Source organism: Canis aureus, chromosome 32, assembly GCF_053574225.1.
Source record: "Canis aureus isolate CA01 chromosome 32, VMU_Caureus_v.1.0, whole genome shotgun sequence".
Lineage (NCBI taxonomy): Eukaryota > Metazoa > Chordata > Mammalia > Carnivora > Canidae > Canis > Canis aureus.
The window spans coordinates 27,532,971-27,677,149 of record NC_135642.1 but is presented as its reverse complement, the minus strand read 5'-3'; the positions used below and the strand labels follow the sequence as shown (position 1 = coordinate 27,677,149).

Sequence of the window (144,179 nt, the reverse complement as noted above, 5' to 3'; positions counted from 1 at the left end):
ATGAGACACACACACACACACACACACACACACACAGAGGCAGAGACACAGGCAGAAGGAGAAGCAGGCTCCATGCAGGGAGCCCGACGTGGGACTCAATCCCGGGATCCCGGGATCATGCCCCGAGCCAAAGGCAGACCCTCAACCGCTGAGCCACCTGGGCTGCCCCCCCCCTTTTCTCTTTTGAGGCACCCCTAACTTTTGGGTGGGAAAGCTCTGGGATTTTTCTTACCTAAGGTCATTAAGTATATCTTCATTTATTAGACTGGGTGATACATTTCTATTGTATTCGATGCATTTCTATTTAATTTTCTTCTTCAGGGAACTTGAGAGCATCTGTGCATCAACAACATAGTAATGAAGTTTAGTTCAAAGTAGAACGGTATGGAGTTAAAAAATGGAAACTCAAACCATAACATTGTCTTGGGGTGAGGCAGGTGCTGTGGGAAGAGAATGGAAAATGGGGAACTCTAGAGGTGGGCATGCTGCAGAAGTCCACATATCTCTGTGTCCCTAAAATTCTTCTATTTTATTTATTTATTCATGAGAGACACAGACAGAGAGACAGAGACATAGGCAGAGGGAGAAGCAGGCTCCCTGAGGGGAACCCGATGTGGGACTCCCGGGACTCTGAGATCACACCCTGAGCCAAAGGCAGATGCTTAACCACTGAGCCACCCAGGCGCCCCTGCACCCCTAAAGTTCTTAACATCTGGTTTTAGTGTCTTTCCGTCAGCATGGGGAATCTACATTAGAAAATTTTACTGACTTAATTAATTTAAAGGAAACTACATGAAATATGGGTAAATGGAAATGAATATTTCCAGTCAGGGAAGATGAGTCTCTGTTCCATCTCTAGGTGATTTGTAACCCTGGGGACTTGTTCTGTGACCTGTGACCTCAGCTCTGTGACCTTAGAGCCCCAGACCATGCTGGACCCCAGATCTGCGATGCTGGTGGCTGCCAGATTAGCTTCACCACACTTCTTCATTCCAGTTCTTCCATGGAAATAGCACATTTCTACATTTTCATAAACCTTCTACATTTTACTCTCATCAGCATACTTTTTTTAAAAATTCAGTTAATAAAAATTCAGTTAATATACAATGTATTATTAGTTTCGGACGTAGAATTTAGCGATTCATCAGTTGTGTATAATACTCAGTGCTCCATCAAGCATGCTTTTTTCCTTAAAGACTCTGACAGTGACAGTGGGCATCACTCTGCATGTGACCGGGTCATTTTTGCCCATCTGCAAACAAGCCTGGCCCCTCTGGAGAGCCGCTTGTCATCCACATTCACTCTTATATCCATTGAGATCCAGAAAGGGTTGAAGGCCCCCTTCAGAATATAATTCACCCCTGATTCGAACAGAGCCCTTCAATTCCTTTGGATCCATGAACACTGAGTGGAAAAGCTAAATCCTAACCTCTGACCTTTCAACCTGCCAACCTTTGTAACATAACAGCACCCAATACACTGGTCGGGGAGATTGGAAACGAACAGTGATCCCACCCAGGGGTCCTCTGGGTTAAAAGCACGCCCAGCGTTTCTACAAAACAAAGTCAGATGCCCTTGCAAGGATGTCAAAATATGCTTCGTGATCCCCAAAATACTCTCCCAAAGATGCACCCAAGGATAGTTCCCAACTGGCCTAGTGTTCCATGGAGACCAGGGCAATTCAGATTAATATCAACATTTCATAGCGTCTAATAACAAAATACTCCACACACAAAAAATGTTGTCTATCAAAAGTACATGAAACAAAGACTTTCAAATATTAAGACCAGATGTCGGAAATACTGGGGAAAGCATTTACTCTTGGCGTACCCAGGGAGATATAGAAAAATGTACATGATATCAAATGGATATAGCTTTCGTCGGAATTTTTTTTCTCAAATATTGACCAGTAACAAAGCAATTTGTGCTTAAAGATTTTATCCCAAAAAGGAGGTTTCTTTCAGTTCTTGTCAGGAACCCCTTTTAGCATTAAGCCCTAATAGCTCAATAAATAAACAAAGTCACCTTTCATTGTCCAATGTTCAAAATGTCAAGTGCTAGCAGAGGGCAAATAGTTCACCTTCTCTCAAGTACCCATCGATTTAAGTTATAATTACTCCCCCGGTGACAACCAAAGGGGTTATGGAGAATGTAAGCAGGGCAGTCCCCGGAGAGACGTGTCTGTCTCCTTCAGAGGAAGATTCCATTAAGAGAGAGCAACCCAGGATTGAGCGATTGGGATTTTCTTTGGACAGTCAAGCGACTTCCCTACCAACCCTCTAGGAAGGCAAAGGGAAGAAGAGGCATTAGGGTGGAGGGATCCTTACAAATGCCAAATCAATACTAGGCAAAGCAGCTTGGCCCACAGAGAAGCTCTGGGCCCACTGCCAGCATGGTCAAGGCCATCCCACCACACCCTGAAGGCAGCCCAGCCCCAAGAGATGGCAGGCCGAAGGCCATCCAGTAGAGGAGCCCACAGCCCTCCGTTTCAAATTTCCTGGCCATTGTCAATTTGTCTGGTGAACTCCGTATTATCTACACTTCAGAGACTTTTAATTTCCTTCCTTAATAAAAAAATCTGCCCGAAGTGGTTATAAAATGTATATTTATTTACCTCTGGGACAAGGGCTGAGGGCAGCATGAGTGGGCCATGGGTTAGAGAGGAAAAGAAGGACAAGAAGAGCCTCTGGTTTCCTTTGGCCTCAACGTCACCAGCTCCCCTGGGCCTGTCCTCCCTTGCTCTGGCTGATCTCAGGAACAAAGCTGTCAGGCTAGGGGAACTAGCTCACCTTAACGCCACAGGCCACTCAAACATTTGCTGAGGCTGACTGGAGTCCAAGCAACAGGAAATAATCTGTCCCTGAGAGGAACATTCGGGGAGGCTCGCTGAGCCGAGGGAGTCTGTCCAGTGAACTGGCTCTCAGCTAGAGCTGGGGTCGGCAAAATACAGCCCGTGGGCCAAATCAGGCCCACCACCTGTTTGCATATGCAAAAATTGTATGGGAACACAGCCACATCTCGGCTCTGGCTGCTTTCTTACAAAGACAGCAGAGCTGAGCAGTTGAGAATTGAGCTGTAGGTATATGGTCTGTGATGCCTAAAGTATCTACGACTTGAGCCTGTGTGGAAAAATTTGCCAGCCCCTGGTCAGAGAGGGTGCAAATGGCAGGTAGGAGGCGTTCCTGTAATCTGGGCGGGAGGTAATAGTGTTTTCTTGTTAAACTCTGCGTTTTTGAAACTTCCAGACAGTGTCTTTAACTGCTTGAAGAAAGAACAGTGCATATACAGGAAGTCTCCAAAGAACTTTCTTTAAGGGGCTCTATGATACCTGTGACCCACGCCCAGATGACAGGGAGGTTAGTGGAGCTAGGGAAGCTGGGCAGATGCCATGCAAGTTCAGGGAACCGATCTAGGTCTGACAGACAAGTAGAAGCAACATAACCAGAAAAGCCTGGTGTCTCAGGAAAGGTTGTCATCATGGGAAACACAGAGACAGCCATCCCCAAGCCCTGTGACGGGGCCTGGGGGGAGCAGCAAGCCCCTACTGCTTGGCAGTAGTAGCGAAGAACACTATGGCTACCTTACTCCGTGCTTGTGCCTATATTAACTCACTCTGCACTTACAACACCACAGAGTAGGCTTACTTCTCGTCCCCATTTTACAGATGAGGGCCTGAAGGACGAGGAGGTCAGGTGTGTTGCCAAAGGTCACACAGCAACTAAGCAGCAGAGCTGAAATTCTAGCACAGCGAGCCTGATACCAGAGCCCGTGCTCCAACCACTGTGCTGAAATAAGGCTGCAGAGCAAGGAGGAGGCACCGGGGTAGATTTTTTTCCTTGAGAATTGGAGTTAACTAGTGAGAGTGATATTTTGGAAAAACTCACTAGTAGCAAAAAGGATTCATAATTAAGGGGACAGAGAAGAGATAGTTGGCAATAATCTAGGTATGAGGGATGTGGGATTGGCCCAAGATGGCAGCAGCGGGAATGGGGAGGAAAGTCAAGACCAGTAGAACTAAGGCCTCCTCACCAAGAAACATGCATCGAATGCTGCCCTGCGGAGCGCCCTGCATTCCCCTCTCCCTAGAGATTGGCTATGCAGCTCTCCCCTTCTCTAGACTGAGAGCCTTAGGGCCTGTCACTGATTTGTATTTACTTCTCTACCCTGAGCCCACGCATGCTGCCTGACGCATGATGGACGCCCAGCAGACTCCTGAGAGCTGTCTCGGTTCTTAGCCAGGAGCCCTGGAAAGCCCATCAGAGCCCTGCCCGAGATGGACAAGTAGACGAGGCACCTGCACAGCATGAAGGGAGAGAGCAGATGGGCATACTGAGGTGGAGGGGCAGCAGGATACGTGAGGAGAGACGTCCTGTCAGCGGTTGGAAATGCCGTCTGGGGCACAGGAAAGGGTCATGGCGGGAAAGGTCGACTTGCAGGGCATCTGCAAGAGGTGCTAATGAAACCATGAGAAGAGACGAGCTCATAGCCAGGGGAATGGCAGAGGGAAGGGGCAGGGGCTGAAAGAAGCCCATTGTTGGAGAGAGAAGGGAAGGAGAGGCGTCCATGGAGGGCCAGCCCCAGAGGTAAGAGGAGAAGAGCCAGGTCAGGTTATGGGGCACCCCTTTCTTCGGGAGCTGACAGACATACTTATCAGCTGGCACAGGAACTCCCACAGCCAGCAGGGCCCCGGCCTCCCCACCCTGACATCTTTCTGCAAAAAATTAGCCCTTAGAACATAATGAAAATGTCCACACAAGGATGAACTCAGGAGGCCCACATGTAATTTCAGGGGGCTAAGCAAACTTCCGTTGCCGGAGGATGCCTGCAATCCTTCCATCGAAGCTTCTTTCCTTTACCATAAGGCTTCAGTTCCCATTAAAATGGGTTGCACCTCCCAGGACACGTGCTAGCCATCGGTTACTCCTGGGGGTGAATGGGGGCTCTGCAAGTAGGTTTGGGTACAGTGTCCAAGGATAGGTGGTGGGTTGTAGAGTTCATGAAGGCACGACTCAAAGAGGTTAGAACAAAGCAACAAAGCAGACAAACATTGCCTGTTTCATCATTTTGCCAAAAGGGCGTCATGTCATGGTTTTCCAGCCATTTCTTGTTGTTTATTTATTAACGGGTCAAAACAGCAACAATAAACTCAAGCTAACTAGTGATAATAATTCGTAATGGCCACATCAACAGCATGCATGAGGTTAAGTTTTGTTTTTTCATTTTGTTTTGTTGTGTTTGTGTTTGTTTTTTGTGTTGTTTGTTTGTTTGCTTGTTTTACCATACTTACCGCTAGGGAATGGACTCAGGGCTGGAGACAAGATTGTACACACACGCCCAACGCCCTCAATGTGCAACACTCTGTGCTAGGAGTTATACGGGGATCAGGAACTAGACCAGCGCTTGCAGAGCCGCCCCTTCAGATGGACAGGTGACACTCCTGAGAATCAGGGTGGCAAAGTCTCAGAGATCATGGTGGAGGCAGTGTCATGTGAGCCAGGTGTTGGGGACTGCGGGGGTCTCCAGGAGAGGTTGGATGGAGGGCCTCCAGCTAGTAGCGCAGAGGTGGGGATCAGTCTGGGATGACTGAGAAGGAGAAGAATGGTGACTGCAGAGGGCTGGCTGGTTCCCGGATGCGGACCTTGAACATCAGACACAAGGCTTTGGATGAAATGGAAGCTGAACACCAGCAATGGCAAGAAGTGCCTGCACCCCCAGCAGGAGCCGCGTGCAACAGGAAACAAAGAATGTGAAAAAGAATTCGGACCCCAAGTCTGCAGCTGACAAACTCTGGGGTGCTGCTTAGCCTGGGTGCACCCTGATTTCGTCCTCTGTAAAATTGGGATAACTGTAGTACCAATTTCAAGGATTGATAAAAGGACTAAGGGAGATAGTGCATACTCAGTGCTTAGCACAGTGCTTTTCACCTCCGGAAAGTTCCATGAATGTTATTCAAATTGCTGAAAGGACTACTTATTAGTGGAGTATTCGGAAAGTGGAAACTCCCTCCTAGGAATTGACTCCGATGGGCCCGACCTAAAGACCTTAGACTGAAATACCGAATCTGCTGGACAAAACTCATTCTCTCTCTGCTCTCTGTATGCCGGCAACTGGGCTCATCCAGCCACAGGTATGGGAACCAGGCTTAAATAGGCAGGTGCAATCAAGGGTCATAGCCCAAGTAGAGTGGGGAATCTATAATAAAGAAGGGTCTTGAAAGACTAGGGAGAAATGGCTCAAGCTTTGGGTGGGTCACAGTGGGAGGGAAACAGATGAGGAGTGAGCGTTATGGGGCGAGGCAGTGCATGTAGACTGTAGAATAGAAAGAAAAATATGCTAGAGACTTGCAGGGCAATGATTTGTTGGCTGCCCCCTCCCTTGCCCAACAGGGAGCTCCCTGAGGGCAGGAACTATCTGTCTTGTCCCTGCAGTATCCCCAGGAGTTAGCACCCAGCCAGTGCTGCATGAACCTGCACGAGAGCACTATGGTCAACTTCATCACCACCTCATGCCCTTTCAAGTTCTGGCTGCCAAGGACAGCATGGCCTCCTTCACTTTCACCCACTCTAGCTTCAAGCAGCTTCCTCCGGTGGCATTAAGTCAAGTGCAAGGGTTTCCATACTCTGGTTTATGGCACTTGGATGTGGAAATGCAGGGAAAAGTGCTGAGGCATCATCACACGCTCCACTTCCACTCCAATGTTGTTAATTACTAATGATAAGAATGGGTATTTCCTGCACTCCTCATAGTGTCAGGCACTGTACTGGGTGCTTTGTATGCATCATTATATTTGATCTTCACAAAACCCATTTTACAGGTAAGGAGACTAAGATATAGAACCATTGTGAAGTTGCCCAAGGTCACTAAGCCAGCCAATGCCAAATTGGGGCCATCTGACCTGGGAGCCTATGCTCTCCGGAGGTGGGACTCTGGGCCCTCAGAAAGCAGCAGGTCAGTGAGGAGACACAGCTGGGACAGACAGGCAGGCCCTGGCTGGGTGGCCTTTGGTGCAGCTGTGCTTTACCCAAGAAGGCAGGACAAGTGGTGCCCCCAGCACCCCCGCATACACTGCTGTCTTACAATCCTGCTCCAGACCCACTCTGAAAGTTGGCATCACTGAGAATGTTTGGAGGCTATGGGGCTCAAATGCAAGGTCTTGAGGTGACACCAGGAGTGTTTCAGCATTGGAGAAAATCTGGGCTACCATTTAAATGTTAGAACGCCCAGGGACAAGTTGCAAAACTTTAAAAAAGTATCTCTGGCCCCCAGTGGCTAAGTTTCAAAGACAGAAGTTCAAATACATTCTGTCCACAGCAGAGCTGGGAGTCACACAGGCCAGAGATGACAAAAATCAGCCGTGTGCAAAAATCCTCTCCTCCATTATTCTAACCTGCGTTTCCCCATCTTTGACTGTTAGCAACTTACAGAGAGATCCGGGAGACAAATCTGAGATCTCTGGACTCCTGTTATCTATTTCATCCCTACTCCCCATGAATATGGGAACATCACAATGGAAGGATTAAACCCAGAGGAAAAAGAGCCACCACCGCGGCAGTTAGCATGCAAGTCTGCAGTGAAGACCATTTCCGAAATTTCCTGATTTAGGATAAAGAAGAAAATTGTTCAAGTATGACTGATGTCCATCAACAGGATTTTTTCCCCTTAAGATGAGAATATATTTCAGGTTTCAACTTTAACATCAAAACTACTAAGGAGTCCTCTCCTGGAACACATTTGGCCTTTGCTTCTGCTTGTCAGATCCCCCCACGTGCTCCCCACCGCCCGGTACTTCACATATAATTCCTGGTGTTATAGGAAATGACATCAATATGGAGGTAAACATACATATGCTTTCAATATGTCATCCATCCATGTTACATTTGGGGAGCATTTAGAAGCAACAATAACAAAATTGGAACCTTGAATTCGGGAGAAGTTTAAGCTACGGGAATGTTGCAGGCCGGGGCTCTCTAAGCCACATACACAAACCATCCATAAAATGACCTTCGGAGTAGAGCTCCAGGTTTTGCAGGTCAGAAAAGGGGGCCAAGGACACCGATCAGAGCACTTCTCAACCTCACACAAAGGAAATATTACAAGAAATACGGACATGTGAATCTCTGCTGCAAAGAGCCCAGGGCTTCCCTGCCTCCCCCTCTGCACTACTGGAATTCTCGAAGAATCAAGCTCTTTTTTCCCTGACTGGACTTGATAGTAGGAAAAGAAGGATCTAACTGAGCGAATGTGTCTCAGTTTCTATTTACTTAGTGATCCCTTCAAAGGCAATAAAAGGGAGAGACCTCGATTTTATTTCTGCATTGCAAAACCCCTAAAAAAATTGACTTACCTTTCTTTTTCTTTATTTTTGGTGGAATTTTATCAATTCTGTGAGTGAATGTGGATTATAACAGACTAACCAGGTCAATGTATCTTTAGATTCATAACTAAACTAGTTCTTACCCAGTAAATAAAGTTTGGTTCTGAAGAAACTCTTTCTAATTGTGGGCTCTATAAGAGGAAAATGAGTAATGGGGCCATTACTGACAAAGAGATTGGGGCGGCCTCAGTGAGCCAGCATCAATATGAGCAGGTTCTAGCCTCTCATGTGGACCAAATAGGGACTCTTCATTCTGTTCACATTAACTTTTGTTGTAATGATTTTTCAAGTACATTTTACGTTCCTGAAGCCTTGCTCAAAGGTTGTGCATAACGTGACTTGTTGTTTTGCAATCTGGAGGCTACAGAGAACCAGAGAAGTAGATTTAGAAGTAAAAGATATTTAATTGAATTGCCTTTTGTTTTGACAGATGTTTTATACAGTACTTTGTCTGTTAAGAACAAGATGTTCCAATAAATACTGGATAAGTGGGAGAGAAAATTTACTACAAGGCCATAAATCAATTGGCAAGAGGTCGTAAACTGCAAGATCGGTGCTCAAAGCATTTATTAGATTATCAGAATCTAAGATTGATCTGTAGCTTTATCTATCTTCCCCTATCCATCATTTTTATGGGACATGAAAAAGAGTTATAAAGGACAAATTGCATTTAAAAAATTAAAATACAGGTTTTAGACAAAACAGTATGCCAGGATGGGGAACAAGATTAAAAAAAGTGATAAATCCAGAAAAATGTCCCAAATAGAAATATTTCTGTCACTTGGCAGGAGATACCAGTTTAGTGGGGAATGAAATCCTAAGATAAAAGAAATCGTGAAAGTTTTAAAATGCAGTGAGGTCTAGAGATTGCCTCATTGAGCCCCCATCATCTTACAAACAAAGAAACCCGAGGTCCGAGAGGTTAAATGACTTCTATAATAACATGGCCAGTTAATGGCATCAAAGACCTTATTCATGCTAAAGCCAATACAGAAGGTTTTGTGATTTTAGAAGAATGTATTTTTGTTAACAGAGAGGTACATAATTTTAACCTGAGACACTCACACAGCATAAACCCCTTGTGGACAGGGACAGATTTTCCTTTCTACTACATGGTCCCTAAATATTTGTCTGTAGACTTGAGAAAGTTTGGGAGACTCTCCTGTGTACCTATGGTCTATGTTTCACACATCTGCTCTTGCACACTGGCCATACCCTGGTGGCCCCACAGAGGCAGGCACAGGCCTCAGCATCCATATGCTGCTGATGAGGCCAGGGTGACACAACCCAAACACGGGAGGTTTGGGAAACACACCCTACCACTTGGGCGATCCAAAGCCAGTTTCCCTTGGGACCAAGTGGCGAGTGTTCTCTCCCCTAGAGTCAGAGCCAGACTAGGGTGGGGCCAGTAAGACTCCTTAAAACATAAGGAGGCACTCACGGTCCGTGTCATGCAAGTTCAGAGTCATAATTGCACAACACTGAGAGTGAGTGTCTCCTTAAGTCACACACCCTCGTGCCTGGCAAGCCAGGAAGAGGAGATTTGCCCAAGTAAGGGACAGTAGGGAGCCTCAGGGAAGGGGGTGCAAGGAGAGTACAACGTCCTGACAGCTGGTTCCTGAGTGCCTCCAGTCCCCATGACCACACCCAAAGACACAGTGCTGACGGGACTAGACCAGGAACTGGACAAGGTCTCAGTCCCCAGGATGCTTGTGGTCAACTCAGAGAAACATGTGAGTGACATCTCACAACATGGGGAATGAGCTTCGTAACTCCAACTTGTTCATTAGTCCCAAAAGAAATACTGCCAGAGAGGAAAATGTATGGGAAGGTGGGGTGTTTAAGCAGGCATGGAGAAGCAGGAACGAGCCATTCATAGAGAGAGGGAAGGCAAGGTGGGGGCATCTGTTCTGCCCATCGACTGGATTCTACTACAGGACGGGTGGCAATGCCAAGGGGAGCCTGGGGGACACGGAGGCTTAAAGGCAGGCTGCTTCCAGATGGAAGGTTCTACAGATCTCAAATGTTCTTCAATTGTGATGCTCTGAATATAGAACTGCCAGGTGAAGAGCAGGACACCATGAAATTTGAGTTTCAAAGCATCAACATAATTTTTTAGTATGTCACAGATATTATATGGGACATTAGGCTAAAAACAGTATCTGTTGTTTGTATGAGTTGTAAACTGAACTGGGAGTCCTGTATTTTTATTTGCTACCTCTGACAACCCAATCTGAAAAGAATGGGTGAAAAGGTGAACACAGTGGACGGAAGGGATGGAGGGTGATTGAGGAAGGGTCCTGAGGAGCTTCACAGAGAGATCCCGATTGTCCCACTGCAGGGGTAATCTTCTGTTCCAAAAGGAACGTGGTAGAAAGAATCCTGGAACTGGAGGAGAATTCAGAGCCGTGCTTCCTTAATCCGGCACACTAGGATCCCCCGGGGGAAGCTATTACCAACCCTCAGTGCCTGAGTCTGCCCTCAGGGGCTCTGATTGGATTGGTTTCATTATGGCCCAGGTACTAGCATTTGTTAAAGCTCCCTGGGAGGTTATCTTGTCAAACAAGAGTGAGAACCACAGCTTGGAAAACCACTGGGCAGAGGGTCAGACCGAGCCAGGGTTTTAAGATCCAACTCTATCACTTCCTGGCTGCCTGACCAAAACTCTATTCCTGTTTCACCATCTGTAAAACAGGGATAAAAAGTATTCCTGCATCACAGGGTTGTTGAACAGATTACTTAAGACTTCTAGTACATACTGCACATTGAGTACATGCATTTAAATCCATCCTATACTGAAGCCCTACTGAAATGACAGAATAAAAATTATTCTAACCCGTGCACTCAGTCACCTGCTAGAATCCAGAAAGCTGATACGTGACTGTTCATCAGCAAGGAGAAACCAATAAAAAGCAAGCCAATTCACACCACTGAAACCCAGAAATGTTCCAGAAATGGAGGCAGTGGGGATTCTCTGCAAATCGGTCTGAGAGACAGGCTAAAACCCAGAGGATTCACTGTGGTGTGATAGGGAAACCCTCCACCAACCCCTGTATCTGGTAGTGGACCAGAGAGAGAGAGCACAGAAGAGTAGACTCAAGGGCATTCAAGGACACCCAGTGGTGGGGGTTGGGGGGATGGGAGGCAATTTATTAAAGATGGGGAGAATGAAGTGAAGGACTATAGGTTGAAAGGTGAATACCAGACACTTCCCGAATGTGGGCATAAGGCACACCCTGAAGGCAGGAGACTTTCTGAAAAACCTGGCCAGTGTGAGAGAAAGGTGGAGAGATGCTGACATTTGGAAATCTCCCAAAGAAAGGTTGGGTGCCCCCATCACTCTAGGCCCACAGATAGACTCCCCCCCCCCAACCTTCCAATAACTCACTAGACAGTGAGGATAAGAGATCAGAAGAAAGCCTCTAACATGGGAGAGAGACCAAAATCAAACAGGAAAAAAAAATGTTTCTTTCACGTGAAAAGAAACAGATCGCTCAAGGAGCAGAATAAAACAAAAGAGAAAACTATAATGAATATGAATGAGAATATAATCATCATCATAGAAAAGATCCAATACCTGACTATAAGAAGTTCCAGCGGGAGAAAATGGAAAGTGGAGATGGGTAAATTATCAAATAAATACCACAAGAAAAATTCCCAGAAATCAACAATCAATTCTACATTGAACAAGTCCAATCAGTAGCAACCCACCCTACACACCTCTACAAGAAAGGGGGGGAGAATGTGGGGAGACTGACACCAAAGCATATCATCATGGAACTTCAATATCCTAAGGATGAAAAAAAGACTCAAAACGTTGATAGGAGAGAGAGAGAGAGAGAGAGGGAGAGAGAGAGAGAGAGGTCATATACAAAGGACTTTAGATAGGAATACTCTCAAATATCTCAGCAGCTAAAAGCTAAGACAACCAAGCCACCAAAGCCTCCAAATCCTAGGAAAAAATTACTTCCTCCTTAAAATTCTATAACTATAGGACGCGTGGGTGGCTCAGCGGTTTAGCGCTGCCTTCACCCCAGGGCTGATCCTGGAGTCCCAGGATTGAGTCCCACATCGGGCTCCCTGCATGGAGCCTGCTTCTCCCTCTGCCTGTGTCTCTGCCAATCTCTCTCTCTCTCTCTCTCTCTCTCTGTGTGTGTGTGTGTCTCTCTCTCATGAATCAATAAATAAAATCTTTTCAAAAAAATTCTATATCTAGCCAAACTATAAATCAAGAGTAAGGGTCAGATAAAACCATCAGACATGCAAGGTATCCAAAATGTATGTCCTATGCTGCTGTTGCTGCTTCCATATTTGATGGAAGATGTGTGCCATTGAAACTTGACAGAAAACCAAGAAAGACAAAGATATGAGATCCAGAGAACAGATGATTTTCCAAGGGGGAGGTAAAGGGAATTCCAAGATGAGAGCCAAGAGGGGTCTCAGAATCACAGCATGGGGCAGACCAAGAGACCAGACAGCCCAGAGCGAGCAGGACATGGCTAGAGCAGGGAAGACTCTAAGGAAAAAAGAACAGAAGTTTGATTTGTTTGACAATACGGAGAGGGGTTTTAGGCTTCTGTTGGAGAATGTGAGACTTCCTTTTCTATGCACATAGAAAATCAGGTAAACCAATAAATACGGTGATTATGAATTCCAAAGCAAACTCTAGTCATATAAGGAAGAGCATGTAATCTTGCAATACTGTGAAAATATTGTTTATAGTCATTATAACATAAACCCTGAATATTTCATCAAAACCTGGGAGGAGGAGAAATGTGAGAGGGTGGGTGGGGCATGGGAGCTAAACCACGCTGCACTCTTCAATCAGTAGATAATGTCTATTTCAAAATTTAAACAGTAGCACCATAAGCATGTTATTTAGAAATCTAGAGATAAAAAACTGAGAAACAACTAAAGTCGTTGCTTCAGGGAGAGGATGGGGTCAGGAAGAGGATTGTTATTTCTTACTATAAAGCTTCTAGTTCTATTTGACTTTTCATATTATATACGTGTATTTCTATAAGAGCTTGATGTACTCTATGTCTAGCCAAACTATGAATCAAGAGTAAGCTTCTTTAAGAGCTTGATGTATTCCTAAGAGCTTGATGAATGTTGGCTACTAGTATCACCTCCTAGATTTAAAACTGGACAAATGGAGACACTGTGGGTTACTGAAAGCTTTTCCCTCCCCCAAATTACCAGCAGCAGAGTTAGGACCTCTTTACTCAAAACATTTTAAAAGGGCATCCTCTGTGCCAGACTCAACGATGAGCTAGTCCCAGCCCCATAATGTGCATTCCGGTCGGGATCAGTCATGGCACAGAGCAAGTGTGAACATAAATATCGCACCAGGTACACCCTGGTAAGCACCGCATAACCATATTATTAAACCAGCCTCCCACCAGGATGGCCCTCTCCATGCCACACTCTGAATACCAGAGTAGGTCATAAGCACTGAAGGCTAGCCACTGGAGATGCTAACTCTTAAAGCATGAGAGTTTAGGGTCTCTGGAGGTAATAGGTGTGCAATTCATCACATTTCTCTTTTTTATTTTTCAATTCTTAGGGGAAAGCTGTATTCATATTATCAAATATGCAACAGCAATCAACAGGACCATCCGAGGAGCTTTGGTCACTGACTACAGAGTTCTTTGTACTTTAGTCAAATTTTTCCTAAGGTTTGGCTCCTTTGAAGCTTTACCAGCATGCTGTCTTTCTGGTGCTTTCCTGACTTACTGTTGGCCAAGCAAGTCGAAGCAATCATTGAAACCGGTAAGAAGAGCTAGGGTGTCTGTCTACCCCCTTTTAGTACCACTGGTGTCCTTCACGGGGGCTCGCCATGCTGAACAAGTTCATGGAACAGCAGGGCTGAGGGCTGTAAAAGAGTCTTTCCTGAAAATAAAATAATAAAAAAATCAAGCTCAGCTGGATTCTGATTTAATAGCATCTGGCAAGCTAACTATATTATTTTTGAACACACAGACATAAATTTGATATGAATAATAAAACTGAAGTATAACATGGACAAAGGAAATATAAAATTCACCTAATCTTCAAAAGAAATTCTATACTTGAATAATTAACTATGCTCTATTTATAAAACTAGAATAATTGAAAACAGAATTTTCAGTTGATTCATATAGCCTCTGAAATATTTATTATTGCAAGTCGAAAAGATCTGTCTGGGGTTTGTCACTGAAAATGTCTAAACTCAGTGTCCAGATGTTTATTTAAGTTGCTCCCACAGAGTTCTAATGTCAATAACAGGGGTTATCAGAGAGCATCGCTGTGTATCTTCCTTGACTAATATTCTCATTTCTTTTGCATCTTTGATGTTTTCTTTCATTAAAATTCCTGGCCCATATCCACAAAAATCTGCTGGGCTTGCATTAAAAATTAGTCTGCAGACTCGACATTTGATGATGCCCTACGTCTCGACAAAGATAATATTTAGCAGCAGCTATCACTTAGGCATTACGATCAGCAGCAGAGAGTCCATTTCAGAGAATGAAAAAGAATACAGAATCCAGATTTTAGAACACCTAGCTTGCAGATCCTACCTTCCTGCCTGTTCTCTCTTCCCAGTGTTAGATAAGGCAAGGTTGGAAGAAGCAATGGGATTTCTCACCATGAGCCCATATGAGTTCCCCTTCCCCTCCCTCTCTCCCTCTCACGTGCCCTGTCTTCGTTTGAAAATCTAAAGTAAGATGACTTTCAAATAAAGGAAACCAGGCTCTCTGTCAAGACTCACTTCCTAAAGTTTCTGCAGACTAAGACACCTGGGAGAACATTTTAAAGACATGCAATGTCCTTTCCCTTTGTGTGAAAGTAGCAAAAGAATATTTTTGAGCTGACCAGATGAGGGTTTTGTTTTTAATCAGCTGTTCAAAAGGAGCAGGTACTAGAAGTTCCTCCTTCCCCAAACTAACTGAATTTTACAAAAACTGTTAAAGCACCTAGAACCCAAAGAAAAGTGGCATGCATAAATGAAGTTAGTGCATCTGAAGGCTGGTCCAGTCGTCTGGGGCTAGAATCTGATGGGCAGTTATAACCAGCATGAGGTTGGTGCCACTTACCCTCTGCTGTTTCCTGTATTAATTTAAAAGAATCAAACCTGATTTGCACTCCAAAACAATTTGAAGAAAAACTTGGCACTGATGTGGAAAACCACTAATGATACGAAAACAGTGCCCTCTGGAAGGGAGGAAGTCACTCCTGGGAACTGTGGACGGATTAATTAGAAGGTATTGTCCATGGAAAAATCTCCATCTACACTGTTTATTTGATTAAATTGTAATATTCATAAACTCATGTAATACAGCCCGAGAGGCAACTTCCTAGCACAAAGTAGGCGCTCAATAAATGTTTATTGGCTTTTCAGTGAACATCTAGTCTAACATTTCTATATTAATAGGTATTACATAAAACTGGATCTCCAGGCAAATACATTTGGGAAATGCTGAGTTAAACAAAGTTAAACAGGCTTTTCACTCCAGGACCTATCAAAACCTTTAATATGCTAAGGTGATTTTGAATTCCCATGGGGTAGTGAGTGAAGGAGGGCAGGGATTATGCTGCATTTCCCAAAACCCATTGTTCTCAGGATTTCGGCTTTAAGAGACACATTTTGGGAGATGTTGACCAGGTCCAATGCCTTCATTTGAGAAACTGGATGATTTCAATCCCCTGAAGTGAAGTGACTTGGCCAAGCACTCAATCTGATGATAGCAGAGCAGGGACTCTCCACTCTCCCTCTCTCATCTCTCCACCTCCCTCATCCCTGTCACCCAATGTATCTTGATATAGGAGTCTGGGACTCTTCCTCAGAGCACTTTTATTGGGCTCTTGCTAGTATGTTCATTTCTGCTTCAAGCAGAGCCCAAAGGGAATACTCTTTTAAACCCAACTGTTAGGGGATCCCTGGGTGGCGCAGCGGTTTGGCGCCTGCCTTTGGCCCAAGGCGCGATCCTGGAGACCTGGGATCGAATCCCACATCAGGTTCCCGGTGCTTGGAGCCTGCTTCTCCCTCTGCCTATGTCTCTGCCTCTCTCTCTCTCTGTGACTATCATAAAAAAAAAAAAAAATTATTAAAAAAAAAATAAAATAAAATAAACCCAACTGTTAGATTATGCAGCCTTACCTGGTGATACACTATAATAATTTTAGCAAGATAGGGTCTCTCGAGTTCAGACTTTTTTTTAAGGAGGGTAATAGAATTCATGCTTCCATAGCACCCTTCCATCACACGTCCCACATTTATAATTTTAGTATTCCTCCCACTAAACTGTTAATTCCAAGGGGTCAAGGAATCTCAGTGCCTGGTATGTAAGCGGTGTCAGTGAACATCAGTTGAATAAATGCATGAATGAATGACCTATTGAACAAACCAACCAGATGTCTGTTGTCTTAGAGAACTTCTCAGCTCTTTCAAGGAAAAAAATGACTAAATACCCCCTCTTTCCACCAGCACCAGAAGACACAAAGAGAAAACTGTTTCCAAAGAAGATCCAGGCTAGGACAGAGGGCCCGACAGAGGATGCCAGCCAGGATGATCGCCGAGCAGCCTCAACGGACAGCATTTACTTTGGTGGTTTCACAAAAAAAGTTGCCAAAGCTGTGTGGTCAGTCACCAGTTAGATCAAAGTCAGCCAACTGGTTTTGATTCTTATCTTGCCTATATTTTTAAAATATCGATTTATTTGGCTAACCAAAAATCGATTTTATTTAGCTAACCTAGCTAAAGTCAACAGTAACAGTAACCTGTGGTGAGTTACCTTGTTGGAAAGCGAACTTTGCCTGAAAATAGGGAAATGGGTAACAACTCTACCTGGAACATTCTTAAATGTGTAATTTACATCAAGCCCTCTAGTGGTGAAACCCCACAGTCTTGTTCTGAAAGTCCCCTCTGGGTGGAGAGGGGTATATAAGGAAATTTCTGGATGACCACTGTCCCTTCCTAGTCCCAGATTGTGTCAATATGAATTTTTCTCAGATTTTTGAATGGAGGAGAAAACTCCTTTTAACATTTTTTGCACAATGCCTATGTATGCAAATTCTTCTGGAAAGAAATGCATGGGCCAGATCTGAAGGGCCCTTCTGTTTGGGTGCCGGAATTCTTCAGATGCGGGTAAGAGTATCTAAGAGATGTGTGCATCATCTCTGCTATTCTCAATTAAGGGATCATGGTTAAGGGTATGAATTTTTTCTTTCTTTTTAAGCATCAGTCTAATGTGAAGGGAGACATAACACACAGAGACCACAGCCCTGAACTCAGCCCAGGTATGTGTTCCTGGGATCCAGAGAAAGGGTAGTTCCAAGGGAGGGAATGTGGCAAGGCCTCCTGATGAGAAAACCCATCTGGGACTGGAGAAATCTGGATTCAATTCTTGGCTCCGTCTCTAGCTCACCACATAATTAAGAGGGCAAATCGGCTAATCTCTCTGTCCTTCACTTTGTCCTCTGTAAAGCGATAGTGTCTGGCCTCTCCCCACATCTCAGGAATGCCATGTCAGCAGATGCTGGGCCGCGGGGCCCGCCGAGCCAATTAGCTGTAGGCAGCAGGGACCTGTGCCCGGCCCTGGCTGCCCCTCCTGCCCCAGCCTGTCTCGCAAATTAATGTCTTTGGTCACACAGAGTCTGCGTCTGAGAGAGTGTGAATGAATTTCAGACAACTCGAGGCTCTCCTCTTCAGATGACAAGGCAAATAACATTTCCTTTGAGAAGCACAAATGTGGTTTCACTGCATAAAAATACTAGGAACACCACGAAAAGAAGACCCGGTCAGGCACAGGCAGAGAGGGGACCTATTATGGACAAGGGGGTATTGGCCTGAGAGCCAGAAAATCTGGGCTCTGATCCTGACTCCGGCAGCTGTGTGACCTTGGACGCACCCCCTATGATAACAGCTCCTGTTTCCTGGGTGCTTATGGCATTTGGGGCCACATACAAGAACTCAAGTACAGGTGTGCCTGCGTGTATACAGTAAGTGCCCCATAAATGTCAGCTACTAGTGTTATCATTGAATTGTGTCTCCTAGGAATCTTTTAAGATAGGTCTTGCTGTTGTTCCCGACTGAGGGACAGAGAAGTGGCTCCCAGGATGTCCTGTCCGGGTCTTCTGCAGGAAAGCAGAACATCTTCCCCAGGCTGGACTCACAGCCTTCTCTGGGGTCTGTCCCTACTGTAGAAAAGTGGCTTACTCGAGATCATGCTTCCTCTAGTGGTGGACGCTCAGGGTAGAAAGGCCTGGTCTCCCGTGTTAGTTTCCTGTGGCCACCAAAGCCAGTCACCCCACACTGGGTGGCCTAACCCCCCGGGAGTCATTCTCTCCCAGTCCTGGAGGTGGGAGCCTGAAATCACCGTGCCTTCAGGAAGGCTCCTGTGGGAGGCCTTGAGGGAGGCTGTCCCACGCCTCTCTCCCAGGTGCTGGTGGCTGTGGGCCATGCTTGACAGCTCCCTGGCTCACGGACGCATGGCTCCAGTCTGTGCCTTTACGCGAATCTGGGCTCCAAATCTTCCTCTCCTTTCTCTGACAGGGCTCTGTCGATGGACTTGGGCTCACCCTGATGGCAGGATGATCTCATCTCAAGATCCTTAACTTTATTATATTTGCAAACAAGGTCACAGGGACCGAGGGGGAGGACTCAGACACATCTTTTTTGTGGGTCACTATTGGGCTCCCTAGACCTCCCATGGGGACACTGCTCTGCAGGGCCATCCAGACTCCCCAGCTCCCTGTGCAGTCGGTCACCTGAGGACTTTGTGAACCTCAGCCCCTCCCAACTTCTCCCTTGGTCCTGCCTTCTTTGTCCTCCGTTCGCAAGTATTTCTCTCTGAGGCTCCCCTAACGGACGTCCTGCAAACTAACCTCCATCTCAGTATCTATGACAATTGCATACATTTTAAAGTCTTTTTAAATTTCACACTAGGACTCATACATATTTTTTAAACACTTTTGAATTCGAATCCAATTCTGCAACATACTGGCCAGATATTCACTGACTTCTCACAATTTCCCAGACGTTCTGAATTTCCCCCCTTCCTGGCTGTTGCTAGTGCTGTGTCCAGCTATCTCCCCAGCCCACCAGTCCACGTGCACCCACAGTTCAAAGCCTCATTCAATCACCCTCCTTCATGGAGCCTTCCCAGCCCCCTGCCTGGAAATGAGGCCCTTGGTCTGTTACTCACTTAGCCCAGTATGCTCTGGATAAGAATGTTATGCAAATGACAGTTCTATGAGGCCTGCGAGGGCAGGATTTTAGTCTATTTTGGAATCTGCTACATGTCAGGCCAGCTCTGTGCACCCTCTATTGTGCTTCCCAAGGTCACTGGTCCTTCCTCTTCCTGATCTGGGCTCTCCTGGAGCATCTGCATTACAGGCTTCAGCCACCTCTCCGTATGGTCTCCAGTCCCAAGAGTTAGGCTGACCCTTCCCACAGCCCACTAGGCATCTGTGAGGACCTCCAAAACTGACTGTCAGTTGCCATCCCCTACACCTGTAACCCAACCCCTCCCCACTGGTCTCCCAAGTTAGGAAGTGCAAGGGAACAGAATCACCCCCTGTACTGAAGGAATGTCTAGTTCCTGCTCTTCCAACGCTGCTGCCTCTGTGACTTGGTACATGAGGATCACTCCTGAGGACGGAAGGGCAAAGCCATGCCCCCTGGAAGGGCCCTAGGGGGGCATCCTGATGCCTCTGTTCTCTTCTACGAAGCAGTGGTGCAGAGGATGGGGGCCAGCAGGCGTTGAGTGGAAACCAGGCTAGAAGTGGGAACAATAGCTAATAGTTGTTGTACACTTAGACCTAGCTCATCTTCACCACAAGCCTGTGATGGTGATGCTGTTCTTAGGATTCCACCTTTCCAATGAGGAGCCTTCGAGCAAGTAAGGAACATTGGTTACCCTGGGAGTGAGTAGCAGTTGTGAGCTGCTGGCTGGGGCAGGTGCAGGAGTGCTGGGAGGTCCTCTGGGAGAGGCAGTGGCCCTGGCAGGTAGAACCAAAGAGCTGGGAGGGAAAGTGCTTAGAGAAGGCTCACACCTGAGCTGTTTTCATGCCCTTTGTCTTCTTTTTCCCCCTTTTGTCTCTCATCATTAAGGAAAGTATCTGTGAAAGGCACTATCCATCACAGCACTGCTCGTCAGGACCGAAGAGGGAGGATCCCCTTGGGCCTAGTGGAAGGCCTCAAGGACATGGTGTAGGGTGCTCCCCATGCATCCTCACCAGCACTGCAGGAAAAGCCAGGTGCTCACCCATCTGGAATGGAAGCAAACAGAACAAGTAGGAACAGCACCCTGGGAAACTGAAAAGGCACTCGACTTGGAGAAAAATAGATGCATGTCCTAATAGCGTGTGGCTTTGAGAAAGCCACTATCTCGCTGGCCCTCGGTTTCCCTTTCTGGAAAACATTGGAATAATACCCACCTCATAGGGCATGAATGAGGAGTAGAGGGGGACCACAGATGTGAGATCATGTCCTAAACAATACGCAGCTGTATTGGGCATCATGGTTTCCCATGGAAGAGAGCGGCTCTGGGGCAGGTGCAGAGGGTGGCTTCCCGAGCCCTCCTTCCTCTTCTCCATCTGCTCAGCCTCTCACTCACTCATTCATTCTGTTACTGAGTGCCCATTATGTCTAGCATTTTCTAGGCCACTGAGGATATAGCCATAAACAGAACAAATAAAAACCTTTGCCTTCATATTCTTTTGGGGGAAGTCAGATAATAAGCAGACAGGAAAATGTACGACTCTATGGAGAAAAATAAAGCAGCTGGTGGGGAGGGGGTATATTCATTGGCATTCCTGACAAAGTGACATTTGGAGAAATACTTGTAGGAAATGAGGAACCAGCCCGCTCAGGTGTGGGGAAGGAATATTCAAGGCAGGGAGAACAGCCATGCACAGGCCCTTAGGTGGGCACACTCATGCCTGTTACAGCAAGAGCAAGGAGGACCATGTGGCCCCGGTGCTACAGTCAGATAAGCAACAGCGGGATCAGGTGGGGTTTTGTGGGCAATCATAAACGTTTAGCTCATTCTGAGATGGGAGCCCCTGGTGGGCTTGAGGCAGAAAAATGACCTGATCTGATAATGTCTTTACAAAGTGATGCTGGCTGCTGTGTTGAGACAGCACTGTAAGTGTGGGCAAGGGCAGAAGCTGGGAGACCAGTCAGGAGGCTCCCCACCCAGCAATCCAGGCAATGGAGCATGGTAGCTCATCTGACCACCAAATCTCATTTTCCAGAAGACTTCTGTTTTAAGACATACATTTTGAGCAATGCTAATCAGGTCCAACACCCTTGTTTTAGAAACCAGAAAACTCAAATCCCAAGAAGTTAAGTGACTTGGCCAAGAATATTCAATTTGTGAATAGCAAAACAAGAAGTCTGCTGCCACCACCGCTGCCAATATATCCTGATTCTGAGCCCAAGAGCCAGGATTCTCCTCAGAGCACTATTGTTGCAGCTGAATATGAATCTGGAGCTCAGAACTGTATCAACAGTATTTAAAACCACGAAGCTGGAGGAGGTCCCCAAAGGAGTGAGCACAGAGGGAGAAGAGGTTCAGGGAAAGAACATTAGGCCTCTCAGTGCTCAGTGATTAGGAAGACCAGAAGTAATCTGCAAAGAAGACTGACAGGAAATGGTCATTAAGTGCCTTCAACAGAGAGTAGTAGTTCTGGTTGCCTCCAGAAACGAAGAAAAAAAGTGTTTGAAAAAGAGGGAATGATCAACTGTGCCAAATGTTCTGAAGGGTTAAGAAAAAGGAAGACTGAGATTGAACTACTGAATTCAGCAACAGCAAGGCTATTGGTGACCATGACCTTTTTTGAGGGAATATTAGGAGCAAAGATGTTGAGATGGGAGTGGATTCAGGAGAGCTGGTGGAGAAGAGTTGAGGTGGTGAGATAGACAATTCTTCCAAGTAACGCTTCCTTGCTGCTCCTTGGCTGTTGAGGGTCCATCAGGCCCACCTCCTATCCTTGTCCTTCTCCTACTCCACTTTCCATTTCTTGTCTTCCTTCTCCCACTCTCCCAAAGTTTGCCTGTTCCATCTTCCCCTCCCTTAAGCCCTACTTTCCTTCAGGAAAAAAGTCACCTAATGAACTAATATGCACTGAGAGATTAATAAGATTTCATTGATGTTTTGCTGTCTCCAAGATCATGTGGATTTTAACAAAGGATTCCAATAAATAAAATGTTTTCTCCCAGAGGTAATTATGGCAGCCACAGATTGGAGGAAGGAAAAGACAATGAATCTAAAACACCATATTGTCCCTTATCCATCATTATCCAATGCCTACTGTTGACCTGCACAATTTGCAAATATATAATTTTCTCTTTAAGATGTAATTTATTTGTGAGGGAGAGCAAGAGAGTACAAGCAGGGAGAGTGACAGGAGAGGGAGACGGACACCTAGGTGGCTCAGCGGTTGAGCGCCTGCCTTTGACTCAGGGCATGATCCTGGGGTCTGGAGATTGAGTCCCACATCGGGCCTCCTGCATGGAGCCTGCTTCTCTCGCTGCCTGTGTCTCTGCCTCTCTCTCTCTCTATCTCTCATGAATAAATAAACCTTTAAAAAAAAGAGAGAGAGAGAGAAGCAGGCTCCCCACTGAGCAGGGAGCCCGATGTGGGGCTCAATCCCATGACCCTAAGATCATGACCTAAGCTGAAGGCAGACACTTAACCGAGTCACCCAGGTGCCCCAATAAATATGTAATTTTCTATTTTGAAATAAACTTTCATACTGAAGAAATGATGCAGAACATTGAGCTCATTGCCTAGAGCAGTGCTACTCAAGAGATGTAGTCAAGACCCACTGTGAGTCTCTGCAAGTTGCAAGACATGTTAAGTAGTGTGTTACTATAATAAAGTTCCAAAGTACAAATGGTTTTCTTTTGTTCGTAAATTATCTGAGGGAACCCTGTACGCATGAGATTCTCCGTGTGTTCTCTCAGAGACGGTAAGGGCCAAGCAGAGTCACAGCTTGTGGGCTGAGATCTGCCCATAACCCACAGCTACCCAGATCTAATTTCTGGATAAGACTGAGAGGTGGAAGCTTTGAGGAGCAATGCTGGTCCTCCCCTGGGCAGTAAAGTAAGTCATGATTTTTTTTAATGATTAAAAAACCAACACGAGAAATTCTAAATGATCATTGGTAACAAGACTATCAAAACCAGAGACTTCGCCAGAGTAGGGCGAGGAAGACACACCCCTCCACTCCATACAGGACTGCTTCCTTGAAGGTATTGATGGCAGAGACTGCCCAGCAGCATTCGAAGGAAGCAGACTAGCCTGCCAAAGACGCCAGGCCAGAAGATCCAGAAAGCTCTGACAAAGATGGAGCTTTCATCCAAGTCCTCCTTGGCTCCCAGAGAGAAAGATCACGAACAAAAAAAGGGCAAAAGTTAGCTCGCCCCTTACGGTGGTCACAGACACTTTATTAACATCTTAGTTCAAGTTGAATTTAAGGGGGTGGCAGAAATCAGTGAAGGGGCCAGAGGTACAAAGTTCCAGCCATAAAATAATTAAGCCTTGGGGATGCAATGTACAGCGCGGTGACTATAGTTAAAATACTATATTCCATATTTGAGAGTTGCTAAGAGAGTAGATCTTAAGAGTTCTCATAAAACACACACACACACACACACACTTGTAACTATGTGTGGTAACGGATGTTAACTATACGTATTGTGGTGATCTTTCTCCAACGTATATAAAATGTCGACTCATTATGTTGTATACCTGAGATTAATATAACGTTATATGTCAGTTATACCGAACCCCTCCCCCCAAAAAAATCATCATTCTCAAAGAAAGTTTACTCCTCTCAAATCCATTTGCTTCACAGAAGCCATTAGGCTTCCTAGAATTTTTATTACTTATCCTAATTAGCCCACAATAATAAATACTAAGACCCCAAGTCCCCTGTTACCTTTAGAGGGTGGTGGCAGACAGAAGTCACAGGACTGGTGAGAGGTTTCGGTAAGTAGGTAGGAGTCACACTGCTGAAGACTGGAGGAAGAGGGTGGGAAGATGATGGGGAGTCTGTAAAACAAACCAAGTCGGGGCTCCCGGGTGGCACAGTCTTGGTTAAGCATCTGACCCTTGATTTCAGCTCGGGTCACGATCTCAGGGTCGTGGGAATGAGCCCTGCGTGGGACTCTGTAATCAGCACTGAGTCTGCTTGGGATTCTCTCTCCCTCTCCTTCCATTCCTCCCCCACCCCACAAATAAATAAATGTTTAAAAACAAACCAGGTCAGGCTGCGAAGATGAAGAGAGTCACATTTATAAGGAGCGGTACATTATCCCCTTGATGTTTCTTTATAAAATATACATTATCAGTTTTTATTTCAAGAAAATTAAAAAAAAAAAGAAAATTATAGTAACTGAACCCAATTGCATTAGGTAAGCCTACCTAAGGCTACCCAACATTTCTATAGGTTCAGAATCAGAAAATGGATTTCTGGCACTGTTGCTTTTTCTGTCACTTTGCAAAAAGGTATTAAGGAATTAATTACAAGTAGACTCCCCATTAAGCACAGAACACCAGGCTAGAGCAGAAAGACTTGGCTCTGTTAGAATGAGCTGCACACTGTAGGCAAGTCTCTGTGCCTCCCTGTGCCTTGGTTTCCCTATTTATAGGATGTGCAAATATATTTAAAGTTTCTTCCTTCCCTAAGAACTAAAGATGTTAATTTGAGATAAGATTGGCCTTCTGTTGTCAGTTAGTTTCCTCATGTGCTGCATTTTGACCCTATTAAGTGTAGCTGAAGGGGGAAAAAAGTCCTTCTTATTAAAAATCTAATCAATAGAAGATATGCTTTCATTCTTACCACACAATCCCTAGAAGAGCTATTTAATACAAATATATGTGGTACTGGTTAAGAGCAGTGATGTATTTCCTAGCATTATTTTCAGACAGAATTTATAAGCACCAATCTGGGTCTCCGTCTTCTAAGGAGCGTTTCTGTGTGCTTGGAGTAAGGGCTTGATTTACAACTCTCATTCTTTTGCCTTAATAATGAGAAAATTTTCCATATGAAGCTGGGTCTTTCCTTAGCTCAGTGTCCTAATTTCCCCTGTCAAAATAGCTTTTTTAGGGAGTCTCTATTGTTCTCAGTTAATTTTAACACTAAATTAAAAGTTTCATATGGTGGTGATTTTAAAACATTTTACTCTGAATGCCAAAAGGTACCTCCCAAACTACTTGAATCATAATTGTTACCATCGTTACAATAAGGTTTTCATATAGAATCTCTGTTAGGCCCCAAAGTGTTCTCTAAAGACCACACTTTGAAATTTCTGTTCTCTCAAAACATACCCCATACGTTAGATAAGGGGTCGCTGACCTCATCTTACAGACTTAATAGTCAGGAGAGCACATAACTTCCCATTGGATTCAAAGGAAATAGTGGCATTTAAATCCTAAATCTAATAACCTAATGCTATTCCAGTGGCTTACCCTCTTTTTCGCCTTTTTTTTTTTTATTCCAAGTTTTCTAAAATCATCTGGGAAGTAATAGATCATATTTAATTGTTCAGGCTTTTATGCTGCGCTCTCAGAATCGCTTCTGATTTGTGGTCTGGCTCCAGTTCAGTATTACCCAGCACTAGGTTTGTTTCATCCACCCAGTATCAAAGCTCCCTCACTTTAGCCAGAAATTAAAATAATAGCTTTCAGTTTCTCCTCCCCGTCAAGGAGCTAGTCAATAATGCAATTTGCCATATTTTGTAGATGACTCTATATGCTCTCCATTAAAGCTGGATATATAATCCTTTTATTTATTTAGCAGGGGCTAAAGACAGAACCTTTTCTTCCTGACAACTTTACTTTCTTTTAGCATTATGAACTGTCCTGAAGCCCGCAAAGGGCGAACTACCAGATATTACCTGCTCCCCTAAATAAAGCCTGGGATACCTGCAGTCACTTTTCCTTACATCTCTTCCCCTAGAAAGTTTTACGCAGCCAAGTGTTGAGTGAGGAGGGAAGAGTGAAGATACCATCAGTGACCAAAGTAGTCATATAGTTCTAAAATGATTAAAAACAAAACATTCCAAATACAAAAATTATCAGAACAAAAAGCTCTTTTGTGGTGTAAGTCGTAGACACATGACAAACACCCCCAGAGTAATCTGAGCTCTCGCCTACCATTAGCACTTTTTAAAGCCCACATGCAACTTTGATTTGTGGGTTTGTGCACAAGGCCATGCAGTTCAGTGCCCAGAAATCTTGAGGGCTGGCTTCTTTTCTCGGCTGCCTCTGACTGACCTTGTGCAAATCACCTCAACATCCCAGTTACAGGAAAGAGAGGTAATCCCACAAGCTATCTGCCTTCCACCTTGACTCATATCTCCTGGATCCCCAGAGAATGTGATGTAGACTAGACACAGGTCCTGTGAAATTATTATCTTAGAGGTGACTCTTACATAATGAGGTTAACCCTCCAATATCTCCCACAGTTCAGGTTAAGCTCCAAACTTCAGCACTTCCATCCCTTAAAGTAATCACTTGAAAATTGAAGGTAAGGGTTAATGACTGCAGATTCACTCTATTTTCCTACTTTAAACCTAATTTAACATTAAAAAAGTTTTCCTTAAAAACTTACTTTTAGGGCAACCTGGGTGGCTCAGCGGTTTAGCACCACTTTTGGCCCAGGGTGTGATCCTGGAGACCCAGGATCGAGTCCCACATTGGGCTCCCTGCATGGAGCCTGCTTCTCCCTCTGTGTCTCTGCCTCTCTCTCTCTCTCTAAGTAAATAAATTAAAAATCTTAAAAAAAAAAAACAAAAAACTTATTTTTAAAAGTTAACTTTTGTTCACCTGCAATTCAGATGAAAACATGTTTTCTATGTCTATACCCTTTTGATTTTACTTGGAGGGGCAACATGGATTATGAGCTAAGAGCATATATAGCTTGGGTTTAAACCTTATCCCCAACACTTCCTAGTCATTGGCCTTGGACAAGTTATTTCAAGTCCTTGTGTCTCAGCTTCCTCTTCTGTAAGTGGGAAAAATAGTACTTTTGAAAAATAAAAATCTAATCATGTCACATTACAAAAACAAAACCCCTTACTTGCTAACTCTTCTTAGTCAAAACTAAACTTACAATAAAAGTGTTCTGAATTTTCTATTTAACTTGTACAGCGCAAAAATAGTCATCCTTGTTGAAATAGTAACTATACTCGATAAATGGCAAGGTTCCAAATCTCCTATCTCCTAAGTTTCAAAGTACATTTTGTTAGGAATAAAAAGTTAATTGATTAACAATGGAGTATCAAATACTTTTAAGTGAATGGAGATGTGCATTATCAAGGGTTTTTGGTTTGTTCCTTGCAAAACAAAGCAAGCTGATTCTAAAATGTATGTAAAAATGCAAAGGGCCAAAAACATCCAAAGCACTCTTAAAGAAGGATGGCAGGCTTTACTCCAGCCTATCATAAAGCTACCATAAATAACATGGAGTAACATTAACACAAATAGATAAACAGAACCAAGAGAGGACCCAGTAAATTCACACAAACATACACAGATGCTTGATGTATACCAGAAGTATACTATATAGCTCAGGACAACAAGCTGGCTACACAGAAGGATCCTTCCTCATACATTCACAAATAATTTCCAGGTAGAATCAACAACACAGCGGAAAGGCAAAATTATAGAGCACTTTTTAACTAAAACAATTTTAAAAGATAGTATCTTCATGACTTCAGAATAGGGAGAGATTCCTTTTAAAAAGACATTAAACAGGGCAGCCCCAGCGGCCCAGTGGCTTAGCACCGCCTTAAGCCCGGGGTTTGACCCTGGAGACCCGAGATCAAGTTCTAGTCAGGCTCCCTGCATGGAACCTGCTTCTTCCTCTGCCTTTGTCTCTGCCTCTGTGTGTGTGATGAATAAATAAATAAAATCTTAAAAAAAAAAAAAAAGACATTAAACATAAAAGATTGGTAAGTCTGCCACTAAGGTCTGTTCATCAAAAACACCATGGAAAAAGTAATCCAAAGAGGAAGAAGATGTTTACAACAAATATAACTAAGTAATGATTAGTATTAAGAATACACCCTAAAGGGGCTAACTGGGTGGCTCAGGCGGTTAAGCATCTGCCTTTGGCTCAGGTCATGATCCTGGGGTCCTGGGATCAAGCCCCATGTCAGACTCCCTGCTCAGTGGGGAGCCTGCTTCTCCCTCTCCCTCTGCCTGCCACTCCCCCAGCTTGTGCTCTCTCTCAAATAAATAAATAAAATCTTTAAAAAAAAAAAAAAAAGAATACACCCTAAAGATAAATGAGGAAAAGGACAGCTGACACAAACACAATAGAAAGATGAATAAAAGTTTTGAATGGACACTTTTCAAAAGAAGAAATCCAATGACCTGTAAACATGAAGACGCTCAATGCCATTCCTAATCAAGGAAATGCAAAAATAAAACCACAATTAAGACCTACTACCAAAACATCACACTGGCTAAAATTACTGTCTGGTAGTAGCAAGTGTTAGTGAACTGGAACTTTCATACATGCTGGACAAGGGACGGTGAGAATATTAAATGTTAAAGATATGCATACCTTATACCCCACGAAATGAACTCCTAGGTAAATACCCAAGAGAAATGTTTATGTGCACAAAGATGCTCATCGCAGCATTGCTTATAAAAGCCCAAAATTGAAAGTATTATAGAAATGCCCACCCCACTAGATTAAAGTGGGATTGATAGGAATGGCACATTATACAGCCACCAAATGAATCAACCACACTTACACATGAATTTCATAAGCAATGTTGAGTCAAAGACACCAAACATACATACAGTATGATTTCATTTTTATAAGGCAAAAGTAGGCAGCAAAACAAATTAACCATATTATTGCATACATAACTGGTAAAACCATTTTTTTTTTTAAAGGGGGAAGTACTACTTCAGGATAGTAGTTACCTCTGAGGGATAAATAGGGTATCCACAGGGTACCTGGGGAGATTCGAATGCTGGCAGTAGCTTTTCTGCATCTGGCTTGTGATTACATAGCTGTTTGTTTTACCCATTAAACTGCACACCTGTTTTGTGTACTTTTCTGGAGGTTATAGTTGACAGAATTTGGAGAAATTGTATACCAAATATTAATGCTGATTAAATCTGTAATTATTAAAATAGTGCAGGAAAAACTGCAAGGCACAGAAATAGGCCCATACCACAAGACACATGGGAATTTAATATTCTACAATGATAGCATTACAAATCAGTGAGGAAATGGCTTAAAATACTGAACCCCCCCAAAAAAAATATTGAACCAATTGGTCAACTATCTGCAAAAATTAAATCTCACAACATCTTCAAATAAATTTGAGATGGATTAAAAATTTCCTTTTGAATTAAATGGAAGTATAAAATGGAATTTTTTAAAAAGTAGTAGAAGAAAATAAGGATGAATATATATCCATCTTGGGAGTAGGGAAGGCATGCTCAGGCATAACAAAAGTAGTCTTCTAAAGAAAACTTCTACACCGAAACACCACAAACTGTATTAAAAAGAAAGTAACACACTAAAATAAGAACATATGACAAAAGCCGGACATCTTAATTCATCAAGAATTTATAGACCAATAAAAACAGCACTTTCCAAGAAAATAGTTAAAATATGAATAAGCAACGCTCAAAAGAATGACCATTAAGTGGTCAATAAACATGAAAAACCATCCTTCATTAAGCAATCAAAGAAATATAAATTTAAAAAATAATCCTTTCTTGTAACTGATTTGCAAACACTTTGAATATCAATTTTCAGTTCTGGGAGTTCAGTATTGCTAGGAGGAATTTAAAGGGACTCCATCTTTGTGGTGGGTGAGGTCTATCGAGAATCTCAAAAACTTATATACTTCCAACTAGCGATTTCACTTCTAGAAGGCTATCTTCCAGAAATAATTTTTTGGACAAACGTGACTTTAAGATGTTAATCACATTGTTTACAGTTTACACTGTAACTAACATTATTAAACAATAAGTTGATTTTAAAAGTTCTGGCAGACCCATTAAATTGAATATTCTGTAGCTATCTAAAATGCAAATTATCTATTATGGGAAAATGTTTAGGACACATAGAGCAGGCTATGAAACAATATATAGTATGATTGCATTACTGAAAATAGAAACAAAAAATACGTGAAGTACATATACCCAAACCTTAATAGAAGTGTTCTCTGGGTGATCCGACTACAAGGGACCATGTGTACATGCATTTGAGCCCTTCCATATTACTTGGCTTTTCAGAATGTATCCTTTTATCCTCTAAGGAATAATTTTATGTTGTGAAATACATTTACTATTAGTTTTTAAAAGTACAAATAATTAATTTGTTAGCTCAGTATATCTTTACATTGGGGGGGGGGGGGGGGAGCTGGGGTGGCAGGGGCATAGAAAGCTGTAGCTGCTCCTGGAAGTTCATGCTAGAGAACTGAGCTCTTCTTCTCACTCCTAAATGTGTTTGCAGGAAAATTTCATATATGAAAGTCTCTTTTAAAGCAAGATAAATTTAATTAAGCACCAGTAAAATACCACCATTAACATTGTAAGTTGCTCTAATATTTTATTCTTCCTTTCAACACTGTTTGAAGTCTCCAACATATTAAACAAAGAAGTCTTATAACAACTACATAATCCTTTAAAATTACATAAACACAAATACATAAGAGATTGAGATTTCTGTAGCCTAAATATGCCTCTTTGGATGGGGGAGGGGGGCAATATATTGACAATCCAATTGTAGCTTTAAAAAAAGAAAATGGTTTCCTTACCAAAATGAACCTGTCAGCTCTGAGAGTAATCACCTCAAGTCAGGTCAAGCCTAAGAATAGCTACTCCCTTCACCTACAACAGTCACCCTAGACTTTCCCTCCAACTCGTGTTACTCCAGGCAAATCTGATCATCTAAAGATCATCCAAGCTCCAGCATCACTAAAAGTACTCCTTATTCCTAATCAGAAGAAAGATAGCATCCTTCCTAAGGGAAGACGGAAGGAGACAAATATTTAAGAATTTCCTAGGAGTGTCTTCCTAGGTACTTCACATGTGTCCAATACCTCAATAACCCCATGCAAACATGCACAAAATTCTCTAGACTGCTCCCTTCATTACTCAAAAGAGAAGGGAACTTTATCTTCCTAATTCATTTTAGCTGATGCCTGGGGCAACCAAATATTTCACTGAAAGACATGTAATAAATGCTATTCCACTGAGATAAGAATAAGGAAGAGCAGTTACCTGCCTCATTTGGCTTAGAGGAAAAAAATACTGTGCTTACTATGTACTAAAATATCAGACCAACACACAACATACTGCAAAACTTTAATACAATATGATTAAACATAATATTCAAATTTTAAACTTTCTAAGCACATGAAAGTCATCTTCTGAAAGACACAATGGGCTATTTTTATAGCTACCTTTGTGTAACTTTGTAAAACTCCTCCCCTCAACAATGTGACTCTGATCTTTATACTTGGTAAAAAGTCTGATGTAAGATCATGATATCTCAACAGGCAGACATTAAGGTGATGATTCCACTGCTCATCTTCAGAATTCATCATCAGAGGACTGATCATCTTCATCCCTTACTTCTCGATACTTCCTCGAAGTCTCCCCTTCTGGATTATAGCTCTGCATCTTAATATTCAGTCTTTCAGCTAATTTTTGTGCCGCGAGTTTGGCTTGCATCTCCTTTAAAACAAAAATCAAAGCAAAAAGTCACACATTCACATCTTTTTCCCTACCATTTTTCCAACAGGGAGTCACTTAACACTGGAAATAAAGGGGCATACCACTCCCCTCAGCGCTCTCTAGCAGTGTGCAAGTTTGAGGTTGTGCCTACTGCAGATACAGGGGGGCAATGCTGGTGAGAGCTACTAGCCCACCACCGCTATGGTCAGATTTCCACTCAGACAGACAGTGGTGCACTGATTACCCCACTTCTCCACGGCAAACTGAGTAACAGGCTAAACGCTGCAACAGTTGCAAATATGAAAAGATTTTTAAGTATGTGGATACATGCATGTGTACATACACACTCACACAGCAGTTTGAACTATCAAATGCCAAAAATCACTAATGCTGTCCTGATTCTCCAACAAAGAATCTTCTTTCCTAGATGAAATCATGGCTTTTAGGCTTGAGATTTACATTTCAGTTGCACAATGAAAAAAAAAAATCAAGAAACCAATACTTCTAAAAAGCTAACTATCCCCTCTCCAAATTAAGTTCCCATGAAAGTTACTATGCAACACAAAGCCACATAAATTTCAGATGCAGGCAACGTGCTCATAAGACACCCAAGGGCACAACCTCTGACTGATGGCAGGGGCAGCGCAATTTTTAATCTGGCTCTTCACTTTTCTCCTGCTTCTGCCCCTACAACTTGACCCTCTCCCCGTCCTTCCTCTCAGGCCATGAATATTCTGGGTAGGCAGAACTGAAATGGGAGCTATTACCACTCTGCCAAGGAAACCAGTTTCAAAGGAACCAAATTCAAGCTAAATTGGACAGGCACTTAAGATCATATAAACAATTTAGAAAACAATTCCCCAAGGGTGTAGTTGTAAGTAGGCAATAATACTCTAATACGTGAGGAAGAAAAATGGCTAAAAAGGAATGCCTTGAAAATGCCAATCCATGCCAAATGAATTTTTGTAAAAAGTCAAGGCTGAAAAACAGCCTCATTTTGTCTTGAATAGTGCCTAGTGCCTGATTAAGATCTAGCAAAGCAATGCCAGGAAGTTAGGCTGCTATTTTCCTGGAGGTTCAAACTCTTACTATCTAAGGATATTGGATGCTTTCTATTCTCCCTCCAGTCTGCACAACTATTTCCTCCCATCTCATTACTCTGTGCACAAACTGTCCATATACGTGCTTAGAGTCCTGGGCAGAAGTCCCAGATCTTTGAAGAAAGTGCTGTAAGAAATTAAGTCACCATAGGTAGGCGATTCTTCTGTCTTCACAGGGGCTTACAGATCATGCTTTTAAGTTTACTGTCTGAACATGTTGATAAAACCACAGTATTCTCCCAACATTACGCTCTTCCCTGTCTGGCAAGAGACAGAAACCGGGAAAGTTCTCCCTGATTCTTGGTTAGCTTCTACCACCGAGAACCTCTTGCATGGCGTTTCCAAGGTAGAAGACAGAGAAGCAAGGCTTCTGCTAGCCTGACAGCATGGGCTTTAAGAGACTGGGGAATTTTGCAGTAGTCTCCTCCCCGTATTTTCTGGCAAAAACCACTCAGCTGCTGCACCTAGCTGTGAGCATCTCCAGCTGCATCCTGTGGTTCTAGCAGCTTCAAGACTCTCAGAGAACTAGAGGCTCACATCTGAAAGCTACTGGCATTAGCTGACCATTTCTCAAGCACCTACTCCCTTCTATCGAGTCCTATCCTTTCTGAACTTTCCAGAGTAAATTCTGACTTAGCAGCATCCAACACACAGACAAGAAACATTTAGAGCTCTAAATACCTCATAACTCTGTTTCTGCTGTTTCTGAAGTGCCAAAGATTCTTCTATGGAGAGCAGCTGGGTGGGCATATGGTGAAGTGGTAGAAGGCGAGCTGCTGTGATGTCATCGAGATGCTGCTTATCCCTGAGCCGCCTCTCTTCTGAGGAAAGGGGAGACCCTCTTCTCTGCCAATGGCTAGATGCAGATTCATCATTATGTTGCGAAGGTAATCTGAAGGAGGGGAAATTTGTATCAGCGGACTACTTTCTTTTTACAGACACACATTTACAACATTCCCACACAGAAGTGGCCTTCAACCTTAGCAGTGAATTCTCCTAAAAAGATAATAGTAAGGAGTTTACCAGTATTTATATATATAGGTAAAAATCCTGTTTCTAAACATACTTCAAAACCAGTATGTAAATTAGCACCTTTTTGGAGAATAACGTGACAATCCACTGTTTCAACAAATAGGTAGACTAGTAAGTTCTTTGCATTTTCCTTCACTCCTCCAACCTTACACTTGAACTGAAGCCGTCTTTCCATCTTTTCATTCAAAAAACATTTGCGAAGGGGTTTGCTGTCCAGTAAAGGGAAAAAAACTTACGGACAGTTTCTGTGCAACACAATACCACCTGGATAATACCATACATAGAGGTGGTATATATACTATACATGTTGGCACAGTGCAACATAAAGTAAACGACCAGTTTTATTGGGAGACGGGGGAGGGGGCTGTCAGAAAAGCTTTAAGAAAGTGAATTTTGAGGAGTCTTGGAATAATAAATGCTCACTGTGTCAATGAGGGGAAAAGGCATCCCAACAGGGAGTGAGGGCCAACATGGTGCTGCACAAAGGGTGTTCAGGGGGTGGGGTGGCCAGGAAAGGCAGCGAGGTAAGGCTGGTAAGTACACCAGGCCCAGTCCTCAGCGAAGAGTTCTGTTCTATATAATAGGTTCAGATTTGCATTGTACAAATTTCACTCTGACAGCAGTGGAGAGGATGGACTGCTGGAGTTAAGACTAGAATCCAAAACATGCCAGTTATAGTCCATGAGAGGGATAAGAGCCTTCGTTTTGACAGGAGGACAAAAATAAGAATGATCAGAGATAAAGGTCAACGAAATATATTATGTAGGTCTTTACGGCTGGCAGATACAGAGATGAGGCAAAAGCAAGACACCTTAGGGAAAAAAACAAAGTGCTGACACTATGAATTTAGGGAATATGGGAGAAAGCATGGGAAGAAGTAAAAGTTCTATGCTATATATAAATCTAAAGTGCCACAAAACACCCACAGGGCCAGGTTTCATTGGTAACTGGCCACGCAAATCTGAAGTTCTACAAAGACCGAAGCTAGAGGGAGATGAGGGGCAGCCACCAGCATCCAGGTGGTACATGGAGCCAGCATGGCATGGAGGAGGCCAAAGGAAGAGCAGAAAAAAAGCCAAAAACTGCTCATACTTGGAATCCCTCGACAAACACCTAACAGACTCATCCAGGCCCAGCCTTTCCCGATCTGCTCTGACAAGAAGCATCTGGCTCTCCCCACTCTGACTTCCAGCTAAATGACCACACTACCACAATCAGTGTATCCACTGACTACATGATGCTTTAGGTTTTCCAGCTTCCTGGAGGTAAGGAAATGTACCTCCCTGAACACAAGATGAGAGATTACTTAGAAAGAGTACAAAGATTACTTTTTGTTCCTCACTAAAAATTAATGTTCTATAATTCTGGTTTTTATACAGAAGTAAATAAAATGTTTTCAAGTTAAAAAAAATGGCAGGGTTGAACCTGAAAGTTTTTTTGTAATAGTTCTATAGTTCTTTGAAAGTTTTAGGTATTTCTAACTAGAGGTTTTCAGTTTTTCAAAGGCAGGCAGTAGTGATTCCACTTTGTATATGATGTTACACCCTGCTAAAGTCAGACAGGTAGGATACCAGTGGCTACTCCCTGAGGTGAAGGTTACATCTGCACACAAGGAAGTAACATCCTTTTTTCTTCAAAGAGCTTCTCTTTTTCTGCAGATCTCAGTAACAAAACTATGGCGAGGAACTCAGAAGCAAGGTTTGCTCCTCCTGCCTCAAATGTTTTTGTGTCTTTAACCCCTTCTCAGCTACCTTCCCCCTCAAGTTGTTATGGTCTAGTTCAAAGTTCTTCCAAGTGTGGAAGCCTTGGGTTTTCATCTAGACCCTGAACTCCTGAGGAGCAGGACCTTTACTTCTGTGTTACCTCAGCACCAGCTGCTTACATATAGTGAGCATACTAATATGTTTTGATGACAAGTCCATCAGCTTTTTTCCCCTTACAGTCTAATCAAAGGGGGAACTGCATAACAAACAATTGTTGTGGAAAATAGTCACAATAAATTCTCAACTCTGGGTTTAATATCAAATGTTGGCTAAGCATCCTGAAATTTAATACTTCACCTGCTATGTGAAACCTATCCAATTTGGCTAAAAACCTAAAGTATTTTTCAGCATGAATCCTCCACTCTGGCCAGGCTGTTTCCACAATATGCTCTTTCCTAACTATAAGGAGGTCCCACACAAAGTCCACTGAACTGAAAGCATTTTTTTTTTTTTTTTTTGGTTTAACAAATAGTACATTTCTGTGACCGGCCTGTTTCTGATAGTACTTACACATTAGTTTTAAATTTATGTGCTGGGGGCACTGGGTTTTTGGCTCGAATTTCTAGCACTTCCATGTAATGAGGCTTCTTCTGTGCCCCACTACGGAGCCTTCCCAAGTTTTCAGCACTCCTGCTCTCTTCTGAGTGCCCTTCACCCGGGTCCACAATTGTGATCCTTTGTAACTTATCAATAAACAGGTTGTAAGAGCTGCTAGAATTATCTTCTGCTTGACGTGAAACCCGATGTTGAGGGAGACGAACATTAGCTTCGGAAGAGGAAGGTGCACGGGCTCTGCTGCTGGAGGCTGGGCACCTATTCACTGTGTACTCCACTTCTGGAGCTTCTTCATAGCTTTCACCAAAAGGATGTACAAGTCCCTGTTGCTGTGAGGTTGTTTGAGATGACTTGATGTTACTTACAGAGGAAGAGCCACAAACTAGTGATGAAGTATCAAGTACCTGGTCAGAATTCTGGGCCTTATCTGTGTCCACATCAACAACTGCAATTGCTTTTTGCTTTAGCTCACAGTCTAAACTAACAGGATGAAACAGTTCACTTTTTCTTCTAACTTCTTCACATTCTGCAATGGCAGCTTTCAGTTTGGCAACAGAGTCTAAGATCTTTTTACCTTTGTCGGGCAATTTGCAAATGAATTTTCTGTTAAATGGGGAAAAAAACACACATGTATTTGTTAGAATCATGTTTTTAAACTTGAGATACAAAGACAAAAGCATTATCCTCAAAGGGAAAAAAAAAAATCTATCTTTAAGCCAAAAATCTGACTTCCTACTGCATCAAAACAGGAATAAAGTAAAACGCATTATCTAAATACTCTAAAAATACAGGATGCAGAAATAAGTATTCCTCATCTGTCTAATTAGAATTTCAGCAAAAGTATTTTAAGCACATAATATCCTATAATACACCCCAAAACTCGCAGTTTTTAAAGTGTGATGTCCAAGGCCTTCCTAAGGAGGGGACGTGGATGGGTCTGCATGGTCAAAATTATTTTCATAATAATACTAAACCATTATTTGCCATTTCCATGCTCCTTTTCTCATATGGGTATAATGGGAGTTTTCCAGAGGCCACGTGATACTGCTCTGATGGCTAATCACTGTGTATTCTTGTGTTTTAAAGATCTCTCACCTGTAATTACTTTTTTTTCTAATTTATTTATTTTTGGGAAGAGAGTGAACGCAAGACCACAAATGGGAAAAGGCAGAGGGAGAGAAAATCCCAAGCAGACTCCTGGAGCCGACGCCAGGCTTGATCTCCCCACCGAGATCCCGACCTGAGCCAAAACCAAGAATCCAACGCTTAACCGATGATGCCACCCAAGTGCCCTTCTCACCTGTAATTCCTAACACACCAATAAACACCAGTAGATGTTTTGTAAGTAGATGTTTTGTAAAACACCAGTAGATGTGTCTTGTAAAACAAGAGCTCCTTGGGACGCTCCCTAAGTCTTAACAGTATAAAGGGGGTCCTGAGACCAAAAGGTTAACTCGCTGCTATAGATTTAAAAAACCATTCTCACAAAGTACTTGAACCTACTCGAAAGCTCCCAAATGGTCATTTGTCCCTTTTGCTGACTGACAGAAATTCCTTTTCAGTTTCTCTCTCTTTTTTTTTTTTTTTTTTTTTTTAATCTCTATTAGAAATGGAGGGAAGATAGATTACACCTCTGGCTCTCCATTCTCTCACATTACATTCCTTCCCACAATTACAACACCGAATCCCTCTCCAGCTGAGATTCCTACATGTCCTCAGCCTTCTCTCTCCGGATCCTCATGACCACTACTCTAGCTTTCCCCCACCTCCCCAGGATTTTATTTATTCACGAGAGACACAGAGAGAGGAGAGAGAGAGAGAGAGAGAGAGAGAGAGAGGCAGAGACACAGGCAGAGGGAGAAGCAGGCTCCACGCAGGGAGCCCGACGTGGGGCTCGATCCCGATCCCGGGTCTCCGGGGTCACGCCCTGGGCCGAAGGCAGGCGCTGAGCCGCGGCGCCACCCAGGGGTCCCCCTACTCTATCTTCTAAGTACATCTAACTAACTCCCTGTCCAACTCAGCACCCCCCGAGTAAACTCAACCTCGGAGCTCTTCCCCAATTTTCCTGTTCTTACCAGTGGTCCTCCCTACAGGCTGGGAACTTCAGCCATCCCTTTCAACTACCTACCCCGATTATTCCACGCCTGGTCGGAGTTTTCCCAGTCCGACAACTACTCTTCTACAGTCCCCCTTGCTGGGAACTTCTCTGAAAATAACCTCCAGCTGTCGCCTGCCTCGGATTCCTCCAAAACCATCCTGCACCGATCTGCTAAATGAAGCGTCCTTAAAAAAAATAAAATAAAAAAATCACTCTCATTATGTTGTTCACCTGCTAAAGGGAAGTCGGCCAGCTGGAGGGGACAAACTTTTCCTGCCTAATACAGCACTCCAGACTCTCCCTCTCCTTCCTACAGCTCCCGTAGGAACGGGACCGAGACGGAACTGACCCGGTGTCCTGGGCCCGGTCCGGGCGGCAAGGGAGGCGGAGGTGCCACGGGATTTAGGCCACGGCCCCTCCCTTCAGGGAGCCGTCGGGGTAGCAAGGTCATTGGCACCGCGGAGGACTCAGGGAACAGCTGAGACTCCAGCAGCCGGCCGTTGGGCCCTCGCGCGGCCGCCTGTGCGGCGGGAGGCCGTCCGCGGGCCGGCGGCACCCCCGGGTCTGACGGAGGGAAGGTCACCTTCCAGGGCAGGGAACCCGACGCGGGGGAGGGCAACGAACGCGTCCCAGGGAGCCCCGACCGGAGAAGCCTGGCGGTGACTCGGCGGGACCCCAGCTTACTCGTTGCGCAAAAGTCTCTCCTGGCGCTTCAACATCTCCCGCAGCTCCGCCAAACTCCGCCGCCCCAAGTCCTCGGGAACTTGGGGCTCGAAGCCGCGGGCCAGCGAGGACATTCTGCGGGGGCTGCGGCTGGCGCGGCGGCTGGCACTCGGCTCCCTCGGCAGCCCCCGCTGCTGGCGCCGGATCCGCCGCCGGCGTGGACTCCGAGGTACGAGCGGGAGCCGCCATTTTCCCGGAAGAGCGGGGCTTCTTCGAGCCGAATCGAGCTTTATTGAAACACCGGAAACAAACACAGGCGAGGGGAAGGGGGCGCTGGGAGGAGCGGGGAGGGGCGGAAGTTACGTAAGCCGAGGGGGCGGGGCGCGCTGGCGCCGGGGGTCTCTTCGCGGCTCGTCGGCTCGGCTCTTCAGGTTTATTCGGGAAGTGTTGCCTGTAGCGCCGCTGTGACCCCCCAACACGTGTCCCCGACTCCTGCCGTTGTGGAGCTTACCGAGGGGTGGAGGGAGGCAGACACTAATCAGGTAATGGTGAGACAGCAGTACGAGGGGCAGCCCGGGTGGCCCAGCGGGTGAGCGCCGCCTTCGGCCCGGGGCGTGACCCTGGGGACCCCGTTTCGAGTCCCGCGTCGGGCTCCCTGCAGGGAGCCTGCTTCTCCCTCTGCCTGTGTCTCTGCCCCTCTCTGTTTCTCACGAATAAATATCTTTTAAAAAAGAAAAAAGAAGCCCCCCCCCCCCCCCCCCCCCCGGCAGGTGCCTTCTGAGAAGTGGGATGGAAGTGGAAACTCGCCCTTGGTGAAGCCGGGGGAGTGTGCCGGACGGGGCCCAGGCGGCCAGGGCTTAGTGAGGTCCTCAAACTAAGTTGGAGGGATTTTTCGTGACTATCAGCGTTTCTTAGTGGGACTCAGTGGCATTCGGAGCAGGACATTTATGTGTCTGGCTTGCGCCCTCTGGTTCAGTGCAGCTCCCAGCTCGGAACAATCCCCGACGCCTCTACCAGTCCGCCCCCCCCCCCCCAGCCCCCGACCCCACCCTCGGCCCGCCCCGCAGGTACACAGGCCCCTCCAGAATCCGCCGGAGGTGATGGTGGCAGGTGCCGGACAAGTCAGCCTGAAACCGATCCTTCCTAACTGCCCAACTCGCCCGTGGGAAAGCAGAGGCGCAAAATCAATGAGGTATTCCCAGGGCACAGAACTAGTTAAGTGGCCGCACCAGATGTCACTCCAATGCCCAGCTACTCTTTCTACCACACCCGTTTGGAAAAAATCTTCTTTTTTTCCGCCTATTTCCAAATGTTTAAAACTGTTGAAAGTTTTTTTTTTTTGTTTTTTTTTTTTCTTTTCAGGTTGTTAAGAATCTTAAGAGTAGAGCAGTGTAAGAAGCATCCCAGGTGGCTCTGACTTTGTCTTTACAGCTCAGCTACCAGAGCTGTGTCCCAAAGCAAAACTAGGAAAAGCGTGCAAGAGTCACAACACGTAACGGTTGGGGGGTTTGGGCACCCCTATAACCTCCAGCACCACCTCCCCCCATTCTCTGATATGGAAAATCTTTAATTTTCTCAATCCTGTGTATAGTGCTATAATAAATAGAGCTGTTCCCTCCCAATCAGATAGAGGCTCTTAGATAAAATCTGAAACTACTCCAGGGATACAGTTGAAGCCATTTCTGTATTGTCCCAAGCTAGTCCATTCTGATCAGAGTAAAGTATCCAAATTCTCAACATAAGCCCTGCTTGCAAAGACCTCAAGAACCTGCTCCAGGGCAGCCCCGGTGGCGCAGCGGTTTAGCACTGCCTGCAGCCTGGGGTGTGATCCTGGAGACCCTGGATGGAGTCCCACGTCGGGCTCCCAGCATGGAGCTTGCTACTCCCTCTGCCTGTGTCTCTGCCTCTTGGTGTCTCTCATGAATAAATAAATAATTTTAAAAATTAAAAAAAAAAGAAGAACCTGCTCCACCAGCTATATAGCAGATACTTGAGTAAGACCTTGGAGTCAGGGAGTTGTCTGCTGGCAAGCTCCCCCAAAGCCTCCCTCAACCTAACCCTGAGCCACAGCTGGAGGCCTTTATTAACCCCACGGTAGTGAACCCTCCTGGTCCTGGGCCACTGGTGTCCTCCAGGCAAGGATGCCTTTCTCTCAAGACTCAGAATTTTGCCCCCTACCATCCTCCTCTAGCCCCTTATAAATCTAAATTCAAGCCTCATCTTCCCCCTAAGCCTTTCTACATTATTCCAGCCCCAAATTGCTCTTGCTCTTGAACATAACTATACCTCTTAGAGCTCAAACCTCAGTCTCTGAAGCATATTCTGCTTCTCCAATTGTCTTATGCATGGTGATTTCTTTTTCCTAACAAAACTGTGAAGTCCGGGAATTCTCTCAGGGAGTTAATGTTTGTACTTTTCTGTCTCTTCTAATGTATATCGCAGGTATTAGTTGATGGAATCTGTCTCTCAATTTTTCTCATAGCCTTCCTCTCATGCTCCTCTTAATGAAATGTCTCTTTCGTATATACAAATCTTAAGCTTTTTATGTAAGTATCAACCATAGTGATTGTGAATTCTCAGTGGTATGTGATAGAATCTTTTATACAACATAGCTTAGAACTTCAAGATGTCCTAATACAAATCTGAATTTCTAACAGCACCGATGCACAATCTAGTTCTCATCAGTAACCAAGAGGTTTGGCAAGTGAGAAAACATCACCCTAAAACAAAAGCGGGCTATTTGCACTTCAGAACGAAAAGAGGCAAAGTATTCTTTTATAACCATCAAACAAACAAATGAAAGGTAAGTTTAGAACACAGATTTTAACAGCAGTGTCTGGGGAGAAATGATATAAAATGGAGAAATTTAACAAAGAAGGAAACTGTGAATGACATTGGTTTTAACAGTCTCCAGCCAGAGCCAAATACTTGAAAAGAAATGGAGCCCACAAACCAACAATCCCTAATCTCTGCTAAAGAATTCCAATTGTTGGGCAGCCCCAGTGGCTCAGCGGTTTAGTGCTGCCTTTGGCCCAGGGTGTGATCCTAGGGTCCCGGGATCGAGTCCCACGTCGGGCTCCCTACATGGAGTCTGCTTCTCCCTCTGCCTGTGTCTGTGTCTCTCATGAATAAATAGATGACATCTTTAAATAAATCACTTTTCCAGTGGTACTTGGACTAATCTTCAGAGTATTAATCATCCTCAGTAAACTAATGAATTTGGCTATTAGCAAGAAAAAACGTCAAAATGAAGAATTAAAGGAGAGGACAGTTTCATCATTATGTGAAGTGTTGCCAGGATGACTTAGCCATTCCATTGCCACCACACTGCAAAGAGTGTTGTTTGAATGCAATTTAAAAGGACAAAAACGGGCACCTGGTGGCTCAGTCCATTAAGCATTGGATTCTTGATTTTGGCTCAGGTCATGATCTCAGGGTCCTAAGATCAAGCCCCACATGGAGCTCTGTGCTGGGTGCTGGAGCCTACTTAAAATTCTCTCCTCTCCCTCTCTTCCCCCGTGCCCCATTCATGTGCTCTCTCAAAAAAGGACAAAACAAAAACACCTGGGAAAGATTTCCATTAGTCCTTAGGTAGTTGAAGATAAAAATTACAAATCAATTGTAAAATTAGTAGCACAGATCCTCAGAATCTTCTCCAGGCTGCTCCTCTGTTTTCTCCCACTGGTTTTAGGCCACAAAACTGGCCATGGTATGCGTCAGGTCCACTAGAATGGCAGCAAAATTATTTCCCATCCCACATGTTCTGCTTACTATGTGAATTTAACTCTCCTCCTCTCAAGAAATGGGGTTGGGGATGCCTGGGTGGCTCAGCGGTTGAGCATCTGCCTTCGGCTCAGGGCGTGATCCCACGGTCCCAGGATCGAGTCCCACATCAGGTTCCCTGCATGGAGCCTGCTTCTCTCTCTGCCTAAGTCTCTGCCTGCCTCTCTCTCTGTGTGTCTCTCATGAATAAATAAATAAAATCTTAAAAAAAAAAAAAATGGGGTTGGTCTTCCCTGTTCTTGAATCTGGGCATGCTTATAACTAGAGCAAAAGTGATTTTTTTCAGTCTTCATAGTAAAAGGTGATGCAGCTTCTGCCTAATTTTCTTGGGGTTCTTACTCTTGGAAGTAAGTCAGCCATGCAGAAACCTGAGTTTGTGTGGGGTTTGGTGTTTTGTCAGCCTAAACTGGGGTTTCAGCCAGAAGGCAGTATTAACCACCAGATATGTGAGTGAATAAACCTTTGAATGATTCTAGCTCCTGACTGGAACAGCCTTCCAGGCTCCCAGACTGAGGCCCCAGACATTGTAGAGTAGAGATATACCCACTAGGCTCTTTCTGTATTCCTGACTTATGAAATTCAAGGGCATAATTAAATCATTTTTTTTAAACTTTAAGGTTAAAGGGTGGTTTGTTGAACAGCAGTAATAACAGGAGCATTAATCAAGGTTAATCCCTCCAGCTATGATCTGGATCCCATCTATTTTGCCTCCTTGGAGATCTCATTCATTTGTTCATTCAATAAATAATTACTTCTCGTGCATGAGATGCTGATCTAGGCTTTGGAGATATAATGGTGAATAAGACAAGTCTGCCATGCTGAAACTTACATTCTATTAGATAGTGTACCAAGTGCCACATAGAGAATTAATACAGGTGGAGTGATTAGGAGGCTACCTTGATTGAGGTGATTGAGGTTGGTTTTTCTGAAGAGGTAATTTATAAGCTGAGACCTGAATGATGAGCATTAACCATGGGAAAGTCTGACAGGAAAGCATCCCAAGTAGAGGGAAACATAAATGCTAAGGCTCTAAAAGGAGCAGGAGCTCAGCATGTCTAAATAACAAAAGGTCGGGGCTAGATCTTGCAAAGCTTTGTAGACCAGGATATGGAGTTTGAATTTTACTCCAAGAGAAATGGGAAGCCATCTGTCGTAGGCAGCCTCTAGGCTGGACTCCCAATGGTCCTGCCCTATGGTAATCCCTTCCTGTTAAATGTGGATGGACTTCCTGACTTCTAACAAAGACAACGTGGTAAAAAAAAAAAAAAAAGAAAAAAAAAAAACAAATGGTGAAAGTGACTGGGTTTCACTTCTAAGGTTAGGTTGTAAAAGATTGGAACACGCATTTCACCAGAGGTACAAAGGAAAAAATAAGTACATGAAAGGTGAGCAGTGTTAGTAGCCATTAAGAAAATGCAAATTAAAAATTCAATGAGATAACTACAACACAATTATCAGAATGTCTGAAATTAGAAAGACTGTACCAAGTGTTGGAAAGGATGTGGGACTACTGGGACTTACACTGCTAATGGGAATGTAAAATAACACAACCACTGGGGAAAACAATTTGGCAGTTTCTAAAAACCTACTGCATAACCCTTTGCTAGGTACTTACCCAAGAGAAAGGAAAGCCTGTGTCTTTCTGAAGACCTGTACATAAATGTTGATAGCTTTATTTGTAATAGAAAACTGGAGACCACCTGATGTCCATCGCTAGGTGAATGGATAAACACGTTGTAGTATGTCTGTACAATTGAGTACTATCATACATGCAAAAACCTCAGTGAACCTCAGTTATACTGAGTGAAGCCAGGAAGAGTACATACTGTGCGATTCCATTTATGTAAAATTCTAAAAGATGCAAACTAAGCTTTAGTAACTGAAAGATCAGTGAGTGCCTAATGATGTGGGGTAGCAGGGAGAGGCTGCAGGGAAGGATTATGAAGGGGCAGGAGGAAACTTCCAGGGTGATGGATATGTTCATTACCTTGATTGTAGTGATGGTTATGTGAGTGTATTCATTTGACAAGTCACAACTTCTCCCATGGTACCCTGAAAATAAGTCTGGTGCATGGCATGTCTGCTATACCCCCAGCGAAACTGTTAAAAGTACCCCTCTATCTTCCACTCCCTTCTCTGTGTTCAAGGATAAGCTGTTGGAAAGACTTGTCTGTACTCTGACTCCATCTCTTCCACTTTCACCAGTGCCATGATCGCTCTCGTGGTGTCAGACCCAAGGAGCAGGTCTCAGTCTCTCTCCTCCTTGCTGCCTCTGACTTATTGACCACTGTCTCCTAACGGAAATTCCATGTTACCAATCTCTCCAGGATTTTCAGCTCTGGCAGTTTTTGCTCTAGGGCCTGAATTAGAGCCCTAAGGACCTTACCACCCGGATGTCCCAAAGGTTCCTCAGGTTCAGCGTCTCCGAAGCTGAACTTCTGTTCCCTTCCCCTACCCACTCTTCCTTTTTAAAATTCCCTGTTTGATGGCATCATCATCCACTTAGTTTGCCCAAGCCAGAAACTAAGTATTCATTTTTCCTCAACCTAACAGCCTAAATACCTTCTTCTCTGGACACTTCTCCCTCTTTCTACCCCTTTCAGCACCTTGCCACATACCCAGCATTGCCTTAATTGCCTCTGTTCCAAGTCCTTGAGCGAACTGCTGTAACAGCTCCTCAGAGGTCTTCCTATCCTGGCCTATCTTTTCCTTATAACTGCTGTCATAGAACTTTCTTCCTTAGAAAAAAATAATCTACTTTTGCTTCCTTCACTTGGAATACTGATGTAGGAAACACTGATATCAATGTAGCAAAAACCAGAAATGTCCAATTCCCTTGCTTGTTGAGCCTCTCAGCTCACAGAGATTGTCCTACCACCATGTTGGGATCACTGGAGGGTCCACACGGGGGGTGCTGCAGGGGAACACCCAGAAGCATGCCTGTCTCTCTGCCTAGAATTGACGGTGGTGTGTGGTCACTGTGGCAGTGGGTTGTGATGAAAGCATAAATGAAAAATGTAGCCTAACTCCTGTCAGACAGCAGGAACTTGGGCAGCAGAGTGATGGTTAGTGGGAGGTCAGTCCCAAAAGAAAATATAAAGGAGAGGATTGGCAGATATTTGAACCAAGGTCATTGGGAACAGTAGTCACCAAAAAAGAAACCTGTGATGATTAATTTTGTGTGTCAGTTGCCTAGGTCTTGGTGCCCAGATAACTGGACAGATGTTACTCGATGTTTCTATAAAGATGTTTTTTGGCTGAGATTAACATTCAAATCAGTGGACTTTGATTAAAGCAAATTGCCCCCCCATGATGTGTGTGGGCCTCATCCAATCATCGAAGCCTGTAATAAAAAGACTGACACCCCCCCCCCCCACCCACCCCCGAGCAAGAAGGAATTCTGCTGGCAGACAGCCTTCAGACCTGGACTGAAGCAGTGGTTTTTCTCCTGTTCTCCAGCCTGCTGCCTACCTGCAGGGTTAGTCACCTGAGCCAGGTGTCTCTCTCTCAGATTCATTTTAAGGAATTGCCTCCCATGATTATCTACACACACACACACACACACACACACACACACACACATTCTACTGCATCTGTGTCTCTGAGGAGCCCTGACCGATACAGAGCCCGATAGTGTCAACCTGTTAGGAAAATCAGGGGTCCACCATGACCAGGGAGAGAGGGCTGACGGAGGAGAGGGAGGGCTGGCTTTTGCTCTGCCCCTGCTGTGTGCTGGGCATGTGGAGAAGACATAGGAACCAAGAGTCATAAACAAGTTTGAAGCAAATTCTATTTTCTTCCGTGTTGTTTTTTTTTAAGCGTTCATTTGGGAATGGAACCTGCTGAACTTGCAAACAAACCATAGCAGCCGTAGCTAATGAAAAATTAATAAAGAATGCTAAACCTTAGACTCCATTGAACAATAATGGCTGGCATCTGTGTACCATTTACCAAACCTGCCCTTCCAAGCCCCCAAACCGCTTTCGTGGATGAGCAGAGTGGCAGAGACTAGCCCTGCTTTATAGAGGGAGACACGAGGGCTAGGACCTCCTGCCACTTGTCCCTCAGCACAGACCTTCCCAAATAACTGGCAGGATCCTGGCCAGTTGGGAGAGAGAAATAAGGAAACAGGGAAGTGGAACTGAGCCTGAGAAAAGAAGAGTGAAGAAAGGAAAGGAAAGGAACTGGTAAAGAGGGACACAGAACAGAGGAAGGAGCTGTAGGGATAAAGTTTCTCTGCACAGAAACAGAAAGCTTCATCGGAAGCCTTATGCTGAGAAATGCACAGATAAATTTTTCATTTCCCTTCCAGCTCTAAAATTCTGTACTACAAAATGTCACATTTCCCCTCTTTGTATTTTACTGTGCTCCCACTGCAACAAAAGGTTTTCCTCAGCTACCCAGGGGTTTAGGCTGTAAAGTGCATGTACTCCACACTAAAAGTAAATTCTTGCATTAGTTATCCAAACTGTTTGAAATGAGGAACCAAATTTTCAACTCCTATCTCCCTCTTTATCAGCAAATAGTAATTTAAAGCCATTTACCGGGGCTGTGGTTCCCGGGTAACAGACTGTGGCCTATTAAAATTAATCCTGACAGAAGATCCTTGCTGCTTTCTCCAAGCACATTCAGGCCATTGGTTTATGAACAGGATGAACAGACGGCCCATCCCAGAGGGCTTGAGGGAGGAAGCACGTTAAAATGGACGCCTGCATCTTTGTTTGCTCAGCTGCTTAGAAAAACTAAGACTGAGGGAAATGGGATTAATCAAGGGGGCAGTTGCCCATGGAAAAAAAATAGGAAGACTCTGGTGAGAAAATCCTAGCCAAATAAGGTTCAAGTTGAAGGGAAAGAATTCTTTTCTCTTCAGACTTTCACATGGTTGAGTGTTATTTGGTGACACATCTCCCATTTCTGGCCACCACAGTGTTTTATGATCTTTGTGATGGTGTGGGAAGAGGTATATTAGGGGAAAAATAATTAAATGTCCGATTCCCAAAAATTTCATGTAATTTTACTTTTAATTAACAAATTTAGTGAAGATTATTGGCTAGATATGTGGTTAATTGCAATTAACATCTTTCTGTGATTATTCATATGAACAAACTCATGAATGAGAAGAAAGTGTTCTTGTAAGATCACATGTACCCATCTTGGTACAGACTATATAGCCATTGTAGCTGAAGCCCCTCCTCTCAGTTTAGGAGAAAGAAAATTGTCAGAAGCAAGACAGTCTCTTGATTTAAAATATCTTCCCCTCCCCTTAACTTAATTCACTTCCCTTTGACACACTGACTGGAATTCCAGCAATAAGATCACTAGGTTAACAAGGATCTTCCTTTGAGACCATGGATATTTCTAAAAGGGTTGTGGCCTATCAGCCATTTATAAATGAATATGAACTGGTTCCAAATGGCTGTCTGACAAAAGGACTAGCTGAGGCGATAACCTACACTAACAGAGTAGAATTTGATAGGAGGATAAAAGAGGAAATTGAGAGAATTTTTAGCAATCAGGAGAGTAGATCACAAAGTATTAAAACAGACTTTACATAGCAGGAAGACCCAGAGGACCTCCTATCCAGGATTTGGAGAATATGGAGAGCAGGCAAAAGGGGACAATGTCAAAACCAAACTTTGCTTGGAATTGGCTCAGATTCAGTGCTGGAGAGCAGACATCCTATATATACACGTGAACCTTGTCAAAGATCTTTCATAAAACGTGCAGTTGACTGTGTATCAAAAGATGGCTATAAGATTATTTCATTAAAAAATACACTCAGATAAGTATGTTTACGCTTCTCTTGTGCTCAAGGAAAGATGGTTTCTACGTATGTTTATCAGAAAATAGAAACAGTAAGGGAGGTAATTTGCAAAGTCAGGAAAGGGTGAGAGGGTACAATTTCCTTTCAAGTATTAATAGGGGAGGGAGTTCAGAGTCGTACCCATCGTGGAGGGAAAGAAGAACCAGGCCACTGCTACAACGTCAGCACACCATGGGTCTCACTCTTTGGAGTCTGATGCCTATCAGATGCTATGAAATAAAGAAACTGGTGACCGGCAGGAGGATGGAGTTAGAGAAAGCCCACTACCCCTCTCCTGCCACTGGACCTGGCCAGAATCGAGTGTCTGATCACCTTTAATGTTCTGTCTTGCACGAACAAGAACACAGCTCTGAAAAGTTTCAGCTAGGGGAAGTGGGGGCACAAGGGACGCCCATGGAATGTAGAGTCGAGAGAATTATTAAAAAAAAAAAAAAGTGCTTGATTTTTCTTCCTAAAAATTTGGAGAACAGTCAAGCATAGTATACAGGACAATAAAGGTGATCCCGATCAGAGAATTGAAGGGGTGGTTGTCAATCCTCAACTGTTTTTGGGGGGAGAGGGTTTATGTACCACTTACTTTGTGCTTTGTGGCCAATTAATTTCTCTGGGTCTCTGTTTTCTCCTATTTAAAATGAGGTTATTAAACCAGACAAACTCCAAGATGCCTTTCAACGCTTAAATTATATGATTCTGGGATGATTAATGTCATAATACATTCTTTGGCAACATCTGCATCTATTTAAGCTCATAAATGTTGAGAAGAAATATTTGGTATGCAGTAAACCAGGAAGCAGGTAGCTCCCTTTAAATAAATACTCATCCAACATTGATGACGTTTCAGGTTTTATCAACCCTTGCTGTACTCCCATACTTGCCCGTATCTTATGGAACTGGGTAATGTCTTCCGTCACCTAGAATTCTTGGGCTTAATTTAATTTTTATATCTAGTGGATGACAGCTCTGAGTAATTTAAGATTGTTTATAAGGTTTAAAAAAACCCTGAAGTTGTCAAAATAGTAGAAGAAAAGCAAACTATAATAAATGATGTGGGAGGAACATCATTTCAGGCAGAAGAGAGAAAAAGGTGCTTTGAAGGAATAAGTATTTTCTTTTTTATCGTGCACAGAAAATAACATTAGATAATATAAACAAAGGGTTGCAAATTGTGGGTCTGTGGGCACATCCAATCTACAAATGGATTTTTTTGGTCAGGACAGAGTTTCTCAAAATCACGAATTTGAGTGACTTGGGCATGTACTTATTTATCATCTGGGTGAACTTTCCTCCAATGAGCCACTCACCCTCGTTATCCTACACCAGACCCTTTCCACCTCTGTGCAGACCCTGGGCACCAGAGCGTTTGAGTTTGGGTGTGTCACAAAAGAATAGATGAAAAATTTTGCCCAACATTTTTCTTGTCTGAGATATTACAATTAATCCCACAGAAACATCTAGGTCACTAATCCAATATATATAACTTGTAAGAAAATGTTCTTTACCTCCAAATCTCAGTTTTCCTAAGGTCTTCTGATTTTAAGAGGCCCCACAAATGGGGCGCCTGGATGATCAGTCAGTTAAGCATCCAACTCTATTTTTGGCTCAGGTCATGATCTCAGGGCCCTGGGATCAAGCCCCACATGGGGCTCTGCGCTTAGTGGAGAATCTGCTGGAGAGTCTCTCCTTTTGTCCCTCCCTCATACTGTCTCTCCAATAAAATCTTTACAAACAATCTGCACAAATGATTCTCAGATAATTTATAGACTTGATGTCCTGCTAGATTATAAATTTCATTGAGATTACAAGGTTGTTGGGTTTTTTCCCCCCTCTAGAATTAAGTGTAAAAGGTTAATTTTAACTCAAAAAGACTCAGCCTTTTCTGGGAGGAAACCACTTGCCTTGTTTTATAGTCAGACTAATGAGTACTATAGTCAAAGGTTGTAATTCTGTTATTTTGAACATTTCCTAAAGAATTATTTGTAAGTATCTCAAACAATACATAGTCATTTTTTTTTACAAAGCTTGATATATAACATTTTTTATCTATTAAAAGTCATTTTAAAAAATCAATTATGAATCTTTATGATCACCATGGAAAAACACCATCTTTACGACTATATTTTCTATTTTCAATTCCATATTGGGAATTTGGAGACAAAAAAAGGTTAACTTGAGACAGCCCTAATTTCCTTCCCCAGCCCCCCAAAAATGTTTAAATAAATTCGTGGGTACTATAAAGATATTTTATTTTAGGGTTGGGCCACAAAGTGACCAGTTAAGTTTTTTCAGGCTGAATGTGTTTTGTTTAGGAGGTGGCAAGTTAAGAGGAAAGGAGAGAATTAAAATATTTGCAAGATGTCATTAATCTCCAGCAAGAACCTAAAGTTGTTTTTTTTTCCCTCTTCATTTCAGAACTAATCCAGCTTTCTGTTATTTGGCTCAGAAAAGTCTTAAATCTGTAACAAGAGAGTAACTTCCTGTTCTCAAGAGTATGGCTGCCAAAGAAAACATTTACAAGAAAAGTCCCAGGGCCAAAAAATTGCCTACTAATTATTTCTTAACCCCCTCCCACCCCTAATTCAGGAAGGTGAATGCTGTAAATGCTATATGTTAAAACTCAAAAGTATGTGTTGAAAAATTAAGAGAAAACCCCTAAGAACTGTTTGCTATTTATTTATATTTTATTGCATTCAAATTACATGAGTTTTATGGCCCTTGGGCACAAATTAATGTTTCTTACAATATTCTGTTCAGAATTCCACAAAGATTATACTATACCTTTATCAAACTACATTATGGAAATTTTTACCTGGTACCTTCCCAACTGAAGAAGGGAGAAGTAGTCCCAACATTCAGGACCTGACCTAGTACTACCAGCTAGACTGTGATGTTGCTCCAAGTTGGCCTGACACTCAGCAGTGAGGTCTTTTTTTTAAAAGATTTATTTATTTATTGGAGAGACTGCAAGTGGGAGGAGGGGCAGGAGGAGAGAAGGAGAGAGAATCTTAAGCAGGTTCCCTGCTGAGCACAGAGCCTGATGACACAAGGCTCCATCCCAGGACCCATGAGATCAAGACCTGAGCTGAAACCAAGAGTTGGATGCTCAATCAGCCTGAGCTACCCATGCACCCCACTCAGTATTGAGGTCTTGGTGTTCTTCTTGGTGATCTCTCTCTTCAGTGCAATGCCAATCAACGTCCCAGCAGCCTTTGGTAGAAATGGACAGACTATAAAACTCATATGGAAGTGCAAAGGACTTAGAATAGGCAAAACAACTTTGAAAAGAAGCACAGGGATCCCTGGGTGGCGCAGCGGTTTGGCGCCTGCCTTTGGCCCAGGGTGGGATCCTGGAGACCCGGGATCGAATCCCACATCGGGCTCCCGGTGCATGGAGCCTGCTTCTCCCTCTGCCTGTGTCTCTGCCTCTCTCTCTCTCTGTGTGACTATCATAAATTTAAAAAAAAAAAAAAAGAAAAGCACAAAGTCAGAGAGCCTATGCCACATGACTTCAAGCCTTATTAGAATAAGATGGGCAAATAGATCAATATAACAAAGTAGTGAATACAAAAATAGACTGATGCAAATATGACCAATTGATTTTCAACAGTGGTACCAAAGCAGTTTAGTGGAAAATGGGTAGTCTTTTCAATAAATGGTGCTAAAACAATTTATACTCTACACCATGTATTAGTAATCTAATCCTGTTTTAACAGATTACCTCAAAATTTAGCCTCCAGTCTCCCTCTGGTCTTTTTGCCTCTGGACTCTAGAAACACATCTCCAGTCTCCCTTTTGGTCTTTCCCTTCTCTGACAAATTCAAATGAGTTATTCTCAAATTTTCATATGGGGAAAAGGAGACTACAGTTTATTCAATCTCCTGTTAATCCAGCCACAGTCCCACTCACTAGTACTCATTGAGTCTAATAGTCCGTCCAGTAAGAGGATCCTTAGATTTGCAAATATTCATGATGCAACACCTCCTTCCCAGTATTATAGTAATAATGGCAGGTATCAACTGTTTGTCTCTGGTGTGGTGCTGGAAAATTTTTCCATGGTCTCACGTGATCTGCACAGCAAGCCTGTGAAGGGGATGTAATTCCATTTCTAGGCAAAACTGCCAGTGGGAGCGCTAAGCCTGAAGTGGCCTGACCAAACGGGTATTGTGACTTAGTGGCAGACTAGAGACTGACTCCAGGCTTCCCACCTGTGTTCTGGAATCAGGCCCGCGTGGTTTCAGACAGTTTGCATCTCTCTTTGAGTTTCATTTTCCTTGTCCACAAAATAGCACCAGTAATGTCTTCCACACAGAGTGGTTGCAAAGATTTAGTGGATGTATGCTGGACCTAGCTCTATAACTCTTGCTCTGCTAGATTTCCCCAGCCAGGGCTCTTTCTGGAATACTTCCTATTTGTAGATTATTGAGGTTTGGAATGAATCCCCTTGTTTATGGGAAATTACCCCCAAGGAGCTCACTTCATGAGAGAGACAGGAAATGGACGTGATGCTCCGTCATTAGATGTAAGAGGTAAGAGGGTGAGAGGGGGCTTGGGAAAAGTAGCCCTGGGATTCAGAGACAGCAGAGTTCAAGAGGAACCAGACTCACTAGGGATAATTTTTGGGAGGTGAGGGTCTCGAGGGGCACAGACCTGTCTCCCCAGCACATGACCTGTGGCAACTGGCATGTGCTGGTTGAACGGAACCGGGTCTGAGTGTGGCTATCAGGAAGAGTACTGTGGTCTGATGCAGACGGGAAGGAATCCTTGCCATCATACACCCCACCCCACCCCTTGCCCTTAGGGGACCACCCTGGGGCTCCTGGAGCAGGAAGCTAGCATTTGCCGGGGAGGAAGAGGGTTCCCAGGGTGGAGCAGGTCAGGGGTCAGTCTTGGTTGGTACACCCGCTAGTGGGGGGAGGGCAGGTCATGCCATACAACTCCAAACACTTCCCAAACGTCCCTCTTTCCTGGCTGGCCCCTGAAATCTGCCCTCTGGGGGCAGGTCCTACCCAGACTCAAACCCATTTCAGTCATGTGGCCTGAATTTTTTCTGTCTTCATGGCTGGCTCTTGCTTCTGACTGAGCAGCAGACCTTCTGTGATTCCAGGATCCTGGGGAAAGCCCACTCACTCACTCTAAGCCCAGGCCTGTTTCCTGTTTGCTGCCCATGTTCTCTCTGGGCCCTGGGGACGCCTACAGGCCTGCAGCTCACACCTGCACCGACCCTGAGCTCAGGTATCCAAAGGCAATATCCTGAAGAACTTTTTTCACTGCCTGTTTGTGGGACAGGTCTGCCTAAAGCAAGCAACTTTATACACTCCTTCATTTCTCATTCCCAGTGTTGGCAAAGGGGTCAGAAACCTCATTCTCATCCTGTTATAAGAATTTAAATGGGTGCAAATTTCCAAGGCCCAGTTGGACCATATATACCAAAAGACTTAAGTCTGTATAATTTTTGATCCGGCCCAGCAATGCTTCTTCTAGGAATTTATCCTGAGAAACTAATTAGGCAAGTATATAAAGACAGCATGTACACAAGATGATTCATCAGAGGATTGCTTAAGAAAAGTAAAGACAACTTCTAAAATTCCAACACGAGTGGAAGGCTGAGTAAATCATAGTAGGTCAATAAAATGGAATCCAGTTAAGTATAAGAAACAATGGCATAGATCTATATATCCATATCTGTATAGAATGACCACAATATAGCAAGTGAGAAGTGGTTACAAAGTATGTAGTAATGAGAATAACACTTAAGTGCCTACTGTGTGCCAGGCACTATTTTAGAACTTCACAGATATTAACTCATTTAATCTTTCCACCAACTGCAGCTAGAAGAGAACTGTCAAGGATCCCATTTAATAGGGGCTGAAAGAGGTTCCATAATTTTCCCAGAGCACACACTAGTGACTGAGCTCAGTCTCCAGAGCCCAGATTCCTAAGTATCACAATTCTGCTTTTTCAACATAGTACCATATGTGTTTTCAAAACAAAACAAAATAAATAGTATGTGTGTGTGTTTTAAGACAGCCAAGAAGGATTGAAATGAAAACATTGATGGCATTATTCTAGGATTTTTTTTTTTTCATAATCTAGGACAAAACCTTGCATACAAAGCTGTTTTTCATTTCGGTAAGATAAAATTACTATGTACTATTGAGTTAATTAGATACATTTCAGGGTTTAGACATACACACACGCTGGTGCTATCTCCCCCCGCCTCACATACACACACCCTGTCTTATGGTTTATAAATGTTTCGATGAACTGTACTGATGGAAAGATCTCTGTGCCCTGACTTTGACATTCCCAAGCTCCATCCTGTTCTCTACCTCTCCTACCTGACCATGGATGAAATACAGAGACAACGTAGGTAGAACAAAATATATGGCATTTATTAAACATATGTGACATAGGTTATAATATCAAAGTAGAGCATGCATGAACAAATTATTTAACAAAAACACCAATTGATACTGAAAACATGAAATGATTATATTTCCACAACATACAAAATTCTTTCAGTTAAAGTGAGAAAGGGAAAAAAAAATCACAGGTGAAATAAATACATAGATTTCAGTAAGCCCCATGAAGGCATAAGGCACAAATTAAACCAAAGGATTAGCACATCAGAATGAGGCACTTGTGCCGGCAGGAGGCCAATCTCCAGCCATGGCTCCCGCAACCCCACACAGATCCTGGGTGCCAAGAGGAGACAGCACCCTTCCTTGGCAGGGTTCGGTCTCCCCAGGTGCTCCTGCACCATGGACAGGCTTCTCGGCACCAGAGAAACACTGCCTCTAATACTTTTATGGGTGAATAAAGCCTTCATGCTGTAACAAATGATCCTGGCGTGAATAACATGAAATTTCAAATTAATGCCCTTTTTCCTCCCAACCGAAGGCTAGTAAACCAGAAAATAAATTGTGAGGGAATTCTCCTGACACAATTTCAGTGTCTACTCAGAAAGCTAATGACGGCCCAGTAGGGCATGGTTGGGTGTTTGAAATATGACCTCGAAACCACTCTCCCCAGCCCTCCCCTTCCACCTCACTTTTCCTTCATGTTTTAGAAGTAGATCAGAACCTCAGCAGGCTCCTTTCTGGCTTAAACACGTATACAGGGAAGCAGCAGCCATCCTTCCCAGACTTTGAGCTGTGCGGTTCTAGGGCCTTTGCCCATCTGTACAAGGTGTGTGTCTCCCAGGGCCTAAGTCAGGGTTTTCTTCATGGTTAACTCCAGAACTCTTGTGTATGGGGTATAGTTCCTGGAAGGCATCGCAATTTCACGAGTCCTGCCTGTTGGGCTGAGAAGTGAGAAAAGGCAGGTCAGGCAGATGGAACAAACTTCTCCATATTTTTCATGTAAGACAACTCTAGGAAATGGTTTTGCCACTGCTGTGGCCTAAAAATAGAATGCAGTTGAATCTTTCATTTAAATATTATGAGGGTCCTTTATTTTTAGCAACTTTTTCCCCCAAAGGTTTGACAGAGCTGAGCAGAGAGAGAGGCAGAGGGGGAGAGAAAATCTTAAGCACACTCTCCACCAAGAGCATAGCCAGATGCAGGGCTCGATCCCAGGACCCTGAGATCATGACCTGAGCTGAAATCAAGAATCAGATACTTAAACCGACTTGAGCCACCCAGGTGCCCCATTAGCAGCTTTCAAAGGTTGTGCCAAGCATCAATAATTCGGAAACATTTTTAAAAATGTATTTAATTAAGGAACTCATCATTTGGTGGGACAGCTATTTTCGTAACTGTAATACAGTGTGTTAGGTACTATGAGATACATAATGATCTGTGCTGGATATTCTCCATTTGCCGGTTCAGATGACTCTTCCCGGTCTTCACCTCACTCTGCCCTTGGGAAGCTGACCTGAAGGTCAGCATCAATGGGCTCCCTTACCCTTTAGCTTCCAGTTGGTTCTGACCAGTTGGGAACTGGCGGCAGAGGATGAGAGACTAGAAGGACAGAGAGGTCAGGACCTTTGTCCCCTCCCGGCCAGGCTGTGGCTTGGTAGTTGGCCACATTCCTCTTGCAAGGACCACAGCTTACAGCTCTCCCCTTTGTCTGCTCTACCCGCTTCCTCCGCCTGCCTCTTCAGGCCCCGCGGGTAGTAGCTTCACGAGTACTACTGGAAGTAGTACTGCAGAGTACACCACTGTTCTTTGTTTACTTCTCTCAAAGCTGCCCATACCTTCACAAATGGCCCCTTCATCTAAGTCTCTTCAGTCTTCCTGTCCTGTCAGGACCCTGAGCAATATAAGGATTGACCTGTTATGGGCCAACTGAGGCCAGAACGAGGTAGCAGCACTGAGGAGGGCATCTGGAAATCTGCACCGAGAGGGGGAACCTTGAAGGTGCCTAGGCATTCCTCAAGCGGCCAAGGAGGAGACAGGAATTCAAGCAGAAGGGACAGTGTGTGCAAAGGCAGAAAAGGGTGAGCATAAGGGCTCTGGGTATGGAAAGGAGACATGTTCGGGGGGACTGGGGCAAAGGGTTCATGATGGAAAGTGGCAGAGGACGAGGCCTGGTGGAGGGCCCTGTGTGCCCTGCTAAGGAGGTTAGAAGGGGACACAGCCACTAAAGATTTGTAAGGAGGGGCAGGATATGCTCATCTTTTTATTCTAGTAAGATTCCTTGGCACCGCTAAGGGTTGATTAAAGAGGGGTTAGGAGGTAGGTTAGTTAGGAGGCAGGAGGCTAGTTAGGAGATCCTTTAGTGTGTGTGCTGTTCAGGAGGTGAGAGAGAGATCAGGAGAACTTGAATTCTGACAGTAACACTGGAGGTGAAGTAGCAAGGAACGGGTAAGGAGATACAGGGGAGGTGGAATCAACCAGAATTTGGTGACTGAGATGGAGGAAATCTCCCATCTCTTTTTCCTCCTGGACACCGTAACTACTTTTTCCCAGTGTGGCCATGTGACTAAAGGACAGCAATGATGTTTATTACTTCCAGGTCTAGCCAGGAAAATCCTCCTACATAACCCTCCATGCCCAACCTCTTCCTTTTTATGTAGAGGATAGAGTGGAGGGCCCAGGAGGACTCCAAAGCCCAAGCAAGGTGACCAGCTGGAAGAATCTGGACTCCTGAATGACCATGTGCAGTGAGGCCCATGCCAGCTGGCCTCAGGCTGTCACATGAGAAATCAGTCTTGATTTTGCTAAGCCGAGGTCTGTGGGCTTGTGTTACAGCAATTATGTTCCTTCTCCCCCCGATGCAGTGACCAGGTGCAAGTAGGAGATCCTGGTCTTCTCTATTCCCTCAGCCACTGCCCCCGTTCAGGCTCTCCGAATCCATCTTTGAATCCTGGAGCACTGTTCTAAATGGTCTTCCTCCCTTCGGTGTTGGCAAAGTCCTCCTCCTCCTCAGATCCTCTACCCGGTTTGCTGTCAAAGAGATCTTCTGATAATTGAGGCATATTACCGTACTTCATACTTTTCAGAGTCTCCCCAGTGCTTCCAGGATGAAGTCTAAGCTCCTGTGCTTGGTCTTACAGACCCACTGCCATCTCCTGTTTTATCTCCCTCCCGTCTGGCCTTGCTAAGAAACACGGTTTTCACCCCTGCCACTGCCATTCTCCTGTTGTCCGCTCTGTCTTGAAAGCTTCCCTAATCAAGTGGATTTCATGAATCCCTGCCTGTATTTCAAGACTCAAACCAAACATCACCTCCATATGACAATATCCCAGATTCCCCACCCCAGTGATGGAAAAGAAGTGATCATTCCTTTCTTTTGGTCCGTTTCCTTGGGCAGTAGTGCACCATTTTCTGCTTCCACTTTTGCTAAACTTTTCCAGCAGTTAACATTTCCCCTTACCCTGCCGTGATTTTCAACTGTAGCTGGCTTACAGATTCTTAATGGGATATATTAGAAGCTTGGGGGAAATTTTAAACATCACCCATCTCTCCCCAAGAGATTCCATATGTCTTTTCCATGCTCTCTAAACTATCCTCCCCACGTAACCTTGAAAAAGACTGTCATACAGGCTCCTGACCCAGCACTGGGAGCACCCCATAGGCTCCTCTGGTCTCCACATTCTCTGCTAGTTACAAATGCCTGAAGGCTGAAAACCACACTCCTCTTCATGACGCCAGCAGCTCACGCAGGCCAGGCACAGACCTATCACTAAATGTATGGATAATGAAGGAAACCAGAGGACAAGGGTTGCCAGGAGTGAGTGGTCAGTGTCTTGTCCCCTGCCACAGAGGAATCCACAAAATCTGGCAGTTGGGTCCCCAGTGACCTGACCAGGCAGTTTTGTGGAGTGCTGGGGGCAGAAGCCAGATGGTGGTTTGTGCCAACCACCATGAAAATTCCATGTAACGGAAGTGGTCTCTGGTGATAATATCGTAAAAGCCTGTAAAATGCAAAAATATTTATAAAGGTGAGCTTTCCAGGTTTCAAAAACACAAACTCTGATATCCCAACCTTTCAAGAGGAAGTGAGGTATTTTGTTGATCACTAGGAAACAACGGGATTTCAAGAACACAAATAATTTCAACCACCGAATGAAATTCAACCATTTTCTTTAACACCTTAGGCCATTGTTAACCTTTTATTATTCCATAAAGGGGCAAGTCCCCTGAGGGAGACAACACCAGAGTGAGCAAATAAAGCTTTGACAAAAAGCTACTTTGTGTTCTGGTCTCTACACACCAGCAGTATGAAATGTTGGCATTTTAAAGCACTTACTATGTGCGGGGCACTTATGACCATGGGGAGTATTTTTCATTACATCACATCTATTAAGACATAATTTATGAGCTTGCTTGGACACCAGGTGTCACTAAGGGGCAAAGAGAAAAAGTTTCTTTTTCGTTTTTCATTTTTCTCTTTGGATGAAGGCTAGTGGATTGGAAATTGCTCTCCATGGCTTTCATTAATAGATCTCAAACTTTTAAATCAAACTCTTGATTCTTTTCTAAAGAATAGGTGGCTTTTTTAAAAGACCCTGGAATCACAGTGAATGCCTTCTCAACCCTTCCCTCCCTCCTTGCCCAGTTGTAAAATCCGTGCTCTCCAGAAATCTATGTAATGCAAGGGTTGGATGAAGAGGAGAAGGATTTGAAGAGGAGAAACTGGAGAGAGAAGGTGGTACTCTGCTGACGAGACATAAAGAACCCAAGTCTCTAGCAGGCTGGTGGCAGTGGGACTGTAAAGGCATGCAGCAGGTCCTGAAGGGAGGAGTAGGCCTGTACGGGCACTGAGGTGGTCCTGGAGCAGAGTGTCCGCAGAGAACTGCCCTTAGGGACCTGGGAAGGTGGTGGCCACATCAATGGAATAGGAAGATGCACCCACTCCACTGGGCACTTCCTGTCTTTAGCCTAGTTCACCAGCTCAGCAAGTTCCTGAGGGAATTACCATCAGAATCTTCCAGTTCTGGGTGAGAAATCGAGACTCAAAGAAGATTAGGGATTTACCCAAAGCTGTAGATAGAGCGAGAGGCAGATCAGCCAACAAATGTTTATGGAGCATCAAGAAAGTGCTAGGCTAGGGAATGAGCAACCTCAGCGTTGCTGTCCCCTGGAGTACACAGTGTTGGCAAAAATGTTGGTGAAAATGGGGACGTGGTGACGGTGTGGGGAGTTTACAAAAGGGACTTAATGGTTCTATAAGTAAAGAAAAGTAAGTAAAGTAAAGACTGGTTTTGAATCTTCCCAGCATAAAAATCAAGCAGCTCTAACTGTAAGTCAAATGCTGGTAACAGTAGCACAGCAGGAAAGCCCGGCAGGTATAGGGAGAAATGAGTCCTGGGTGGCCCGCTACTCTCCCGTGAGGCTTTGTGCCCAGTGCCTGGAACAGGCTGGGACCACGCGGCCATCTCAGCCATCACAGAGACCTCATCAATCACTGGGCCTTCCAGAGTTTTATGCACTGTCTAGAGGGTTCCAAACCATGGAGAGTTTAACTGAAGAGCTTAATGCATACTGAAGCACTACAGACTTGTAGCACTATCAATCCATTTAACAAAATCACTGATAACCCCCAGTAAAAATTAAGTTAATGAAATTGTCTTAGCACACCCAAATTCATTTATATTTGATACAGCGTCTTATGTGAAAAATTAGACTTTTGGTGTAATTAATAATAATAATAGCTCTTTTTTTTAAGATTTTTTTTTTATTTCACAGAGAGACCACAAATTGGGGGATGAGAGGGAGAGGGAGAAGCAGACTCCCCATGGAGGAGGGAGCCAGATGCAGAGCTCCATCCAAGGATCCCAGGATCATGACCTGAGCCAAAGGCAGATGCTCAACTGACTGAGCCACCCAAGTGCCCCAATAATAGCTATTATTTATTAAGTGCTAAATGCTATATATTTTTGCATTTAACCCTCATAGAAACCCTATGAGATTTGATACTCTCCTCTTCATTCCCATTTTAAGGATGAAATACTGGAGGCTTAAGAGTGATGAAGTAGCTTGCCCAAGATTGTGCTCAGCTGGCAGCTGGCTGGGCAGTGAAGCCCCATGGCCTGAGGCTCCCCAACTGGACTACACTGTCAAGTTCTTTGTGAGAGAACAGGTAGTGAGAACAAAACTCATCTGCAGAATTAAGGCTTTAATGCAATACTTTTATTGATCCAATACATTTTGGAGTAGGCTATTTTCGAAATGTTCCGGAAAACACTATGGGATCTTATATTAGGTGCAAGTTCAAAGTCTAAGTAAGAACCAGGAATTTTGTTAGAACATACACACAGAATTTAGTGACTTTATTTATTATCTTAAAACTACACATGTACCACAGCAGGACTCTAACAGTCTGGTTCTAATCCTGACTATGTGGCTTCCAGTGAATCACTTACCTCTCTCTGAGCCTCGATTTCGGTATCTATCAAACATAGGTACTAAACTAGACCAAGGGATTCCAGTTTCTTTATTCAAACAAAATCTTACTTGGGATCCAACATATAAAACACACTAACAGCCGAGTTTTTCAGTTTTGTTTTGTTTTGTTTTCCAGGAGGGGAAGGGTCCCCACAGGCCAGCTCCTTGCTCACCTCCAGCCCCCCGAGGCCGCTCCCTGAGCCCCAGCACCACGTGCAGGGAAGCAGCACAGGTGGGAAACTACTGCTCTGAATTCTCTCTAAAGACCTTGTGCTCCTCGCCACTCAGACCCGCATGGCACCTTTCACGTAGTAGGCACTTAATAAATATCGGAGAGGAAACGAATGGAATCTTACCCTGCCTTTTCGGAAATGCGGATATGTAGCTTTCATTTCCTCTGCTGATTGACCTATGCAGTGAAAGCGCTAAGATGGATCCTGGGGGAAACCAAATGTTACATTTATGGAAAAGCTGCTTTTAGATGCTGAAGTGGCTTCCAAGTTCACCATGGCCATAAGTTAAGGGTCTGTCAGCACTTCCATTATGAAAACCGCTTTGTGGTTTCATAACTTAGCCATAAAAGTTTGCTTCAGGCTATCCTTCGGCATACAAATTGAAAACTTTGTTTTAAGCCAAAATGTGGGAATTAGAAAACAAACAATTTATTGGTTTCAGACATAGTTTTGTACCCGTCTTAAGCCAAACAAGATTTATTATGTGGGCAATTAAAGTGGACTAAACCACTTGGTTCCTGAAAAATAAAAAAGGAGAGAAATGGCCAAACTATTTATATTTCAGAAGGAGTCCCCGGCCATGACCATTCCTTTTGGCTATATTTTTATCATGTCCTTTGTCCCCCACATTCATGAGACCTTCAGTATGTTTTAAGTATCTGTTTCCCTGCTTGAGCTGGTTAAACCTGAGAAATCACCTACTCAAAACTACTGTACTTTACAGATTGGGAAACTGAGGCCCCAGCAAAGACAGTCTGGCTTGAACACATCCTGCTGCTAGCTAGGGGAACTAGACCCAGGTACTCTACATTCCGGCTTGGTGATGCACTCACCACCGTTTCCTACCAGATACAACCATTCGAGGTTCCAGGATTCTACATTTCTCCAGCCTGCTAGTATCTAACAGAGCACACACCAGTGCCCCTAATTACACAGGACTACATCCTCCTACACATGGTATACAAGGTACTTTGTGACTTTGGGTACCTAAATTACAAGCCACATGCCATGGGCATGCTCATTATCGTTTTATGTCTCTTTGGGCCAAGCACGGTTTCGAGCACCTAGCGATGATGCGTTAGCTACTGGGTCACAGACGCTGATCTTACCAGAGGGAGACCCGGGCATGGGTGTGTGGAGCAGCTTAAGGACAAATAGGTCAGTCCTCGAGCTTAGAAATGCAACTGAACAGACAAGGTTGTGGTTATTGTTCATTTGTCATGACTGAAACAGATCGATCTATTTTTGATACTGAGCCAGTGCTTGACGATACTGTGTCACCGCTCGGGAAACAGAGGACTCTCCCTCCCTCTGTGTTACCAGAGCACCTCGAGGGCCCCCCACCCCACCACAAATACACTGTTGTAAATGTCTGCCTCTGTGTATGTCTCCCCTTCCAGACTGCATGTGGGGCAGGCACCAAATCTCATTCCTCTCCATAAGCCTATGGCACAGGGAAGGTATTCAACAGATGTTTGCAGGGTGAATGAACCAGCGGACAGAGGAACAAATGTCTGCACTTCCTGACAGGGCCAGTCTGTCTCTCACGTGGCTTCCCCACGCTTCTCTGCGTGACCCTCTCTGCCCTGCACAGTACTCCTGCTCCCACAGAAACGAGCCAGACCCCTCGGCAGTTACCATTTATCTTTGCAGAAATATTTTTGATAGAAAGAATGTGATTCTGGTACTAACAGCCCCATAACGTATTTTCTTAAGTCAAAGAGGAATTTGAGTCAGAAAAATAGGAAATTCCCAAATACCTGGTTAGAAGATCACAGCCCACTCCAATCTCTCTGGTCTCCACCTCAGGCTTGGCCTGGGTTTCTATTAAATAGTCCAACCTGCTTTGTAGTTCATTATTCTAGAGAGGAGGAAAAAAGTACTTTTAGTAAAGCAAATACGTTCCCCCACAAACGTGTGATACAGATAGACATATAGATACAGTCCAAATGTATTACATGATTTACCCTGTGACATGGACATCATAATGTATTATTGAGCACCTCTTATACAGTAGGAATTGAAGAAATAGTTTGCATCCTTACAGATACTTTTCTGTGCATGTACATACATATGTATCCAATTTTACATCAATGGAAACAAACAAAATACCCTGTTGTATGCTAAATTTGGGGTTTTTCACTCAACAATTTGTTGTGAATATCTTGGCATGTTTATTAGTTTTCTTTTTATGTCAACAAGCTATTTTAATGGGTTCATAGCATTCCATTGTGTGGATGTATATTATTTATTTAACTAGTCTCTTACTGATGGCATTTAGATATTTACCACTTTTTTTGCAATTATAAATAAGGTACAGCTCATGTTTTAATACTCCCTTATTAAACTATAAAATGAGTAAGTCTATTAATTTAATTTAGTGGGAAATACCTCTATAACTTAATAATTAGTATTTCATAGGTTTGGAAAATTCAGAATCTCAAACATATAAAGTAGAACAAGCTCCTTGGGATTAAAATTAGCATTCTAAACAGTTTTTTTCAGGCCAGAGCCAAACATTACATAGGCTGATGATTAGATGCTCAGGAATTGGAAATTTGCCCCATGGGGGAAATGAAGGACAAAGGAGCAAAGGGGCTGAGAATATTGGAATGAAAACAGAAGAAAGGATAGTGCCTGGCACCTAAAGGGCAAATATACACACACAAAATCCAGAAAGAGGTTAATGGTGGTTATCTCTGGGTATTGAGGTTTTTTTTTTTTTTAATCCTTCTATATTTTTCTGTAATGCTAAATTTTCTCTTTTTGTATATTATTAGTTTATTTTTTCATCATGGTAATGATCTTTAATCCCCATCACCTATTTCACTCATCTCCCAACCCACCTCCCCTCTGGTAATCATCAGTTCTTTAGAGTTAAGAGTCTATTTCTTGGTTTCGCTCTCTCTCTCTGTTCATTTATGTTGTTTCTTAAATTCCACATATGAGTGAAATCATATGATATTTGTCTCTCTGACTTATTTCACTTAGCATAATACTCTCTAGCTCCATCCATGTTGTTGCAAATGGCAAGAGTTCACTCTTTTTTATGGCTGAATAATATTCCAAACCACCTCTTCTTTATCCATTGATCAATGGACACTTGGGCTGCTTCTATAATTTGGCTATTGTAAATACTGCAATAAAGAGAAGGGTGCATATGTCACTTAAGTTAAAAGTTAGTTAAAATTAATATTTTTGTATTCTTTGGGTAAATACCCAGTAGTGCAATTACTAGATTGTAGGATAGTTCTATTTTTAATTTTTTTTTAAAAGATTTTATTTATTGAGAGACAGAGAGAGAGAGAGAGAGAGGCAGAGACATAGGCAGGGGGAAAAGCAGGCTCCATGCAGGGAGCCTGACGTGGGACTCGATCCTGGGTCCCCAGGATCACGCCCTGGGCTGAAGGTGGCACTAAACCACTGAGCCACCCAGGCTGCTCTATTTTTAATTTTTTGAGTACCCTCTATACTGTTTTCCACTATGGCTGTACCAGTCTGCCTTCCTACCAACAGTATGAGAGGGTTCCTTTTTCTTCACATCTTCACCAACACTTTAATTTTTCATGAGACAATAACGTTATCTATCTTCTTAGCTATATTCTCCGAGCATGCCATGTCAGAGATGCAAGGTAAATACTGAATAAATAAATGTATAAGTAGTCTCATAAGGAGAATGTTATTTGCACAATTAGAAAAATTAAAGCATTTGTCTTTTAAGAAGCTAAAGCACTATTCTAACACATTAGATTAATGCGTGAAAGTTGAACGGTTCTTTGAAAAAGAAACTCGGGCTCCCTGGGTGGCACAGCGGTTTGGCGCCTGCCTTTGGCCCAGGGCGCGATCCTGGAGACCTGGGATCGAATCCCACGTCGGGCTCCCGATGCATGGAGCCTGCTTCTCCCTCTGCCTGTGTCTCTGCCTCTCTCTCTCTCTCTCTCTGTGTGACTATCATAAAATAAATAAAAATTAAAAAAAAAAAAAAAGAAAAAGAAACTCATTTGTTTCAAAAGCAAGAATGTGGCTATCACTCAGTAGATCATACTCTGAAATGGGTGATACCAAAGAGCAAAGCAGCAGCTCTGGTACAAACTCATGTTCTGTAAAGGTCTATGGATCCCTTCAGAAAAAAAGGGAAATGGTGTATAGGGAGAGAATCCATAGCAGCTGATGAGCCATGACAGATGGATGGACTCCAAATCTATTACCTAATGCTCAGGATGGAGAATGTTGCTGGCTTACTGCCTAAGGTACAACATTTACACACACAAGTGCACACACAGCTTCTCTAGCAATATGTGGATTCTCTCATTCATAAGGAAAGACAAAGGCAGAAGGGGCTTGCCCATTAACAAGCTCCAGAAACCCCACCGCCTTGTCTCTTCTCAGTGTAGAGTTTAATAATGAGGATTTCACATAATTCTGAACTGACTACCTACAGTTAGGGGGCACAAAAGACAGGTTAAGTAAATATGCCCTACTGATAGACTGAATGCAATGTGGCAAAGTAGCCACAAATCCTTTATTCTATTTCAGAAGAACTCTATGTGTGCATATGAGATACATGCTGAAGGCTGAAATAAAAAACCTGCACTCTTAAATTTTAATGTGAACAAAAGGAGTACCAACTATGTATCAGGTAGTGTGTAAAGTTGGGTGAGGGGAGCTAGTTAGCAGTTAAAGAAATAGGGCATGATTGCAACCCCTGAATTCAGTCTTGTGGGGGTACAGACAACCAAGCAGAAAATAACAAAAGCATAAGTCCCATGCCAGAGGGACCCACAGAATATTAAGGGGGAACTCAAGACAGGGAAAATGACTGAACTCCATGAAGGCTTCCTGGAGTTATGCAAGGGAAAGACTAAGAGAAACAAAGGGATGAGTATTCCAGAATTGCAGAATATACCAGGTTGAGAACAAGCACCTTGCTGCAGTATATAGGTAGCAAGAGTTAGTTCCGAAGGGCTACATATGCCTTTACAAGGATTTTATACCCAATTTGATAAGCCAGAGCACTAGATTTTATTTCAACCACTGGGCTTCCAGGTGAAAATTGTCTTGGAAGGAAATAAAACTCCTTGGTTAGTCAAGGAGGCCACTACAATTTCCTAGTTCAAGGAGTGAGAGCTGTATTTATAGCACTGAGGAGTAGGCATTTAGCCAATGGATCCTCCTGCAAAGAATAGCTATGAAGTGGACAGAAGACCAAATAAAACCAAAAAACCCATCTATTAAGGTCTTTGGAGACTGAACACGGAGAGGCAAGCTGTAGAGGGGAGTGACAAGCTAAGAACGTGTTCTCTGTGACTCATTTGTTTTTGTTTGCAGCTTTGCCCAAGAGCAGTTCAGTCACTGTGGCAGCAGCACAGACCCTTTAGAAATTCAACAGAAAGATCACCTTTCTTGTAGAGGGAAAAAAAAGGAGTCCAGCATAACCAGGACTGCCAAGAATAAAGGGAAGCCAAAAAGGAGAGAAAGAAAGCAGAAATGTAAAATTCCATGTAAAGACTCAACTCAAGTCTCTGGCAGACCCCCGAACCATGCATGTGTTGGGTCAACTGAAAGAAGTTTGCAGCCAAGGCTTAAAGAGCTGAACTGAGATCTGAGCCATCACCCACTACAGCATGGCAGGGTGGAGTTGGGTCTAACCATATTCATTACCTAAAATAAAAACCTCAGCACTGTTCAGAACAATAGAACAATCCAAATCCTCCACAACAGAACCTTTACAATGTCTAGATTATAATCCAAAATTACTGAACTTGTAAAGAGTCAGGAAAATGTGACCCATTTCCAAAGAGAATGAGAACCAACAGATGCCAATCTTGAGATGACCTGGATGTTGGAATTTTCAGACAAGGACTTTCAAGCCCCTTTTATAACTATGCTCGATGAGGTAAAAGAAAATATGCTACTGGGGATCCCTGGGTGGCGCAGCGGTTTGGCGCCTGCCTTTGGCCCGGGGCGCGATCCTGGAGACCCGGGATCGAATCCCACATCGGGTTCCCTGCATGGAGCCCGCTTCTCCCTCTGCTTGTGTCTCTGCCTCTCTCTCTCTCTCTCTGTGACTATCATGAATAAATAAATAAAATCTTTAAAAAAAAATATACTACTAATTGATATAATTTAAAAAATCAAACAGAAAATATTTAAAAAAAGAACCAAGTAGAAACTTTAGAACAGAAAAATATACTCCCTGAAATTTTTTTTTAAAAAATCACTAGACCAAAGAAAGAATGGAGATGACAAAGGAAAAAGTCAGTGAACTTGAAAACATATTAACAAAAATTCAATCAGGGGCACTTGGATAGCACAGTCAGTTAAGCATCTGACTCCTGGTTTCAGCTCATAATTTTAGGGTCATGAGATTGAGCCCATCAGGCTCTGTGCCCAACACAGTCTGCTTAAAACTCTTTGTCCCTCAGGCCCTCCCCTGCCATACTCTCCCTCTAAAGTAAATAGATCTTTAAAAAGAAAAACCAATCAGAGTAAGATGAAGAAAGAAAACACTGAAAATAATAAATGGAGCTTCCTGGAACTATGGGACAATTTCTAATGCCTCACATAGGGACACTAGAATCATAAAAGGAGAGGATAAAGAAACTAGAGCAGGAGAAACAATCAAAGAAATAATGGCTAATCATTTCCCAAATTTGGTGAAAGACATAAATTTGCAAATCCAAGAGTCTCAACAAATCCCAAACAGAATAAATCCAAAGAGAAATATACCTTGGGATATCTTATTCAAACTACTGAAACCCACAAGATTGAAAGCAATCTTGTTACATACAAGGGAACAATAATTTGAACTACCACAGATTTCTCATCAGAAACTGGAAGTCAGAAGACAGCACTAAAAGAAAGAAATTTATCCCTAAACGCTCAATGATTCAATAATGATGGTAAAATAAAGAGCTCACTTTCAGATAAAGAAAAACTAAGTGAATTTGTCCTCATGTGTGCTATACTAAACAAAATGCTACATAAAGGTCTTCAGGCTGAAGAGAGATGATCTACGAGAAACAGATTTTCAGGAATGAATGAAGAACATCAGAAATAGATACTATATGAGTAGATATGAAAGACAATATGAAAGACAATATTAAAAGCGATTGTAACAATGTATTGTGGGTTTATAATGCATGCAAGTGTGATACCTATAACAGCAGAGGAAGGGGTAAATGGACCTATATCATGGCAAGATTTTTTTTTAAAGATTTTTATTTATTTATTCATGAGAGACACAGAGAGAGAGAGAAAGAGAGATAGAGGCAGAGACACAAGGCAGAGGGCAAAGCAGGCTCCATGCAGGGAGCCCAACATGGGACTCGATCCCAGGTCTCTAGGATCAGGCCCTGGGCCAAAGGCGGCGCTAAACCGCTGAGCCACCTGGGCTGCCCTCATTGCAAGATTTCTACATTTTACACAAAGTAGTTTAATATTAGATCTTTAAGTAGACTATGAACAAATAATGATGTACATTGTGATACGCAAGGATAATGGCTAATATATTAGAGAAAAGAGACATAGCAAAATGCCAATAGATATATTAAAATGGAATTTTTAAAAATAATAATAATCCAAAAGAATACAAAAGAAGGGAGAACAAAAATAAGCAAAACAAACCAGAGGGTGTAAACAGAAAATAAATAATAAAATGACAGACCTAAATCCAATCCTAGTAATTATTAAATGTCAACGGACTATACACTCCAATGAAAGAGACATCAGAATATATTTTAAAAAGCAAGACTTAACTATGTCTTGTCAATAAGAGATGCACGTTAAGTATAGAGACATGGATCAGCTGAAAATAAGTGGGTGGAAAAAGGTATATAATACAAACAGTAAACTTAAGAGAGCAGGAATAGCTATATTAATGCCAGAGAAGACAGATTTCAAGACAGAGAATATGAACAAGACAGTGACCAACATTTCATAATAAGGAAAAAGTCAATTCATCACCAAGACATGACAATAAAAATTATACATATCTAATAACAGAGCTTCAAAATATATGAAATTAAAAAATTAAATAGATGGTCTAAAACCATACCAATGGTTTTAGCTGACACCCCTCTGTCAGCAATTGATAGAAGAATTACACAAAAATCAGGAAGAACATAAATAAAATAAATGATACTATCAGCCATCTTAATCTAATTGATATTTATAGAACACAAAAATAACTGAATACCTGTTTTTTTACACTAACCAAGAGAAACCATGTGCTGAGCCATAAAACAAATCTCAATAAATTTAAAAGAATTAAAACCATACAAAATATGTTCTCTGACAATAACAATTAGAAATCAAAAACAATATATAAGAAAACCTCGAATATTTGGAGGTTAAACAACACACTTCTGAATAATCCATAAATCAAAGAAGAATCTCAAAGGAAATTAGAAAATATTTCAAACTGGATGATAATGAAAATACAACATATCATAGCTTGAGGGGTGCCACTGAAGCAGAGCGTACAGAGAGACGTTTATAGCTGCTGATAGTAACAAAGAAGAGAGCTCTAAAATCAATGGCCTAATGTCCACCCCAAGGACCTAGAAAAAGAGGAGCAAAGTAATACCAAAATAATTAGAAGGAAGGGAATAATGAATATCAGAACAAAACTCAATAGGATAGAAAACAGACAACAGAAAGTATCAACAAAGCAAAAGCTATTCCAATTTTTTAAAACATCAACAAAACTGATAACCCCCTAGCTAGACTGATCAAAGACTGGGGGGGGGTGTATAAATAATAAGGATCAAAGAGGTGCTAAAAGGAAACAACTGGATATCTATGTGGAAAAAGATACATTCCTTACTTCACACCAAACCCAAAAATTAGCTCCAAGTGGATTACAGATCTCAAATAAAACATTTAGGGAAAACCCTAGGAGAAAATCTCTGTGACCTTGTACTAGGCAAAGACTTCTTAGCATACAAAAAGGATAAACCATAAAAGAAAAAATTGATAAACTGAACTTTACCAAAAATAAAAACCTTATCTTCAAGAAAAGGAAAAAGTGAGGCATCTGGCTGGACAGTCAGTAAAGCATGCAACTTTGAGGTCATGAGTTCGAGCCCCACATTGGGGGAAGAGTTTAATTAAGAAAAGAAAATGAAAAGGCAAATCATGAAATGGGAGAAAATATTCACAATACATGTATCTGACAACTGGCATCCAAAATATAAGAACTCTTACAATTCAATAATAAGAAAACCAAAAACTTGATAAAATGATGGGCAAAAGATTTGAATGGGCACTTCAAAATACTAAATGGCCAATAAGCATTTAAAAAGATGCTCAGTATCACTAGTGACCATGGAAATGCAAATAACACCACAATGAGATACTACCTAAACACCCTCTAGGATGGCTAAATCAAATAGATTGATGGGACTAAGGGTGAAGATGTAGAAACTGTAACATTCGAACTCCTAGTGGGACTGTAAAATACTACACAGTCCCTTTAATAAACCATTCGACAGTTTCTTAGAAAGTTAAACCTATATCTACTGTTCAACACAGCCATCCCACTACTAGGAATTCACCCAAGAGGAGTAAAAGCTTAAGTCCACATAATGACTTGTATAGTAATGCTCACAACAGCATCATTCACAAGAGCCCCAACCTGGAAACAACTCAAATGTAGATCAACAAATGAGTGGATAAATAAATACAGTGGAACACCTACAACACAGATACAGCTAAAATCATTATGCTGAGCAAAAGATGCTAGATACAAAAGAGTCCGTACTGTATGATTTCATTTACAGAGGATGCAAACCAGTCCTCAGTGACAAGGTGAGCCTCCCACCAAAAAACAAAAACACAAATCACTGGCTGCCTGGGGATAAACTGAGAAAGGGAAATGGAGTCTTCGGGAAGTGGTGGAAATGTTCTGTATCTAGACTGTGGTGCTGGTTTCACTGGTACATACAACTGTCAACATTCAATGAACTAGGCACTTTAGTTTTTTTTTTTGGTATAACTGACATATCACATTATAGTGTTTCCAGGTGCCCTGTTCATATATCCTGTGAAATGACCACCGTGGGAAGTCTAGTTCCCACCTGTCACTATACACTTTACATAGATAAGGCTTATTGATGTAAATGAATATACAACAAGGTTGCCAAAGGTGTGAGCTTGAATATTGGCAGTAGGAGACAAGTTAGAGAAGGAGGAACAGATTTAGAAATAGAAAAGTGTCAGGACTAGGTCTAGGAAAACAAAGACTCTGCTCTCAATCCCACAGACTACCTACAGTGAACCGACAAAAGGCAGCCTCACTACTGCCAGGCTTGTGTTCCGCGGAGGGTGGCTTCTGGGGCTGAGCCTCCGGTTCCAGGATTGTCCTGCTTTCAAATACCGCCCCCTTGTGTTTAGATGTGACATGCAGCCCAGGAGGCTGTGCGCCTTCCAGGAAGGAAGGACCTGGTACCGCACCTTTTGGCATTTTTTGGAAGTTATGTCACAAATATAGGGCAGCCACCTCCTCCCCCAACTCCCCCAGGCCCAGGGGAGGGAGAGGCCGGAGCTGGAGCACAGGCACTAAACAAAAATGTGTGTCCAATAAAATGCATACGTGCAGCCTTGGTGCCTGGTGCTGCTGCCCCACTATTACCCTGGAAAATTAATAATAGTCCCAGGAATGCACAACGGACACGTTGAGAGGTTTATGTACCATACAACATGCATTAAATGCAGGATGAACAAAACCAAGACATGCGACTCCTTTCCTCTGACCTTGGAATTCTGCTGTAAGTTCAGGATTTTCAGCAGTGAAAAATGGAATGGAATCACATCAGAGTTTCAGACAGCTGACCAACTTTATATACTTATAAAGCATAATTTCAATTTAGTAACAGTTTCTATATAGGAAATAGGGAATGGGATATTCCTTCTTCAAAAGGTGGGCAAATAAAGTATTGTTGGGAGGAAAAGAAGAAAGAATGGACATATTTTTATGTCAGGAAGATTTTGAATTGGTTGATAAAAATGTGGTGTGATGGGGCCAGGCTAGAGCAAACTTCTAGGGATCTGGTTGGGGTGGAGGGTTCCAAATCTAATGAGTAAACATCAGTAAGTTCAAATGTTGGATTTAGAGACCAAAATGATCCACATTTTTTGTTTTAAGAAGGAAGGTGGGAGAGGAAAAGGAGGAGGAAGAAATATGTATCAGTGACAAGGAAAGGAGACCCTGGGGCCTAGACAATTGGAAAAACAGTAAACACATATGGCATTTACAGTGAGCCATGTAGTTTCCTAATCACTTAGTATTAACTAATTTAATCCTCCTAACAACTCTATAGAGAAGACACCAGGACAGCCCCAGTGGCGCAGCGGTTTAGCGCCGCCTGCAGCCCAGGGTGTGATCCTGGAGACCCCGGGATCGAGTCCCACATCGGGCTCCCTGCATGGAGCCTGCTTCTCCCTCTGCCTGTGTTTCTGTCTCTCTCTCTAGCTGTGTCTCTATGAATAAATAAATAAAATCTTAAAAAAAAAAAAAAAAGAGAGAAGACACCATTTTAGTGAAGACTCCCTTTTACAGATGAGCAAACTGAGCCCCAGAGCAGTTAAACAGCCTACTCAAGATCACACGACTAGCAAGTGGCAGAGCTGGGAATTTGAACTCGGGCAGCCTAACTCCAGGGTCTGCAATTAGGCACTTAGTAAAAGGTAGCTACTTTATTAATAAGGTGGGATATAAAAGGCTACCAGATATGTCTATCAAAACTTCTCAAAGATATCTGGAATACCACCTTTGGCATCATTATGGTTTAAAGCAGGTGGTGGGAAGATGTGGTATAAAAATTAGTGGCGTGAGAACCGGCCAAAAGCACAGAAATTCTTAGTGGCCAACAGAATCCTGTATTGTAAAGCGATATAATTAGATAAGTTTGGAAAATGTGTGACTAGTAATCTTTTTTTTTTTCTTAAGGTTCTATTTATCCATTCACGAGAGACACAGAGAGGCAGAGACATAGGCAGAGGGAGAAGCAGGCTCCCCATGGGGAGCCCAGTGCAGGACTTGGTCCCAGAACCCTGGGATCACAACCTGACCCAAAGGCAGAGGCTCAGCTGCTGAGCCACCTTGGTGCCCCCTTCGTAATCTTAAAAGGACATGTACTTCCCCCAATTCTGTCAGGACTAAAATTAGCCTAACAATAGGCACACTGCTTTAGCCATGACCAATTCTCACGCCCAGGTAGTTCTCAATATAGTTTGCCACTAAAATGAACCAGGGCTCCTTGGCGACAAGCCAGTACTGTATCTTGAAACAAGACAAAAACGAGGCGGCAAGAATGAACCCAGAAGCACCAGGAACCCTGTTGCACGGGCAAAGAAATTGATGTAGGAGAACTCTCCCCATCTGAGGTGTGACAATTTGGGCATCAAAAAGAAGGAGGAGGGGCAGCCCCAGTGGCTCAGCGGTTTAGGGCCGCCTTCAGCCCAGGGTGTGATCCTGGAGACCCTGGAGACCGGGGATCGAGTCGCACGTCAGGCTCCCTGTGTGGAGCCTGCTTCTCCCTCTGCCTGTGTCTCTGCTTCTCTCTCTCTCTGTCTCCTCTCTGTGTATTCTCAATAAAATCTTTAAAAATCTTTAAAATCTTTAAAAAAGAAAAAAAAGGAGAAGGAAATTATTATTATAGAAACAAGGTGAATCTAAAAAATGCCTTGTGTTCAACAGTGTCTCTCAAAGGGAAAGTTAATAGAAAGTATACACAAAGATAGTTTTAATAGAAAAGACAGGTGACCATAATAAGCTATGTTACAATTTATATTGATTTTTAAAACTAGGAACAATATCTAAGGTGATGTCATCTCTTTTATAGAGTATTAATTATATGTTCGTTTATGAAATTTCTGTGTCAAGTAAGAAAGAGTAACGAAATGAATCATAAGTCAGGTCATCCCAGGACCTTAGGCCCCATGGCAAGACTGCTTGGCATTGGTAACCCTACAACCACCAGGTGGAAAGAGCAGCAGAGATCCACTGCCATTACTGGTCACATACAGTTAACAAGGAACCAACAGTCAGCAGTGTGTTTGTAACATAAACTAGTCAAACAGCCTGAAGAAGAAAACCAAGTATTCAAAAGCCATCTCTTATCTTCTAGGAGGTGAAACATCTACCTGACGCAACAAACTGTGGTAAAGTATTAATGAGGAATACATGAGTTCTGTTCTGAAAGCGAGGTCAATGCATCATGGTGATAAAGGGTCCTGACTGAATCACCTTGAAGCCACCTCATCCTAGTGTACCCTTATACCCCCCCCCCCCCAAGAATCAGGACCCTCTAACCTTAGCGCACCTGTCTGGAAAGTGGTACAATGATATTAACTCTAAGAACACACTGAAATAAGTAAAACAATAGCCTTGGTAAGATATTAAAAAAAAAAAAAAAAACAAGAACAGAAACAATGAAGAAATAAACACAAGATATTTAATATTTTAGAATACGTTAAAGTATAAATATATTATTAAATCTCATCATTATATAACTTATGTGTTTTATCTGCTGTTTAAGTGGCTACAGGAAGTGATCAAAAGGAATTAGCCATACTACATTCATAGTGGGATTTAAATAGCTTATGAGAATTTAATCAAAGTTTAACCAGTGTTTAAATGCTCAAGGGAAACTGGTTCTCCAAGGTTTGCTTATTGGATATACATAGCAGATGCTGCTGGCCCCACCCACACCCTTTGGACACTCACCATTTCCTGACATGCCACTTGTGACTCTTTACCTGGGGGCTCCCTCAAACCACCAGAGTCTGGCTGGCCCTGAGGGCAGGCCACAGTGGATGCATCCCCCAGGAGCAGGCCTCAACCAATGGCTGACGGGAGTTAGTGGATCAATGCCCAGCTCTCTGACCTTTGGGTAAGGACAACTCAGAGGCTAGTGCGGAGCATGTCCTAGGGACTCCCCATGGAGTGAGCCGCAGCTGTCCACGTTGGCAGCCTCCTCAGCAAGACACTATCCTCTCCCTGACTCGTTTCCGCCCCTCCCCCCGTCCTCTACTGGGGCTTCCTGGGATCACCCACCAAATCAATTAAGTGGACTAATAATATCCACATCTCAGGGTCTGGGCATGAGATGAGTTTAAGAAATGGAGCATGAAACAAGCACCCACAGGTGTAATGCTGTTCTCTATGCACAACATCCCCTTGGGCTTTCATAATCTACCAGGAGGAGAGCTGGCTTGAGTGGCACAGCCGCAGGGAGGGAGAGAGCTGGTGGACACTGCTACTTTTTTCCACCGCTAATAAGAGGCACATCTAGGGTTCAAACTTGGGCACATCTGATTCTGCGCTTAGCCCCCATGTTATACAAAGGATGTGGAGCACAATTAACAGCGCCCAGCAATACCAGGTGCTTAACAAATGACATTTCTGTCCCATCCTCTGACTTCATCACTGCCTCCTGGGCTGTCTCCCTTGGGGGAAGAGCTATGTTGAGGGGCATAGACAAGGAGAGATTCATGAGGCTCAAAAGGAAGAGGCTCAATGCCAAGCTCTTAATAAAGAGCCTTCAGAACAAATAGATGTTGGCTTCTCCTTCTGTTAATACCTAAGCTCTTAAGGTGCTTCCAACTCCATAATTTCCTTTTCTGGACTCTATACCAAATATTCAAAATGACTTTCAAAAAAGCCAGAAAGTCAGGAAGGCTAAATATCTTTAAGAGTTCAGGTGACATTAAGTCACCTCTAACCTGTTGACTCAGTGTCACAGAAGAGCAGCGGATTCAGACCCCATCTCTCAGCCTGGCTCTGGTGTTAACTAAGCTGGGTGACCATGAGCAAAGCCACCTACCTTCTCTGTGCCTCCTTCTGAAACATTGTTAATATAAAGATAACGATTCTCCTTTCGCCTTTCTTAAAGTCACTGAGGTAACCGTGTGAGGAATATTCATGAAAATACTTCACAAGCTATAAAGCATTACATAAACGTGGAAAATTATCAAGTGTTATTCCACAGCTTAAGACTTGCTAAGAAAATTCTTGAATGAGAAAAATGAGAGCCAAAAAGCAGAGGTGCACAGCAGGCTGGAATGAGGAGAGTCAGGTGGTCAAGAAAAACTAGCTGTCAGAATCTCATTTTCAGTGTTGGCAGTTAACCTTCAATCAATTTTATAAGGCCAGGAAATAGCCATATTTTTAATTAAGTGTCGGTGGTAGGCTCAGCAACATAAAATTTAATGGTAGAGAAGACACCAACTTAAAGAAACATAGCGTCTTACCTCTCCTTCTAAGAAAGAGATCTTTTCTAAAAGCTGCAATATCAAGAGCTGTTTCTGCTGCACCTTTTTCTTTAATGATTCAATCTAGAAAGAAATTAGAAATTGTGAATAAACACAAAATTGTACAAGCAGAAGTTAATCAACCGGAAGAGATGCTTTTGGTTTTCGTTTAAATAGAACCCACACTTTGGTTCTTTGTGTCCCATGGAACAGTGTTAACATGAGATGCTTCCTGGAATAGAGGGTTCTGTGGCCACATGATTTTGGAGTCACATCTCATTAGGTTTGTTTTGTTTTTTGTTTTTTGTTTTTTTTATTTATGATAGTCATCACAGAGAGAGAGAGGCAGAGACACAGGCAGAGGGAGAAGCAGGCTCCATGCACCGGGAGCCCGACGTGGGATTCGATCTCGGGTCTCCAGGATCGCGCCCTGGGCCAAAGGCAGGCACTAAACCACTGCGCCACCCAGGGATCCCTCATTAGGTTTGTTTAACCTAACATCTCCACACTGATTTTGCTGTGTAACCCTCCTTAACATCCTATATATGTTCCAGAGAGTAAGCTTTGGGAGATGCAGATGCAATTCTATGTAAAATAATTGTTCAGCTTAAATTTTCGAGGCAGCCCACATCCACAGTGTGATCATGGAGACCTGGCATCAAGTCCCACGTTGGGCTCCCTGCATGGAGCCTGCTTCTTCTCCCACTGCCTGTGTCTCTGCCTCTCTCTCTCTCTGTCTCTCATGAATGAATAAATAAAATGGTAAAAAAAAAAACAGATGAGGATATATGAATGCATATATATTTGCAAAAAGAAATTCTGCAAAGATAAAAGAATTATTAAGAAATAGTTGCCAATAGCAGAAGGAGGAAATTAGAGGAGGCAGAAGAAAGGACGTTTTTTTTAAATTTTATTCATGAGAGACACACAGAGAGAGGCAGAGACACCGGGGGAGGGAGAAGCAGGCTCCCAGCAGGAAGCCCAATGCAGGACTCCATCCCAGGGCCCCCGGATCATGACCTGAGCCAAAGGCAGACGCTCAACCACTGAGCCACTCAGGCGTCCCCAAAAGACTTTTTTGATCATACCTTGTTACCAACATTTAGTTCTGAAAGCATATTTTTACAGATTCAAAAAATAAAACCAAAAAAGAAAAATGAATCCAAATACCTGAAAACAAATTGAAATAAAGGAACTTAACTGTATATCAAATTGGTGAAAAGAACTCAAACGTTAGAACAAGCTAATGTATTCTAAAGAGAAACAGAACTGCAAAGAAATTTCTTATTCACTAGAAAAACTGTTGGTAATAATGCTGGTATTGTTCTGAGACTATTTGAGATATTAAAGTATAATAATGTTTGAAACCAAGGTTTTTAATGGAAGAGAAGGAAATACAAGTGTGAAATCAAAGAAATGTTTTTTTTAAGTTTTGTTAAATTTGAAATGAAAATACCAGTATTGAACGCATTTTACTTTCACTTGTTAAATATGCATTTCCTAACTCTGCTTGGCTGAGAAACTTAGAAATAAAAACAATAAGCACATAATATATCCAGATGGTGGCACCTAAATACTAACCCTCACCAATGAAACACAGGTCATCTTGGAGGAACAGCTCATTTCAGGGGGCAAAAATATACGAGGGGAACCCAAGATACCTTGTTGTGCCTGAAAACAAATACATGCAGGGTCTCCTTTAGGCCAAGGATTGGGACAATTTTAGCATCAAAAAGAATAATAAATGTAACTGAGCAAAGCGCATGGAATAAATATGTTTTTAACACCCTGAGTATTTCATGATTCGTCAAAAACAAAAACCAACAGCACCAGCATTGGAAATGACTAGGGAACCAACTCCTTGCTTTAGAAAGTTGGCAACTTAGAGACAGAATAAAGTACAAAGCCTGCCCTTCTGGTGCAAACTGCATTTTGAGATTACTAAAAAAAAAAATCCCGGTTAATGAGGGAAAACATTTTCCTTTTCAGATGAATTCCAGTTAATAAATGGGGAAAGAATGAGAGATTTAGAAAATCACCCTTGTGCAATCCCTAGGAAATAACTGGCCCGTTATAGTAGATGAATTAACAGATGAAACAATCAGGGGCCGGGCTCATGAGGAACTTTACAACTGTGTTTTGGGCTGTCACCATCTGAATCCGTGATCAGCCTCAGCATCACCCACCGTGGGACAAGCAGACATGCCACGTCACCAAGGAGAGAGAGAGTAAATCGCACAGCACCACCACGAAGTATTCCTGCTTCCTCCCTGCAGGAGAGATCAAACTGAATCTCCCCAAGCTGCTAGAGCTAATAAACAGAAAGTCAAATCCAGAATGTGGGCATGTTTATAGGACAACTGACTCATTCCTGCAATGTCACTGGATGCAGGAAACCCGGCAGGGGAGCAGGGCAAACAAGGAGAAGCATGTTCTAGGTTAAAAGATTCTAGAAACATAACCACCAAACAAATGGGCTTCTCTGTATGCTGAATGAAACAAAGCTTCAGTTAAAAAAAAAAAAAAGAAAAAGAAAAGGCCATTTTAAAGACATTTCAGAAAATTTTAGGACATATTGATATTAATGGATACCAAAGAATTATCATTAATTTTGTTAGGTGTGACAGTGGCATTATGAGCATATAAGAAGTCCATATGTTTTAGAGATGGATATTGAAGTGTACAGGAAACATAAACAGAATGTCTGGGATTTGCTTCAGAATTACTACACGCAGGGTAAAAAGAGGAAAGGGAAATAGAGCCAAGTTTTGCTATTTGTTGAATCTGGTCATGAGTCTGAGGGGCTTCAATGATTAATCTCTCTGTCCTGAGTGCATGTGACATTTTCATGATAAAATACTTTCAATTCCACCCAGTGTCAAAAAATATAATCCTCCCACATAAAAATTAAGCCCATGAAACAGAGTATAAGAAACACATTTAAGAAAAACTGTCCAATATTGATAATAATTAGTATTATTATAATTAAAAACAGTAACAAGTTACCCTTTAATAACGATTAAATTTGCCCAAAACTACCGGCTGAAGAAATCAGTGTTGAAAGAGCTGGGAGGAGCAGCATCTCTCGTGTGTTGCAGGTGGCATTGTAAATTAGAATGACCCTTTGGGCAATTTAGCAATAAATATTAAGAGCCATAAAGCTGTTCATAGCCTTTGACCCACTAATCCCACTCCTGGGAATTTATCCTAAGGATATAATTCAGACACAGAGGAAAAAAGCTATATATACAAAGATGTTCTTGCTCCTATTATTTATAATAGAAATTGGAAATAACCTTAACGTCTAGCACTAAAGCATCGGCTAGTACGTTATGGAATATCAATTTGATGGAATATACGACACAGACACTACAAACAAATGTACTGCAGAATGTAAAAGTGTTTACGAAAAGCCTCGAGGGGAAAAAACAAAACCAAAACCAAAAACCAAAGCTTGCAACGACTGGAAGTAAAAGCTGGAAGTTAGATCAACGAAATCATACTGAGGCTGGGGCAGGATTCTGGGCAAAAGGAAAGTTTCTTTAAATTCTCTTTCGATATGTGTAGGACTAGTTTTCAAAAATCATCCTTACCAGCGTTCCTCTTTCATTCCTTCTTATAGTATTAAGATTTTTTTTTTGAAAATTGACTTTCATTCTTTAAAGGAGAGGCAAGATGGGTAGTGAAATTAGCTACAACGTTCCAAGGAGGTTGGGGTAAATTTCCTCAAATAACACAAAAATGGGCTCCGGATACACCTGCTTCACCATCTCTGCAGTAATGGGAGTGGCTGGTGAGTCCAGAGAAGCAAGAGATGTGGTCAAAGGCGCCCCAATGAACCATTCATATGAAGACACCGAGGATTTTCTTTTTAAAAAGTAGATACAAAAAAATAATAATAATAAAAAAAATTTTTTTAAGTAGATAAAAGGCAGAGATGCCACCTAGAGGATGCTGAGGGAGGGGAATTGTGGTAGTTCTCAGAAGACAGCAGGCTGGTTCTGGAGCAGTCACCTCCTTGCGCGGGGACACAACAGCTGGGGGAAGGATCTGGGGGTGCTTCGCCTTTCTCAGCAACCAAAGCTTCAAGAAGTGATCGTGCTCTTTGTAAGTGAATGCTGCACCCTCGCACTTGCTCCCTTCCTCGAGCGTTCCTTACAGAAGCATCTTGCACGGTACATCCTTGTGACCAGGGCGTTCAGATTAGAGAAAAAGGGACACCGAGGATGGCAGGCAGTGCCTGGCTTGGCCCTCATGCCCTAAAAGGGGTGCCAGCTTTGAATCCCAAATCTGTCCCCTTGGGGTCTGTCCCTGGAGCGCATCCCACGTGTCTTCCTATGAGACACCCATCATGAGGCACAATCTCTAAATCACACCTTTGCGTGAAAAGTGGTGGGATCCCTGACTGCCAGCTTCAAAGCACCTTCAAATATTGTCTCCTGTAGAGCCCAGCACACGGTAAACACTCAAAGCTAGCTACTACTGTGTCATTACTGGCGTTTGTCCCCCCACTAGACTGTGAGCTTCTTGAGAGTTAAGGACCTCTGTCAGCTTTACATTTTCAGATAACGAACAAATGAATCAGTGACTCCATCCATCCATCTCTCAACAATCTATCTCTTAGACTTCAGAGACAAAATTGTCTGGATGGATAGTCTCTTGGAGGCCCTGATGAACCAAGGTGGACGTGGCCCCAAAAGCACCCTCAAAATCAGGGGCCACTCCAAATTCCAGGGTACCATGCAGCTGGCAGGCAACCTTTGCTCTTTTCCATACATTAAAAGCTTGTAAATTTGACCTTGAGGTTCGTGTCTTCTTCATGAAGCTGCATTTAGGCCTAGCTGTCACCAGGTGGTAGTAAATGACCCAAGCCACCAGGCTCAAATCAGAGCATCAGGAAATGAGAAATTAGAAGCACTTATTTTCCAGACCTCATCCATTTTATTTAATAGGAACATAATCTTGTCACAACAGTTAAATTTCAGTATCAAATAGTGGACCCCCTTATAGAACAACAGAAGAAACTTGTCTTGGTAAAATCTGGAACCTCTTACCTAATGTGAATAGAATTTGTTCTTATTTTTGTCTCAGCAGGCAGGTTTTTTGTAACCCAAACTCAATATATGTCTTGCGGCCTAATGATCATTCAGGACACTAGACCTCTTAAGCCTACAGCCAGTTTGATATTTAAAGTGACACGTGGGGGGGGGGGGGGCATGGCAGAGGGGTATCCTTAGGTAATGGCTTTTCTTCACACTAGCCACCATGGAGTTACCTCCCTAGGTGATCTGAACTAAGCAATCCCCCTGAGGCCATGGCCACACAATGGAATCACCTAGCGGGAGCTTTCACAAAATACTGACTTCTAGACCTACCTCCAGAGATGCTGAATGTATCACTCTCCTCCTTAAAGACCCTCCCAAGCTTCTAACATTCAAACTCTCTAGCATGGGTATGGGGCTCTCCTGCTACAGTCCCACTATCATTTCAGCCTGTCCTGTCCCAGATGAACCCTACATTTAAACCTCCTCATCCTCAGCATTCCACAGACATACAGTAGTCCTGCCTCTAGGCCTTTGCACAGGCTGCTGCTTCCACCCTACTCTCCACCAGGAAATCTGCTGTTATACTGAGTGGTCACCTCCCACACGAGCAGTTCCCAAGGCTTCCAGGCTAACTTCATGTCTCCCTCTTCTCTTCTGCCTCAGTCCTTTGAATAAAGCCTGTTAGGACACCTAACTGCTCCTACCATCCTTTGTTGACATCTCTCTCTTGCACTCAACAGCACACTCACAGGTGTTTACTGTATCAATGATCTTATATAAAAGAACTGTTCTCTTAGAAGAAGTAATCGCTTGTGTCAATCCACACAATTTTATAAACCTGCTTTTGGAAAAAAATCATCACTATAGTGAAAGGACTCTTTCCGATTGCTTTCGAAAAGGGCTTGTATGTCAACCAGAACAAAGTGAAACTGTACAAAATTTTAGTAAGGTCTTGTTATGGATTGGGAGCAATCCCTAGAAGTTGAGAGGCTTCTCAGCTTCCTGCAATTTTTTTTCCCATTAGTGAGAGACATATAGGTCACAGGTCGTTTCAGGTTAGTGTCAGAAGATGATACAGCCCTATAATTAGAATTATGTGAACAGTACCCGACTGGGTGAAACGTGTGAAGCATAACTCACCAGTGAGGTTGGGAATGTGAAGAGAAATTAATGAATAAGAAATGCAGCAGCAAAGAAGTCTTAAATACTAGACAGCACTTGATACGTTATTTTTAAAAAACTGTGCTTTAAAAAAAAAAACAAACTGTGCTTTAGGGTATTGTGTGTTACCAGCAGGCAGATGATAATATACATGCATCTGAAAAATGCCTTAAATACAACAATAAACACACCAAAATGGAGCATAATTCTAGAAGGTATGTTAAAACCAATGATCATATCAAATCACATTAAAACCTAGCAAGGAAAAGGGAATTAATTTTTTTCATTGCAAACTAAGTTTATACAGACTTATTTTCTTTGAAATTTGTTTAATTTTGCTTTCATTCAAATTTTAGGAATACCCAATTAAGGCCCACAGGCACATTTACTTCAAATCAGGGTAGGAGGGCTGTGTGCATGTGTGTGTGCATGCGTATTGTGAAGGCTGACCACATGTTAATAAAACTCCCTACCTCTATCACCAACACCTCTGATTTGTTACTCTTTCCCACAGACCCTCATTTCAAAAGGATTTCTGCTTTAAACCACATTTATGAAGAAATAATTCATCTTCCCACTGAAAAATGTATCAAAGATGAGTAACTGCCAATTAAAACTAATAATCAAAACGAGATAACCATAGCTATGAATTATAGTAAAGCAATAGGATACTTTATTATGAGTCCTTGTTGACTTCTCAGGGGAAATATATGCTGTTAGAATATTTGAAAAATTCACAAGAAGAACAGTTTGAAGATTCTTATTATTGTTTTCAACCCCCCTAGAGGCCCAGTGAATTGGCCAGAGCAGGCATTGAACAGGACAGCTAAGAACCTTCTAGAGCTCACTCAGGCATGTAGTCACCTTCTCCTTTTGCCTCCTCGTGTCCTGACAGGGCCTTGTTTGCCACCCAAACTCTTGTTCCCCCTCTGTGATCTCAAAAATTGTTGTCCTCATTCCCCTTAGCAAAACAGGAAATCCTGCTCGATCTTCACATACTCCATGAGGAGAAATGAGAATGCATACTCTCCACTCTTTCTCGGAAAAGGTTCTTCATGTTTGCTACAGCTGCTCTTAATTATATCTCAGAGGTCTTGTAACACGGTAATTTCATAGTTATTGTATTTTTAAAGTGCATTCTCCTTGATAAAAACCACCGCAGTAAGAATTTAAAAAATAATAAAGTTACCCGCTTTTCCTAAAAAATAATAAAGCATAGGCAGATAGGACAAGATCAGAATCTGCCCTGCACTAATGCAACATAAAAGAACAGTTTAAAAAGGACAAGGTACATTATCTCATTCTGGGGGGAGTGAAGGCAATGAATTAAGACCACAACAAAACGAAACTGAAAAATTGCTAAATGAAGCTCTGAGTGGGGAAAATGAAAAATCAATGAAGGAACGGAGGGAAAAAGGTACATTTGTCATCTTCATGATGCTTGATTGGGTTTGTAGAAATTCATTTCCAATTAATGTGTCTTGTGGCATTCAGCCAGGCTAGATATGAACAGGGCACCTATTTTAATCAATTTTTTCTATTAAGTTTGAAGTAATATATAATAATAGAACGATACCATCCAAAAGGATCAGTTGAAACTGGCTTCTGAGGTAGAATAATCCAATTTGGTTTGATTTCTATCTTGTATTAAAGATAACCCAACTTCTCTTTAAGGAGAGGAATAGCACCCCGCTTCTTCCAGGTGCCTAAACATGACAGGGTCGTGTAAACATTCCGGAAGGATGAATAAACTGGCTTTCCAACCAGAGGGTGGAATAATGTGCCACTGGGAAGGAAGACAGAGGGGTGCCCTGGGTCCCAGGCCGGTTGCTGGCTTTGCTCACTAACCTCCGGAACAACCCTAGCAGTGGTTCTCCCCGCCAGAGGAGGAGACTGAGCCTCCTAGAGTTTCGTCACCTGGCATTCCCGCAGCGGTCACCTGGGATCACCTGTGCATCAGGCCCAGTGTTGGACGCTGGGAGCACAGCAGGCAGCCAGGAAGACCTGCTCTCCACCTGCACGGATCTCACATCCCGGGGAGGAGGACAGGCAGCAGAAAAAGGCCCAAGTCAGTTCAATAAAGGGACAGGCACATCCCCCGAGGCAGGATGCACCTGCTGATTGCCAAGGGCGTGAGGGAGGGGTGACCGGCTCATCCCAACTTGCCTGGGGCTGCCCAGGCTTTAGCACTGGAGTCCCCGGGCCAGGAGCTTCTCATCCACAGGCACACCAGGACAGCTTGTCACCCGAGTTGGAGGCTGGCGGGGCTGCGATCTCAACCTCCATCTCCCTGACATCGGGCCCCTGGCCCTTCCTCTCAGCACCCTGACGTTCAGAGGCTTGCTTCTGCCCTCCCGGGGATGATGACCTATCACGGCAACATGGCCCGGGAAGCAGGCAAGGCTGGAGGAACAGGTTGGCCAGTATCTTCCTTTTCTTTCTTTCTTTTTTTTTTTTTTTAAAGGATTTATTTACTTACTTGAACAAGAGAGAGAGACAGAGACAGAGAGAGACAGAAACAATATGAGAATGAGGAGGGCAGAGGGAGAAGCAGGCTCCCAGCTGAGCAGGAAGCCCCATGTGGGGCTTGATCCCAGAATCCTGGGACCATGACCTGAGCTGAAGGTAGACACTTAACCGACTGAGATGCCCAGGCACCTCGTATCTTCCTTTTCAAAGCCTTTGTAGGGGCCGGAAGTCTCCCGACTGTTCTTTTTCCCTCTGACTGTAGAGGAGGAAGGTGGGAGGGAGAAGATACTCTAAGGTCTCTATCCCCACGCTTTCCACCACAGCTGCACTACCATGTACCAAAGACCCTACATGGAACAGGAATACCCAGGGAGGGAGCCATTTCAGGCTAACGTAAGATGGGACACATGGCAATGTCCAGCTCCACATGTAGGACATGGCTGGCACTTCAACAATGGTGGTTTTTAAGATGTTCCTAAGGTTCAAGGGTTCTGGAGGGTGGACACTCACCTGCACCGGCCCAGGTTCCCCTGGGAGCCTCCAAGCTGCCCTTGCGGCTTCTCTCCCCTCCCATTTGCCCGGCTCCCTCCTGCCAGGGGGCATCACTCTGGGGTCAAGTCCAACCAGTCAGAACTCACCACTACGGAATGTGGAGCAGGGTAACACAGGACATTTTCTCAGTGTGATGCTGAGTGGGTGCGAACCCACAACTGCTCTCAACCTCATTTCCAGCCTCCTCTACAAGCCAGTCAAACTAGACTGATAGCTCCCTGAACCCACCCTAAACTTTCTGGTCTCCGTGTTTTTGTTTTCTCTTGGTTTGTTGTTGTTATTCTATATTTTGTCTGGCATGTCTTTTTCCACCCATTAAGTCCCTGCCTAGAAAAATCCAATCCATCCTGCAAGACCTGGTCAATCATCACTTCCTCTCTAAGGCTGTGCACCCACACCAGCATTAGTGAACGCTTATGGGTTCTGTGCTAAGCCCCAGCGCGCATTTCATCAGCCAAGCCTTACAACAGCCTCTGAAGCAGGGACTATGATGATCGTCCTCATTTTGTTGATACAGGAACTGAATGTTGGAGAATTGCTCAAGATCTAAAGCCTTGTTAAGAGAGGAGCAGGATGCAAAGCCAGATGCAATTTACTCAAAGCCTATGAACCTAATCACTACCCTCTCCAGCCTCTCTGCCCAAGCACACAGCTCATACCCCTGCTGAATACTTGTCATAGTTGACCAGAGTTCTAACAAGTTTTAGTGTCAACCAGAAGGTCTTTTGAGGGCAAGAACTCCTATCTATTTTTGCATTTGGTCCATAAAAGGCACTTTTAAAATGTTTTTTGGCTGACCCATCAGGGCGGGAGAAGAGGAACATTTAAAGATAGTGGCACAAGGGAAAGAATGCTAGCTTGATAAGGGTGCCATGAAAAGAATTAGTGGGGCAAGGATGGAATATTCAGGAAATGCTGTTAGGGAAACAGACTTTCCGTGAATTAAAAAAAAAAAAAAAAGAAAGAAAAATGCAACCCTGTTCACCCTGTATAGACAAAAATAAATTCCACATGGATTATTCTTTATTTGTTCAACAAATATTTATTGAGCGCCTATGATATGCCAGTGACTGTTCCAGATGTTAGGAGTAGAGCCAAGAGCAAAACAGGAAAAAAGTCACTGCCCTCACGGAGCTTACATTCTAGTGGAGGCAAACAGAAAATAAGTTAAGTAAGCAAAACAGGTAAACGTAGTATATATTATAGGATGCTAAGATGCTAAGTGCTACAGAGAAAAAGAGTAAGAAAGAGGATAAAGGGTATGAGTGTGGCGGGAGTTATAATCCAAGACATAAAGATGAAAAAACTCTAAAACCATCGCAAAAATATCCTATGGCAACAAACAAGACACACAACACAATACCAACGGATTGATAAGTTTATACCAAAATTTAAAATGTGTGCATTATACAAGAGACCATAAACAAACAAAAAACATTAGCTGGGAGAAGATAACAGCATCCACACACTTTTTGACAAATGATCAATATTGGTAGTATCCAGAGTTCCGACAAACCAGCAGGAGAAAAGATAACCAGGAAAGCGAAGATAAGATAGGAACAGCTGATTCAGGATAGGGCGGAAGCGGGTGGAAGCCTGAATGGCCAACAAGCTAATGAAAAGATGCTCAGCGGCACCCACAGTGATGAGCAGTAATCAAGCTGAAGCAAGTGAAAATTAAAACAAAAGAGATACTATCTCACAACTCGCTAAAATTATGGTGCAACAGTGCCAAGAAGTGATGAGGATGTGGGGAAATCCACCCTCCCAGTGGGTGGAACTGTACGCACACTCCGGAGACCCACTGGGCAGTGTCTAGTGAAGGGGAGACTGCCAACCCAAGGCCCTGGCATGGCCCTACTTCCTCCAGCCATGCTCCATAACTACAGAAGCAAAGAGAGTGTTTGGCATGGTTTGTCAAGGAATAAAAATCTGGGAATAAGCTAAATACCTATCAACAGGACACATTACAGTACATTAATACAAGAAAGTATTAGAGAGCCATTAAAATAAATAATGTAGACCTATATGTAACAACATCAAAAACAAAACTGGGGAAAAGAGTAAGTTGAATAATACATACAATAATATCTACTTATATATTATAAATAAGGATGTACATACATTTTGAAACACATAAATTGAACTAAATACTGATAATAAATACATAGGTATGTAGTAAAAGCATCAAAATACAGCCCAGATGGAGACACCAAATTGCTTCTGAAGAGGGAGGGAGGAAGGAGGAAAAAGATCAGAGAAGTAAAAGGAACCTCTTCTTTGTAATGTTTTCTTTTACTCGGACAAAATCTGAAATATGCCAAAATGTTAACATTTGGTCACTTCTAGAGGAGAGTAGCTGGGTCTTTGTTCTCACCATTCTCTATAATTTTCTATGTTTAAATTTTTTTCCAGTTACAAATGCATGCAAAAATAAGAATGAACACTGACTTTGGAGTCAAAGATCTTGTGGCCCTAGCACCATCATCATGTGCTGAGAGACTGCCAGTGGCTTATTTTTTAAGACTGTGTTTCAGTTTCCTGTGCCAAAAAATTGTGCTAATAATACTCCCCATAGAGGATGAATGTGGGATGTTAGGTCTAGATGCATGGCCCTGAAGCATGAGAAACATTCAGTGGCTGGTAGTTACTTGGAACAGGAGTGCAGCAGCCTCACAAGCTCTCTGGGCAGAATATGGGCACCCAGGTCTCTGAGAAATATTTTACAGCCAATTACAAACAATCTCAAGAAAGAGAAAGTGCATTCAATGACATTACAAAGAAAAGACCTCCCTTGAAAGGACGGTTTGTATCACGAGTATATTAGTCAGCATGTGTCATAAAATAAACCTGCAATATTTACGTAATGTATAGGAGGGGGGTAAAAAGGTCCACACACACAGTGAACCCTTTGATACCTTCTAAAAACTTCCCAGTTTAGAAAAGGTATCTAAGATTTTAAAATTAAGAAATGAATAATATGTTGAACATGAGAACTTGAAACTAACATTTTTATTTACTCCAAATAAATCCTGCCTCAAACTTCTGAGTAGCGCCAGATGTGAGTGGTCAAGGGATAAAACAACAGCCTTGAGCATCCAAGGGTTCCTTCCCCATCCACCACCTTGCCGATGTAGGGTACAAGGATCTGAATGAAAGACCAAAGACAAATACTGACAGGAAACCATTTACCTGCCCACTTTGCCATGGAGAAGTGGGAGTAGAGAGCCACCCATCACCTAAGTGACACCCAGCCCCTAAATGAAGTCCCTCCGTCAGCCCAGTGTACTGGCTGATTAAGGCGATCCCACCCACCGACTATTACTACCACTGCTGCTCCTGCTACTCGTCTGTCTTCAGGGGCGCTGTTAAGTGCTGATGACCTACCAGCACCTGTGGCTTGTCTCAAGATCTCTATAAAAATAAAGCAGGCGTGAAGTATTTCACTTCACTATATTTGGATCAAATATATTTCACTTTTCCTTGGATAGACTTCTCCTTTCCATGAAGTTAGTTAACTGCCTATGCAAGCAGAGTGCCCATGGGCATGAAAAGCAAACCAAACCCTGCTTACACAAAGAGAATGCTACATTGACCTGGGCTTTCGGTCTCCATTCAGAGAGGACATCCTCAGGGCCACCTCCCATATGCAAATATAACCAAAGGACATGGACACGAGGCTGCTTCCGTATTACGTGGGGCGTGATCTGGTGGGGTGCGCTTCCTTCCTGGAGCACTGGAGTTCTTCGAGCCCGCCTCCCAACGTTAGCAGGTGTCCAAGGCAGCTTTTCCACAAGTGAGGCTTCCATTTCCCAAGATCTTAGAACCAGCCTCCACCTGGCACCTCCTGAATTATTTTTTAGTATTTTCATTGCAGTTCTTTGATGTCTAGGAACCCAAGTTTCTACAAATATTCTTTGAGTTCTCTGGACTCTGCAGTGTGAGGCTGGACAAGTCGAGGTGACAGTGTGTGGTATTTTCACAAACGAGAGCCCTATGTGGTCAAATCTGCCTTTCCACAACATGTCCTTCCTGTTCTGTTCGTCGGCTCATCACAGACACATGCCACCTCTTCCCAGCAGAGTTCAAGTATTCTTCTAATCACGAACAATAAAAGGAACTGCTTCCAACCCAGGCTACCATCTTATCATCTTCCAAAGAACCGGAGACTAAATCTGGAGAAGAGCTCGTGTGACATGATCTGGAAACAGTTCAATTGAGTGGATTAGGGGGTGTGGGCTCAGTGCTATGGCTCCGTTCCCCAACCCCCATTTGGCTAAATTATGAGTGACAGAAGTTACTCTGCATCACCTAAACCCAGGGCATTTGGCAAAAATGTACTTTTGTGCAGTATGTTTCAGCACAACACACGAGAGATAGTTTCAAAATGAACCGAGTGCTAACAAGCGGCTGCTCCATTTAAAATGGAAGATTCTTGGGATGGAGAGAACATAAACATTTTTTAATTGCTTTATGTGCAAATATTCTACTCAAGAGACTGGTAGCTGGGATGGAACACGGCACAGAGCAGAGCAGAGGGAAGCATACCCAAAGATTCCATTTGGGCCCTAAGACTCCCAAAGTGCAGAAGGGCAGCTCTGTGTATCCATCAAGAAATCAACTCAGCTACTTTTGCTTTTTATTCATTTAACCTGACTTTGGGGATATACAGGAATCCATCCACCAGTAATAATAACAGCAGCTTGTGTTTCTTGCGTATTTCCTATGCTCCAATTAAAATAAGTATTTTATATCATCTCATTTATATTTTTATATCATCTCATTTAACTCTAACCCAAAAAATCCTCTTGGGTAGATACTGTTATTTAACCCCATTTAACAAATAAGAAAACTAACTGTATGAAGGTTCCACAGCAAGTAAATGCAGGTCTGATTCTCAAGTCCTTGCTCATATCCATTGTCTATGCCACCTTCCATTGTGTAACCGTCAAGGTCTCTAACTGCACTTCTCCCAAGTCTCTAACTGCAGGGGTGCCTGCAAATTCAGAGCCTAGGAGGTAAGGTCTCAGGACTTGAAGAGAAGCCCTGCTTTGCTGACTGGCTCAAGATGAGCCAGAAACCAGAAACTCAAATCTCAATTCTCAGAAGAGTTAGTTACTCTTCACCTATTCTCTCCAATCTAGGTTGTTTTCAAAAAAACAAAAACAAAACAAAACAACCCATGGCATTATGAAAACTTCTCTCTCAAAAAAAGAGAAGAAGAAGAAGAAGAAGAAGAAGAAGAAGAAGAAGAAGAAGAAGGAGGAGGAGGAGGAGGAGGAGGAGGAGGAGGAGGAGGAGGAGGAGGAGGAGGAGGGATGGTAACTAAATACGTTCAAACTCATTTCTGAGGAATTGCAGAAATGTTTTGCCTCATTTTGGACTTGAGAAGCGACCACTGTGAATACTGTTGTTTCAGCAAGGTGGTGTGCTCTCTAAGGGGTGCAGGGGGACCGCAAATAAGGTCTTCTGTGCAGACAGAGGGAATATAAACCAAGGTGAGCCAGACGCCTGCACCCACAAGCACAGAGGGAAGGGGATCCAGGAGAACCCCTTCGGGTCCCTTTGTTAGGGGCAGGTTCTCAGCTTCCAAGGACAGCGGGCAGAAAGGATTCCATCACTTGTCTGTCTAGTAGCTATTTAACAAGTGTGCGTCATCTACCACTTGGGAACATCTCTCTAGATGCATCTGGGGAGCCTCCAGGAAGTTTATCTGCATCCCACCACGCCAGTCTGGCATTAGGAGTAAGCTGTCGCAGCATCCTCTCTTGATGGGGCTGCTAGATCCCCAACAAGACCAGATGGTCACACACTCGGACCGGCTGTCCCATGTTCATGCTCACGGCCTTGCTCAGCAGTCTCCATGGCACTCTTCCCGTGAGCCACTTCCACTCCAAGTTCACTACCAGCTTTCCACCTCAGGCACCGCAGCTTGTGAAGGAGGCTGGCTGGATATACTAACACATGGAAACCCCGCATGGAGACCCAAGCCACTGCTCTAGAAATTCGGAGCACAGCTTCTCCATCCTGGCTGCATACTGGAATCTCGTGCAGCTTTAAAAAAAACAACCCCAAACCCCTGCACTCCCCAGAGCCTTCCTCCCACCGCCATCTGCCAGGTTTGGCGTGTTTTAAGGCTCCCCAAGTGATTCTAATGTGCAGCCTGAGCAGAGCAGCACTAATGAGAAAATCAATTCCTTCCACCTTTGCACTCATTAAACATCTAAATCACAGAGCGGGACAAGCGGGAGTGGAAGGGCGTTACGCAAAAGAGAAGTGTAGAGCCAGAACACCTCCGCTACACCCCCGTGAGATACTTCCTGTTGGAAGAACCACTTCACCCATCCCGACCACAGGACTACAGAGGAAGTGAGGAGGAGGAGGAGGATGGGGAGGGGGAGGAGGAGGAGGAGATGATGAAACGAAAGCACTCCTAGGGTTGAAGAGGGAGGAGGTCAAGGAGCTCTCTCTGAAATTACTATGTAGTCAGCTGAATAATACCACTGCCTACTGGCAAAAATATAAGTACCCCCCCCCTCCCATTTCTGAGGGCAAATAAGAATTTGGTTTTTTTTTTCCTCCAGGTAATTTCCTCCTCGGTAGGAAAGCTGCTTTGGTTGGCAGGGCCTGGCCATGGTGAGAGCAGGTAAGGAGGTATGAACAAGCCTGCTGAGAAGAGAGGACACGTAAAGATGTGCCCAGACACCACTGCTCTAGCGTCAGGCTCTGCTCAGCCTTTTGCTCCTCTCCATCTCTGGGTTCCTCGAAAGGCAAGCTAAAGATGCAATTGGACTCAAGACAAAGGACCTCCAATCCCAATGAAACTTTTCAACAGAAGAAAGAAGCCCATGCGCAAGAATGACTCTGGAAAGGCAGGTCACACCGGATGGTAAGATCTGAGAAGGCAGGACCACACCTGCCCCAGGCACAGAGAAGTACTGCTGCTTATCTCCTGAACCCACAAATCAGTGAGTTTCCCCACAAGTGCTTTTTTTTTTTTAGTCCCTCTATATTTTCTGGTAAACCCTCAGAATTGTCTAGAAGGATCATAGATGGGCTGATTTTATTTTTTTGTCAGAACCAGAACCAGTTAGAAGAATTAGTGATGGGAGTGAGGTAGCCAACCCTTGATGTCCACCACAAAAGGAGATGTAATTTTAGCGTGCCTGGGTGGCATAGTCAGTTAAGTGTCCGATTCTTGGTTTTAGCTAAAGTCTGATCTCAAGGTCATGAGATTGAGCCCCGCGTTGGGCTATGCACTCAGCACAGGCTCTGCTTGTGGATTCTCTCTCTCCCTTTACCCCTTACCTGACCCCACATGCCACGTGTGCACTCTCTCACTCTAAAAAAATAAATCTGGGACGCCTGGGTGGCTCGGAGGTTGGGCGTCTGCCTTCGGCCCAGGACGTGATCCTGGGGTCCTGGGATCGAGTCCCACATCAGGCTTCCTGCGTGGAGCCTGCTTCTCCCTCTGCCTGTGTCTCTGCCTCTCTCTTAAAAAATAAAATCTTAAAAAAAATAAAAAAATAAATCTTTTTCTAAAAGGAGGATATAATTCAGTAGAAAGATCTAGCCTGCTGGGGATATGTGGTTCCACATGTCACAAAAGACACTGTGTATTAAATTTGACCCCGTAAGACATACCAATCCTTCATTCAAAAGGGTCATCCTGCCTTGATCTGTCATTAGCCCATCTTACATGCACAAGGCCTTACTGACATATACCATCCCACATAGGAAAATCAAGTCCTTATTGGGCCAAGGACTGCAAAACTGAGGCCAGATAGTTTTTATTCATTAAATTAATAATAATAATAATAATAATAATAATAATAATAATAATATAGAAATTATATCCTACTAAAAGTGCAAGGAATTACATGGCTAAACATTCAAGGATTCCAAGAAACCCAGTAACACCCTTTTTCAGTGTTGAGCTGAAAAAAGAAGCCCATCGTTTCAGTAAGCTAAGCTTCTTCATAGACATTATGGCTAAAATGACACCAGCGGTGGTTGGAGGCTGGATCCCCACCCTTGGGAAACGTGAAGCTAGCACACAGACAGGCTTTCAGACTTCAAGTGAGGAAAGCAAAACTGTCCCTAACGTCTGCTACACATGAAGTTTGCCTCTTTTTCTAGGTCAAGTTTCTCTCAATGTCTGGACAGCTTGGGATGCCTGGGTGGCTCAGTGGTTGAGTGTTTGCCCTTGGCTCAGAGCGTGATCCCGGGCTTCTCCCTCTGCCTATGCTTCTCTCTCTCTCTCTCTCTCTCTCTCTCTCTCTCTCATGAATGGATAAAAATCTTAAAAAAAAAAAAAAAGTCTGGACAACTTGAATTCACAGATAAAAATAAACTCCTCTTTTAAAGTCAGAGGAGGGAAGATCCCTGGGTGGCTCGGCGGTTTAGCGCCGCCTTCAGCCCAGGGCGTGATCCTGGAGACCCAGGATCAAGTCCCACGTCAGGCTCCCTGCATGGAGCCTGCTTCTCCCTCTGTGCTGCCCCCCTCTGTGTGTGTGTCTCTCTCATGAGTAAATAAATAAAATCTTAAAAAAAATAAAGTCAGAGGTTATGAATTTGTTAATTGCACTTATTATGCAAAGTAATGCTAATGCTGAGATCGCACAGCCTAGTAAAAAGCAAAGCATTCTTTATATAAGGAGCTTCCAGCTCAACTCCTGGATCATGAGGGATGGACCTGTAAGGAAGGACTAAGTACCTCCCCAAGGCAGTCAGTGTTAGAAATGTTTTCTTCATGTGAAATGAAAAGCTGAAATTCACCTCTTTCCAAGTGCCACCCAGTGGCTCTGGACTGGTTGTGCATGCAACACTAAGCAAGAATGCATTCTGAGATGTGAATTTAGCTCTCATGCCTCTCCTTGGCCACATCTTCCCCAAGTCCTTCGGCCATTCCCTGTATCACTAGAGCTCTCAACTTTCCAACCTGACTCTGCTCTTCTAAATGTGTACATCTGTCAATGTCCCTTTTCCATGTTTCTAACTTCAAAAAAAAAAAAAAAACTATTCATATCAATGGCTGCAGCAATTGAGATTTTAAACCGTCCTTTTGTGGTGTATGTTAACATGGAATACTGGGCAAACACATCAATTCTTACTACCTGATTGAGGTAGTGGCTTAAATTTTGAATAAAAAAATAGAAGTCTCTTTTTTTTTTCCAGAATCCATGCACTGTTGAAACCCAGCTGGCCCCTAGGTGGTGCTCACTCCGACGACAGCACCCTAAATTTCAGCCTCTGATTTCCTTCTGAGGACTGTGTCTTCTAGACCACACCATCAGGATTTAGAGAAGCTTATTTGGGAGATATTAAGTCACAGGTAGAAAAGCGAGACATGGACAGTGATCTTTATCTGCTTTCCTATTTTCATGTATCAATTTTTCCCTACTCCCTTCAAATTGGTATGTCCGTTATATTCCAGAAGTTAGAAGACAGAATCCTAAACCACTTGAAGGAAGTATCTCTTCCTTTGAGGAAGTATCTCTGATTTTGGTACCAATCTTAAACTCTTTTTTTTTAAATATTTTATTTATTTATGAGAGACACAGAGAGAGAGAGGCAGAGACAGGCAGAGGAAGAAGCAGGTTCCATGCAGGGAGCCCGATGCAGGACTCGATCCTCGATCCTGGGTCTCCAGGGTCAGGCCCTGGGCTGAAGGCGGTGCTAAACCGCTGAGCCACCAGGGCTGCCCCCCAATCTTAAACTCTTACAGAGAGTAACTGAAACAGAAGCCAACCGGTATAAGGCTTTCTTTGTTCACTTGTTCTCTAAGATAAAACCTAAGAGCAATGTACATCACCTCCCTGTGGTGGGCTGGGAGAAATGTAGTGCATGTGGGGAAACGGGTAGCCTTGCCCCAGACTTCCTGTGAAATTCAGAAGCAGAAAAGCTATGACCTAACAGCCAGAGTTCCCTGAGATACTAAGTGTGATGATGATGATAATGATGATGATGATGATGATGATGATGATGATGATATGTTTTCCCTTGGGAAACACACTCCTGACACCTAGCTAGTGTTGATAATGGAGCAGGATCTATCCATCCCTACTGCTCCTGCCTGGGTGTGCAATGGGAGTGCAGAGGGGCCCCTCGTTCTTCTGTTCTTCTCCCTGAGACTCACAGATGAGCCAATGTAAGACTTACAGGATTCCACACAGTATGACTGGATTTCTAGTTTAGGTGACAGAGTTCACCTAATGTATGTGTTTATCCTACAAGAGAAAAAAGTATCCCTCCAACCTCACAATCCCCTGACGTTAACCTCACTCCACTAATATTGCCAACATCTTAGAGATTAATAAAATAGGTATCTTTTTTAATCTTCTTTTTGTCATGTGTGTGATTTATTAGTAGACAGGCTTTTAATTTTAATAATTAACTAATAAAATAGATAACCCTTCAGAGTAGTGCTTAATATAAGGAAAACGTTTTGTTTTGTTTTTTCAGTTTTTCCACTGCCAAAGGTTCAATTAAAGTTCTTCCGCAGAAATATAAATGTTCAACTTACCTGTTTTTTTTCCATTTAGAAAAACAAACGCATAAGCTATGAGCATATAGTAAACATAGAACTTGGTCTAACATCCCACAGACAGATGGAGACCGAAAAGATGAGGGAAGAAGGGACAGGAGGAGGGAGGAGACAGGAGCATGGGAAGAGACACCTGTCCACCGAGGAAGGAAAGATGGAGCGGTCCCTGGGGAGAAAAGCAGCCAGGTGCAAGGAGGTGCAGAGACCTGAGCTAAAGGAAACTTTTCTCGTCAGACCCTCGCGACCCCTGAGCTGTAGGCACTCCTTTGGAGGAACTGCTGCCTCTGAAAGCGAGTGAGTTCATGCACTGTGCTTCCCAGCCTTCTTCACTGGAACCCTGTGATCTGATTAGAGGGATAATCACCAGCCCACGGGTGGGGATTAGGAGATTTCCCTCTGGGCCATGAAGATCGTGGCTTGAGTACGTTAACTTGGGAGCCATGGAAAACTGACCTGAGAGTCAGATCTGGCTCTAGGGCTGAAACGTCGCCACAACAGGCAGCAATCCCAGCCCATGACCTTCCACGGGGGCTTACCTCCTCAACCATCTGCTTGACTTTCTTCTGCTGGCAATGCACCATGTCATCTAAGTGTCTGATCCGTTCACGGAGGCTGGCAGATGCCTCTTCCAGCTGCTGATACCTAACACAGAGAGAAGAGCAAGCTGTAGAGTCCTCAACCAAAGCAGCAGTACCAGCACAGAGTCACGGCTGAAGGGAACAGTGCCACAACTCCACCTTCTTCTCTGTGTCTCTGGGGCGGATTAACTATCGATGGACCACCCCACTGCAGGAGGAACACAGGACTTTTCTGCAAGCTCCCACTTGGAAGGCTTACCCTGTATAAGGACAATGACTCTACTTTCCAGGGACTGAAACCGAAGTTTTTTGGCACCACTTAGAGAATGAGGGGCTCTCTATTCTGGAGTTAGTACAACATCATGCTATATATGCTTTATAGGCAAAAGGCCTTGGAGTGGAAAACGGAGGAGAGGAGTCTAGTACCACAACACAATACAATATCCGAAATCAAGTGGCCAAGTGCTGGGAAGTGTGGAACTGTAGCTGTCTACACATCATTTACTTGGGGAAACCGGAAAGCATGTTGAAAGAGAAGGTCCTCTCCACATCAAAAGAGACTGGGCTGCTTTCCGAGGCATTTCATAATTTTGTCTTAAAATGATACAAACTACCCTCTAACTCTGCTTGGTTCAGCGAAACCAAAGGAACCAGAAGACGGGATCTTTGGAGCCACTAGAATGGAGCACTGGGCGCAGGGTCTGGTGGTCAGCTAACCGCTCCTGCCAGGTACCCCCCTCAGCGCTACGTTAAAGTCTACAGAAGACTGCAAAGTTTGAATTTGTGGAGAGGAAGGAAAACAGACATTTTTCAACACATACCACAGGGCAGGCAGCAAGCCCCCTAACCCCCTCACAATGAATGACCCAGTGAGATGGGCACTGCCCTCATCGCCGTGACCCCCTCCCCCACTTTAAAAAGAAATCTTGGATTGCAGATAAGCAAGGAATCTCAGTGAGGTTAAGTAACTTGCTCAAATTGCTCAAATCATCCCAACCTTGTTTTCCTTCACCAGAGGGCCATGCATGATCTCTCTGCCCTCTGATTTCTAGCGGAGACCATGTACTGCTCCAGCATTTTCCATGCAAGGCTTTCTATGCCCGTAGCTAGGGTACAAGGTAAGGTTTGAGTAAACAATGTTTGGAAATAAACAAAAAAAAAGGGCATTTTAAAATTAGTTTCCATCGCAATGTTATTAGTCACAGCTAATGAGTCTTCTCATCAACAAGGTGCATCCTGTGGACTTGAAGGTCACAGAGAACATTTATAGACTGAACTTCTGCACCCGAGGCAGTCTGCAGTGTGTTCCCCACACTATCCAGCAGCCATGGGCTCCAAGATGTGGCTGTGAGCTCCTAAAGAAACCGACCCCGTAGTGGAAGCTCCCAGCCCAATACTTAATTTGTAGAAGTCTGTAACAGTGATGACCAAATAAAGGAAAATGCAAGGACCTGGCATGCTCATAAAAACACAGCATGTCCACCGTCTAAGTCTACTATAAACTAAAGGGCATGCATCTTACCTTTCCTTGTCAGAATCGGTTATTTCCACTGACATTTCTGTTTCATGCTCCAGAAGCTGTAGCTGCAGCTGATGGCGTTCCTAAAATAAACACCGATATCTGAATCATCGGGTCCCCAGCTGGACAGAGAATGTATATAGAGTAATTCCAGCGCTAGTGGGTTCAAGCCTACAGAATTCCCAGCGGGGTTTATGCATCCACCCACCAAAGTCCAAACAAAGCTCAAAAATGCCAAATCTTTTGGTGTGCATTTACAGATATATTTATGAATAAGATACAAAGATCCTGGATAAAGCCATCCAAGATTTCTTTTTACTGGACACCTGGGTGGCTCAGTTGGTTAAGTGGCCAACTGTTGGGCTCAAGTCATGATCTCAGAGTCATGAGACTGAACCCCTTGTCAGGGCTCCGTGCTCAGCAGGGAGTCTGCCTGAGGATTCTCTCTCTCTCTGCCCCTCCCCCTGCTCTTGTGCACGTGCTAATAAAAATAAATAAATCTTTAATAAATAAATAAGTATCCCTCCAACTTCGGTTCGGGTACCTTGTGGGAATTTATAGTTCTAAGAAATGAAAATCCATACTCTTAAGTCAGGAGCCTGTGATACTGCAAAATTCTTGATTATTTTCTGCATTATCAAGAAAAGAACCTCTAGAATTTGGAAAATATCCACATTCACCCAGTAACCTGGTGGTATTTACACAGGTATGTTTACTTGTAAAAGTGTACTGTGACAGAATAATGGGTGATCCCCCACTGCTGTCCACATCCTGATCCTTGAAACCTGTGAATATGTTGCCTTACACAGAAAAAGGACCTTTGCAGATGGGATTAAGTTAAGGGTCTTAAAAATGGGGGAATGATCCTGGATTATCCAGCTGGGCCCTTCTGGAAGGAGGAAGAAGTTGTTAGAGCCAGAGAAAGACAAAGACTGGAAAATGCTACACTGCTGGCTTTGAAGCTGCAGAGCCCTAAGTCAAGGAATGCGGGCAGCATCTAGAAGTTAGAAAGGCCTAGCAAACAGACTCCCCTCTAGAGCTTCCAAAAGGAACCCAGCCCTGCCGACACCTTGATTTTAGCACCCCTGATCTCCAGGGCTATAAGAGAATAAATTGGTGATGTTTTAAGCCACTAACAGTGGTAATTTGTTACAGCAGCAATGGAAAACTAGCACATATATCAAGCTGTGCATTAAGATTTGTACCCTCTGTTAAATATGCAAATTTAAAAATCTATCCAAAAAAAGTAATAGACGAATATGGACAATTATTTCTTTGGACAAAGTGGAAAACGTTAATAAAAGCATAGCAGCCATCATAACCAAAACTGCTCTAGAAATACATTACAGACGTTGGTGTCATAGATTTCCTTAAAATTAAATTTATCAAACCCCGTTCACTAAATTGGGAGGAGATGATTTCACTTTAGGCCCTAAGTACCGCTGTGCCTCTTCATTATTCTCAGAAATTCTCCCAACACACTCTTTAAAAGCAAACCTTTAGGGATGTCTAGGTGGCTCAGCGGTTCAGCGCCTGCCTTTGGCCCAGGGTGTGATCCTGGAGTCCCGGGATCGAGTCCTGTATTGGGCTCCCTGCATGGAGCCTGCTTCTCCCTCTGCCTGTGTTTCTGCCTCTCACTCTCTCTCTCTCATGAATAAATAAACAATAAACTCTTAAAAAAAAAAGGCAAACCTCTGAAAATCTCTCATAACTTCTGAAGCTATAAGCAGTGGTGTCCAAGAAACAGACCAAAGAGACAGGAGAACAGTCAACCCTGACAGGAAGAGTGTATTATCGCTAATGGATTTAGGAAGACCAACTTTTAGTGGGATTTTGTTTTTGTTTTTAAATCTCTCCAGAAAGACACAGTCTTACTGCCCACCTGGGCAGAATGCTCCCCCTGTTCTCACTCCATTTGCTGCTGCTGGAAGTTTGTATCAGCCCTGAAATAACCACGATGGACCTCTCACAAGTGAGCCCCCACTACCCCCGACCCCCGCCGTGGCTGACTCCAGGAACAAAAGTTGTCAGAGAGTAGGGCAAGGCCTAACTTCCAGCACACTTTAAGTGTTCAATTTTTTTTCTAAATTGAAGCACAACAAATCTTTAGTGTACACTACCCAATAATTTCTTACATTTGTACATGCCTATGAAACCACCGCCCAAGCACAGAATATCACCTTTTCTGCAGCAGGGTCCCTGATAGATCACACTCCTTAAAAGATTTTTTACCAATCAGGAAAAAAGAGGTGTTCTGAAAATCCAAAAATAGGCGCAAGCAGGATACGACACTGCCACAGTTCGTGCCTGCGGACATGCTGTTCGCATAGTGTGTGAGACATCTGGCACGATTCCTGCTCTGAACGAGGTATCCCCAAGGGAGAAGGAGCAGTAAATTGGAATACCTAATCCTAGCTAAATAAAGCCAGCATATCTCTAGCCTAAATGGAAAAAGAAGATTTAGAGAAAGGACAATACATTTTCATTCACTACAGAAAAAGCCGACAGGGCCTGGGGAACATTGTGTGTCACATCAGTGCCGGCAGGGAAGGCTGGCCTTACCACCTCCCTGGCCTCTCACCCATCACCTCTTACACAGGCTCCACGTGGGAATCAGCAGGGGAAAAAATTCTACTTTCAGAATCCCAAGGGTACAAAGAAGCTAAGCTATTAAAAAGAAAAAGAAAAAAAAAAAGCCTAGCCAAAAAAAGCTGACTCCAGGGGCAGACACTGACATAAGTCTAACAAAGTAAAAATCAGAGCCACACATTTTTGAGTCTCTACTACATGCCAGGCACGGACGGTGCTTAGCACTTTGTGGGGACGTTTTTCGTTTACTGCTCACGAAGCCCTAAGAATTATTATTACTAGCATTTACAGAAGAGAAAACTCTGTTTGGAAGACTCAAGTAACTGCCCACAACTAGAAAGAGAGGCAAGTTTTAAACCCTAGGTCCATCTGATTCTAAAACCTGTATGTTTAGCCACCACGTGGGCAGTCTCCATAAGGTGGCTTCCTGCCCCAACCAGGCTGCCCACTCACTTGGCACCTGTACGTGGCAGGAAAATCTGTCACCCGCAGGGAGCATTTACCAAACCAGTACCTTCTGCTGTTGCAGGGCAGGGGGAATGGGGGAGAAAGCTCACCTAAAGTTCCAGAAAATGCCATCATTGCCCAATCTTCACTACAACCACCTCCAACCAATCCTGATGTTAAACATGCCACTTTGCTCTCTTCTTTAAAGATTTTATTTATCCATGAGAAACACACAGAGAGAGACAGAGACACAGGCAGAGGGAAAAGCAGGCTCCCTCTGGGGAGCCTAATATGGGACTCGATCCCAGGATCCCAGGATCACGACCTGAGCCAAAGGCAACTCAACCACTGAACTACCCAGGCGCCCCTGCCCTCTTCTTTTCAATAAAAGAGAGGATTCTGTTTTCCCAAGGAAGAGAGGTGAAGTTGTAGCAGACTCACTTTGTTCATATCGCTCCCAGATAAAGACATTACCTAAGGCGGGAGCCCCCAAAGCTCCGCAGCTCCAGAGCACTGGCTTTAATGCCACTCCCGCCCTGGTTACACCGCACCTCATCAGGGCACCATAGAGGAGCCTGTGTTGTGGACACGAGAGGGAAGGAGATCTCTCAGAATCACTGGAAGCCCAGGAGCTGGCCATGCACACATTGTCCTTCCTCCTGGCTCATCACCAGCCAGGGGGTGGTCAGCATGAGCTACAGGGTATTCATGTCACAGTCCTGGCAGGTGGCCGCTGTTCAGCGGAACCACATGCTGCTGAGAACCATGCACAGCATTACCCCTAAACGAACACCCTTCCCCCAGAAGTCAGCGGTCACCTGCTAAAGGTCACCTTGCCTTTTTCCTCCTTCCTGCTTTTTCTTTTTCCTCTCTCCCACCCCTTCTTCCTATTGTCCACATTCTCTCTAATTTCTGCTTCCTCCCTTGCTCTCGACTGGCTTCCTTATCTTGATGTGGGAACGAGGAGTTATGGGCAGATGGCGTTAGGCAGGGAAAGATAAGGGAAAGGCCCCAGAGTCAGGCTCCTTCCCATCCCAAGAAAACAGAAATAAGACAGCAAAAACAGAAAAAGTAAACCGGGCTCCCTAGCTCCAAAATGTTGGGGAATATCCCCCTTTAATGGCTACTAAGTAATCACAGAAATCCCAGATGTAGAGAAATATTATGGAGCAGGTATTAGCCAGAGAGAAGGGAACCCCTTGTTTGCGCTCATGATATTTACAAAAAACATCTTGTTTGTTATTATGATAGTTACAAATCTGCCACCTTTGCTCTAAATGTCCGCCCTGATACCGACAAAGAATTTACCAAGTTCCCTGGTCAGTTTCCCATAAAAGACAGACCATAAAAGTCCTCAGTGGCAACCCTGTTCCCACAGGTTCCCAACCCTGTCCCCCAGAGGGACCCCTTTCCCTTTGAGAGCTTTCTCTGTATCTCTGCTTAATAAACTTCTATCGCTTTGCTCACTCTGTTGTCCAAAAGATTGTCTCTGACTCTGTGATACAAGAAGCAAGCTCTCCTATATCAATCTCAGCTGAGCTCCGGCCTTCCCCAGGCTACCCAGACCCATAGAAAACACAGGTCCTCCACTCTGCTGACAGATGTGGTGGGTCAGAGAAAAGCCAACCTTTCAGACACCTGCCCAACAAACGCTTGCTCAGGATACCGATACGATATTTAGTATATCCTATCCCTATAAGGCTTGGTTGCTCAGTGAGTCCATGAATTTCATGCTTGGGACCCCAGTGAAACGATGCTAAAACATTTTTATAAATTACTATGTATGGGACGTTTTTTAAAGCATCAAAATAGGGGCAGCCCAGGTGGCTCAGCACTTGAGGGCTGCCTTTGGCCCAGGGCGTGATCCTGGAGACCTGGGATGGAGTCCCACATCGGGCTCCCTGCATGGAGCCTGCTTCTCCCTCTGCCTGTGTCTCTGCCCCTCTCTCTCTCCCTCTCTCTCTCTCTCTCATAAAGAAATAAAATCTTAAAAAAAAAAATAAAGCATCAAAATAGTGGCACCTGGGTGGCTCAGCAGTTGAGTGTCTGCCTTCTGCTCAGGGCGTGATCCCGGGGTCCAGGGATTGAGTCCTGCATCGGGCTCCCCATAGGGAGCCTGCTTTTCCCTCTGCCTGTGTCTCTGCCTCTCTGTGTCTCTCATGAATACCTAAATAAATAATCTTTTTTTTTTAAAAAAAAAAAAGCACCAAAACAGTTACTATAGGAAAGATGAGAACTTTGTCAGACCTTCTCATACTCCATTTTATGGCTTTGTTGTTTCCTGCTGAAATCACAAATTAGAGGGATGAGCAAGACGGGTGCCGAAGGCTCCTTGCACCTTTGCGGGCCTGCCAGGACTGCAGGGATGTGGAGAGTCTGGGCCCAGAGCAGTGTTTGTTACCTTTTCCATGCGCTCAATCAGCCTGTCCAGCTCTCCAATCCTCTGGTCCTTCTCCACTAGGCTGATCTCCGCTGCTTCCATCTTTTTATTGGCTTCTTCAATAGCTTTCAGAAAACTTTTGGTTTCTTCCTGCAAAGGAAACACACTCTGTTCTCAGCACAGGCGTGGAGTCCCTAGGCTGCTAATGAGGGTCCAAATAGCGCTGGCCTTGCTAAATCGTGACATCTCTCTAAAAACATACTCTTGGGGCTGAGAAGTGTCATGAACTCAGATCATGAACTCAACTCCCATGATTCGAGTTCTCACCTGCAAATAAAGAAACGTCGTGTGGCTTTTTAATGGGCCTAGTTATTTTTTCTCCTCTCCCCACCCCCCGAGTCCTTATATCTAAAAAACAAGCCCGCAAATGTTATTTCTCCCTTGACTGGATGCTCAAAGTGTCAGTGTATTTGCCAATAATATAAAGGTAAGTAGGGCCACATCTGGAACTGAATGCAGAATGCCTCTACCCTTCTCCCATACTGCAAAGCACCAAGTCGGTCAGCCATTCAGCACATCTATAGAGCTTTAAGAACACAAGAGAAGGCAGCCAAGGACTCCCTGCCTCCAATGATCTTACACTCGCTCCTACCAAAGCCGGGATGTGAGATGTACAGGTGAGGTCTAGAATGCCACAGCGAAGAGCGGAGAGAGAACATGGGCTTCCCAAAGACACAGGACACTTCTAATGAATGGCAAAGACTTATTCAGAGATGGTGGCATTTTCAGGGCTTTGCACGTTCTTGGGAAGGTGCAGGGACAGGGAAGGAGGGCATTTCAGGTAAAGAGCAAATGGAGGAAGAAAGGGCACAGCTGCATGGAAGCCTGGGATCTGCTGGAAGACTGGCAAATGGCAAATCTAGCCAGAGAAAAGGAGGTACTTAGAGGCAGAGACTGGTGGTTATCTGGAGCAAGGAGGGGGGCATGAATGAGGGCGGGAGGGAAAAGTGGGGGGATGAGCGAGCAAATGAATAAACCTTGACCTTCACTCATGTTAGAGAAAGCAGACTCCCCTCCAAGCAGAAACCCTGCTACTACCTAAACCTCACCAACGTTCATGGACCACACGCTCCCCAGTTCTTCGTGGGCAGCTAGGGCATACACACCAGCAGAGCCTCCTTCTCGGCATTGTGCTTCTGCTGCTGCTCCTGCAGCCTTTCCTCATACTGGCTGTACAGCTTCCTGGTCATCTCTCTCATCACCTCGGCATTGGCTTCCTGGGAGGATTCCACCTACAGAGACATTCATTTCAGAGCTCTGGCTTTTGCAGGTTCCAGGGAACCAGCACCTGCCACGCAGTGGTGAACCCACCAACCAGGCTTCTTCTGCGGAGACGGGAGACCAAAGCAGCAGGAACTAAGGGGAGGAGGATGGTGGGAAGAAGGATAGGGGAGTAGAGGCGTAGAGAAAGAGAAAGCAGGACTTCACACTCTGTTACCAGGATAAGGACCCTCCACGTGAGCGAATTTTTCAAAAAGACAGAAATGTACCTAAGCATCAGCCCTGTCCCCCAATTTAGCCACTTTTAAGTTGAATTTTTAAAATTAAAAGGTCTATCTGTTGAAGAAAAGAAGGAGTAAGTGATGAAAAGGGGGGACAGCCCCAGTGGCTCAGCAGTTTAGCGCCACCTTCAGGCCAGGGCGTGATCCTGGAGACCCAGTATCGAGTCCCACGTCAGGCTCCCTGCATGGAGCCTGCTTCTCCCTCTGCCTGTGTCTCTGCCTCTCTCTCTCTCTCTCTCTCTCTCTCTCTCATAAATAAATAAAATCTTTAAAAAGAGACGAAAGGGGGTATTACAGGTACCGATATTCTATTTCTGGATATATTATTTTGTAGATTTGACTCTGAATCAAATAAATCGTTTATCTGTTACCAAAAAAATTAAATTTCAAGAAATTACCTCCCAAGACCATTCAACGGGAAAAGGATAGTCTTTTCAACAAACAGTGCTGGGACAAATGGATAGTCACACCCAAAAGAACATTAGACACCTAATGTTCTTACTTTACCAAAAAGTAAGCCAAAATAGATCAAAGGTTTAAACGTAAAAGACAAAACTATAAAACTCCTCTAAGTAAACATAAGATGAATCTTTGCAACCTTTGGTGAGGCAATAGTTTCTCAGATATGATACCAAAAGCATACACGAGAAAAGATAAACAGAAAGACCTTATCAGTATTCAATATTAAAACTTCTGGGCTTCAAGGATGCCATCAACGAACGTGAAAAGCAACCCAGAGAGTGGGAGAAAAGATCTGCAAATCACATATCTTATAACTTGTGCCCAAAATATATAAAGATTTTTTACAATTCAATAATATCCAATTTTAAAATGGGTGAAGGATCTGATAGATGTCTTCTTTGGGAAGATATACCGACCCATTAAGCACAAGAAATATGCTCAATATCATCACTTATCGGGGAACACAAAACCACAAAGAGATACCACTTCACACTCCTGGGATGGCCATGAGCAATGAGGCAGTAACAAAGTGTCGGTGAGGATATGAGACCTCAGAATCCTCTCACACTGCTGGGGGGAATGTAAAATGGTGTGGGCATATTTCTGCATTACCTTTCATACTATGGCTCCCCTCCCGCCGCACCCCACCATGTGTATACATTATTTTAAAATCTTGTTATGTCACAGAAGCGGGGAGGCCTTTGAAGACAAGTTGCCCACATGGAGTTAAAGCTGTCCTATTAATCACACTGGCCAAACAGTACCTAGGAGAGACTTCAGTTCAGCTCATAGAAGAAATCTGGACTCAGCCTTTCCACATGTTTGTGCTTTCCTAAATACCGCATTTAGAAACATTCCCACCTGGTCTGGGGACACTAAGCCAGGACCTCCCAGTGCCTCCCTGGGCCCCAGCTCAAGAGAAAAGAAAAAGCAGATGGGTGAGCAGGACTCAGGTTGGAGGTGGCTGGTACTCCCTTTCTGCCCACGCCCCATCCTTGCCTTTGAACCTCATGCCATTGATTTTATGCTGCAGAAGGTCTGTGTCCCGTCCTTCCAGCTTATTGCTTTTTCCAGAGAGCTGAGCTCTGTGTGTGTGATGTGTGAGCTCTGGATAAAGGAAGTATACTTCAAACTCCATGGGGTACATGACATTTATTTCTAAGATCCAACAAAAGTCTCTGTTGGTGCTAATCAACTTTCTCATCACTAGAGAGGTTCTGGTGCAAGCAGCCACAAAATGGAATATCCTGAGCAGTGATTATCATCAGCTGAGAGACACACAATGTGTCCTGCACTCCATTTCCATGGCAAACAGAGACTTCTAGAAAGGGCTATGTCCCTCCTGTCCCTCATTGGCCCACTCAACCACTGCCCAGCGTCCTCGGTCACCCACGGATCTTCTTCCTGCATGCCCTTGATAATAAAGAGCCCTTATTACCTTCCAGCAGGCTCTTTATTATCAAACCAGAAATACCTTGAGACATCAGAGAAAATCTCAACAGTGAAGTCTTCCGAAGTCCCAGACCTGTGGGCAACCCCCCACCCTCTCAGTATGTGACAGTGGTGCCATGATGACTGTCTCAGCAGCCCTTAACGCCACTGGGGCCAGGGCAGAAGTGCCCTCTCAGGGTATTTGTGGTGCATCCCAATCTGAACTGGGAATAGTGAACATAGAACCCCCCTCGGTGCCTTCAAGCCAAGCCCTATGGAGTTGGCCACAAAAAGTATGGGAAATGCCAACCAAGAAAACAGAAGAAAGGAGATGGATTTGTTAATGATGGGAAGAGAGAGAAGGAAAGGGAAAGAAGAGAAGGGTCAGGGGGAAATCCGCGGTCTCCTACTTTACCTTCATCTTCAACAGCTGATTTTCAACTTGCGCTACCTCCAACTGCCTCTGCTTTTCCCGCAGCTGGCCCATGGATGCTTCATAGGTCTGCTGCAGATCTCGGATTTGATCCTTAATGTTGCTATTTTCCAGAGTAACATCCACGAGAGTTTTCTAGTGGCATAAAAAGAAATCAAAACCAGATCCGGTGATGTGAGAAAACATGGCCAGAGTCATGCACCGGGACATCCCTTTGCCATTAACCATTGGGAGAGATGTCAAGCAGCTGCAAGCCAGGACGCTGGTATCCGGGGGGCTGAGGGCCCCCCACCATGGGCAAGTGGTCTAAGGTTCTGTAGTTGGGTGGGCCAGCAAGCCTCCACATCACACCCCACAGCCTCTGCCCACACCACCTGCCCCTGCTCAGGATGGATGGAGATGGACAAAAATGGAGTCTTTCCAGGAAAAGTGGAATAATGCATCATTTCATGTAAGAAAAATTATGTTTTGAAAATAGTAAGGATAGAACAAATCCCATTTTGAAGAGGAAAATGTATAGGCATCGGTTCAAACGTGTTTATGTAGAGACAAGTTTTCAGAAGACTGGGATGAATTTCATCAAGATCCAAATAATGGTTATCTCTATGTGGTAAGATTATGGAGGATATTTATTTCCTTCCCTGTGTTTTCTGTATCTTTCAAATTCCTACAACAAAATAAAAAAATAAAAACATACGTTTTGTAGAATGGAGATAGTCCCCTTTTTCCTTAAAGGGGCTGTCCCTTCTGTACTTGTGAAACCACCTACCAGGACAGCCACAGCACAGCTCAGGTTCTGATGGTGCCAGCAAACGCTTCCCCTTCCCCTACCAGGCAGAGAACTGTGGCAATGAAGAAGTACCAGGGAACAGAGTCTGGTGACTCAGACAAGTGCCTGAGAAGCAAAAAATCCTGTTGATTATTGCTCCAGGCCATCCACTGGAGCAAGAATGATTAAATTAGGGACACCTACGTGGCTCAGTGTTTGAGCATCTGCCTTTGATTCAGGTTGTGATCCCAGGGTCCTGGGATCGAGTCCTGCATCACGCTCCTCACAGGGAGCCTGCTTCTCCCTCTGCCTATGTCTCTGTCTCTCTGTCTCTCTCATGAGGAACAATAAATAAAATCTTTTTAAAAAGTTATTGTTAAAAAGAATATGGAAAAGGAGAAAAGAAAAGCACCATATCACAGCCAGGAAATTCAAGTGAATCTGAAGATTGTTGGCTTCTTACTTCTGCAAGGCTCTGACCTCTCCCCTTGCCCAAACTATCCCATTTTCATTATTATTGACAGACCAGAACCTTGGTTTGATTTCACAGGCTGTCAGAAGTGTAAGGAACTGCTGAGATGATCCCCAGTCCCCCTGTTTTATGGATAAACAAGCTGAGGCCAGCAGAAAAAAACGACTTGAACAAGGTGTCTGGCTAGCAGTAGAGCCAGGACTAGAACCCTGGGTCCAGATGTAGGTTCATGAGCACAAGAGTTCTATCTGTAGAGCCAGTGGGCCTTGGAGAGGGAGTGATTGGGCCAGGTGGTTTCTAAAGCCCTTTGCAGCTCAAATATCTTCTGATTCTGTGCTTCCAAATGGCTTCTGTGTTTTTGTTAATGTCTATTTACCTCCATCAAAAATCCTTTCTCCTGATTCAAGTAGGTTTAGGAATCAGAGGCATTTTATCTACAGTGAAGGCTAAGGACTTGAGGAAGCTTCAAAGACTAATCCTCTACAAAGAGGATATAGGCATTAGAACATGTGTCCAACCCCAGGGTTTCCAAATCTAACTGAAAGTCGAACGTGACTTGGGGAGGTGGTAGATGGTACACACAACCCAGTCCCCGGTGATAAGAATTCCAGGTTATGGAAGCCATTCTCTGTATGAATGAGGAGTTAACCATGTAGAACCCAAAGCATTAAATCATACCAATATTAACTGGCATTAAGCAAGAGTGATGGGGAGAAGCAAAGGGCGAAGCAGATTCCCTACTGAGCAGGGAGCCCGATGCGGAGCTCGATCCCATGACTCTGGGATCATGACTTGAGCCAAAGGCAGATGCTTAACCAACTCAGCCACCCAGGTGCCCCTTAACATAATTTTTAATCTTTTCATTATAAAGCTCCTCTGTCTGCCCCAGGCCAAGACACTGGACTGTAACTAGAAACCAGTCAGATACCTGGGTTATGGCTGACCCTATTCTGATGGCTGACCTCACTGCCTGGAGCACCAGCGGGATGGCAGGTCAGAAGTACAGGTGGGGAAGAGAACCCAGAAAATCAGTGCCCATACCAACCAGGTCTGCACTTAGGTGAGGTACAGCATCTCCTACTGTTTGGCCAGGAGCGAAAAGATGCCCAAGAGAGAAGGAAAGGGAGCCTTGCCAAGCTCCCTTGATGGCAGAAGAAAGGGAAAACCACACCAGACCCAGAGCAGGGCCAGGCCTGGGGCCAGGGGAAAACCAGCATGCACTAAGAAGGATCAGGAAAGGGGTGAGGCTCCAAGACCCCACCAGAAATGGCCTCCCAGCCAAATCCCAACACGATGCCTGCCCAGGCCCGCTGCTGTATCTAGCTTTGTGGTTGGCACTACTGCCCTCACAGCTGTGACCAGAGAAAACCAGGCTCATGGGGAAGTGGAGGATTTCAACATGAAAATTTATCTGTTATTTGTATAGAACTGGGAAGGACACATAATAGCTGCGGCACCCTTTAGGGAAGGGAAAAAAAATAAGAGCCAAATGGATTTAGAGAAGAGGCAAGAAACTGTTGTGTGCCTATCTGGAAACCAAAGCCAAGGGAGAGTGTTTCTGGTGAATGTAATGCTGTTCTGAACCTTTTCAAGTTAATCTGCATATTAGATGCAGGACTCAGTTGGAAGGGGAACAATGGGTAGCACTGGCGGGGTGAACTCCCAGCAAGGCAGTTCAATCATGGGAGCAATCCTGAAGTGGACCGAGGACGCACATTCAGAGCGTCCTGAATCCTTCTGCCTTCCTGCCTCGTACTAAAGACATTCTTTGGAATGCACAGGATTTCTTTTATTGCAAAATAATTTCTAAATTAGTAAAAAGTGCTTCACAGCCTTTGGGAGTTACTTGCCATGAATGAGTACAGATGGTCTGTGAGTAGGTCTGTCTTTTCCGTGCTTGGGTGGAACTTCCCGTAACGCGAGAGCTAAAAGAACAGGGGCTGCTGTGCTGTTTTAAGTGCTAATACTTAAGACCACTTGGGTACCTACTGGAGAAAGTGACACCTCTAATGGAGCTCAGGATCTAAACGCCCATTTTAACGAAGGCAAAAACAAATTCTACTCAAAGGTTTAGAGTCTTGGCTTGGAAGCACTTCCTCTCACCTCCTTCACTAGCTTCCTGGTATGGGCTTTACTGTGGCCATGCTTGAAGGATCCTAAATAATGATCTGAAGACATCCCGTGACTTACTTTACTACCGAGGCACGGACCCACACTTGGTTAGGCATGCCGGCCCCGTAACAGAGGGCACCCCAGAGGGCACCCAGGCTAACGGCGAGCACTGGAGTACCTGCAGGCCAATGGAGTCCGACGTTAAGGTTGAGTTCATGGCATTAAAACTGTCCAGGGCTGACGACTGTGTCTGGATGTGACTCTCAAGATACTCCTGCTGAGCCTGTGAAGCCTGAACAGATGACGAGATGGTTACACAAAACCATTTATACCTGCAACAAGCTTCAGTTAGGCTAGAACCTTCTCCTGATATTCCAAGTGCAGCTTAAAATTGCAAATTCAACATCTGCATGACCCAGAGAGGGGAAAGACAAGAAGGCTCTTCCTTTACATATTCACCCACAGGCCTCACCGGCTCCTCACAACAGGTGCAGCAGCAGACCATCCCCCTTCACATGGAAGAAACAGAATCAGAGAAGCTACGGGGTTTGCACACCAGCAACTGAGAAGCGGTACAGCTAGAACCACTGTATAAGGGTATAACTAAAACCCAGTTGGACTATCTTCTCATGACATCTTGCTCTTTCCACTCAGCACAGAAAGAGCACATCTGGGGTGCACACAGTTCTCCAGCATCATTCTGGGGCTGCCGCTGCTGCCGTGTCTTTGTTGGGTGTGTGTGTTTAACGTGTTGCAGACAGTCTCATCAGAGAGAGTTCTACAAGTTTAAGCCAAACCTTCAAGAAGGTCTGGGAGCAGGGAGGCAGGAGAATGAGGGGTAAGGATTCGGGCTAGGCTCAAGGGTGGATGCCGGTGGGGTCTGCTGGAGCCACAGAAAGCAGTCAGCAATGACAGAACCAGAGGGGCACCCTGCACATGGGAAGCAGAGTTGAAACAGCAGGGCAGGCCCAGGAACAGGGTGGGGGGCACGTTCTTGCTCAGGGGTGTGTTCACATTGCAAGAATTTAGCAATGGTAATGTGGCTGCAGAATGAGGGCTGGCCTAGGGGAGGAGACGGGGCAGAGACATAGTTTCTTGCATGGGAAAATGAGGGTGTGCAAGAGACGGTGATGGAAAGCCAGGGGCAGGGACCTGTCTGCGCATCTATTGCAACTCCAATCCTCCGGCTTTAATTACAGTTGTTAGCGCGTGTCAGTGGATGGCAGACTCAATTTCCACAAGTATGTGAGAATTTCACAAACCTCTTCCTACATGCCAGTTGAGAATGGGCTACGCCCCCACCCCTATAATCAAGGCAATGGGTCTTACTTAAGCAGATAATCTCGCGGCCAAGTCATGCGCTAACCTCTAACACGGCTGGCGTAGCTGTGCTTCCTTCCTGCAGAGATTCACCTTTACGGAAAGTAGGTTGTGTATACGTGGACTTTTTTTCTTTCAACATTATGAATCAAAAATACAAAAAATAATTTTTTCGCAGGCATTAGCTTGTTTAAATCAGAGGAATGTTATTTTCTCTTAAATTGGAAAGTAAGACATTCACATAGTTGAAACATTTACAAAATGTAAAAGGTACACACTAACATAAATCTGTCACTCCTGTCCCATCTGCTCAGGGACCACCTTGCCTACTCTGCCTCTCAATTAAGAATCAGTTAATTTGGGGATCCCTGGGTAGCTCAGCGGTTTAGCGCCTGCCTTTGGCCCAGGGCGCGATCCTGGAGTCCCGGGATCCAGTCCTGCGCCGGGCTCCCGGCATGGAGCCTGCTTCTCCCTCTGCCTGTGTCTCTGCCTCTCTCTCTCTCTGTCTATCATAAATAAATTTTTTTAAATCTTTTTTTAAAAAAAAGAATCCGTTAATTTGTTTCTTGATTATCCTTCTAGTAACTACGTTTGCACCCACAAAACTATCTAAACATACTTATTTCCCCTTCCTGTCTTATGTAAATGGTAGTTCATTGTACCTATTTTCTTGCATTTTGCTTTTTTTTTTATACCATATACTCTGTATCTTTGAAATCTTCCCATATCTCTTTTTGAAGAGCTTACTTGCTCTTTTTGTTCTTTCCTCCTCCCTCCCCTTCCCCTATGTTCCCCCCCCCTTTTTAAGATTTATTTATTTATTTTGGGCACAGGGGCAGGGGAGGAGCAAAGGGAGAAGGAGAGAGAGACACGAGCCTCAAGCAGACTCTCCACTGAGCAGGGAGCCTGCTGCAGGGCTAGATTCCACACCTCTGAGATCACGACCTGAGCCGAAATCAAGAGTTGGAGGCTCGACTATGCCACCCTATGCCAAAAGAAGGCGCCTTCTCCTTCTGTGTACCCTATTGTAGAGTCATAATTTATTTTACTTTTCTCTTCTTAACGGAAAGTTAGGTTTCCAACCTTGTTACTACAGCGAACAATGCTGTGATAACTAAGTTCATACCTATGTCAGTTCACGCGTGAGAGTTTAGGGAATATGCTCTCGGGAACAGAACTGCTAAGTCACAGGATGGAGGCCTTTGTAATTTTGGTAGCTACAGCCAAATCGCTCTCCCTCAGAGTAACACAAAATTCTATCCTATCCAGCAATCTGCCTCTTCCTCCACAGCACCCTAATATAGTATCTTGTCTGCCCCTATAGGTGTGCCAGTCTCACAGGTAAAAATTACACTTCAGGATAGTTTTATTATTTTTTTAAAGATTTCATTTATTTATCCATGAGAGACAGAGAGAGAGAGAGGCAGAAACATAGGCAGAGGGAGAAGCAGGCTCCATGCAGGAGCCCGATGTGGGACTTGATCCCAGGTCCCCAGGATCACGCCCTGGGCCGAAAGCAGGCGCCAAACTGCTGAGCCACCCAGGGATCCCCAGTCAGGATGGTTTTAATCTGAGTTTTTCTTAATGAGAGGGAAGCAGAGCATCCTGCCAGACATTTAAGAGCTCTTCATCCTTCTTTTACTATAAGTACTCCATAACAAATATTTTGCCTATTTTTATGAGTTGTGGCCTTTTCTTCTTGATGCCTGAGAGCTCTTTAAATACTCAGAAAATCAGCCTATTACCTATGACATGAAGGGCAAATCATTTTGCCAGGTTTGTCATTAGACTTTGACTGGTGTCTCTGCCAGCACACGTCCTTCATTTCAGTGTAGTCAAAGTTACCAAACTTTTCTTTTGTAGTTTTAGAATTCCACATCAGAGTAACGAAAAGCCTTCTCCACCCCAAGAATATAAAAGAATTCACATGTTTTCTTCTGGTACTTTTAAGTTTCATCTTCAGCACTTAAGTCTTTGATGTCTTTGGAATTCACCAGAAGTCTGTCACAAAAGCATATAAATTGTCCCCACATGGGCCCCTGGGTAGCTGGGTGGTGGAGTTTCTGCCGTTGGCTCAGGGCGTGATCCCAGGGTTCTGGGATCAAATCCCGAGTCAGGCACCTCACAGGGAGCCTGCTTTTCCCTCTGCCTATGTCTCTGCCTATCTCTCTGGGTCTCTCATGAATAAATAAAACCTTAAAAAAAATATATTCCCCAAAGCATATCTTCACTGGTCCATTTTCCTCTCTTTATTTGAGATGCTACATTTATCATATATTGGAGTCCATTTCTTCACTTTTTTCATGGATGCTTACTTTTTTATGTGTTAATATGATTCTGTCCTAATCTCTGAGGCTCTCTCAGTTTCTTATAACATTAATAGAGCTAGTCTTCCTCATTGCATTTTTTTCCCCAGAATTTCCTCAATGCTTCCTATTTATTTTCTGTATACTCTGGAATCACCTAGTCCAGTTATAAGAATGACATAAAATAAAAATCTGTTGGTATTTTTATTGGGTTACATTACATTTGTGTATTACCCTGAGTAGTACGGACATCTTACAATGTTGGCAATTCCTATCTAAGTACATAGTATGTCTTTCCTCTTGGTATAGTTTACTCCTAGATATTTGGTAGTTCTCTTTGCTCTTGTTTCTTCTCACCAGTTGTGTTTTGTATACTGAAATCTATTTGTTTGTACCTATTAATTTTTTTACCCTGCTACCTTACAAAATTGTTTTTTACAGTAGTTTTTTTTTTTTTCCATTGGCTCACTTGTGCTTTCTGGGTATATAATCATACAGTTTGTAAACAGTGACAGTTTTACATCTACCTGTCTGGTTTTTATACCTCTAAATTTGTTTCTCCTGTTTAATTCCATTGGCTAATCTCTCAGGTACAATATTAAATAGTAATGATGATAGCTGGCTTCCTTGTCTTGTCCCTCACTGTGGAGGGAATGCTTTGAATGTAAAGATTCTTCTTGCCACAAATGTCCCTTTAAATAATACACTTAATTCTGTGATAAAATTCCCTCAGTTCATTTAAAATATGATTCTATTCACAAAGAACATCATAAACTCAAATATGTTCAGGCACCAGCCACTCAGAGGGAGTCCTAAGCCCTACCATCCCTCCATATTTCCAAGTCACTGAGATATTCACTTACTGACAATTCCTGGGTAAGCTGTCGAATCTTCTGTCTCATTTCATCATAGTCTCCATACATTCGCTTCCTTACTTTTTCCAAAGTGGCTCTCACCTGCAGCCCACAAAGATGCTAGTTAGAGATCAAGTTACAAAATTTTGAGAGATTTTCTGAAACACTAATGACAGGAGGGTTCCACAAAAAAAAACAATTTTAAGAACATGACAGTTTGGGAGATTAAGAAAATCACTTCTAATATCTAGTTAGAAGCCAAGGGAATTATCCAAATAACAACAATAAATATGTATTATTATGAATGTTTGTAATTATTAATAAAGATTAATTATCCAAATAATAAGCCCTAAAGAAAAAATGGTTTGTTGAAATGCACCTATCACCTGTCAAAACACATTCAGCAAGATTCCTTTTCCTATCACACATTTTTATAAGTAGAAAATTAACAAGTTGACTCTATAAACAAGTGACTAAGAAGACAAAAAAAAAAAAAAAAGCAACCTCTAATTTTCCCTATCTCTGCTCTGACCACCAAAGAGCAATTAAACATCTGAAATATACGGCAGGGAAGTATGAGCATAGAGAGACCATAAATTTGAACATTTCTCATTTATCAATAATACACAGGCACAAAATATAACAAAAGTCAGGGTAATCCTCCAAACACCTGTTTACACAACCACTGTTGAAGTTCCTCTATAGTAGCACTTTTGGAGGAGTAACCAGGTCCTTACAATTTTTATTAAAAAAAAAAAAAAAAAAAAAAAAAGGCCTTGACCCTGTCAAGGGTCAAAAAAAGCCCCTGCTCCTGCTCTGCTTAATGGAGAGCTCAGGGATCCTCAAATAGAAACGAGGTCTCAAGGGAGCCCTCTGCAGGTAGTTCCAGAACTTCCATGGCAGGAGGGACTCAAAGACAGTAGTAGGTAGGAATTAGGGGATAGCACGAGGGAGCACTTCACCTTGAAGCTGTATTTGCATAGCTAGCACAGGTTTTAAATCAGATTGCATGTTTGTTAGAGGTGACTGCGTATTGGTGAAAATTTTGGCAGCAAGGTGTAAATCAAGATGCCAAGACTTTCCTAAATGAATTCTGATCAAGAGTCTACTTTCTTGCTGTTATCTACAAACATTTTGGGGAAATGAGGCCCAAAACACTCTGGCAGACAGAAAGGTTTTCACCATGGCCCTAATTGGCTCTCATGCTGCTCATCAGTGGGGAGTAGGTTGGCTCTCAAGCTGGATGGCAAGTGGTACAAGAAGCCAACTGGGCCAGAATCACTCATGGCAAGAGAGAACAATCCCATAAACATGCTTAGGGATGAGCAGGCCAGGATGGATTTGAAACCAGCTATAGAAGGTGGGACCTGGAAATTAATTTTATGTTACAGGTCACAATGGAGGCTAGTAATCCAGGTCAGAACCACCCCTGTGTCCCAGGCACATGTCATCCCTGGTTCACAACCAGCCTCCACCTGTTGTTTTTGTCTTGGGCAACTGGCGGCTCTTCAGCTCTGCTTAAAAGGTTTACCTGTGAAGCAGTGCCTTTTTATCCGAGGTATATGAGAAGGGACTAAGTATTTACATGAGAAAAATACTGGAGATGAGGAATGTTCAAGTTGCTTCTATAGAGGAAGTCAAGAATGAGATACTCTGAATGATTAAAAATTATATTTGGGGAGTAGAATGATTGGGGATTTGAGGGTGGTGGTTGTCATAGTTGTCCTGTACATTTGTGTATGTATGTAACTTTTTTGGCTTTTCTTCATTTTCTCTGTTAAGCATTTATTATTTTTAACTAAGACAAGATTTTTTTATTTCTTTTAATTATATAAGTATCTAAATCTTTCAAGACACGTGAAAGAAGGTGCCCAAAACAGTTATTTTTAATACTCAATGAGATGTTCTTTTAAAAAAACTGTACAAAAAAAAATTAAATTAAATTAAAAAACTATACAAAAGCTGATAACATGACTTTGTATCTTCTCTGCAAACACACCATATAAAAAGCTAGAAGTTTTGACTTTAGGGGTCCCTTTCCACCCTCCACAATCTATATAGGAGAAAACTGAAGCCCACAGAAACAAAAGCTTGGCTGGGCCAAACACAGAGGTAGATGTTGAACCAAGGTCTAAGGGGTACCCCACTGCCCCACACTGCTCTGCTTCCCATGAGCACTTTTTAGTCCACAGGTGGTGCTCTGAGCTCATCAGGGTCAGAGTAACTAATTTCCTCTCTATCTAATGATACTGATTTGGTCAACAGGGCACTGGGAGGCCAAAGAACCAAAAAGGAATGGAGATGGATGGATGGATGGATGGATGGATGGATGAAAACAAATAAAAAATGTAGAAGAAAATGCTCCTTAACAACAGCTCTGGAAAAAATTAAAAAAAAAAAAAAAAAAAAAAAAAAAACAGCTCTGGTTAAATGGTAGAATTATGGATGGTTTTGATTTCTTCTTGACACACTTTTGTATTTTCCAAATTTTCTTAAAAGAGTGTGCAATTAAGAAATATAAGAAATGTTATATTAAACACAAAGAAATGACATTGATTGGCCTGAGATGGACAGTGTCTACTGTGGTTGACTTCTCAGCATCTATTTCGACTAACTGATCTGAACCAGCTATAATCAATCCCATTCCCCTCACCAGGGGATCCATCCAGGGATGGATTTGGGAATGGGCCTGTGACCCAATCCTGGCCAATGAGATATAAGAAGCCTAACAGAAGGACTCTAAAAAAAGAAACCAGAGACAAGTAGCCTCTTCCTCCAGCCACCATCATATTTTTAGATGATGCCATAAGCCTGACACAAAGGAGGAAAGAACCAATGGAAACTCTGAGTAGGATTCAGAGGACTGGAGCTTGGATGTGCCCTGGCGAGAGCCCACCTACCCCAATACTTACCCCACATGAGACAAATTTCCTCTTTGAGTTGGCTTTTCTGTTCCTTACAACCAAAAGCAATCAAATTTATATCATTTTTGAAACTCATGTATTAGGAGTGGAGTGTCCTACATAATAAGAAAAATCACTTAAAAGTCTCTATATCATATGTGGAAGAATGGAATCATTTGGTCTCCTGAGCATCCGTACTTAACAACCTCTAGCAGTTCACTCTATACTTCACTACAGAATTACGTATATGTACCTTTAACATTACGTGAAGATATGGAGAAACATTTCCATCGAAAACAGTAATGCTAGAAATTCTTCCAAAAGGCTTTATTACATTCATGTCAATGCTTCCAACTGCATCGTCTCACATGCTACAAAAGGAGTACAAACAAAACCAAAAACAGCAATCCTCAAATGACTCACATCTCTGATGTAGTTCATCTCTTCTTTCAGCTGGTTGGTGGACCACCCATATACCACCATTTCTTTCTGCTCGTTTGGATCTGATCTCCGCACCACGCCATAGACAACACCCTGAGGAAGTTTCCTGGTTGGTTCTCCATTGCTTAGTTCAGGGAGCTTCAAGAAGGTAGAAAAGAGAAAAGAATAATGACTGTTTAGGCCTGGTAGAAACAGTTGCGATAATGGGTACATTGTATGTGGCAGTTTGGGCTGTGCCGGCACTAAGGAGCCCAGCAGAAATCCAGCCCGGTCACTTTCCTCCTGCCTGCACCTGGAACGGGTCATGCCAGCCTCTACCCTGGAGGAAGGCCATCTTTCTCAAATTTCTATCAAAGCACTGTCCATCTACCTAAGAGTGCATCTGCAGGGCCCTACCAGCCCAGAGGAGCGCCTTTCATTCTCACGGAGGTGCCAGGTTGACCTTTGTTGCCCCTCACGACAAGAGCAAGAGTCGGCACTTTCACAGTCCAGGTGTCCTAATAATGCTGCTTCTCCCCTGAAAAGCAGTTCCTCTGTATGCCTTCAACCTCATCATTAAATACATCACTTGAAATGCATGAGGTTGAGATACTGGGGGAAGAATGTTGGCTGTCCACTGGCAGCCAAATTGTCCCCTGAGGTTAAGACCCACCCTGGAGCCAGCTCAGAGAAAAGGCCGGGGGGTGGGAGGGCCAGGGGTGGAGGAGTACACAACCTGTTATGACCATTCATGAAATATTTCTGAAAAGCCAGGCAGAGCCAGCAGGACTTCAGCCAAAAGAACTTTCTTGCACTTTAATCCCTTCACCCAGAGATTTAATACCCTTGGGAAAGGATAACATGTTCAAGTCCTAACACACTTTTCTAGAATGAAGGCTCAAGAAGCTAGAGAAAAGAAAATTAGGATTTGTTCAGCTTCTACTATAAGCCAGATAGGTTCCTTAGTACGTTTAATCTTTACAACCATTCTGTGACATAGCAATTGTCCTCTTCACTTAATAGCTGAGAAAACCAAAGTTCAGAGAGGTTAAATAACTTGCTTATAGCCACACATCTAGGTTCAAGGACAATTCTGTCCTTCCGACACTAAGTATACTTCCCCACACCATGGGCTTTGTTAGGTCCAGGATGACAGAGCAAGAGTCCCCATGACAGAGAAGGGCAAGACAAAATCAGGGACTGAGGCTTCACAGACAAACCAGCCTACACCAGTCTCCCCTGGGGCTAACCCTGACCATGACAATCACAGTACAGAAGCCTGAATTCCATATGGCAAGCCTGCTCTCCCACTATCTTTTAAGATTTTATATACTTACAGAGACAGAGAGAGACAAACAAACAAACAAAAAACAAAAAAAAAAAAAAAACAAGCAGGGGTAGGGACAGAAGGAGAGAGAGACTGTCAAGCAGATTCTGTGCTATGAGAATCCCAACTCAGGGCTCGACCCTAAGATCATGACCGGAGCCAAAATCAAGGGTGGGACACTTAACCAACTGAGCCACTCGGGTGTCCTACTCACTAATTTTTTACACCACCTTTGCATCAATTCCTTCCATGGACTCACAAAATATTTTTGACATATAAGACTGTAATTTACATTTTAAAATCATTCATTTGCTGCAGAATATAACTTTACGTTCCCATTCATTTAAAGTTGTCAAAGAAAAGTCTAGAAAGATACATGGTAAATTATTAATAGTAATGACCTCTAAGGAGGGGACAGCATGGTAGAGCTGGGGTACTGGGTATCAGGATGACTTTCAATTCTTTCTTTATACCTTTTTGTACTGTTTGCCTGTCAACGATGGGAAGCTTTAAAAAAAATTAGGAAACAAAACACTCATTGCTTCCCACCCTTCTGTACATATTTGGGAAGAGATGAACTATGGTATTTGCTTCCAGAAAATGATTCTGCTTGAGTCCTTTGTGCTTGGATCCCACTGGCACTAATCCAACTCTTGGAATTTGTACATAAATTTAGGTGAAGAGACTGTTCAGTTGCTCTTGGTGGAATGACAAGCTAGGATTCCAGACCCCTGGTTTCCCATACAAATAATTAGGAAAAGGAAAAGCTCTCATGAAACTCCCCAAATACCAGGCAACAAAAGCATGCTCTTTTAATCAGACTCCACCCAGTTCCTGAAAAACAAGCTGATGAGGATGGGAAGGCTTAGTGAAATGCATTTCTGCAAAGCAAAGGCTTTCCCAGACGGGACTGGTTTTCAGGAAAACGCTCAGGTGGCTGCACACAGACAACTCTGCCTCCCTGCCTGTGGATGGACAAAATGTCACAGACAATACGAGGTCTGTGAAGCACGGCTCCAGAGGTGGTAGATCTAATCATTACACACATGGAAAGAAAGATATCGAAGATCTGTTAAGAGAAAAACAGTAATTTCTATATTTTTGGTTTTGTTTTAAAAATGTTTATGTGCATAAAACATCTAGAAGGGTGGAATCCAAATTTTTAATGCCAGTGGCCTCAGGCAAAATAGGATTTCATTTTTTAATTTATGCTTCTTTTTGTCTGATTTTTTTAAGACTTTATTTATTCATGAGAGACACAGAGACACAGGCAGAGGGATAAGTGGGCTCCATATGCGGGCAGCCTGATGTGGGACTCGATCCCAGGACCCAAGGATCATGACCTGAGCCAAAGGCAAACGCTCACCCCTGAGCCACCCAGGCATCCCTACCTATGTCTGATTTTTAGCCAAAGAAAAGGGGTGGGGGTGCATTATTTTTGAATGAATAACATTCATTCAATTTTCAAAAAACAAAAAAGAAAAGATTATTACAAAGTCAGGAACTAAATAAAAGAGTCCAGACAAGGGCTGAGCACAGGACTCTGCTCAGGAGCAGGGCCACTCTCACTGGCCACTCCACACAGCGAGGGTTCCCGAGGCCGTGACCAGCTGCTGCACTGTGATAGGCAAACAGAAGGGAGGTTTATGAATAAAGCACAGGGAACAAATATTTGTTGTCTGTTTTATTACACAGTATTTTCTTTATCCTCACAATAACCCTGTCATATAAATATTATTAGTTCTTCCAAGGTGGCCACAGCATTCAAGTGCCTGAGTACATCTTCCCAAATCTAAGCTCTTGCCTTTGACCACAAAGCTTTCAAAACAGCTAAGAGTCGGGGTGAAATGGAATCTCACATCTCCATGTGGCAGCAGCCCAGACCTCAGCGGCAGGGAAGCCAAGAGCCTGGGCCCCTGGTCTGGTTGGGGCCACTGGGGAGAGGCAGGCTCAGCACAGGGAGGCCTCCTGGGCTCCGTCTCCCCCTCTGCCCCCACCCCGTCCTTTCTGCTCCTTTATCAGTCAACTCCCTCCTTGTCACAGGATGTGACACGGGCTATTCCCTCTGTGTCCAGTGCCCACTGCTGGGCTGAAATGTCTCTCCCTCAAGGACATCTTCACTGACCTTTCAGACTGGTTAGGTCTCTACACCTTCAGCACAACCACAACACAGTGACTATTAGTATCATCACATATGTAAGGGCTGCTCACCTAGCCACTGGGCCACGTTGATCTTCTTTACCATCATAAGCCCTGACATCTATCAGTGACTGAATCAGTCAATGAATTTCTCAATAAGTATTTGCTGAAGAGGGAGTTGGAAGAAATTCTGGGGAGTTTTCCAGATTATGTAAATATGGTCCAACTGAAGGGAACATCCTCTGTGGAAAGATGTTAGACCAAGGGACAGGGAGCTGATGTCTACCCCAGTCATAAACTCTCTATCCAGCGGAGTTGCAAAGGAACCCAAGAAGGCTATCACTCTGATAAAATGCATGTTTTTGATGAAAACCTAGAGAACTCAGGAAAAAAATGAAAAGAGCCAACATGTTTGGCACTGTGTCTGCGGCTGAATTTTTCTCCTCTCAGGTCCTTTAAGGTATCTCCCTATAAGATAAATATTAGTTTCTGAAGCATGATAACAGCATTGTGATTGTATGAGAGATAGTCTTTATCTTTCAGAGAAACATGCTTAAATATTTATGATATCTGGGATACCGGGTGGAGGAAGCGGATGGGAGTGCAGACAAGCAAGACTGAGCTTGGGTTGAGGGCTTTGGGGCTGGGTGAAGGGTCAGTAATTCATCACACCGTTCAGTCTCCTTTTGTGTATGTTTGAAATTCTCTGCAGTCAAAAGTTGTGGGGTTTGGTTTGTTTTTTTTTTTTTTAAACTTCTTCATAATGCTGCTTGGTTGGTATTAAAATATCAAATTCTTTAAAACATACTAAGCCTATTAAAAAGCCTCCTGGGTATGAAATAATACTAGGCAAAACTGCCTGGAAAACCAAAGCCCTACCAAATGTAGGAAATGAAAAAAAAAGTCAGTGTCAAGGGAAAAAAGTAACAGCCAACTGAAATGCACCCCGTGAATTGCAATGTAATTAACAATAGACATAATCAGAGAAATATACAGAGAATCTTTCATTTAAACTGTTCCCTGGGATATACTCATGGCTGAAAATTTACTTACAGACTCATGCTCTGGCTGTTTTCCCCAAAGATGTATGTAGTGCAAATTGCCTTAGAAAGAAGGAGAAAGGGATCCCTGGGTGGCCTGGAGATATAGCGCCTGCCTTTGGCCCAGGGCGCCGTCCTGGGGTCCCGGAATCGAGTCCCGCGTCGGGCTCCGGCATGGAGCCTGCTTCTCCCTCTGCCTGTGTCTCTGCCTCTCTCTCTCTCTCTCTCTCTCTCTGTGTGTGTGTATGTGTGTGAATAAATAAGTAAATCTTTAAAAAAAAAATAGAAGAGAAAGTACAGCAAAGTAACTCCACCTAAATTCCTGCCGCAAGGACTTTATGGCTGCTGGAGAGCTGGGGTCAGTGAGGCCAGTAATAGGTGATCATATTTACCAAACCCTAAGAATATATGATCTTACATAAGATATGCTCCATAACGCAGGGGCTGGATCTGCTGTACTGTTTTAACCCTAACTCTCAGCACAAAGAGATGCACAATCAATATGTTTGGAAGGAAGGAAGGAAGGCAGGCAAGCAGAATATTTGGAATTGGGTCTATGCCAGAGATTTGGAGCATCTAATCATCCAAAACAGTGTTCTGTGCAAAAGAAGAAAATCCTTTGGTCAAGAAGAGTTCTCAGGGAGGGGGTGCCTGGGTGGCTCAGTTGGTTAGGCGTCTGCTCAGGTCATGATCTCAGGGTCTTGGGATCAAGCCCCAAACTGAGCTCCACGCTCAAAAGGGAGTCTGCTTCTTCCCTGCTCCTCCCCCTGCTCGTGATTGCTCTAGCACTCTCCCCAACCCCCTCAAATAAATAATAAAATCTTTTTTAAAAAATTAGAAGAGTTCTCAGGGAAGAAATAACAGCAGACACACGGTGATAGCCTACTACTGCCAGCCCCTGGCCCCAGAGGCCAGGACAGGCAGCCAGTCACATGTCCAGTCTGCTGATATGACTTAGATGGACCATTACCTGAACTAAATGACATGCAAACTAGAAACCAAGTTGTTTCCAAAACTTCTTGCTTTGAACCTCTTCTTCCAGCCAGAGGGCAGCAGCTGACACAGGGACAGCTGAGCGCCGAAACAAGGGCGTCTTACCCATCTTGCCCGCTGAGGACAGCACTTTCAGGAACGTGCTCTGACCCGTCTGCCCTGTGTGTCAATCCCAGCAAATTAGGAGTCCCCGGTCATGACTCACACCTGACATTGTTTTGTCTCCCTGTGACAAAAATGAATAATGAACCCTGCAGCCATCCTGAGCAGCCTTCCCACAGCCTGGGAGAGAAATAGGGAAGGGAGAGACAGACCAGTTTCCTCAAAGAAATGGATACCTTTGGCTCATTAAAGTATTTGTTATTTCTGAGGAGCTCACAGACTCAAGACACCATTTTATATAAAATAATAAACTCATGCTTGGACAAAGACCAATCATTTTTAATGCTTAAAGAGAAGGAAAAGAAAAACTTCTAGCCAAGTAGAAAGCCCAAAGAGAGAGTAGTTCTAATAACAGTATCCTGGTAGGAGGTAATTTCTTAAAGATATTACCTTCTAGATTCTAAGCTGACAACAGCTGGTTAGGCCCAACAACTCCAGAGGAAAAAAAAAAAGAAGAATATCTGGAAGGCAAAATCAGGAACTTCTTTGCTGGAACCCAGTCATACAGTACACACATTAGGTAACCTTGATTGATAAAATATAAATATCCTGACAGACCTTCCCAGATAAGAGAAAGTATGAGAGTTTACATTCCCATGGCAACATGGCCATGGCACAGACCCAAGTTGGAACTGCAAATCCATGGTGTACTAGCTGCGTGGCCCTGTGCCAGTTATTTACTGCACTCAGGTTCAAGGGTCCTGTCCTGATCAAGGACAAGGGGTATATTACCACCCACTGCAAAGGGTTGTTCTAGAAATACACAGAATAATATACATAAAACCCCGGGTACGCTGCTGGGCATTACTAGTAGATGTTGACAGATTCTATTATTATTAGCGGGATCTTTACATTTCTGAGTATCTGGGATCCTGCTAAAGTCTATGTTGTTTGTCTGAATGCTTCTGTCTGTCTACCTCTCTCTTCCTGGTGCTGTTTGCACCACAACCATCAAATGTGCCGTGACAGTGAGATATCCACCCTTCGACTGGCCTCTTCACAGGGCAACAATCATAATCCCAGGAGATCAGAAAAATGGAAAAGAGCTGGGTAGTCCAGTGGGTTTGTAAATGGTACCCCAGCACTCCTCAGTGTCTGACAAGGCTGAGGCTGGGGCAGGGGGTAGAGGGTATAGGACAGGAACAGCCGGCACAGCCCTGGTCTTGCCTGAAACCACAGCTACTAGGCTTTCCCTCTTGTACCAATGGACTTCCATATATATATATATATATATATATATATATATATTCAGTTGAATAAGGAGTTCCATAGCTAAAGAAACTTGGAAAAACACTGGTTCCAGGCTAATATCTACAGTTGCTAGAAGAGAAAACTGAGGCCTAGAGATGACTTGCCTGGCCCAAACACCACAGTGGGCAGTAGGGAACCAGAACTAGGACACGGGCCTCTTCCCATCCTCCTGAGCCTGCTATCTCTGAGAGGCACACGGAGTCCTGCACACCATCAGGACAGCCCCAGCGCCGATGTGAATCCTGGCAGCACACTCCCTCACCTGGCAACAGCCCGGGCTGTTGTATAAACAGTCACCCCAAGGACGAGGACTCAGCACGCTTACTCATCTGGGGCTTTTAAGGGAAAGGGGACTGTAAAACTGAACGGCAAGACTTTTCTCCTTTGAAACATTATACTGGGCTATGAAAGCTCCCAATGTTTCATACATACACATATACCTGCTCTCCCTCACTAGAGTTCTTTAAAAACACAGGTCGCTAAAGGACACCTACAATGGTAGGATGTTACCAGCTACCGGAAATATCATCTGCTTCAAATTACTCTGTTGCTTTGCAAAAGACTTCACCATCCCGCAGACTCAGAATCAGCAGAGCTCAGGCTGTGCTCACTAAAACTCAAGTATGCAGTGAGACCTCAATTTAGCTGATAAATCCATAATAGCTGGTGTTGTCTCTTACTGCTATGTGCATGTATCTAAGAATATACCACATACAGATTTACATAGGAATATGGGTACATACATTCATGGCATTCTTTGAAAATGATGGGGGTTAATTTCAACATTATCTACACCAACTATCAATTCCTCAGTATGAAATGTGTATCCACAAACTAAGAGCATTTCTTCTCTCATATTCTTAATGGTTTTTAACACATAAATAAAGTCCAATGGCTAATTTATCTGAGTAGTTAATATAATTAAGTTAACATTCTACCAAAAAAAAAATTGTTTGGGGCTGAACTGTGTCCTGCAAAAAAGAGAAATGTTGGAGTCCTAACCCCTAGTAGCTCCAAATTTGACCTTATTTGGAGAGAGGGCAAATTAAAATGAAGCCATTAGAGTGAGCCCTGATCCAGCACAATGGGCATCCTCATAAAAAGGAGAAAATTTGGATACACACACACACACACACACACACACACACACACACACATCAGGAGAATACCACGTGAAGACTTGGGTTAGGCAGCCATAGCCAGGGACTGCCATAGCCCCCAGCAGCTGAAAGAGGCAAGGGAAGATTCTTTTAGAGCCTGCAGAGAGGGTATGACCCTGCTGACTGGACCTTGACTCCAGACTTCTAATCTCCAAAACTGTAAGCCAATAAATTTGTTTGTTAAGCCATGCAGTTCATGGTACTTGCTATGGCAGCCCTAAGAAAATAAAAAACAAAACACATAAGGCATTCTTGAAGCACCTCCTATGTGCAAGGCAGGGACCTAAGCTCTGGGAGACAAAATAAAAAGACATCACCTCATTTCAAATGGCTCTGAGGGAAATACCTATGATGAACAAATGTAAGAAAACACTGGTCATCTTTCTCACTGTGAGATGCCTCAGGAGACTCAAACAGAGAGGGATGGCGTCAGAACACTTTCTAAATGTGAATACCTAGGTTCCATTCCAAACTGCAATTCAGCCTAGAACTTTCTGGGTATGTCTGTTCATAAATGATCCAGATTCATTCATATTTTTAAATACCAAAATAATGGTGATGTGCTGATTAGGTATCTATATTCTAAAAACACCCCATGTAGAGAACACTGAACACTGGCATGGCCACCAGTGGGACAGGGCTCAGGATCAGGAGGGCAGAGCTGTAGGTTAAGTGTCTCCCTGCAGAGGCTGGCTCCAAGCCGTGGAAGAACGAGTTCTCTGAGGTAAAGTCTGCAGAGAGAGGAAGCAGCAAGGCCTGAGGACATGGACAGGAGGATGCTCAGATTTACGGAGAAGGACACAAGAACACCAAACAAAGATGCGTGGGCACAGCCCAAGAGGAAAATGCAGGACAGGCAGTTTCAGGAAGGGGGAATAACTCCCAGAGGGTCTGAGGGAAAAAAGCAAAGAAGGGCCACTGTGCTTGGCACTCGAAGGATTGACATTGGCTCTGAGTCGCTGCCTCACTAAGCAACATGGTGAGCATATGCATATATTAGCTCACTTATTCTTTGCAATCAGGCATTACTGTGCTTCCTTTAAAATAAGGAAACTAAGCAGCAGAGAAAGGAAGTATTTGGGAGCTCATCTGTGGCCCACAAAAGCAGTCTTGGGGCAGTCGGGAGCTTCTAGAAGAGAAAGATTAAAGGCAGCAGGCAGGAACAGTCTGCCAGGATCACCTGCTTGAGCATCTGCCTTCAGCTCCAGGGGCCCGGGGATCCAGTCCCACATCGGGTTCCCCCCGAGAAGCCTGCTTCTCCCTCTGCCTATTTCTCTCATGAATAAATAAATTAAATATTTTTTTAAAAAAAGGAATGGTCTGCCATAAGGGCAGGAAGCCTCCCCACATACACCCCAGGAACGCAGGACTCCTGAAAAAGATGCCTCTGTTGTGACTGCCTCCAGAAGTCTCCAAACACACCATTATGAAGGTGGGCAAAATATACCATCCACCACACCCCTCCCCTTCTCCAAGGATTCGGGGAAGAGCACACAGAAGAACGGCCCAAGTGGCAGTGGCATCTGTGTGTGGCCAGCTGTCCTGTGGAATCCCAGGTGCTCAAAGTATGCTAAGCATCATCCATGATGGTGTCAAAGCCCCGGCTTGCCCTCAGTCACCTACAGCTCTAACGGGATCCTGGATTTTGTCCTCAAAGTTTACCTTCATCAGAAGCCACTGAGGCCTTTTACACCTTCCCACTTTGACTGATTGGAGTCAGCTCCAATCACCCCAGCCTTTGCACACCCCTGGCGCAAAGTCATCTCAATAGGGAGGGCCGTCCAGAGTTCTTGGCACCTTGCAGTGTTGTGGCCCACAATGTCCCAGGGAGGGACAGCGATGGTGGAGGCACATCCCATGGCACTTTCAGGACCTCCTTGCTCCTGCCTCACCACTGGCCCGTGACTCAAGCCCAGGCAGCTGGCCAAGACATGGTGGCAAAATCACTCAGAACAGCCTCACAGTAACCACCAGTACCTTCTAGTGCCACCACCACCCAAGGACTTCAGTCCTGGGGAAACAGCTGGCCCCACCTTCCTCCACTCTACCCCAATTCTTCTGCAGTGAGTCACCGACACATCACAGATGGGCACTTAGGCTGCACACCTGGTCCACCCAGCATATGAGGCTACTTGACGCATGCTCTGCCCTCATGGCTCTGCCCTGTGCTCCTCACAGCCCTGGGGTTCTCACGTACCCACAGGAGGTGGCCAGGGAAAACAGGGGGACCCTGGCCCCACACTAGCACCACTTCTACCTGATTTATATATGAGGGCTCATAGTAATATTCTGATTAAAAAAAAAAAAAGCAGATCCTATTGCTTTGAAAGTTTGAAAAGCACTATTTAGGACAAATGGGCAAATCAAAGCACATAACTTGGTTACCAACTCCTGCTTGATGTAGACCACATGCCTTCTTTCCTTGGGAATACTTGATATCTCTTAGCAGTGACATGCCCTCTGGTGCCTCACAGCACCAGAAACCCTTCATGAACATCCATCTAGGCCTGCAGCTTGGGTCTAACTCCAACAGCCCAATCCCCGCACCTCCTCTGCCATGCACACAGGGACAGCTGCCATGGCTCTTGTCTTGTCACTCCCTCCAGCTTGGGCCGCTTCCTCAAAGAGTACTCCTGATTCCTCGTGTGCTAAGCAGCCTGTGAGCCCCTGGACAGCTCAGGTCCAGACAGGGCAGCAGACAGGCCAGGAGGGATACCTCCCAGGAGCGCAGTGGCCCACTCCATCTAGTCAACAACACGTGTCTAGGTGGTTCTGGTTATGAGCTTTTACCCTCAAACTCTTTCTTTAGAGAATGTTCAAAGCTATATGCAGGCTGAGAATACAGCTCAACTACATAACCAAAGTACCATTATCACAAGTAAGAAAAGTAACATTTATTCAATAATATCCAATAAGTGGTTCATACTCAAAACTGTACAACTATCTCAATATGACCTCTACAGGTTTTTTTTGATCCTGGATCTAACCAAGGTTTGCTCCTTATATTTGATATTAACCTCTCCTTAGTCTCCTCTATGCCAATTGTTCTGCACAATGTCCCATATCTGGGGTTTGTTTCCTTACTATTCAGTTTAGTTTAACAAGTTTGGCATGAATATCACATAGGTGATCCTGTGCAGTCCTTGACTGCATCACCTCGGAAGCCCATCCACCAGGCTGCCCAACTATTGGTGAAGCTAGATTGTATCGCTTGGTTGAAACGCTGGCTGCCAGATTGCACCACTGTGCCTTCAAGTCAGAAAGTAACCTGTGAGGTGATACTCTGGGACCACGTGAAAATACTGTTCCACAATAAACTTCCACCAACTAGCTTTGCATCCACTGATGAACTGCCCTTGAGATTACAAAATAGAGATTTTCCAAATTTATCAGCTGAAGTTCTGTAGAAGAACACTCTTTCTAAATCTGATGCTTACTATAAACTCATGAACTCTTTTAATTATTCAATTTGTCAAAACATATTACTGCCATTGCTTTTTGATGTTCACGTTGTTGGCAGTTTTGCCAGTGCAGTGAGACCCCCTTTCAAACTGGCTTCTGGGTCCTTTGCTAGGACCCCACTCATCTGAGTGCCACCTCACTTTCCCGCACGAGATGTCCCAGGCTAGCTCTGTACTTGCCTTGCTCCCACCTGGAATCAGTCATTTTTCTGGATCCTTTGGTGGAACTCAACCTCTCTCTCCTTAAGCAGATAAGCAATTTGACTTTCTCTCAACCTTGCTCTAGTCATAACCTCATTTCCCCTCCTTTACCCTGTCATTCATCATTTGAATTAGTGCTCTGTCCTTGGTAGAAAGTGGGGAGAAGAAGGGAATAAGAGAAGGAGAGAAGAGACAAAGACCAACAGTGAATTTAGGGCCATTATTAACCATTTACCACTCAAAGACGACCTTCCTTTTTTATATATCAGTGGTCAGCTCCATAGCAAAGCTTGTCATTATTTCATGATTCCATTTACAAAACTTCTGTTACCACATATCATACCATTTTACTGTTTGATTTTATGCTTATGCAAAATAAATGCACAAGAAAAATTACTACCTGCCCCTCAGCCCTCTTGTCCCCTTCCCTTGCTTTGTCTTCATCAGCAATTATTACTTCCTAAATTCTATGAGATATGTTTTATTTTTTTATTTTTTAATTCTCCCCCACAACTAGGAGATAAGTCCAAAAAGGACAGGCACTTTTTTGTTCCCTGCTTTGTTCAGTACTGTCCTCACAGTGTAGTACACTCTAGCACGCTACACTCACGTGCCCAGTGCCTGAGATATGGAAGGCGTCTCCTAACTATTTGTGAATGAGATAAAGGGCTTGCCCAGGACAAGAGGTCTGGAGTTGAGTAGTGTCCCCTGTGTATCCTTTGGGCCCCTGCTTCAATGTCACCCCCAGCGGTCAGTTCTTCCCTTCCTGGTGTTCCCAGAGCCCTTCTTGTCCTTCTGATCCTAAGGCTTTAACTATCATGTCAGCATTGTTCAGAGGTCTGTCTCACCTGAAGAACTTCGAGCTCCTCCAAGAGAAGGACAAGGTCACACTTACCTTCACGGCCTAGCACTGAGCACAGAGGCTGGCACAAAAATCCCTGCTGACCTCCTCCACCCTCCACCCTAGTGCCCTTGCCTGTCACCCGGGCTACGTGCTGAGCCTGTCCTCTCCGGATGGCCTACACCGGGAGCTGGGCTTCTACCTCCAGCTGCTGAGAAAGGCTCAGCCGCCGGCAGCTCACAATGGGCCCTTTGACTGGACAGGACTTAGCTTTTTCAGGAAAAACTCGTTCCCTGCCACAGCACCTGTCACGAAGGCCAGCGTCCCTGCGGCTTTGAGGCCACACAGAGCCAGCGTTCACCAGGAAACAAGAGCAGGGGCAGGAGGCCAGCAGGGCCAGCCAGGCAGGGCGGCCTGACTTCTGAGAAGATGGAAGATGGGGTGGCAAGGTCGAGAGGGCCTTTTCATCAGCCGAGTCGCTGACATTCAGACTCTGTGAATAGCCTGGATGGAGGATGGGAGGGGTAAGGGGTTCAAATAAAAGAGTGCAGAGAGGAGAACTTGTCAGAGCTTTGCCTCAGAGGCGGCTTACTTGTTCTTTTCTTTCAAGTTTCTTTTCACCTGGCTCCAAGGCTGGACTCTCGGGGGGTACCGTCAGCCGCAGTCTGCAGACATTTGCCTAGGAGAGACAGGGAAGAGAAGCCAGTGAGGGACCCACATTTAAGGTAGAAAGATCTAGGTGACCCTGTGCTTCTCAGAGCCTGTGTCCCCCACTAAGCAATGAGGTGATCATACTGACCACACGGGAGGTCCAAAGAGAAGACCAGCCTCTGCGTGGCCCAGAACAGGCTCTCACCACCCTGCTGCTCAGAACAAAGACATCACCAAGTCATCTCACAACATTCAACCGTTTCTTTAAATGGCTCAAGTTCCAGAACAGTGTGTACAGAATGATCATATCTCACGTGCTTAGGTCAGAATACGGCTAGGTGGATAGAGGTCAAAATATACACCGTGGTGATCGGACGGTGGAGTCGCTTTCTCGTCAACCATACGCTGAATTTTTCTCAAACAGACATGCGTGTGCATAAGCACAAAGTTTTGTAAAAGTCTACACACTCATGTTCATAGCAGTGCTCTGCACAACAGCCAAAACGTGGAAGCAATACAAAGGTCCATCAATGGCTGAATGGATAAATAAAATGTGGTGTCTGCACAGGATGGACTATTGTCCAGACTCAAAAAGGAAGGAAATTCTGACACATGCTGCAACATGGGTGAACCCTGAGGACATTATGTCAAGTGAAAGAAGCCAATCACACAAAGAGAAATGTTGTAGAACTCCACTTCTTAAAAAAAAAAAATTTTTTTTAAAGATTTTATTTATTTATTCATGAGAAACACACAGAGAGGCAGAGACACAGGTAGAGAAGAAGCAGGCTCCCCACAGGGAGCCCGACGCAGGACTCAATTCCAGGACACCGGGATCACACCCTGAGCCAAAGGCAAACGCTCAACCACTGACTCCACTTCAATGAGGTACCCTAATGTCACAGCCTGGTCCTGCTGTGACCTCCCAGGGAGAAGTGATCAGGCCACCAGAAAAGCCCAAAGAGTGTCCCAGCAGCAGACAGAGTACCCAGCTGCAGCCATGTGGGCTTGCCTCGTGGGCGTGCTGCTTGTCCCTGATATGGACCGCACTGTGTCCCCCTAAAATGCATTATGTTGGAGCCCTAAGCCCCAGCAGCGCCTCTGAATGTGATCTTATTTGGAAACAGAATCTTCAGAGAGGTTAAGTTAAAAATGAGGTAATCAAGGTGGGTCCTAATCTAAAATGAGGGATGTCCTTATAAAAAGGGAACCCTGAAGATAGACACACTATAGGCAGGTCATCACGTGAACATGCTGAAGAGAGAAGCCTGGAATGGATCGTTCTCACACATGCCTCACAAGGAACCAACCCTACCAACACCTTGATTTTGGACTTCTAGCTCCAAAACTATGGGATAATAGAGGTCTGTTGTTTGAGCCAGTTGGTCTGGTGGGACTTTTGACAGAAGCCCTAGCAAATTAATATACCTGCAATTTCATCTGCACAGCCACCTCTGAGCAAAACTACCCTGCAGCCCAAACACCCAGAATGGGATGGGATGGCAAAAAACCTTTGAAGTCCAATCTGCCAGCCTATGAAGAGGGTGCAGAGACTGAGGATGGCATCTTCCATGTGCAGGTAAGAGAGCCCATTGGAACATGTGTGGGTACTTCCACATACATTGTCACCTCCCTTTGAGACATCTCGTACTTCCAACTTCCTGATGATGAATTTATGTGTTCCCTCTGAACTCCTACCTAATGGACCCTGGGTTGTCTTCAGGGAAGACAACCCAATTCTCTTTTCTCTACAAAGGCTTCCTTCCTCTGAACCTCTTCTCCTCGAGATTTAAAACCCCAGCTCTTTCAACTAAATACCTGATTTTGCAATCATACTCCATCTTCACTCACCTCTGGGCCAGCCTCATCCCTCAGGGCCCCGGAGCACCACTGCCTCTGATGTGGCCAACTTTGCAACAAACCTTCAAAGCTTACTGCTAGTCATGTTGGCCAAAGACAAACTACCTATTCCAGCTAGGAGGTAGCTCTCATAGCCGACAGGTAATAGCACCAAGGAGAATCCGAGTTCCTCCAGAGAAAGGCAAACCTCTGACCACATGGACTCGCTGAAACCAGCTGGCATTTGCACAAGCATTGGAGTGCAATCCAAGTCTGTGACGTTCAGTAATCTTCTGTATAGGCTGATCTAATCCATAGCATAATTTTGCAGAGAAAAGGAAGTGCTTTTCTCCTACACCCCATCCCATACACACACGTGTACCTACACATGGGTAAATAGATGCACACACTTGCACAAGTGTACAAGTGGTCTGGCGGGACTTTTGACAGAAACTCTAGCAAATTAATATACCTGCAACTTACTACTTTCCATGATAATATCAATTTGATCAACAGATCTATTGTAAGTGATACTTTTTGTAGGGTGATTAGTCTAGAAGGGTAATCCTTAATAGCAGTAATTTTCAGAATAAACTAAGGACTGAAGAGGAGACAAGGCCCAGAAGGCACCCCATTGGTCCAATCCCTCAAAAGTACAATATTCCCCTCCCTTACTTGAGACAATTCTTTATCTGTCCACCCAGTACTTTGATATTCCTCAACAGGCTTCCTGCAGCACTCAACAATGAGCCAAGTATACCCTGGGGTATGACAAAGCCACAGGATAAACAGAAAATATTTCCCTAAACCACCAGTTTTACCTGGTGTTAGATAATTAACATAAAATGAACCTGTAAAATAACACATTTGCCTTCAAAGCTATCTGGCAATTGCAGCGGGTTCTTGAGGCCACACCCAGGCCCCTGTGGTAAATGTTCTCTCATGTCATTAGAGGTGCTTTAAGGATGGGCTACACATGGGGCCAGCATCCTCTCATCAGTGCTGGCCCTCTGATAGATGAACCACACAGACACAGTTTAAATCCAGCATTGAAGAGGATCAGATGCCTTCCTAAAAGGATGGCCAAATGTGTTGTCATGTGAAAAAAAGAAAGTTGCAAGAAAAAAATGTTAATAATAATCCCATTTTTGTTTTTTAAATATACTCTAATAATCTGCATAGGTTTATGGGGAAAAAAATGTCTTTAAGGAAACATACCAGCTGGTGGTGGTGATGATTATCTCTGTATAGTAGGATTCTCACATTGTTTCCAACTGTTTCAAGTATGTGTAAATTTTTTAATTAAAGATAATAGCAGTAAAAGAAATAATAAAGATTGAGAGAGACTGTATCGAAAAGAGAGAGCAACAGATCAAGCTTTCCTAGGTCCATAGGGCCGCTTCAGGAGCAGCAAAGAGAACAACCCAGAGGTCTAGAAAACACTCTGAATTCCTCAACAGAAGCACAGAGTAACCCCTGAAGGTACCCACTTAGGTGGACATGGTAAAGTTAAACTCCTTTTATTCATTCACTTTCAGGAAATCTTCCCGTGGGAAAATTTCCCACTGAGTAAGATCAAGGCAGCATTGTTTATCTCTCTGAGCATTTTATGATACTGGTCTCCATGGTTTCCTTAAACTCGGATAATAATACCCAGAGCAGCCTAAGCTGGGCAATACTTGAGGAAGGTAGAGTATTTTATTCCCAGGGACTCCTGCAGCAGTTGGGTCAGCCTTATGTTCTGAACAATGAGAAGAACTGAATCTTACTTTCTCTGAACACCACAGCTACTGGGTTAGCTGTCCCTACATGCAAGGGTCCCTTCCAGTGGATCAAAAGCAGGAAGGTGGACTCAGTGTATGTCATCATTAGGTTACAGAGCACCTACTACTTAAATAAAATAAGTAAAAAACAAAAAAATAAAATAAAATACCTTTAAGGGCAATGAGAGTACCAAGATGAAAAAGAAACAGCCATGTTGCCAAGAGCTCAGAACCCAAAAATATACCCAATCAAGGCAAATAAGAACACTTAGCATAACCAATATAAGGTCCTGAGAGGCAGCGTAGCTCAGTGATTAAGGCATGGTGGAACCGCACTTCCTTTATAAAGGAGTAGGAATATGAAAGGAACAATAGTCTTAACTGGGGCGGGGGGGCATATATCAAAGGCTCCTAGAGATGACATTTGAGCTGGGTATAGAAGGACAAAAAGGACCTTGTGGTTCACTAAGGTTTGGAGAATCCATCATCACAATACAGCACACAACTACCAGGCAAGGCATTTGCTCCAGGCTGGCCAAAGGCACAGATGCGAGAATGTTCTGAGAACTGTAAGTGAGCCTGCAGCCTACACTAGAGTGGGAGAAGAAAACAAATGGGTAGGGGCCAAACTCTAACAAGCTACAAATGCCTGATGGAGAAGCAAGGTCTCTAGTGGAAGACAATCAGGAGTCATTCAGCTCTTGGGAGGAAGGGACTAACACTCAAATCTGAGTTCAGTGATTCAACAGCAATTATTGAGTACCTCCTATTACATTCCACACATTACAACACGGATGGAAGGGGGGAAAATAGGGGAGAGATGAAGCAAACTTTGTACTTTAATTGCTTTCGTTGCCCTTCCAGGGCTTAGCATAGTATCAACACGTAACAGGCACTTGCTTGCTCAGTAAATTAAATGTCAGTATGAGTTTCTTTTTAGGTTGAACTAAAATACAGTAAGGTGACTATATCTGAAACTCCCCAGAGAGCCTTCCACTTTTTTCAAACCAACCCCTCTGGGAGAGAGGTCAAGGGAGGGGCAGATAGTATTCAAGCCTCCTCCACGAAAAAATACACAGCCAAGCCCTTGTCTGCAATTCAGGGCACCTAGGAGCTAGGCAGGTCCTCTGGGGCCTTGTTTCTGACCACCTCCCCCTTTGTGGAGGCAGAGGGCTAGATCTCCATCTATGGGGGAATCTGGGGACCCACATACCATCATGCTCTCAGCTTCAGTATATGGGTTCACCCAAGAGAAAACTATCATCAAATAAAAAAAGGGGTGGAGAAGATGACCCAAGGAGGGGGTGGGGTTAGGGGGTTGCTAATCAGTTTACAATGATGTATTTCCCTAAGGAAATTAGCCAAACGCATTTCCATTTCTCTAAGGCCTGGTCCACTTTGTGACTGTGGGTTCCTGCCCAGTTCCACCTAACAACAAGAGGTGTGGTTCATGTGGTTGTGGCTCGGAGCACAGACACCACATTCTACTCAGCACAAGCATAAAGTCTCTGGAATATGTGGGTCAGGCTGTGTGCAACAGGGCATGCCCCATGTAGAGTAGGCCTCTTAGCTCTACTGTTGTCCTGAACTTACAGGACTGGTTATCTGCACCAGAGAGGGGCAAACCTTTTCTGTAAAGGGCCAAATAGTAAATACTTAGGTTTTACAGGCCACTGTAAAAATCATTATCACAGAGGGATACAAAACAAGCCAAGAGGGCCAAATATGGCCCCAAAGACAGTAGCTAATCTACATACTTGGACTCTGTAGGTGGTGTAAAATGTTCTAGAGCCCCTCTTTCCTATGTCAGGACTGACTCCAGACACAACTCATAAATACAAGGATAGTGACCTCTCCTTCCTGTCCTCACTGGCTCATTTCTGTACAAGCACACAATGTGCTCAGGAATGCCAACATGCAGACAGAAAATGCAAATAAATGAATGCACACAAATACCAGTGTGACCTGGAGTGGCAGCCCCCCCCCCACCCACTCTGCCCCCACCACCACCTTGCCATTTCACAAAGCCAAAGGGACCTTCCAGAGCACTGTCCCGGGAGTGTCTGTATTCCCAAGGAAGCTGTAAGAAGACAACAATGATTAAAGAAGTACTTCCTATTCTTGGCTGCACATTAGAATCACCTGGGGAACTTCCTAAAAAACACTGGTGTTATTCTCTACTTTCAGAGGTTCTCATTTAAACTGCCTGGGTGGGGCCTGGGCACAGGTATTTTAAGCTTGTCAGTGATTCTAGGTATAACCAGGGTTGAGAACCACTGACTTAACCAAAGGAATGTAGCTCCAACTTGTGCAACAGGATGAGGCAACTGGACTATTTGGAGGCCTTCCCAGAACTACCAAACTCTTCACCTGGGCCAGCACTCCCATCCATTTGTCACCTGCTTCCTGTCCAGGTGGGCCAAGGGTGATGGGATGGCTTTATCCCAGGCTTCACTTCCTGGTTTCCTGTTTGCCAATTCGGTGTGAAGTGTGGCCCCTTTAGGACCCCAGTGGCATCCTCCTCTTTTTAAGCACCAATTATGCTGGGCTCTAACCCCTCTCTTCAAATAGTTAATCATAGCTGATGCAAGCAATGACCGGGTGCACTGGCCTCTAGGGAAACAAGGAAGGGGAGAGCTCAGACAGGCTCCTGGAGGAGCAGACCCTTTGTTAAAGAACCATGAGAGAGGCGAGGAACAGCATGGAAACCTTGGAATGGCAAGCAATTCGGAGTATCTTGAAAAAGTGTGGGAGGGGGAAAACGAAGGCGAAGGCCAAATCAGAAAGGTCTGGAAGCTAAAATAAGGATTTTGCACTTGCTGTTGGTAGTAGCAGGGAGGCTCCTTAAGCAGACATCAGCTAACCAGATTTTGCATTTTAGAAAGGGCCTTCTGGTCTCGGAGTACTAAGGAGAATCAGCAGCAGGATGACTGAAATTTAGGAAACCAGCACTCACCTAAAGCTGAACAGAGGGAAATAGCCCACTGGACCAGTTTTAGACTGGGGGAGCTTGCCACAGGCAGCCCTAAGACCAGGACGCTGCCAATTGCTCCAAGTGTTTCAGATGGAAGCTTCTTGACATGGTCTCTGGTTAGTTTGCCCTGGATCCACAGCTCCTGGAGCACAACTAGACAATTTCTGAGGCTGACTTGAAAGGCTTTCCCAAGTGATCAGAAGCTCGGGCGTCTGGGTCTCTCATTCCGGTGTGGGCACTCAGTGCAGACAACTGTGACCTGGACCACGGATGCAGCCCTCTCACAGGCCACTGAAGACATGAAACAGGCCAGGATCCCGCTCCATACCCTCTGCAGCACCACCACAGGGTCGCAGTCTTGAGGAAATCAAGTTTCCTTAAGAGTCCCCAGGACCCAGGTCTGTTCATCCCACCTCTGACACACCAAGTTGGGTGCTACTTCCTCCTACCAGGCCCTGAGGTCCCACAACACCATATCCCTTCCTCAGAGCCCACCTCTAGGGAAGCTGTGCACACACGTGTTTCTGTGAAAAGGAAGTGAGGTAAATACCTGTCTGACCCATTCACTGGCCAGCTAAGGAACACTCTTTATTTTGAGCCAACCAGACCAAAATGGGACCAAGGAGAGTGTGCATTAGCTAGGGAGTGAGGCCTGGCAGGCCAACTGGGTTTTGACAGAGGAAGCCTTTGCCAGAGAGAAAGAAATAGCCCTAAAAGCAGGGTAGGAGACAGTGCTATCCTGTGGCCTTTTTGGGTTGGCTTCTGGTTTTTTTTTTTTATGAGCCACTGAGGGGCCATGATACCAGCAATACCAGCCAACAATCTCTTATTATCAGGACAGCGTGGTGCTGGAGGAAACCCCTGACAGATCTAAGTCTCTCACCACCCCAGCTGAGCAACTCAACCAAAAGTACTTGGCTGTGCGAAGCCTTCCCCCTCAACACACACAACCTCTCCACACCACTGACCTTTCATCTCAAAGGCCCATTTCGTGGGATTAACTTGATGTGCAAAATTCCCTTCAAAATCGTGAAGCAATTCAAGTGTTTTTTTAAAAAATGCTTTCCCCCATTCATTAAGGACATCATTCTGTCTGTTGTTATTCTCCAGCCAATCTATCTTCCTGTTGTTGCTACAGATAAAACTATTTTTAGTTTTGCAACTGGCTTGAAGGTAGGTTGTTTTTTTTTTTTTAATTTCACAACCCCTGCTGGTTGGCATCCACAAATGCCTCTTTGCTTATCAGCTGACAGAAATTACTTTCCCACCAATTTTCTTCTTTGGGACATGATTTCGGATAAGAAGGAAGTACAAATTGTAGGTGGCAGCCACGGAACAAGGGATGACCAGTGACAGTCTAGTCTGGCTACACCACCCCGGGTGGCTGACTCAGAAAATTCCCTGCTCAATGTCAGCTGTCACCACCATTTCTAGTTGTCTGAATAGCTGGACCAGCACGGCCTGGTTCTCCCACAGTCCCTAATTTGGTAAGCTCTTTGGATAAAACAGATGCTATTTTGATCACTAGCATGTTCTTGTTCAAGACCATCACCTACGTGTGGTTCTGTGGTTGAAGCATCTGCCTTTGGCTCAGGTTGTGATCCTGGGGTCCTGAGATAGAGCCCTGCAACAGGCTCCCCACAGGGAGCCTGCTTCTCTCTCTGCCTGTGTTTCTGCATCTCTGTGTCTCTCATGAATAAATAAAATCTTTTTTAAAAAAATGAAAATAAAACAAGAAAAACACCACTTTAACAACCATCACTTTGTATGATAGTAGTCTGTGACAATAACTGCCTCCATAGGGGCGCCTGGGTGGCTCAGTTTGTGTGTCTGCCTTCCGCCCAGGGCATGATCCCGGGGTCCTGGGATTGAGTCCCCCGTTGGGCTCCCTGCGGGGAGCCTGCTTCTTCCTCTGCCTGTGTCTGCCTCTCTCTGTGCATCTCTCATGAATAAATAATAAAATCTTTAAAAAAAAAACTGCCTTCATGGGTACAGTGGACCCCAATGCCCAGCCTTGTATCATCCAGAAGGATATCTATACATGTTGTTTTAAAAAAAATCAGTCAACAGATCACATCTTCCCACCTTGCTCCCCACGCACATCCACACAGACAGGACCTGTGGCATTTGCAAATCATGAGCAGAGGAAATCGTAAAGGGAACCTAGGACTTCTTTCCTGAACAAGTATGCCAGTACCTGTGTGCTCAAAACAGTCTCAGATGGTCTGATTCAGGTCCCTGACCTCTCCAGCCCAAAGTACTTTGGTTGTTCTATTCAAAAGGCAGAGATGCCTGGGTGGCTCAGGGGTTGAGCATCTGCCTTTGGCTCAGGGCATATCCTAGAGTCCCAGGATCGAGTCCCACGTTGGGCTCCCTGCATGGAGCCTGCTTCTCCTCTCTCTGCCTGTGTCTCTGCCTCTCTCATGAATAAATAAATAAAATCTTAAAAATAAAAAAAAAAAAGCAGAAGGCAAAGCCTTTTCAATAGTCTGTCCACTGTGCCATTTACAACTAAAAAAATACTTGAAAGTAAACATTTGGGAAAAACAATCTACAGAAAGGTAATGTAGTGTACTAGTCACATCGGCATCCACTCGCTCTAGCTGCCCATCTCTGGAGGGAGACTTGACACTTTCATGCAGTCTGGTCCTGCGCATGACCCTATCCAGGCTCAAGGCTGGCTTTTCAGTGACTTCATTCTTTCTCAATCACAACTGTGTTCCAACTGAGCACAATTTCCATAGAAAAAAGGCAAATGCCTATCTTAGAATAAGACAGACTACATATAGTTGGAAACTTGCTTGGCCCTGATGTGGATCTTGCTTTATAAAGCTAATGACTGGGACGCCTGGGTGGCTCAGTGGTTGGGCACCTGCCTTCACCTCAGGTCATGATCCCAGGATCCCTGCTTGGAGCCTGCTTCTCCCTCTGCCTGTGTCTCTGCCTCTCTCTCTGTCTGTGTCTCTCATGAATAAATAAATAAATCTTTAAAAATATATATATAAAGCTAGTGACTGGACAACCAGAGTTCTGTCAACTGTACATGTCTGGCGTACACACACGCACACACGCCTGCACCCACTCCCCGCAGAATCCATCGCTTCGCCCACACCCAAGAGTAACGCAATGCCTTTCTTCTAGAGCTGAAGAAAGGCAGCACATAAGGCCACCGCTTGTCACTTGGCTGAGGCATGGAAATACAAACAGGATGTCCACAAGACTAGAAGTCCGGAGTGCCCAAGGGGGTCCTGGCTTGGACTTCAGCACCTGTTTAAGCTAAAACTTGGGGAACATGATTAGAGAAGTCTCAACCACAGAAAAGAGGCACCAAACGATAACTATCACGAATACTTTGAGGAATGGATGAACTAAAAAGCCAGAAGCCAAGGCACTGGCAGTGTGCTGAGGTGCTAATCCTGGAAGAGAGACCAGAACGGGGATGATGCCACCTGCTTGTGCCTAGCATCCTTCACTGAGCCCCTGGAGAGGTGAGGGAAAACGCAACAAGGGGAACAGCGACAGAGCGCTTCTAAAGGGCAGCCTCCCTGGACACGGTGCCCAGGGCTTCCAGGGCTACCCCTGCTGCCACCGTGCTGCACTGAGATCAGAATGAAGAAAGCGGTTTGCACGAATCCAAGCCCCACACCACTGGGCTCCTGGAGGGGGGCACGGGGGTGGCCAGGTGCTGATCTCTATGTTGTAAGGAGAAGCCTGCACCTTGGCTAAACTCACTCCAGAGTCACTTACTCTATCACCGGTGGGGACGAGTGACCCTTTCTTTTAATCGCTGAAAGGAGGCAAGTTTGGGTGTTAAAGACATTCATTACGTTTGAGTCTCAAGTAGGGGCACTGCAGGAATGCTTCCCCTTTGCTGTTCAAACTCATGCCACCAATAAACGTGGCCTGACAGAGGAGGCAGGAAGGAGAGGAAATTTCTGGGAATTCCACAAAGTCCCCTAAGCCCCACGAGCCCTCGGCTGGACGTTGAGAGAAGGGTCAGGGCCGGCCGGAGCTGGGTCCAGGGTCGGGGGATCGAGGCCGGGCGGGTCCCGCGCGTCCCCAACGCCGGACCCCACCGCGGCCAGGCGGCTCCCGCCCCCGGCTACTCACCCGCCTGCTGGGCGCCCTGGCGCCGCCGCCCGAGAGCAGGGTGACGGTGGACGTGGAGCGCAGCATCCCGCGTCGGCGGCCGGCGGCTGGCGGGCTGCGGCGCTGCTCCGGCGGAAAAAGCCCGCCGAGCCCGCCCTGAGCGCGGGCGGTGCGGCCCACGGCGGGGCGAGGCGGCGAGGAGGGCGCGGGGGGCGAGGCGCGGGACCTTAGCCGCTCGGGCAGCGGCGGGGCCGGCGGGGGGCGGGGCTGGTGGGGGCGGGGCCAGTGGGGCGGGGGCGGGGCCAGCGGGCGGGGGCGGGGCCAGCGGGGGCGGGGCCAGCGGGGCGGGGCCAGCGGGGCGGGGCTAGCGGGGCGGGGCTAGCGGGGCGGGGTGGGTCTGTAGCCGCTCGGGCTGCGGCGGGGCCGGCGGGGGGCGGGGCCAGTGGGACGGGGGCGGGGCCAGCGGGGCGGGGTGGGTCTGTAGCCGCTCGGGCTGCGGCGGGGCCGGCGCGGGGGGCGGGGCTGGCGGGGCGGCGGGGGCGGGGCCGGCGCGGGGGGCGGGGCTGGCGGGGCTGGCCGGGGGCGGGGCCGGCGCGGAGGGGCTGGCCGGGGGCGGGGGCGGGGGCGGGGGCAGGGGCAGGGGCAGGGGCAGGGGCAGGGGCGGGCGCGGAGGGGAGGCGCCGCCGCGCGCCGGCCCGACCCGTCCGCCTGCATTTTCTCCCCCGGGCGCAGACCTGGAG

General features: G+C 44.2%; 2 protein-coding genes and 1 long non-coding RNA gene across 5 annotated transcripts; 1 reads left to right on the top strand and 2 right to left on the bottom strand.

Moving 5' to 3' along the window:
* Positions 1-29,946: 29,946 nt before the first annotated feature.
* POLR2M (RNA polymerase II subunit M) lies at positions 29,947-39,562 on the bottom strand. The gene is made up of 4 exons (XM_077881248.1): positions 39,315-39,562; positions 36,488-37,135; positions 33,864-34,074; positions 29,947-32,082 (listed from the first exon to the last, which is right to left on the bottom strand). The coding sequence occupies exons 1-4, from the start codon at positions 39,425-39,427 to the stop codon at positions 31,939-31,941; spliced, it is 1,116 nt and encodes a 371-aa protein (XP_077737374.1). The 5' UTR covers positions 39,428-39,562; the 3' UTR covers positions 29,947-31,938.
* A 100-nt stretch (positions 39,563-39,662) lies between these two features.
* On the top strand, positions 39,663-56,064 carry LOC144303283 (uncharacterized). Its single transcript, XR_013370342.1, has 3 exons — positions 39,663-39,835; positions 41,951-42,096; positions 51,310-56,064. It is a non-coding gene; the product is annotated as an uncharacterized LOC144303283 (long non-coding RNA).
* Positions 55,269-143,659, bottom strand: MYZAP (myocardial zonula adherens protein). 3 transcript variants are annotated; one of them, XR_013370340.1, is made up of 14 exons: positions 143,461-143,659; positions 132,716-132,802; positions 119,552-119,707; positions 116,235-116,327; positions 111,924-112,037; positions 108,375-108,527; positions 105,671-105,796; positions 104,526-104,654; positions 99,092-99,171; positions 97,528-97,633; positions 77,219-77,302; positions 63,724-63,824; positions 62,087-62,167; positions 55,269-56,200 (listed from the first exon to the last, which is right to left on the bottom strand). XR_013370340.1 is itself a non-coding variant. In XM_077881246.1 (13 exons), the coding sequence occupies exons 1-13, from the start codon at positions 143,524-143,526 to the stop codon at positions 56,104-56,106; spliced, it is 1,392 nt and encodes a 463-aa protein (XP_077737372.1). In that variant the 5' UTR covers positions 143,527-143,659; the 3' UTR covers positions 55,269-56,103. The 3 variants fall into 3 exon arrangements, 2 of the variants coding, with proteins under 2 accessions (XP_077737372.1, XP_077737373.1); XM_077881246.1 differs by lacking the exon at positions 62,087-62,167; XM_077881247.1 differs by lacking the exons at positions 62,087-62,167; positions 77,219-77,302.
* Positions 143,660-144,179: the final 520 nt, after the last annotated feature.

Excerpts from the sequence above, each read along its gene's own strand:
- MYZAP (XM_077881246.1), bottom strand. The coding sequence starts at position 143,526 with ATGCTGCGCTCCACGTCCACCGTCACCCTGCTCTCGGGCGGCGGCGCC. Across the intron at positions 132,803-143,460 it reads CCAGGGCGCCCAGCAGGCGG|GCAAATGTCTGCAGACTGCG; the intron begins GTGAGTAGCCGG and ends TGTCTCTCCTAG. Across the intron at positions 104,655-105,670 it reads CCGAGAAGGAGGCTCTGCTG|GAAGAAACCAAAAGTTTTCT; the intron begins GTGTGTATGCCC and ends TTTCCTTTGCAG.
- POLR2M (XM_077881248.1), bottom strand. The coding sequence starts at position 39,427 with ATGTCCTCGCTGGCCCGCGGCTTCGAGCCCCAAGTTCCCGAGGACTTG. Across the intron at positions 37,136-39,314 it reads GAGAGACTTTTGCGCAACGA|AAAATTCATTTGCAAATTGC; the intron begins GTAAGCTGGGGT and ends CCCATTTAACAG. Across the intron at positions 32,083-33,863 it reads AGCAGAAACAGAGTTATGAG|GAGATGCAAGCCAAACTCGC; the intron begins GTATTTAGAGCT and ends TTTGTTTTAAAG.